The 102,673-nt window shown below is 48.7% G+C and overlaps 3 protein-coding genes across 3 annotated transcripts; 2 read left to right on the forward strand and 1 right to left on the reverse strand.

The window, feature by feature from the left end:
• Positions 1 to 12,262: 12,262 nt before the first annotated feature.
• On the forward strand, positions 12,263 to 43,982 carry LOC132577634 (PC-esterase domain-containing protein 1A-like). Its single transcript, XM_060247424.1, has 7 exons — positions 12,263 to 12,359; positions 17,880 to 17,959; positions 23,363 to 23,583; positions 29,702 to 29,858; positions 35,389 to 35,629; positions 39,342 to 39,584; positions 43,645 to 43,982. Exons 1-7 carry the CDS (start codon positions 12,263 to 12,265, stop codon positions 43,980 to 43,982), a joined length of 1,377 nt encoding a protein of 458 aa, XP_060103407.1.
• An 11,210-nt stretch (positions 43,983 to 55,192) lies between these two features.
• Positions 55,193 to 90,445, forward strand: LOC132576862 (PC-esterase domain-containing protein 1A-like). Its single transcript, XM_060246098.1, has 9 exons — positions 55,193 to 55,246; positions 64,742 to 64,880; positions 72,751 to 72,830; positions 75,645 to 75,877; positions 75,990 to 76,140; positions 80,491 to 80,737; positions 82,775 to 82,981; positions 86,697 to 86,900; positions 88,732 to 90,445. Exons 2-9 carry the CDS (start codon positions 64,808 to 64,810, stop codon positions 88,938 to 88,940), a joined length of 1,404 nt encoding a protein of 467 aa, XP_060102081.1. The 5' UTR covers positions 55,193 to 55,246; positions 64,742 to 64,807; the 3' UTR covers positions 88,941 to 90,445.
• Positions 90,446 to 93,099: 2,654 nt separating this feature from the next.
• LOC132577424 (putative N-acetyltransferase 8B) lies at positions 93,100 to 94,098 on the reverse strand. The gene has a single exon (XM_060247204.1). It carries the CDS (start codon positions 94,060 to 94,062, stop codon positions 93,391 to 93,393), a length of 672 nt encoding a protein of 223 aa, XP_060103187.1. The 5' UTR covers positions 94,063 to 94,098; the 3' UTR covers positions 93,100 to 93,390.
• Positions 94,099 to 102,673: the final 8,575 nt, after the last annotated feature.

The following is a 102,673-nucleotide window of genomic DNA, read 5'->3' on the forward strand; positions in this document are numbered from 1 at the left end:
CTTATCCAATCCCCTCTTAAAGCCTTCTATGCTTGTAGCTGCCACCTCCTGTGGCAGTGAATTCCACATGTTAATCCCCCTTTGGGTGAAGAAGGACTTCCTTTTATCGCTTCTAACCCCACTGCTCAGCAATTTCATCGTATTGTGAGAAAGGGAGAAAAGGACTTCTTTCTCTGCCTTCTCCATCCCAGGCATAATCTTGTAAACCTCTATCCTGTCACCCCGCAGTCGACGTTTCTCCAGGCTAAAGAGCCTCAAGCGTTTTAACTGTTTTTCATAGGGAAAGTGTTCCAACCCTTTAATTATTGTAGTTAAAGGTGACTTGTATGTTGATTGATTCATACCCAGGATAAAACTTGGTTGTTGTTAAAGGTGCCAATGGACTCGAACTTTGTTTTGGGGAAAAAAAGGTAAAGGTAGTCCCCTGTGCAAGCACCAGTCGTTTCCGACGCTGGGGTGATGTTGCATCAGGACGTTTTCACGGCAGACTATTTACGGGGTGGTTTGCCATTGTCTTCCCCAGACATCTACACTCCCCCCCCCCACTCCCGCAAGCTGGATACTCATTTGACCGACCTCGGAAGGATGGAAGGCTGAGTCAACCTCGAGCCGGCTACCTGAAAACCCAGCTTCCGCCGGGATCGAACTCAGGTCGTGAGCAGAGCTTGGACTGCAGTACTGCAGCTTTACCACTCTGCGCCACGGGGCTCTTATATTTGTTTTGGGACTTGTATGGAAAGGTTACAATGACCCTCTTTTTTTTTGGGATGGCATTCTCGTGAGAAACCTCCTCTGGCGTTTGAGTAAATATTGTATTTTGTCTCCTGCCAAAAACCCGCCAGGTTAAGAGTTTAATTTGGGCGGTAGACAGCAGAAGTCAGAGAGCTGCAGAGATCTTTGGAGAAATCCTTTTACTTCTGTCTCCTCCTCCTCTCTCCGTCTCCCCAGCAGAGATAAGAACTCATCTCAAGGTTAGCCTTCCTTGTAAACATTTGGGTGGAATTTTTCTGGTATCCGATTCTTGATAAGTTCCATGGAAACAGAGCTGAGGACGGTCAAGCAAATATTCCAGTTATCAGGCCGTCCTGGGAAACTGTGGTCGCTCCCGAACCACGAAAAAACTTAGGGAAGACTCTAGGAGGTTTTTTACGTGAAGCCTGTGTGGCTGCACTCCTAGGGGCGCTTTCCTTGGAGTAAGTCCCATTGCATAATATGGGGCTTGCTTCTGAGTCGGCTGGCTCTGCTTGCTCTCTCGGTGTCTCCAACTAGTTCCCAGTGTAGCTTTATATGCTTTCCTACAGGGCTTTTTTTGTAGCAGAAACTCCTTTGCATATTAGGCCACGCTCCCCTGATGTAGCCAATTAAAGGTTAAAACGCTTGGGGCTCTTCAGCTTGGAGAAACGTCGACTACGGGGTGACATGAGAGGTTTACAAGATTATGCATGGGATGGAGAAAGGGGAGAAAGAAGGACTTTTCTCCCTTTCTCACAAGACAAGAACTCATGGGCATTCAATGAAATTGCTGAGCAGTCAGGTTAAAACGGATAAAAGGAAGTCCTTCACCCAAAGGGTGATTAACATGTGGAATTCACTGCCACAGGAGGTGGTGGCAGCTACAAGCATAGCCAGCTTCAGGAGGGGATTGGATAAAAATATGGAGCAGAGGTCCATCAGTGGCTATTAGCCACAGTGTGTGTGTATATATATATTGGCCACTGTGTGATACAGAGTGTTGGACTGGATGGGCCATTGGCCTGATCCAACATGGCTTCTCTTATGTTCTTATCCTCCAAGAGCTTACAGGGCTCTTAGCACAGGGCCTGCTGCAAGCTCCAGAAGGATTGGCTATGACAGGGAGGTGTGGCCTAATATGCAAAGGAGTTGCTGCTACAAAAAAAAGGCCTTGATTGACTCTTTTAAAAGATTTTACTAGAAGTTGTTAGTCGCTACATCACAGTGCTTGTTTTCTGTATTGCCTGTAAAAGGAACTGTGATCCCCGGTTGTCTGTTTTCCTGTGCTCACGCCCAGCATGGACACTCCCTCTTCTTCCCAGCCGTTAAGGATGTAAGAGCCCCGGCTTCCTTTTGGTCTGGTCCTCTGACCACGATCTCCGGAATGTGGTTGTCAGTGGAGATGCAGTTGCACAAACCCCGTGGTGGTGAAGGGAAGGGAATTGAAAACAAATCAGCCAGTATTATAATGCCCCTGTATAAATCGATGGTGCGGTCTCATTTGAAGTACTGTGTGCATTTCTGGTCGCCGCATCTCAAAAAGGATATTATAGCATTGGGGAAAGTCCAGAAAAGGGCAACTAGAATGATTAAAGGGCTGGAACACTTTCCCTATGAAGAAAGGTTAAAATGCTTGGGGCTCTTTAGCTTGGAGAAATGTCGACTGCAGGGTGACATGATAGAGGTTTACAAGATTATGCATGGGATGGAGAAGGTAGAGAAAGAAGTCCTTTTCTCACAATACAAGAACTCATGGGCATTCAATGAAATTGCTGAGCAGTCGGGTTAAAATGGATAAAAAGAAGTCCTTCTTCTGCCAGATGATTCAACAAGAGACTTCTAAGATCTTGGGATACGAATTTAACAAAGTTGCAGAGACTTTTCTGTTCGGATTACAAATGGAAAAATTTCCAAAAGAACATAGAACTTTAATTTGGTACTTGCCCTCAGCTGCTAGGACATTGTATGTGCAGTTGTGGAAGCAAGAAAAAATACCAGAGAAATGGGATTGGATTGTAAAAGTTATGACATGGAGTGAAATGGACAAGTTAGCAAGGACTTTAAGAGACTATGATGTAGAAGTATTTAAGATGGAGTGGAAAAAGTTCAGAAGATACGTAGAAAAAGAGTAGAAAATAAAAGGAGATTGGACAATTTTTGATAATGACTAAGTACAAGAGGGAGGAGGATATTAATTTTGGTTCTTATTAATTAAGAGTACCTTTAATATTAAGATTTAAACATATAACACTGGCGGGAGTCAAGTAACGGGGGAGGGGCGGGTATAAAGTAATATATGGGATAGATTAAAAAAAAGTAGTTATTAATGAACTAAGAAATTGAAATTTATTACCATATGTTACTAATAAAATTGTTTGAAACAGCAAGGAAGTCCTTCTTCACCCAAAGGGTGATTAACATGTGGAATTCACTGCCACAGGAGGTGGTGGCGTCTACAAGCATAGCCAGCTTCAAGAGGGGGATAAAAATATGGAGCAGAGGTCCATCAGTGGCTCTTAGCCGCAGTGTGTGTGTGTGTGTGTGTGTGTATATATATATATATGGATGGGCCATTGGCCTGATCCAACATGGCTTCTCTTATGTTCTTATGAGACATAGAGTGTTGGACTGGATGGGTCATTGGCCTGATCCAACATGGCTTCTCTTATGTTCTTATGAGACATAGGGTGTTGGACTGGAGAGGCCATTGGCCTGATCCAACATGGCTTCTCTTATGTTCTTATGAGACACAGAGTGTTGGACAGGATGGGTCATTGGCCTGATCCAACATGGCTTCTCTTATGTTCTTATGAGACATAGAGTGTTGGACTGGATGGGCCATTGGCCTGTTTCAACATGGCTTCTCTTATGTTCTTATGTGACACAGAGTGTTGGACTGGAGGGGCCATTGGCCTGATCCAACATGGCTTCTCTTATGTTCTTATGAGACATAGAGTGTTGGACTGGATGGGCCATTGGCCTGATCCAACATGGCTTCTCTTATGTTCTTATGAGACACAGAGTGTTGGACTGGATGGGTCATTGGCGTGATCCAACATGGCTTCTCTTATGTTCTTATGAGACATAGAGTGTTGGACTGGATGGGTCATTGGCCTGATCCAATATGGCTTCTCTTATGTTCTTATGAGACATAGAGTGTTGGACTGGATGGGCCATTGGCCTGATTCAACATGGCTTCTCTTATGTTCTTATGAGACACAGAGTGTTGGACTGGATGGGTCATTGGCCTGATCCAACATGGCTTCTCTTATGTTCTTATGAGACATAGAGTGTTGGACTGGAGGGGCCATTGGCCTGATCCAACATGGCTTCTCTTCTGTTCTTATGAGACATAGAGTGTTGGACTGGAGGGGCCATTGGCCTGATCCAACATGGCTTCTCTTATGTTCTTATGAGACACAGAGTGTTGGACTGGAGGGGCCATTGGCCTGATCCAACATGGCTTCTCTTATGTTCTTATGAGACATAGAGTGTTGGACTGGAGGGGCCATTGGCCTGATCCAACATGGCTTCTCTTATGTTCTTATGAGACATAGAGTGTTGGACTGGATGGGTCATTGGCCTGATCCAACATGGCTTCTCTTATGTTCTTATGTGACACAGAGTGTTGGACTGGATGGGCCATTGGCCTGATTCAACATGGCTTCTCTTATGTTCTTATGAGACATAGAGTGTTGGACTGGATGGGTCATTGGCCGGATCCAACATGGCTTCTCTTATGTTCTTATGTGACACAGAGTGTTGGACTGGATGGGCCATTGGCCTGATCCAACATGGCTTCTCTTATGTTCTTATGAGACATAGAGTGTTGGACTGGATGGGTCATTGGCCTGATCCAACATGGCTTCTCTTATGTTCTTATGTGACACAGAGTGTTGGACTGGATGGGCCATTGGCCTGATTCAACATGGCTTCTCTTATGTTCTTATGAGACATAGAGTGTTGGACTGAAGGGGCCATTGGCCTGATCCAACATGGCTTCTCTTATGTTCTTATGAGACATAGAGTGTTGGACTGGATGGGCCATTGGCCTGATCCAACGTGGCTTCTCTTATGTTCTTATGAGACATAGAGTGTTGGACTGGATGGGCCATTGGCCTGATCCAACATGGCTTCTCTTATGTTCTTATGAGACATAGAGTGTTGGACTGGATGGGCCATTGGCCTGATCCAACGTGGCTTCTCTTATGTTCTTATGTGACGCAGAGTGTTGCACTGGATGGACCATTGGCCTGATCCAACATGGCTTCTCTTATGTTCTTATGGTGTGACCACTTGTCAGATACTAGATCAGCGGTGTCGAACTCCTTTGTTACGAGGGCCGGATCTGGCATAAATGAGACCTTGTTGGGGCAGGCCACGCATGTACCTCTTTAAGATTAGATAACAGAGATATAAATTTTATAAAGAACACAAACTCAAATATATATTTTTTAAAAAACTTAAATCATGCTTAAAACGATAGCACTCATTGTTCTTAAAGGTGCTTCCTATGTATTTCTCCCATGGGATCCAGGGAGCTGGGCAAAGGAAGATCTGGCTCTTTCTTTCCTTCCCCAGGGGACCAGGAGGAGGAGGAGCCTCAGCCAATAGAAGGAAGGAAGGCTTGGCTCAATAGCTTTGCTGTGCAATTGAGAGAGCCTGGCAAAGCAAGCTATTCCCCCCCCTTCCTCCCCAAGGGAGGAAGCTTAGCCAATGGAGAAAATAGAGGTTTTGCTCTGTAGCTCTTGTGCAATTGAGCAAGCCATGCAAAGCAAGCTGTGATGCAGAAGGAAGCAAGAGAGAGGGAGAAGGAAGCAGATGACAGCCAGTTGCTCGGGGGCTGAATCAGGTCCCTGGAGGGCTCCTATCAGGCCCCTGAGCAACTAGCTGTCATCTGCATCCTTCTCCCTCTCTTGCTTCCTTCTGCATCACAGCTTGCTTTGCCGGGCTTGCTCAATTGCACAGGAGCGACAGAGCAAAACATCTATTTTCTCCACTGGCTGAGGCTCCTCCCTTGGGAAGGAAGGCGGGGAGGAATAGCTTGCTTTGCCAGACTTTCTCCAATGCACAGCCCAGCTTCTGAGCCAAGCCTTTCTTCCTTCTATTGGCTGAGGCTCTTCCTCCTCCCGGTCCCCTGGGGAAGGAAGGAAAGAGCCAGAGCTTCCTTTGTCCAGTTCCCTGGATCCCATGGGAGGAAAAAAAAAAGCACCTTTAAGACCAATGAGTGCTAATATTTTAAGCATGTTTTAAGTTTTTAAATAATAATAATAATAATAATAGATTTTATTTCTACCCCGCCCTCCCCGCCTAGGCGGCTCAGGGCGGCTCACAACAATTCATACATTAACATAAATGATAAAACATTAAATTTAACAATTAAAATTAAACATATAAAAACCAGTTAGTTAAGTTAAAATACATAATTTAGATATATTATATATATATTTGGCAGCAATAAAACTGTTCTGGCGCTGGTTCTGCCAGTTAAGGTAATATTAAAGATGGCGGTTCTTTGTTCCTAGCAACTCAGCAGTCGATATCATTATAAGCTTGTCTAAAAAGGGCGGTCTTGCAGGCCCTGCGGAACTGGCCGAGGTTCCGCAGGGCCCGCACTTCCTCCGGAAGCTGGTTCCACAGTGCAGGTGCCGCAACTGAAAAGGCCCGTGCTCTGGTGTTTTGGAGTTTGACCTCTCTCGGCCCAGGGATTGTCATTTTATTTTTGCCCGTTGACCTCAGTGCCCTCTGGGGTTCATATGGGGAGAGACGGTCCCTCAGGTAGGCTGGTCCTCGGCCATACAAGGCTTTAAAGGTAATAACCAACACTTTGTACTGGACTCGGTAGGTAATATATTTGTTTTTGTCTACGTTCTTAAAAAATTTATATCTCTGCTACCTAATCTTAAATAGGTACACACATGGCCTGGCCCAATAAGGTCTCTTTTATGTCAGATCTGGCCCTCATAACATGAGTTTGACACCCCTGCTTTAGAGGATGGCTTTTGTGGCATTTTACTCCCGCTGAGTTCTTTCCCATCCCCGGTCTCCATCCTCTGAGAATCCATCTGCAAAAGTGTCAGGGATTTTCTCAGATCACGGTTGTCAACTCTAGTTGTTAGTGCACACTTCACTGCTAGAGATGTAAAATTTCCGAGAATTTTGAAGCGCGGGGAAAAAACGGAATTTTTTGGAAAAATTGAAAAAAATGCAACATTCGCACTTCTTTTTTCTTTTCCATAATGAAAGACATTCTGTTACTTTAGGAACATAAAGTACGACTATGGACAATTTTACTTGGCATGCAATTATTGCAAACAGAATTTACTTTTGAAATAATATTTATTTGTAATTGCAACAATCTCCTGAACCGTGTACTAGTTTATATGGAACAGACAAAAACCACTCCACAAACAATTTTTAAAAATTCAGACGTGACAGTTATTCATATTTCCTCTCCACAGTATTAAATAAAAAAACTCATTCTCATAAAAAAAATTGAAGAGGGGGGGAAGCATATAGAAGGGAGTGTAAGACTAAGTTTCATTGAATGGGCATGACCTAGGACTTGCTTGTCCTCGGTGCACAGAAATTAGAACAATCTGATACCATACATATTTTTTAGATATGGAAAATATTTGAACACCTTGTCTTGAAATATTTTGTTCATCATGTTAAAATAAAACATTCCATAATCAATTTCTTTTCTTTTCTTTTCTTTTTTCAATTTTTCCAATTTTTTGGAAAAAAACAAAAAAAGGCTTCAGGAAAAGAAGATGATGATGATATTGGATTTATATCCCGCCCTCCACTCCGAAGAGTCTCAGAGCGGCTCACAATCTCCTTTCCCTTCTTCCCCCACAACAGACACCCTGTGAGGTGGGTGGGGCTGAGAGACCTCCCTCAAAAGCTGCCTTTTCAGAGACAACTCTGCCAGAGCTATGGCTGACCCAAGGCCATTCCAGCAGGTGCAAGTGGAGAAGTGGGGAATCAAGCCCGGTTCTCCCAGATAAGAGTCTGCACACTTAACTACGACACCAAACTGGCTGGAAAATGGGGGGGGAAAAAACTCCCCCCCCCCGAATTTTTCCGGGTTTTTTCCCAGGCCTTGACATCTCTATTCGCTGCCCAAATATCTTTCCTCTGAAGTGGGGGGGGGGTGAGGGAGGGAGGTGCTTGAGCTGAGAAAGCAGCAAGTGTGGGAAAGGGTGAGCAGCCGATAGACAGTTTTTTGTTTGTTGAGCATACAAAGTTCCTTCCTTGCGCGGTGTGTGCTTGTACGCGTGCATAACGGGACTGTGTGCCTAAGACTTTTTGCGGGCTGGTTGTTTGCGTTTGGTTGGCATGTTAGTCTGCAGGGGAGGAACAAAATTTAAGCCCGGTAGCACCTTAAAAGACCAGCAAAAGTTGCCAAGGTGTCAGCCAGGAGTGGCCACACTGCAGCTCAGAAGCCATATGTGGCTCTTTCACACACTTGTGTGGCTCTCAGAGTCCCCACCGCTGACTTGGAGAAGGCATTTCTCTCTTCAAATCACTTCTCCAAGCAAAGCCAGCTGGCGATTTGGAGAATGCATTTAAAGTTAAAGTTGGTTTCTTTTCACCTCTCCCTCCCCCCAACTCCCTCTCTGTCTATTTTAATTTAATTTAATTTTTAGATTTATACCCCACCCAATCCCGCAAGTGGCCTTCCTTCCTTCCTTCCTTCCTTCCTTCCTTCCTTCCTTCCTTCCTTCCTTCCTTCCTTCCTTCCTTCCTTCCTTCCTTCCTTCCTTCCTTCCTTCCTTCCTTCCTTCCTTCCTTCCTTCCTTCCTTCCTCTCTGAAACGTCTGATGTTCTTGTCTTGCAGCTCTCAGACATCTGATGTTTATTCTGTGCGGCTCTTACGTTAAACAAGTTTGGCCACCCTTGTTTTAGGGACCTCTGCTTTAAGCATTTCCTAGTGTGAGGAGGACCTAAAGAACCTCTTGTTGAGGGTGAAAGAGGAGAGCACAAAAGCAGACTTGAAACTCAACATCAGAAAAACTAAGATCGTGGCATCCGGCCCCATCACACCTTGGCAAATAGAAGGGGAAGTCGTGGAAGTAGTGACAGAGTTTACATTTATGGGATCCAAGATCACTGCAGATGGCGACTGTAGCCATGAAATTAAAAGACGTCTGCTCCTTGGGAGGACAGCTATGGCGAACCTGGGCAGTATAATAAAAAGTAGAGACATCACCCTGCCAACAAAAGTCCGTATAGTCAAAGCGATGGTATTCCCAGTAGTCATGTATGGCTGTGAGAGCTGGAAGGCCGAGCGCAGAAGAATAGATGCTTTCGAGCTGTGGTGCTGGAGAAGACTCTTGAGAGTCCCTTGGACTGCAAGAAGATCAGATCAGTCAGTCCTAAGGGAAATCAACCCAGACTGTTCCTTGGAAGGTCAGATGCTGAAGCTGAAGCTCCAATACTTTGGCCACCCAATGAGAAGGGAGCACTCCCTGGAGAAGACTCTTGAGAGTCCCTTGGACTGCAAGAAGATCCAATCAGTCAGTCCTAAGGGAAATCAACCTAGTCTGTTCCTTGGAAGGTCAGATGCTGAAGCTCCAATACTTTGGCCACCCAATGAGAAGGGAGCACTCCCTGTAGAAGACTCTTGAGGGTCCCTTGGACTGCAAGAAGATCCAATCAGTCAGTCCTAAGGGAAATCAACCCAGACTGGACTCGACTGTGCGACTGAACAACAAAGTGTGTTTTCCCTTATCCACTGGGTGTTGTGCCTCAAGAATTTAATTCATGTCTGAGTCCTCTGAACCTGTGACTTTCTTACTGCACAGAGTATTTCCAAATGAATACTCCAGTCAAGCTAATTTATGATTTGCAGGGCACCTCAGACTCTTACGTGGACCCCACCCTTCCTGCCTTCGGACTTTGCCAATATCAAGTGCCAGCTTGCCTGGGGCAAAGAAAACTCCCCAGGCAACCCAAATGTTACCGAATTCGTCCCCCTCCCCCACAACGTTGACTGACAGTGGACCTGCATTTCACCCGGAAACAATGAACCTTGGTTTTGCTGAGCAGTTGTGAGCAGATTCAGTTTTGTGTTCAGGGAACATAAGGCATCATTCATTTTTATCTTGACACCAGAAAGGAAGGTGCCGTTCTCTGGGTGTAGGGTATCAGGATGCAATAAGGGAGTTTCCGGCTATCCGGGGAACAAAACAGTTAGGAGGGTGTCAGCGCTTTTGACAAATGATGCAAAGTCAATTTAAAACTCCCCTCTCCAGTCGAACTTGTCAAAGAGTCCATGCCTTAATTGGGATTGAGAACTGAGAAACACCCCTTAGGAGAAGGTAGAGAAAGAAGTCCTTTTCTCTCTTTCTCACACTACAGAAACTCATGGGCGCTCAATGAAATTGCTGAGCAGTCAGGTTAGAACAGATAAAAGGAAGTCCAAAGGGTGATTAACACGTGGAATTCACTGCCACAGGAGTTGGCGGCGGATACAACCATAGATGGCTTCAAGAGGGGTTTGGATAAACATATGGAGCAGAGGTCCATCAGTGGCTCTTAACCACAAGGCATAGATCAGGGGTGGCCAAACTGTGGCTCCTTTACACATATTTTGTGGCTCTCAAATACCCCACTGCCCTATTGGCCAGCTTGGAGAAGGCATTTGCCCCTTTAAATCACTTTTCCAAGTCAAGCCAGCTGGCAGCTTACAGAATGCATTTAAAGTTGCTTTCTTTCCACCTCCACCTTTCTCTATTTTCCTTCCTTCTTTCTACTTGGGAGGGACGGTGTCTCAGTGGTAGAGCATCTGCTTGGGAAGCAGAAGGTCCCAGGTTCAATCCCTGGCATCTCCAAAAAAGGGTCCAGGCAAATAGGTGTGAAAACCTCAGCTTGAGACCCTGGAGAGCTGCTGCCAGTCTGAGAAGACAATACTGACTTTGAGAGACCAAGGGTCTGATTCAGTATAAGGCAGTTTCATATGTTCATATGTACTTGCAGCTGCTGGAATGACCTTGGGTTAGCCATAGCTATCACAGATATTCGTTCTTGAAAAGGCAGCTGCTGTGAGAGCCCTCTCAGCCCCACCCAACTCACAGAGTGTCTGTTGTGGGGGGAGAAGATATGGGAAAATGTAAGCCGCTCTGAGTCGCTGATTCAGAGAGAAGGGTGGGGTATAAATCTGCAGTCTCCTTCCTTCCTTGTTTTGTAATTCTCAGAACATCTGACATTTATGGATTGTGGTTCTCAAGAATCTGATATTTATTCTATGTGGCTCTTACATTAAGCAAGTTTGGCCACCCCTGGTATAGATGGAACTCTCTATGTGAGGCAGTGATGCTCTGTATTCTTGGTGCTTGGTGGGGGGGGGGCACAGTGAGAGGGCTTCTTGATCCCACTGATGGGCCTCCTGATGGCACTTGGAGTTTTTTGGCCACTGTGTGGCACAGAGTGTTAGTCTGGATGGGCCATTGGCATGATCCTACAGGGCTTCTCTTATGTTCTTATGTGACACAGAGTGTTGGACTGGATGGGCCATTGGCCTGATCCAGCAGGGCTTCTCTGATGTTCTTATGTGACACAGAGTGTTGAACTGGATGGACCATTGGCCTGATCCAACAGGGCTTCTCTTATGTTCTTATGTGACACAGAGTGTTGGACTGGATGGATCACTGAACTGATCCAACATGGCTTCTCTTATGTTCTTATGTGATACAGAGTGTTGGACTGGATGGATCACTGAACTGATTCAACATGGCTTCTCTTATGTTCTTCTGTGACACAGAGTGCTGGACTGGATGGGCCACTGGCCTGATCCAATAGGGCTTCTCTTCTGTTCTTATGTGACACAGAGTGCTGGACTGGATGGGCCAATGGCCTGATCCAACAGGGCTTCTCTTATGTTCTTATGTGACACAGAGTGTTGGACTGGATGGGCCACTGGCCTGATCCAACAGGGCTTCTCTTATGTTCTTATGTGACACAGAATGTTGGACTGGATGGGCCACTGGCCTGATCCAACAGGGCTTCTCTTATGTTCTTCTGTGACACAGAGTGTTGGACTGGATGGGCCATTGGCCTGATCCAACATGGCTTCTCTTCTGTTCTTATGTGACACAGAGTGTTGGACTGGATGGGCCACTTGCCTGATCCAACATGGCTTCTCTTATGTTCTTATGTGACACAGAGTGTTGGACTGGAGGGGCCACTGGCCTGATCCAACATGGCTTCTCTTATGTTCTTATGTGACACAGAGTGTTGGACTGGATGGGCCGGCCCATCCTGATCCAACAGGCTTCTTTGTCACATATGAACATCAGAGAAGCATGTTGGATCAGGCCATTGGCCTGATCCAACATGGCTTCTCTTCTGTTCTTATGGGACCCATGCCTAGCTTGGATTGTCAGGGATCTACTACCAGGAATCAGATTTTCAGATGATGGTCTCTCAGTCTCTCATGATGCTTTGTTTCCCTCTCCTGTGCATCTTTCTCCTTACAGGAGAAGAGCGGTGGTCAAGCCGAAGGACTGCCCCCCTGAGGGCAACCATGGAGAAACGCCCCCTTGGAGACCTCTACGATTTTTCTTCTGAACACGTCCAAAAACTGCTGCACAATAAATTTGTGGTGATTTTAGGCGATTCCAGTGAGTACTTTACTAAACTCGAGTAGTTGCGCATGTGATGTGGGGGTCAGAATGCCGGATTCGGAGTGGAGGGCGGGATATGAATCCAATATCATCTTCCTAATGGCAGTTTTGTGAACTTCTTACACACAGAAGCTGTGTCGTGTGTCAGCTGGCTCTTGTGAATGGGAGGGACGGTGGCTCAGTGGAAGAGCATCTGCTTGGGAAGCAGAAGGTCCCAGGTTCAATCCCCGGCATCTCCAACAAAAAAGGGTCCAGGCAAATAGGTGTGAAGAACCTCAGCCTGAGACCCTGGAGAGCCGCTGCCAGTCTGAGTAGACAAGACTGACTCTGATGGACCCAGGGTCTGATTCAGTAGAAGGCAGCTTCATATTTTCATATGTCTATTGGGAAGGGACAGTGGCTCAGTGACAGAGCATCTGTTTGGTAAGCAGAAGGTCCCAGGTTCAATCCCCGGCATCTCCAACTAAAAAGGGTCCCGGCAAATAGGCATGAAAAACCTCAGCTGGAGACCCTGGAGAGCCGCTGCCAGTCTGAGGAGACAATACTGACTTTGATGGACCGAGGGTCTGATTCAGTAGAAGGCGGCTTCATATGTTCATATAACTTTGAAACATTTGGCTGTATCAAACTGTGGGTTGTGATTGTTGAACGCATCACGTGAGAATCTCTGCACTGAATGTCAGATTGCAAGAATCTTGTGTATGTAATATATTGATGTGCTAGATCAAGGGTGTCAAACATGCAGTTCGGGGGCCGAATCAAAGCCCACAGAGGGCGCCTATCAGTCCCCCAGACAACTGTCTGTCATCTGCTTCCTTCTCCCTCTCTCTTGCTTCCTTCTGCATAGCAGTTTGCTTTGCATGGCTTGCTCAATTGCACAAGAGCTACAGAGCAAAACCTCTATTTTCTCCATTGGCTGAGGCTCCTCCCTCGGGGAGGAAGGGGGGGAATAGCTTACTTTGCCAGGGTCTCTCAATTGCACAGCAGAGCTACTGAGCCAAGCCTCTCTTCCTTCTATTGGCTGAGGCTCCTCCCCCCCTCTTGTCCCCTGGGGAAGGAAGGAAAGAGCCAGAGCTTCCCTTGCCCAGTTCCCTGGATCCCATGGGAGAAATACAAAGAAAGCACCTTTAAGACCAATGAGTGCTATCGTTTTAAGTTTTAAAAATATATATATTGTTCGTCTGTTCTTTATAAAATTTATCTCTCTGCTATTTAATCTTAAATAGAGCCAAATAGTCAGCCGTGTTGGTCTGAAGTAGTAGAACAAAATAGGAGTCAAGTGACACCTTTAAGACCAATTTAGCTTTATTCAGAATGTAAGCTTTCGTGTGCTCTCTAAGCACTCTTCTTCAGACGAAAAATCCGGTACAGTGAGCAAAGCCACACGTAGCTGGTAGTGGCTCAGAATGCAAACTGGCACAAATTTAAGATCCAATGACAGTATAGTAAAATTATCTGGTAGGGACTGGTTTAGAATGCAAAATGGTAAAAAAAAAAATTAAGATTCAATGACAGTAAAAGAACAGTAAAATTAACAAATGGAGCAAACCTTTGTTCTGAGTAGCATGAGCATGCAAAAGCAAGAAAACAGTAATATATCAAAATGTGAGAGTGTCTGTTAATGACTATATTGTATTACACCTGGGTCAACGGAGACTATTCAGAGTGGAGGGTGGAATATACTGTAAATATATTTATTTATATTTACAGATAAAAATATGGAGCAGAGGTCCATCAGTGGCTATTAGCCACAGTGTGTATATGTGTGTGTGTGTGTGTGTGTCACCTGCGACTCCTTGAGCGCTTTCATCAGCGCTGCCTTCGCACCATCCTCAACATCCACTGGAGTGACTTTGTGACCAACACTGAAGTCCTCAAGCGGGCGGAGGTTACCAGCATCGAGGCACTGCTGTTGAAGACGCAGCTGCGCTGGGCAGGGCATATTTCTAGGATGGAAAACCACCGCCTTCCCAAGATTGCCCTGTATGGCGAACTCTCCACCGGCCATCGAAATAGAGGGGCACCAAAGAAGAGGTACAAGGACTCCTTGAAGAAATCCCTTAGCACCTGTCACATCAACCATCACCAGTGGTCTGACCTAGCCTCAGATCGCAAAGCATGGAGGCACACCATCCACCAGGCTGTCTCTTCCTTTGAGAACACGCGCATAGCTGGTCTTGAGGACAAAAGGAGATTGAGGAAGAATCGCACTGCTACAGGACCAACCCTAAATCAGACTTTTCCCTGCAGCCGCTGTGGCCGGACCTGCCTGTCCCGCATTGGTCTTGTCAGCCACCAGCGAGCCTGCAGCAAACGTGGACTATTGCACCCTTCTTAAATCTTCGTTCGCGAAGCCAAGCCGAGAGAGAGAGTGTGTGTGTGTGTGTGTGTGTGTGTATATATATATATATATATTTGGCCGCTGTGTGACACAGAATGTTGGACTGGATGGGCCATTGGCCTGATCTAACATGGCTTCTCTTATGTTCTTATGTTCTTATTTATATTATATAAATATATATATATATATATATATATATATATATATATATTTGGCCGCTGTGTGACACAGAATGTTGGACTGGATGGGCCATTGGCCTGATCTAACATGGCTTCTCTTATGTTCTTATGTTCTTATTTATATTATATAAATATATATATATATATATATATATATATATATATATATATATATATATATATATATATATATATATATATTTGGCCGCTGTGTGACACAGAATGTTGGACTGGATGGGCCATTGGCCTGATCTAACATGGCTTCTCTTATGTTCTTATGTTCTTATTTATATTATATAAATACCTTCGTTTTGACCCAGGCTTAATACAATACGCTTAATATAGAGCCTACCAGCTCTGTATGGTTCTGCTCAGCTATGTATGGCTTTGCTCACTGTGCTGGATTCCTCGTCTGATGAAGCGTGCTTAAGAGCACAGGAAAGCTGACGTAAATAAAAATTGGTTAGTCTTAAAAGTGCCACTTGACTCACTATTTTGTTCAACTGCTTCAGACCAACACGGCTGCCCGCTTGGATCTTAATACAATATAGTCATTAGCAGACGCTCTCGCATTTTGACATATTACTGTTTTCTCACTTTTGCATGCTCATGCGACTCAGATCAAAGGTTTGCTCCATTTGTTAATTTTACTATTCTGTCATTGAATCTCGATTTTTTTTTTTTTTTACCATTTTGCATTCTAAACCACTCCCTACCAGATAATTTTACTATACTCTCATTGGTTCTTAAATATGTACCAGTTTGCATTCTGGGCCACGGACTACCAGCTAAGTGTGGCTTTGCTCACTGTACCGGATTCCTCGTCTGATGAAGTGTGCTTAGAGAGCGCACGAAAGCTTACGTTCTGAATAAAACTAAGTTGGTCTTAAAGGTGCAACTTGACTCCTAATTTGTTCTAATCTTAAACAGGTACGCACATGGCCTGGCCCAACAAGGTCTCATTTATGTCAGATCCGTCCCTCATAACAAAAGAGTTTGACACCCCTTTGCTAGATGGTGCATAATAAATTCTGATTGCCATTAATTTCTATTTAGTCTTTGGTTATGATCTCATCTTGGTGATACTGACAGTGAAGAGCCAGTTTGGTGTAGTGGTTAAGTGTGCGGATTCATATCTGGGAGAACTGGGTTTGATTCCCCACTCCTCCACTTGAACCTGCTGGAATGGCCTTGGGTCAGCCATAGCTCTGGCAGAGGTTGTCCTTGAAACGGCAGCTGCTGTGAGAGCCCTCTCAGCCCCACCCACCTCACAGGGTGTCTGTTGTGGGGGAGGAAGATAAAGGAGATTGTGAGCCGCTCGGAGACTCTTCGGAGTGGAGGGTGGAATATAAATCCAATATCTTCATCTGCCTCACAAGGCGTCTGTTATGGGAGAGGAAGGGAAAGGAGATTGTGAGCCGCTCTGAGACTCTTCGGAGTGGAGGTGGGATATAAATCCAATATCTTCATCTACCTCACAGGGTGTCTGTTGTGGGGGAGGAAGGGAAAGGAGATTGGGAGCCGCTCGGAGACTCTTCGGAGTGGAGGGCGGGATATAAATCTAATATCTTCATCTACCTCACAGGGTGTCTGTTGTGGGGGAGGAAGGGAAAGGAGATTGTGAGGCGCTCTGAGACTCTTCGGAGTGGAGGGCGGGATATAAATCCAATATCTTCACTTACCTCACAGGGTGTCTGTTGTGGGGGAGGAAGGGAAAGGAGATTGTAGGTCGCTCGGAGACTCTTCGGAGTGGAGGGCGGGATATAAATCCAATATCTTCATCTACCTCACAGGGTGTCTGTTGTGGGGGAGGAAGGGAAAGGAGATTGTGAGCCGCTCTGAGACTCTTCGGAGTGGAGGGCGGGATATAAATCCAATATCTTCATCTACCTCACAGGGTGTCTGTTGTGGGGGAGGAAGGGAAAGGAGATTGTGAGCCGCTCTGAGACTCTTCGGAGTGGAGGGCGGGATATAAATCCAATATCTTCATTTACCTCACAGGGTGTCTGTTGTGGGGGAGGAAGGTAAAGGAGATTGTGAGCCGCTCTGAGACTCTTCGGAGTGGAGGGCGGGATATAAATCCAATATCTTCATCTACCTCACAGGGTGTCTGTTGTGGGGGGGGGGGGGAAGGGAAAGGAGATCCTGAGGCGCTCTGAGACTCTTCGGAGTGGAGGGTGGGATATAAATCCAATATCTTCATCTACCTCTCAGGGTGTCTGTTGTGGGGGAGGAAGGGAAAGGAGATTGTGAGCCGCTCTGAGACTCTTCGGAGTGGAGGGCGGGATATAAATCCAATATCTTCATTTACCTCACAGGGTGTCTGTTGTGGGGGACGAAGGGAAAGGAGATTGTGAGCCGCTCTGAGACTCTTCGGAGTGGAGGGCGGGATATAAATCCAATATCTTCATCTACCTCACAGGGTGTCTGTTGTGGGGGAGGAAGGGAAAGGAGATTGTGAGGCGCTCTGAGACTCTTCGGAGTGGAGGGCGGGATATAAATCCAATATCTTCATTTACCTCACAGGGTGTCTGTTGTGGGGGAGGAAGGGAAAGGAGATTGTGAGCCGCTCTGAGACTCTTCGGAGTGGAGGGCGGGATATAAATCCAATATCTTCATCTACCTCACAGGGTGTCTGTTGTGTGGGAGGAAGGGAAAGGAGATTCTGAGGCGCTCTGAGACTCTTTGGAGTGGAGGGCGGGATATAAATCCAATATCTTCATATACCTCACAGGGTGTCTGTTGTGGGGGAGGAAGGGAAAGGAGATTGTGAGCCGCTCTGAGACTCTTCGGAGTGGAGGGCGGGATATAAATCCAATATCTTCATGTACCTCACTAGGTGTCTGTTGTGGGGGAGGAAGGGAAAGGAGATTGTGAGCCGCTCTGAGACTCTTCAGAGTGGAGCGTGGGATATAAATCCAATATCATCTTCTTCTAGTAGCCACTGATGAACCTCTACTCCAGGACAAAATTTTCCTTTTCTCCCTTCCTTTGCAGTTCAGCGGACGATTTACAAGGACCTAGTGCGCTTTCTCCAGGACAATGGCTTGCTCACCGAACAGGAGCTGAAAGTGAAAGTACGCTCTCTTTTGGATCCTTAGTAACCTTTGTTTTCTTGTAAAGCTCTTATGCATAAACCTTGCTTTGGACAACAGCTGTCGGGCCCCTTGCTGCTGCTGTCTGAGCAGTCGGGTTAGAACGGATAAAAGGAAGTCCTTCACCCAAAGGGTGATGAACATGTGAAATTCACTGCCACAGGAGTGGTGGCAGCTGCCAGCATAGACAGCTTCAAGAGGGGAATGGATAAGCATCTGGAGCAGAGGTCCATCAGTGGCATTAGCCACAGCCTATTGTTGGAACTCTCTTTCTGGAGCAGTGATGCTCTGTATTCTTGGTGCTTGGGAGGGGCACAGTGGTAGGGCTTCTAGCACCACTGGTGGACCTCTTGATGGCACTTGAGTTTGGGGTTTTTTGGCCATTGTGTGACACAGAGTGTTGGACTGGATGGGCCATTGGCCTGATCCAAAAGGGCTTCTCTTATGTTCTTATGTGACACAGAGTGTTGGACTGGAGGGGCCATTGGCCTGATCCAACAGGGCTTCTCTTTTGTTCTTATGTGACACAGAGTGCTGGACTGGATGGACCATTGGCCTGATCCAACAGGGCTTCTCTTTTGTTCTTATGTGACACAGAGTGTTGGACTGGATGGGCCATTGGCCTGATCCAACAGGGCTTCTCTTATGTTCTTATATGAAACAGAGTGTTGGACTGGAGGGGCCATTGGCCTGATCCAACAGGGCTTCTCTTATGTTCTTATGTGGCACAGAGTGTTGGACTGGAGGGGCCACTGGCCTGATCCAACAGGGCTTCTCTTTTGTTCTTATGTGACACAGAGTGCTGGACTGGATGGACCATTGGCCTGATCCAACATGGCTTCTCTTATGTTCTTATGTGGCACAGAGTGTTGGACTGGATGGGCCATTGGCCTGATCCAAAAGGGCTTCTCTTATGTTCTTATGTGACACAGAGTGTTGGACTGGAGGGGCCATTGGCCTGATCCAACAGGGCTTCTCTTTTGTTCTTATGTGACACAGAGTGCTGGACTGGATGGACCATTGGCCTGATCCAACAGGGCTTCTCTTTTGTTCTTATGTGACACAGAGTGCTGGACTGGATGGACCATTGGCCTGATCCAACAGGGCTTCTCTTTTGTTCTTATGTGACACAGAGTGTTGGACTGGATGGGCCATTGGCCTGATCCAACAGGGCTTCTCTTATGTTCTTATATGACACAGAGTGTTGGACTGGAGGGGCCATTGGCCTGATCCAACAGGGCTTCTCTTATGTTCTTATGTGGCACAGAGTGTTGGACTGGAGGGGCCACTGGCCTGATCCAACAGGGCTTCTCTTTTGTTCTTATGTGACACAGAGTGCTGGACTGGATGGGCCACTGGCCTGATCCAACAGGGCTTCTCTTTTGTTCTTATGTGACACAGAGTGCTGGACTGGATGGACCATTGGCCTGATCCAACAGGGCTTCTCTTTTGTTCTTATGTGACACAGAGTGTTGGACTGGATGGACCATTGGCCTGATCCAACAGGGCTTCTCTTTTGTTCTTATGTGACACAGAGTGCTGGACTGGATGGGCCACTGGCCTGATCCAACAGGGCTTCTCTTTTGTTCTTATGTGACACAGAGTGCTGGACTGGATGGACCATTGGCCTGATCCAACAGGGCTTCTCTCATGTTCTTATGTGACACAGAGTGTTGGAATGGATGGGCCATTGGCCTGATCCAACAGGGCTTCTCTTATGTTCTTATATGACACAGAGTGTTGGACTGGAGGGGCCATTGGCCTGATCCAACAGGGCTTCTCTTATGTTCTTATGTGGCACAGAGTGTTGGACTGGAGGGGCCACTGGCCTGATCCAACAGGGCTTCTCTTTTGTTCTTATGTGACACAGAGTGCTGGACTGGATGGGCCACTGGCCTGATCCAACAGGGCTTCTCTTTTGTTCTTATGTGACACAGAGTGCTGGACTGGATGGACCATTGGCCTGATCCAACAGGGCTTCTCTTTTGTTCTTATGTGACACAGAGTGCTGGACTGGATGGGCCACTGGCCTGATCCAACAGGGCTTCTCTTTTGTTCTTATGTGACACAGAGTGCTGGACTGGATGGGCCACTGGCCTGATCCAACAGGGCTTCTCTTTTGTTCTTATGTGACACAGAGTGTTGGACTGGATGGACCATTGGCCTGATCCAACAGGGCTTCTCTTTTGTTCTTATGTGACACAGAGTGCTGGACTGGATGGACCATTGGCCTGATCCAACAGGGCTTCTTTTTTGTTCTTATGTGACACAGAGTGGTGGACTGGATGGACCATTGGCCTGATCCAACAGGGCTTCTCTTATGTGACACGGAGTGTTGGACTGGAGGGGCCATTGGCCTGATCCAACAGGGCTTCTCTTATGTGACACAGAGTGTTGGACTGGATGGGCTACCAGCCTGATCCAACAGGGCTTCTCTTATGTGACACGGAGTGTTGGACTGGATGGGCCACCAGCCTGATCCAGCAGGGCTTCTCTTATGTGACACAGAGTGTTGGACTGGATGGGCCACCAGCCTGATCCAACAGGGCTTCTCTTATGTGACACAGAGTGTTGGACTGGAGGGGCCATTGGCCTGATCCAACAGGGCTTCTCTTATGTTCTTATGTGGCACAGAGTGTTGGACTGGAGGGGCCACTGGCCTGATCCAACAGGGCTTCTCTTTTGTTCTTATGTGACACAGAGTGCTGGACTGGATGGGCCACTGGCCTGATCCAACAGGGCTTCTCTTTTGTTCTTATGTGACACAGAGTGCTGGACTGGATGGACCATTGGCCTGATCCAACATGGCTTCTCTTATGTTCTTATGTGGCACAGAGTGTTGGACTGGATGGGCCATTGGCCTGATCCAAAAGGGCTTCTCTTATGTTCTTATGTGACACAGAGTGTTGGACTGGAGGGGCCATTGGCCTGATCCAACAGGGCTTCTCTTTTGTTCTTATGTGACACAGAGTGCTGGACTGGATGGACCATTGGCCTGATCCAACAGGGCTTCTCTTTTGTTCTTATGTGACACAGAGTGCTGGACTGGATGGACCATTGGCCTGATCCAACAGGGCTTCTCTTTTGTTCTTATGTGACACAGAGTGTTGGACTGGATGGGCCATTGGCCTGATCCAACAGGGCTTCTCTTATGTTCTTATATGACACAGAGTGTTGGACTGGAGGGGCCATTGGCCTGATCCAACAGGGCTTCTCTTATGTTCTTATGTGGCACAGAGTGTTGGACTGGAGGGGCCACTGGCCTGATCCAACAGGGCTTCTCTTTTGTTCTTATGTGACACAGAGTGCTGGACTGGATGGGCCACTGGCCTGATCCAACAGGGCTTCTCTTTTGTTCTTATGTGACACAGAGTGCTGGACTGGATGGACCATTGGCCTGATCCAACAGGGCTTCTCTTTTGTTCTTATGTGACACAGAGTGTTGGACTGGATGGACCATTGGCCTGATCCAACAGGGCTTCTCTTTTGTTCTTATGTGACACAGAGTGCTGGACTGGATGGGCCACTGGCCTGATCCAACAGGGCTTCTCTTTTGTTCTTATGTGACACAGAGTGCTGGACTGGATGGACCATTGGCCTGATCCAACAGGGCTTCTCTTTTGTTCTTATGTGACACAGAGTGTTGGACTGGATGGGCCATTGGCCTGATCCAACAGGGCTTCTCTTATGTTCTTATATGACACAGAGTGTTGGACTGGAGGGGCCATTGGCCTGATCCAACAGGGCTTCTCTTATGTTCTTATGTGGCACAGAGTGTTGGACTGGAGGGGCCACTGGCCTGATCCAACAGGGCTTCTCTTTTGTTCTTATGTGACACAGAGTGCTGGACTGGATGGGCCACTGGCCTGATCCAACAGGGCTTCTCTTTTGTTCTTATGTGACACAGAGTGCTGGACTGGATGGACCATTGGCCTGATCCAACAGGGCTTCTCTTTTGTTCTTATGTGACACAGAGTGCTGGACTGGATGGGCCACTGGCCTGATCCAACAGGGCTTCTCTTTTGTTCTTATGTGACACAGAGTGCTGGACTGGATGGGCCACTGGCCTGATCCAACAGGGCTTCTCTTTTGTTCTTATGTGACACAGAGTGTTGGACTGGATGGACCATTGGCCTGATCCAACAGGGCTTCTCTTTTGTTCTTATGTGACACAGAGTGCTGGACTGGATGGACCATTGGCCTGATCCAACAGGGCTTCTTTTTTGTTCTTATGTGACACAGAGTGGTGGACTGGATGGACCATTGGCCTGATCCAACAGGGCTTCTCTTATGTGACACGGAGTGTTGGACTGGAGGGGCCATTGGCCTGATCCAACAGGGCTTCTCTTATGTGACACAGAGTGTTGGACTGGATGGGCTACCAGCCTGATCCAACAGGGCTTCTCTTATGTGACACAGAGTGTTGGACTGGAGGGGCCATTGGCCTGATCCAACAGGGCTTCTCTTATGTGACACGGAGTGTTGGACTGGATGGGCCACCAGCCTGATCCAGCAGGGCTTCTCTTATGTGACACAGAGTGTTGGACTGGATGGGCCACCAGCCTGATCCAACAGGGCTTCTCTTATGTGACACAGAGTGTTGGACTGGAGGGGCCATTGGCCTGATCCAACAGGGCTTCTCTTATGTTCTTATGAACTGCGGTTTGTTTGGTTTTCCCCCCCAATAAATGAAGAGTGCGACTATTACCATGGATGCCCTCCAAATTCATAGGCTGTGATGTCAAATGTGCAGCCTATGGGCCGGATTAGGCCCCTGGAGGTCTCCTGTCAGGCCCCCAAACGGGTCTGCTTCCTCCTCCCTTTCTCTTGCTTCTTTCTGTGTCACAGTTTGCCTTGCACAATAACTACAGAGCAAATCCTCTATTTTCCCCGTTGGCTGAGGCTCCCTCTCATGTTCTGCCTAAATTTCGAGGATCAGCATTATTGTCAGATGGTCGTCTAGCTTCTGTTTGGTGTAGTGGTGAAGTGCGCAGAATCTTATCTGGGAGAACCGGGTTTGATTCCCCACTCCTCCACTTGCAGCTGCTGGAATGGCCTTGGGTCAGCCATAGCTCTTGTAGGAGTTGTCCTTGAAAGGGCAGTTTCTGTCAGAGCTGTCTCAGCCCCACCCACCTCACAGGGTGTCTGTTGTGGTGGAAGAAGTTAAAGGAGATTGTGAGCTGGTCTGAGACTCTGATTCAGAGAGAAGGCTGGGTATAAACCTGCGGTCGTCTTCTTCTTAAAAACCTCCAAGGGAAGAGAGCCCACTGCCTCTCGAGGAAGCCTGTTCTACTGAGGAACCGCTCTGCCAGGAAGTACTTCCTAATGTTCTTATTAGAAGTGATCTTAGAGGGAGCTTATGTTGTCGATGCTCTCCACTTACAGGGTGAAGAGACCTTCTGGAATGACCGTTTAATAGAATGGTTCCTTACCAGGGAGACCACTTTCCGGGAGGTGCGCCAATACCGGAGTGACCACCACCTCCTGCGTTTCTACTTCATCACCCGCATTTTCTCAGAATACGTGGAAAGTATCTTGGCGGACTTTAAGGCTGGTCCGGTACCCGATCTCCTGATCCTGAATTCCTGTGTCTGGGACCTCAATAGGTAACTTCAGTAAATGGTGACCTCTTTGCCCACTCAGGTGTCTCTAGGACGTCTGGAAGGTTTCCTGGGTTGTTCTAACGGGATCTGTACTTCCCAAGCTTCTAACAGCGGAGGCACAGTGAGAGAATCCTTATTGTACTTTCATAGAATCGTAGAGTTGGCAGGGATCTCCAGGGTCATATAGTCCAACCCCCTGCACAATGCAGGAAACTCACAACCACTCCCCCTAAATTCACAGGATCCTCATTGCTGTCAGATGGCCATCTAGCCTCTGTTTAAAAACCTCCAAGGAAGGAGAGCCCACCACCTCCCGAGGAGAAAGCCTGTTTCACTGAGGAACCGCTCTAACGGTCAGGAAGTTCTTCCTGATGTTGAGTCGGAAACTCTTTTGATTTAATTTCAACCTATTGGTTCTGGTCCTAACTTCTGGGTCCACAGAAAACAATTCCACACTATCCTCTATTGGACAGCCCTTCAAGTACTTGAAGATGGGGGTCCTATCACCTCTCAGCCGCCTCCTCTCCAGGCTAAACATGCCCAGCTCCTTTAACCTTTCCTCATTGGACTTGGTCTCCAGACCCCTCATCATCTTCGTCGTCCTCCTCTGGACCCGTTCCAGCTTGTCTATATCCTTCTTAAAATGTGGTGCCCAAAACTGAACACCATACTCCAGGTGAGGTCTTACCAGAGCAAAGCGATACCATCACATCACATGATCTGGACACTAGACTTCTGTTGATACGGCCCAAAATTGCATTTGCCTTTTTAGCCGCCGCATCACACTGTTGACTCATGTTCAGCGTATGATCCACTGAGACCCCTAGATCTTTTTCACACATACTCTGGTCTTCACATAGTCATCTTTCAGAGGGGATTGTCCTGTTCCATCCTGTGTCACCACCTCTGTGATTCTGGATGGGCCCTGCTTATGGCTAGATACATTTCCAGAGGCTGGGTTCTTCAGTGGCTACTAGCCCCGAAGACTGAGGGGAACTTCCACATTCAGAGGTGCTAATCCTCCAAATCCCACAGCCAGTAGGCAAGATCAGGGGATGGCCACGGCATTGGTGCCCTTTTGTTGGCCCTCTAGATAGAGATGTGAAGGCCCGGAAAAATTTTTTTGGGGGGGAAACGGTTTTTTTTCCGTTTTTTTCTTGAAGCCTTTTTTGGGTTTTTTTCCCCGAAAAATTGAAAAAAAGAAGAAAAGAAATTGATTATGGAACATTTTATTTTGACATGATGAATAAAATATTTTAAGACAGGGTGCTCAAATATCTTCCAAATCATTTCTAAAAAATATGTATGGTGTCAGATTGTTCTAATTTCTGTGCACTGAGGACAAGCAAGTCCTAGATCATTCCCATTCATTGAAACTTAGTCCTACACTCCCTTCTATACACTTCCCCCCTCTTCAGTTCTTTTGATGAGAAAGCATTTATTTTTATTTTTATTTAATATTGTGGAGAGGAAATATGAATCATTGTTACTTCTCGATTTTTAAAAGCTGTTTTGTGGAGTTTTTTTTTTTTTGTCTGTTTCACATAAACTAGGAAACATTTCAGGAGATTGTTGCTCCATTTGTTACAATTACAAATAAATATTTTAAAAGAATTATGTTTTGTAATAATTGTTTGGATACACTATCTTTTTAATGTGCTAGTTGTGATAATTTCATGCCAAGTAAAATTATCCATAGTCATATTTTATGTTCTTAAAGTAACAGAATGACTTTTAATCTGGAAAAGAGAAAAGAAAAAACAAGTAGCATTTTTTTCAATTTTTCCGAAAAATTCTGTTTGTTTTTGTTTTTTTTTTAAAAACGGGAAAAAACTGGCTTTGTTCAAAGCCTACTGTAAGCTACAGTAGGATTGGCTACATCAAGCATGGCCAAAGGGAGAACCAGATTTTGATTCCCCACTCCTCCACTTGCAGCTGCTGGAATGGCCTTGGGTCAGCCATAGCTCTCTTATCTGGGAGAACCGGGTTGGATTCCCCACTCCTCCAATTGCAGCTGCTGGAATGGCCTTCGGTCAGCCAGAGCTCTCTTATCTGGGAGAACCGGGTTGGATTCCCCACTCCTCCACTTGCACCTGCTGGAATGGCCTTGGGTCAGCCATAGCTCTCTTATCTGGGAGAACCGGGTTTGATTCCCCACTCCCCCACTTGCAGCTGCTGGAATGGCCTTGGGTCAGCCAGAGCTCTCTTATCTGGGAGAACCGGGTTGGATTCCCCACTCCTCCACTTGCACCTGCTGGAATGGCCTTGGGTCAGCCATAGCTCTCTTATCTGGGAGAACCGGGTTGGATTCCCCACTCCTCCACTTGCACCTGCTGGAATGGCCTTGGGTCAGCCATAGCTCTCTTATCTGGGAGAACCGGGTTGGATTCCCCACTCCTCCACTTGCCCCTGCTGGAATGGCCTTGGGTCAGCCAGAGCTCTCTTATCTGGGAGAACCGGGTCGGATTCTCCACTCCTCCACTGGCAGCTGCTGGAATGGCCTTGGGTCAGCCAGAGCTCTCTTATCTGGGAGAACCGGGTTTGATTCCCCACTCCTCCACTTGCACCTGCTGGAATGGCCTTGGGTCAGCCAGAGCTCTCTGATCTGGGAGAACCGGGTTGGATTCCCCACTCCTCCACTTGCAGCTGCTGGAATGGCCTTGGGTCAGCCAGAGCTCTCTTATCTGGGAGAACCGGGTTTGATTCCCCACTCCTCCACTTGCACCTGCTGGAATGGCCTTGGGTCAGCCAGAGTTCTCTTATCTGGGAGAACCGGGTTGGATTCCCCACTCCTCCACTTGCCCCTGCTGGAATGGCCTTGGGTCAGCCAGAGCTCTCTTATCTGGGAGAACCGGGTCGGATTCTCCACTCCTCCACTTGCAGCTGCTGGAATGGCCTTGGGTCAGCCAGAGCTCTCTTATCTGGGAGAACCGGGTTTGATTCCCCACTCCTCCACTTGCACCTGCTGGAATGGCCTTGGGTCAGCCAGAGCTCTCTGATCTGGGAGAACCGGGTTGGATTCCCCACTCCTCCACTTGCAGCTGCTGGAATGGCCTTGGGTCAGCCAGAGCTCTCTTATCTGGGAGAACCGGGTTTGATTCCCCACTCCTCCACTTGCACCTGCTGGAATGGCCTTGGGTCAGCCAGAGCTCTCTTATCTGGGAGAACCGGGTTTGATTCCCCACTCCTCCACTTGCACCTGCTGGAATGGCCTTGGGTCAGCCAGAGCTCTCTTATCTGGGAGAGCCAGGTTTGATTCCCCACTCCTCCACTTGAGCTGCTGGAATGGCCTTGGGTCAGCCAGAGCTCTCTTATCTGGGAGAACCGGGTTGGATTCCCCACTCCTCCACTTGCATCTGCTGGGATGGCATTGGGTTAGCTGTAGCTCTCGCAGAGGTGTCCTTGAAAGGGCAGCTTCTATCAGAGCTCCCTCAGCCCCACCCACCTCGCAGGCAGTGTTCCCTCTAAGCTGAGTTAGTGTGAGCTAGCTCACAATTTTTTTAGCCTCCAGCTCACACATTTTTGTCTCGGCTCAGGAAAAATGGCCCTAGAGCAAACTAATTTATGCAGGAGCTCACAACTTGAATGCCAGTAGCTCACAAAGTTGAATTTTTGCTCAGAAGACTCCACAGCTTAGAGGGAATGTTGCTCACAGGATGTCTTTGGGGGGGGGGAGGTAAAGGAGATTGTGAGCCGCTCTGAGACAGTGTGATGGAGAACCTGCAAGAAGTTGCATGGAGCAGAAGAAGATTAGAAGATATTGGATTTATATCCCGCCCTCCACTCCAAAGAGTCTCAGAGCAGCTCACAATCTCCTTTACCTTCCTCCCCCACAACAGACACCCTGTGAGGTAGATGAAGATATTGGATTTATATCCCGCCCTCCACTCCAAAGAGTCTCAGAGCAGCTCACAATCTCCTTTACCTTCCTCCCCCACAACAGACACCCTGTGAGGTAGATGAAGATATTGGATTTATATCCCGCCCTCCACTCCGAAGAGTCTCAGAGCAGCTCACAATCTCCTTTACCTTCCTCCCCCACAACAGACACCCTGTGAGGTAGATGAAGATATTGGATTTATATCCCGCCCTAAGAGTCTCAGAGCAGCTCACAATCTCCTTTACCTTCCTCCCCCACAACAGACACCCTGTGAGGTAGATGAAGATATTGGATTTATATCCCGCGCTCCACTCCGAAGAGTTTCAGAGCGGCTCACAATCTCCTTTACCTCCCCCCCCCCCCACAACAGACACCCTGTGAGGTAGATGAAGATATTGGATTTATATCCTGCCCTCCACTCTGAAGAGTCTCAGAGCAGCTCACAACCTCCTTTACCTTCCTTCCCCACAACTAACACCCTGTGAGGTAGATGAAGATATTGGATTTAGATCCCGCGCTCCACTCCGAAGAGTTTCAGAGCGGCTCACAATCTCCTTTACCTTCCCCCCTCCCACAACAGACACCCTGTGAGGTAGATGAAGATATTGGATTTATATCCCGCCCTCCACTCCGAAGAGTCTCAGAGCAGTTCACAATCTCCTTTCCCTTCCTCCCCCACAACAGACACCCTGTGAGGTGGGTGGGGCTGGAGAGGGCTCTCACAGCAGCTGCCCTTTCAAGGACAACCTCTGCCAGAGCTATGGCTGACCCAAGGCCATTCCAGCAGGTGCAAGCGGAGGAGTAGGGAATGAAACCAGGTTCTCCAAGATAAGAGAGCTATGGCTGACCCAAGGCCATTCCAGCAGGTGCAAGTGGAGCAGTGGGGAATCCAACCCAGTTCTCCCAGATAAGAGAGCTCTGGCTGACCCAAGGCCATTCCAGCAGCCGCAAGTGGAGGAGTGGGGAATCCAACTCGGTTCTCCCAGATAAGAGAGCTCTGGCTGACCCAAGGCCATTCCAACATGTGCAAGTGGAGGAGTGGGGAATCAAACCCGGTTCTCCCAGATAAGAATCCACACACTTAACCACTACACCAAACTGGCTCTCCATCCGTATCCCCTTCCCCACACTATTTCCTCTTTCCCTCGTCCTGGCAATCTCTGTATCCTCACCTTTCCTTGCTTCGTCTTCTCCTTCCCATCCACCTGTCCACTACCCAAATGTTACCTTCTTCCCTTCACACCTTCTGCTATATTTATTATTTATTTACTTCAGTTATACACTGCCTTTCCCACACAAAAGGACCCAAAGGAAGAGACGGTGTACTCCGCTCCTCCGTTCTATCATCGCAACAATCTTGTGAGGTAGGAGAGGCTGAGAATGTGTCACTGGCCCAACGTCACCCAGTGAACCTCCACAGCAGAAGGGGAATCCGGCCCTGTCGGATCCTAATCTGAAATGTTAACCCTTGCATCACATTGACTTTGTGGCGGGGCTGTGGTTGAACGGTAGCAAGCAGCCAGTCCTGGGTGAATTGTGTAAGTTGTGTGGTTTTAAGTTGCCCAGTGTTTGCTACCAGGCCTGGCCCCTGTGAGTTCTTCTTCAAAGACCAAAACACGAAAGACCCCATCTCTTCCCCCCACCCACCTTTTGCTGATAGAAACCGAGGCTGAAAGGCTGGTGATACTCTGCGGTTGCCTAGCAATGGCCACTGAGGGCATCTGTTTCTTAAAGCTACGGGTGCTTTCTGTTATTTTGGGGGGTGTTAACTCCCCCAGAAGAGATTATTCTGCAAACTTGGAGCGTTTTCGGGCTTGTAGAAAGATGTCATGTGTGTTCATGGCTCCAGTCTCTAAGTATCTGCAGATCTGGCCACATTGAGAATCGGATGTGTTGATGATGGTAATTAATAGATGAATTTCTGAAAAGCAAGTCTGGTTCCTAAATTTTTGGGCTGGATTTTTCAGCAGAAAAGAGAGAGAGAGAGAGGTCCTCTTCTCTAGAATGTTGTTGTGCTCTGTTTCTAAACTGAAATTGTATCACTGTGCAGCACTGTTGGTATACCCGGCATGTTAAACAATAAATAGGATGGGATCCATGTGAGGAAATGCGTCAAAATTCACTTAAAACTTGGGCTCCAGTTGGGGGAAGAAACAAATCTCGTCTCCAACGCTGTTTGACCACATTCCACTACTTCTGGAGGTTTCTCAGAAGGCCTCATGGATTTCTCCTCCTGTCCAGATACGCCGATTGGTCTTCCAAGGAACCGTTAGAGAAGGCCTTCTGGGAGTACCGGCAGAACCTGCAAACGCTGTTTGAGAAGTTGCACGACATCCTACCGACATCCTGCCTTATCATTTGGAACACCGCCATGCCAATCAGTCGCAAAGTCAGGAAAGCATATCTCAAGCCCGGGGTAGGAGATCTGTTTTGTTCTGGGGACATGATGGGACTGAAATAAAGACATAGGAGTCAGCAGGGGTGGGATTCTAGCAGGAACTCCTTTGCATATAGGCCACACACCCCTGATGTAGCTAATCCTCCAAGAGCTTACAAAAAAGAGTCTTGTAAGCCAGAGGTGGCCAACAGTAGTTCTCCAGATGTTTTTTTGCCTACAACCCCCATCTATCTATCTATCTATCCATCCATCCATCCATCCATCCATCCATCCATCCATCATCTATCCATCATCCATCCATCTATCCATCCATCCATCCATCCATCCATCCATCCATCCATCATCCATCCATCCATCCATCCATCCATCCTCTATCCATCATCCATCCATCTATCTATCTATCTATCCATCTATCTATCCATCTATCTATCCATCTATCTATCCATCCATCCATCCATCCATCATCTATCTATCCATCTATCCATCTATCCATCTATCCATCTATCCATCTATCTATCTATCTATCTATCATGCTGGCTGGGGCTGATGGGAGTTGTAGGCAAAAAACATCTGGAGAGCTACCGTTGGCCACCCTTGTTGTAAGCAGTGGCAGGTTGGGTCTTAAAATATTGGTTGCCTGTAGAGACAGGGGGCCCACCCACAACTATAAGGCTATCATTTAATTTTTATAAGAAATAAATAAAATTCCCCCCAAAAAAATATAAGTGGAAAAAAGGTACAATTAAAATTTTGCGAAATAAATGTGTGTGTGTGTATATATATATTAGCAATTACAGTGTACATTTATTGTACATTTTACTGGCAGTATGCAGTAGATATTAAATGTAAATACAGATTGCATTTAGAACATAAGAGAAGCCATGTTGGATCAGACCAATGGCCCATCCAGTCCAACGCTCTGTGTCACACAGTAGCCAATATATGTGTGTGTACACACACACACACACACATATATACACTGTGGCTAATAGCCACTGAGGGACCTCTGCTCCATATTTGTATCCAATTCCCTCTTAAAGCTGGCTATGCTTGTAGCCGCCACCCCCTCCTGTGGCAGGGAATTCCACATGTTAATCACCCTTTGGGTGACGAAGTACTTCCTTTTATCCATTCTAACCCAACTGCTCAGCAATTTCATCGAATGCCCACAAATTCTTGTATTGTGAGAAAGGGAGAAAAGGACTTCTTTCTCTACCTTCTCCATCCCCATGCATCATTTTGTCAACCTCCATCCTGTCACCCCGCAGTCGACGTTTCTCCAAGCTATAGAGCCCCAAGCGTTTGAACCTTTCTTCATTTTCTCCAGGGGAGCTGATCTCTGCCAGCTGGAGATCAGTTGGAAAAGCGAAAGATCCCCAGGGCCCACCTGGAGGCTGGCAACCCTAAACACAATGTCAATTTTAGTTGCATTCCAGTAATAATATTGGGACTTCGATTATCTTTTCAAGCGACTAAAAGGACATTAACATTTTTAACATGTTGTCTGACGTTTAAGGGTGCCCACTTCATCAGGGGCCCACTTGCCATCGGGCAAGCTGACGCCCTGGCCAGTCCGCCGCTGCTTGTAAGCTCCAGGAGGATTGGCTACATCAGGGGTGTGCGGCCTAATATGCAGAGGAACTCCTGCTAGAATTCCACCCCTGTAGCCAATCCTCCAAGAGCTTACAGGGCTGTTAGTACAGGACCTACTGTAAGCTCCAGGAGGATTGGCTACATCAGGGGTGTGCGGCCTAATATGCAGAGGAACTCCTGCTAGAATTCCACCCCTGTAGCCAATCCTCCAAGAGCTTACAGGGCTGTTAGTACAGGACCTACTGTAAGCTCCAGGAGGATTGGCTACATCAGGGGTGTGCGGCCTAATATGCAGAGGAACTCCTGCTAGAATTCCACCCCTGTAGCCAATCCTCCAAGAGCTTACAGGGCTGTTAGTACAGGACCTACTGTAAGCTCCAGGAGGATTGGCTACATCAGGGGTGTGCGGCCTAATATGCAGAGGAACTCCTGCTAGAATTCCACCCCTGTAGCCAATCCTCCAAGAGCTTACAGGGCTGTTAGTACAGGACCTACTGTAAGCTCCAGGAGGATTGGCTACATCAGGGGTGTGCGGCCTAATATGCAGAGGAACTCCTGCTAGAATTCCACCCCTGTAGCCAATCCTCCAAGAGCTTACAGGGCTGTTAGTACAGGACCTACTGTAAGCTCTTGGAGGATTGGCTACATCAGGGGTGTGCGGCCTAATATGCAGAGGAACTCCTGCTAGAATTCCACCCCTGGGGGCCAGCGGTGATAAGCCTCTGTGTGGGCTGGAGCGCTTCAGACCACAGGCTAGGGGCTCGCATGACTGAACATAAAAATAATAATAATAAGTTTTTATTTATACCCCGCTCTCCCCGCCAAGGCAGGCTCAGGGCGGCTTACAGAGCATGATCCAGTACCATGGCATAACAACAGATAAAAATCAGTCAACAGTATAAATACAATATATAAATTAATATTAAAAATAAGCTAAAACAATACAATGGTGCTCCAGTCTCTGTTTATCCAAGGCAGCGTAGTATTAATTCTGGTTCCGTCTTAAAAGGCTACTTGGAAGAGGGCAGTTTGGAAGAGGGCAGAGGGCATACATCCCTTTGTATGTTAACACCTCTCTGTGCAGCATTTTTGCCTGTCCAGGAAAAGGGTTCTAACCAAGACTTCGCCCTGACTGTCTAGTTTTCTCTGTGTAAAACACGTGTCCCCGGTGTAGTGCCTTTTTTTTTCTTTAAAGGCATTTTTGCTTTAGTTTCTTCAATTTTCGTATAGAACAAAATACAATGAATCATAAATCACTATACCATCAATACAAATAACCAGGAGGAAATTGGCTAAGATGAGCAAGAAAATGTCGGATAGATGTTGGAAGTGTAAAAAACATGAAGGTTCTTTCTTCCATATGTGGTGGACATGTGAAAAAGCGAAAGAGTATTGGAAGATGATACAACAAGAAATCTCCAAAATATTGGGTTACGACTTTAAGAAAATTGCAGAGACATTTTTGCTTGGATTACAATTAGAAAAATATCCAAAGGAAGATAGGACTCTAATTTGGTACCTGCTATCAGCTGCTAGGACATTGTATGCGCAGCTTTGGAAGCAAGAAAAAATACCGGATAAATGGGATTGGACTATGAAAGTTCTATCGTGGAGTGAAATGGATAAATTAACTAGAACATTAAGAGACTATGATTTGGAGATATTTAAAAAAGAGTGGAGGAAGTTTAAAGAATACATAGAGAAAGAGCCGAATGTAAGAAGACATTGGACAATTTTTTAGTAATAATGGGGGGGGGGGGGGAAACGAAGAAGCAAGAAGGGGGGGGGGGAAATATTTATATAATGAATTTTGAGTAGTCAGATGTATCTTTAGTATTGAATTAGAATCTATAACCTCGGGGAAGTCTATATTGGAGGGAGGGGGGATTGAAAAGTCATATGGGTTAGTATTGAAGCAACGAAGGGAAATTAAGTTCTGTAACCATATGCTATCAATAAATTGGTTAAAACACAATACAAATAACCAGGAGTGAAATTCCGGCAGGAGCGCCTTGACATATTAGGCCACGCACCCTTGATGTAGCCAATCCTCCGAGAGCTTACAAAAAAAGAGCCTCATAAGCTCTCGGAGGATTGGCTACATCGAGGGTGTGTGGCCTAATATGCAAAGGAGCTCCTGCCTGAATTCCACCCCTGGAAATAACTCAGTATAAATAATTGCACAATAAAACTTTTGAAGACAGCCCTGCTGCGTAACAAAAGAAAAATAGGACTGGGGAGTAAGTTAGATAAGTTCAAAGCAACCAGCTAGTTTTAAGAAATTGAGCAAACTGTACACCTGAAGGACGGTTTTCTTCTAGAAGTACCAAGCTTTTCCAGTATTGGAAACCAGCGTTCATGGTAACCCGAACGATACGTTGAGGAGTTATTGGTTTTTATACTGTCTGAAATTTTGTCCATTAATAAATGAGTCCAGATTCTATTGAACCAATCCCATAGGCATTTCTTGCGTTCTCCAAGAAAAAGTGCAGAAAAGGGCAACTAGAATTGAGTTGAGTGAGCCGCCCTGAGCCCGCCTTGGTGGGGTAGGGCGGGATATAAATCAAATCAAATAAAATGAAATGAAAACTAGAATGATTAAAGGTTTGGAACACTTTCCTTATGAAGAAAGGTTAAAAGCTTGGGGCTCTTTAGCTCGGAGAAACATCGACTGCGGGGTGATGTGATAGAGATTTACAAGATTATGCATGGGATGGAGAAAGTAGAGAAAGAAGTCCTTTTCTCCCTTTCTCACAATACAAGAACTCGTGGGCATTCAATGAAATTGCTGAGCAGTCAGGTTAGAACGGATAAAAGGAAGTCCTTCTTCACCCAAAGGGTGATTAACATGTGGAATTCACTGCCTCAGGAGGTGAAAATATGGAATAGAGGTCCATCAGTGGCTATTAGCCACAGTGTATATGTGTGTGTGTGTGTATGTGTACACACACACACATATATTGGCCACTGTGTGACACAGAGTGTTGGACTGGATGGGCCAGTGGCCTGATTCAACATGGCTTCTCTTATGTTCTTATGTGACACAGAGTGTTGGACTGGATGGGCCAGTGGCCTGATCCAACAGGGCTTCTCTTATGTGACACAGAGTGTTGGACTGGATGGGCCACTGGCCTGATCCAACATGGCTTCTCTTATGTTCTTATGTCACACAGAGTGTTGGACTGGATGGCCCATTGGCCTGATCCAACCTGGCTTCTCTTATGTTTAAATGCACCTGCTGTCTTTGCCGCTGTTAACAAGATGGTAATGAGGTCTTTCCGTGACTGCAATATTGGAATATCACCCCACAGATACAGATATAAAGTTTCAAGTTTGTTAGGAATTACACAGCCGGTGATATCTTTTAAGTTTCAAGATGACCTCTTGCCAACACGATTTAATGTATTTACAACTCCACCAACAGCGGATCAAGGAACGTCTCTCCCCGCAGCCCTCCCAGTACAAAGGTGATCTGGATTTTTTAATATAGTGTAACTTAGCCAGAGCAAGATACCATTTGGCTAATAATTTTATCTTTTGTTCCAGTACAGTGCTTGTGAGCACTGTGATGCTCTCTGACAGTGGCCACCGTAGTGTTGGCTCCTCTTTCCTCGTGTATTTTTAAAACCTGTTATATGCAGGGCTTTTTTTTGGTAGCAGGAACCCTTTGCATATTAGGCCACACCCCCTGATGTAGCCAATCCTCCAAGAGCTTACAAAAAAGAGCCTTGTCAGCTCTTAGGGGATTGGTTACATCGGCGGGGGTGGCCTAATATGCAAAGGAGCTCCTGCTAGAATTCCGCCCCTGCCAATAAGGAAGAGACAGAGGTGGTTGGGTGTTCTGGGCCCTCCCCTGCAGACCAGAGTGGGGGCAGCCAGTAGGAGGCCCTCCCTGGTCCCCTGCTTTGTGACACCCTCCTTTTCCCACTCCGTGCAGACACCGAACTTGGCGACTCCCGAGGACATCCTGAGGGCCAACTTCGAAGGGGCCACCCTGTCCTCCTGCTTCCAGTTTGACGTGATGGACTTGAACTTCTGTTTCCGCTTCTTCGAAGAGTGCCGGGCCTGGGACGGGGTCCACTGGAACGCGGTGGTGCACCGCTTCATCACCAAGCTGCTGCTGACCCACGTGGCCAGAGACTGGGGGGTCAAATTGAAACAGAAACAGCCCTCAGACGGTGAGATGGGGGGGGGGGCGCTATCAACAGAGCGGTTTGTGGTCCCCAGAAGTGTTGGGAGCTCTCTCTGTAAGAGAGGAGAGATTGTGGACCTGAGAGATTTTTTTATTTCATAAGAACATAGGAGAAGAAGCCATGTTGGATCAGGCCAATGGCCCATCCAGTCCAACACTCTGTGTCACACAGTGGCCAACCCCCCCCCCCTCCCAAGTGCCATCTGAAGGTTCACAAGTGGGGCTAGAAGCCCTTCCACTTTGCTCCCCCCTCGCAAGCACCAAGAATACAGAGCATCACTGCCCCAGACAGTTCCAACAATATGCTGTGGCTAATAGCCACTGATAGACCTCTGCTCCATATTTTTATCCAATCCCCTCTTGAAGCTTGTCTATGCTTGTAGCCACCACCTCCTGTGGCAGTGAATTCCACATGTTAATTACCCTTTGGGTGAAGAAGTACTTCCTTTTATCCGTTCTAACCCGACTGCTCATCAATTTCATTGAGCGCCCGCGAGTTCTTGTCTTGTGAGAAAGGGAGAAAAGTACTTCTTTCTCTACTTTTCCCATCCCATGCATAATCTTGTAAGCCTCTCTCATGTCACCCCGCAGTCGACGTTTCTCCAAGCTAGAGAGCCCCAAGCGCTTTAACCTTTCTTCATAGGGAAAGTGTTCCAACCCTTTCATCATTCTAGTTGCCCTTTTCTGGACAATTTATATCTCGATTTATATCTCGCTCTCCCGGCCAAAGCAGGCTCAGGGTGGCTTGCAGATTCGTGTGCAGACACGAAACATGAAAAAATACAATTAAGACGTAAAAACCATAAAACTATAAAAAATATTAAGAACATTTCAGGCGCCATTGATCTTTAGATGGTTTGGGCGCCGTCGATTTTTAGATGGTTCGGGCGCCGTCGATTTTTAGATGGTTCGGGCGCCGTCAATCTTTAGATGGTTCGGGTGCCGTCCATCTTTAGATGGTTCGGGCGCCGTCCATCTTTAGATGGTAATCGGTTTAATAAAATGGATGGCTACCTATTCTGCTGTGTCTTAAGTTTAACTATTCCGCTGTTCCAGCTGGATGTTCTATAATAAAAACAGATCTTAGGCTCATGCTAGAGGTGGTCCAGATATTTCAAAGTCTGTTGTAGCCTGGGATCTTACTTAAGAAACGCCTGGCGGAAGAGCGCCGTCTTGCAGGCCCTGCGGAACTGTGGGAGCTGTCGCAGGGCCCGAACCCCCTCGGGGAGCTCATTCCACCAGCTCGGAGCTACAGCAGAGAAGGCCCTGGCTCTGGTTGTCATGAGCCTGGCCTCTTTGAGAGCAGGTTCAGTGACCCTGACCGAAATGCTCTCTGGGGAACGTGGGGAAAGGCGGTCCTCAAGGTATGCAGGTCTCTGGCCCTATAGGGCTTTAAAGGTATGGCCGAGGACCTGCCTACCTTAGGGACTGTCTCTCCATGCACAAACCCCAGAGAGCACTGAGGTCAGCAGGGAAGAACCTGCTGACTATCCCTGGGCCAAAAGAGGCAAAACTCCAGAGTATCCGTACTCGAACGTTCTCTGTCATGGCTCCACAGCTATGGAACCAGCTTCCAGAAGAAATGCGGGCCCTGCGGGACTTTGAACAGTTCCGCAGGGCCTGCAAGACTGTCCTGTTCCGAATGGCCTTCACTGAGTAGAACTGCGAAGTAAAACTTGCCATCTGGGTAATAGCACAAAATATTAATTTTATTGTTTTTAGAATTTTAATGGATTTTAATTAATTGTAGTTAAAGTGTTATATTATACAATGTATGTATTGAATTCTTGCTGTTAGCCGCCCTGAGCCTGCTTCGGGGGGTTTATTTATTTTATCCAAATAAAATGTGATGATGATGATGATGAGGTAAGAACCAGCGCCTTGAAACAAACCAGGTATGCAATGGGCTACCAGTGCAGTGCTTTCAGCACAGGTTGAATGTGTTCCCGTAAGGGCAGGCCCATTAGCAGCCTGGCTACTGCGTCCTGCACTACTTGAAGCTTCCGGGTTTGAGACGAGGGCAGCCCCGTGTAGAGGACGTTGCAACCATCCAGTCTCGAGGTGACCGTGGCATGGATCACGGTCGCCAAGTCGTTGCGTTCAAAGTAGGGGACCGATTGCCTTATCTGCTGAATGTGGTCAAAGGCTGAGTTGGCCGTGGCTGCCACCTGAGCCTTCATTGTGAAGGAGATGTAGAAAACGGCTGGGAAACGGCCGTGAGGGATGAACTCCATGCCCCGAATTGTTCCCTCAGCTTTCTTTGTGCTCTCTTGGAACTGCAAGGCAGGCGCTTTGGCAGGCCTGGGGCTGGGAGTCGCTGGAGCAGAGGTCCCCCATCTGCTGCCCCTTGGGCGCCGTGGCATCCACCACGACCTTTGCTGTGGCCCGCTGAGTGCTTAGAGAAAGCAGGCCAAGCAAGATGGAGCTTTTGCCCAGCTAGGTTTCTGATTATATGATTCAGGGCTGTTTTTGCGGGAAAAGCCCAGCAGGGACTCATTTGCATATTTGGCCACACACCCCTGATGTCACCATTGTTTCACGCAGGGCTTTTTTGTGGATAAAGCCCAGCAGGAATGCATTTGCATATTAGGCCACACCCCCTGATGGTACCATTGTTTCACACATGACTTTTTTGTGGGGAAAGCCCAGCGGGGACTCATTTGCATATTAGGCCACACCCCCGATGTCACCATAGTTTCACACATGACTTTTTTGTAGAAAAAGCCAAGCAGAGACTCATTTGCATATTAGGCCACACCCCCTGGTGGCACCATTGTTTCACGCAGGGTTGTTTGTAGAAAAAGCCCAGCAGGGACTCATTTGCATATTAGGCCACACCCCCTGATGGCATCATTGTTTCACACAGGGCTTTTTGTAGAAAAAGCCCAGCAGACAGTTCCATCTATACCTTGTGGCTAATAGCCACTGATGGAACTCTGCTCCATATTTCTATCTAATCCCCTCTTGAAGCTGGCTATGCTTGCAGCCGCCACCACCTCCTGTGGCAGTGGATTCCACATGTTAATCAGCCTTTGGGTGAAGAAGGACTTCCTTTTATCCTTTCTAACCCAACTGCTCAGCAATTTCATTGATTGTCCACGAGTTCTTGTCTTGTGAGAAAGGGAGAAAAGTCCTTCTTTCTCTACCTTCTCCATCCCATGGATAATCTTGTAAACCTCTATCATGTCACCCCGCAGTCGACAGAAAAGTAAGCATTGCATAGTCCCCTTTTTGTTGTTCTTCCAGGAATTTCTGGAGTTTTTTAAATGGAGGAAAAACCAAACTCCCCATGGCTTCAGAACTTCCAGAAATTTCATGTCTCTAGCTGTGATTCATGAAAGCTCACATTAAAAAGAAGACGACGGCAGATTTATACCCTGCCCTTCTCTGAATCAGAGACTTACAATCTCCTATATCTTCTTTCCCCACAACAGACACCCTGTGAGGTGGGTGGGGCTGAGAGAGCTCTCCCAGAAGCTGTCCTTTCAAGGACAGCTCTGCGAGAGCTCTGGCTGACCCAAGGCCATTCCAGCAGGTGCAAGTGGAGGAGTGGGGAATCAAACCCTGTTCTCCCAGATAAGAGTCCGCGCACTTAACCCCTACACCAAAATGCTAGACTTTAAGCTTCTGCACAATTGAAGTTAGCCTGTGTGTGTGTTCCAGATCATAGCCTCACTCCCGTCTCCTGATTTTTGCAGGGATAGTCTGGCGTGGAAATGCAGCTCAGCACCGTGGGCCCCAACGGCAGCCGCTCATGGCACGGCCACCACCTCCTCCGCGGCATCTGTCTTCACAAGCCACGTACGCTAATGGCCTCCCCTTCGCTCCACTTATTCCCAGACACGATCCCAACTTCCAACCCGACTCTATTCCCAGCTCTGGGAACTCCCCTGGATATTTTAACTTCGAAGACGACTGGGAGCCCCCAGCGTACCCGGAAGGTACGTCTGCCATCTTCTCGCCTTCTTCTAGGATCGTTCACTGGGGGGGGGGGGGTTGTTCAGAGTATGAGCAGCCAGGGCCTTTTTTTGGTATCCGGAGCTCCTTTGCCTATTAGGCCACACCCCCCTGATGTAGCCAATCCTGGAGCTGACAGGAGGCCCTGTCCTAAGAACCCTGTAAGCTCTTGGAGGATTGGCTACATCTGGAGGGTGTGGCCTAATATGCAAAGGAGTGCCTGCTACGAAAAAGGCACTGGCAATAACTTTGCATATTAGGCCACACCTCCCTGATGTAGCCAATCCTGGAGCTGACAGGAGGCCTTTTCCTAAGAACCCTGTAAGCTCTTGGAGGATTGGCTACATCTGGAGGGTGTGGCCTAATATGCAAAGGAGTGCCTGCTACAAAAAAGGCACTGGCAAGAACTTTGCATATTAGGCCACACCTCCCTGATGTAGCCAATCCTGGAGCTGACAGGAGGCCTTTTCCTAAGAACCCTGTAAGCTCTTGGAGGACTGGCTTCATCTGGAGGGTGTGGCCTAATATGCAAAGGAGTGCCTGCTACAAAAAAGGCACTGGCTGTCCTGAAGAAATAGATCTTGAGGTGGATTGGGAAGAGGAATTTTTTTGGCCAAGGCACAATCTTACCCAGGGGTGGCCAAACTGCAGCTCTGAAGCCACAGGCGACCCTTTCACACATATTATGCAGCTCTTGAACCCCTCGCTACCCCATCGGCTGGCTTGGAGAAGGTGTTTGCCTATTTCAATCACGTCTCCAAACCAAGCCAGCCGACAGCTTGGAGAAGGCATTTCAAGTTAAAGTGGCTTTCTTTCTACCTCTTCCTCCCCCCACCCACATCCGTTTGCCAGACATCCTTCCTTGCGGTTCTCAAACATCTGACGTTCACGTCTTGCTGCTCTCAGACATCCGACATTTATTCGGTGCGACTCTTAACGTTAAGCGAGTTTGGCCACCCCTGGTCCTACAGAAGGAAATGGGCCAGGGAGATGAAGTGGGGCGGAGAGCCAATGAAGTCGGCAGGAGCAATGAGGGACGAAGGACGGGACAGAGAGCTTTGAGCATAAGGACCAGCACGCAGTCCCCAACCGTTTTGAGCCTGCCAGCATCAGTGGGTTTCTGAAACGGGGTTGGGCACAGCTGCAAAATGGATGCCGCAGCTGTACAACCAATCAGGGCTTATTTTTGTAGCAGGAAGTCCCTTGCATATTAGGCCACACAACCCTGATGGTAGCCAGTCCTCCTGGAGCTTACAGCAGGCCCTGTACAAAGAGCCCTGTAAGGAATTCTAGCAGGACCTCCTTTGCATATTAGGCCACACCCCCTGATGTAGCCAATCCTCCTGGAGCTTACAGTAGGCCCTGTACGAAGAGCCCTGTAAGGAATTCTAGCAGGACCTCCTTTGCATATTAGGCCACACACCCCTGATGTAGCCAGTCCTCCTGGAGCTCTCAGTAGGCCCTGTAAGGAATTCTAGCAGGACCTCCTTTGCCTATTAGGCCACACCCCCTGATGTAGCCAATCCTCCTGGAGCTTACAGCAGGCCCTGTACGAAGAGCCCTGCAAGGAATTCTAGCAGGACCTCCTTTGCCTATTAGGCCACACACCCCTGATGCAGCCAATCCTCCTGGAGCTCTCAGTAGGCCCTGTACTAAGAGCCCTGTAAGCTCTTGCAGGATTGGCTACATCTGGGAGTTGGTGGCCTAATAGGCAAAGGAGCTCCTGCTGCAAATAAAAAAAAAAGCCCTGCAGCCAATCAGATCTCTAGTAGCCAATTGGAAGCCATGCTAGCCAATTGGAAGCCACCTAGTCCTGCGCACTTTCTAAGGAAAAGTTGTGGAAACCACACTGGGTACCCCTGGACTAGACTAAAGGAAATGTGGAGTGGAACAGCATAAGAAGGAGGGACGGTGGCTCAGTGATAGAGCATCTGCTTGGGAAGCAGAAGGTCCCAGGTTCAATCCCTGGCATCTCCAACTAAAAAGGGTCCAGGCGAAGAGGTGTGGAAAACCTCAGCTTGAGACCCTGGAGAGCCGCTGCCAGTCTGAGTAGACAAGACTGACTTTGATGGACCCAGGGTCTGATTCAATAGAAGGCAGCTTCATATGTTCATATATAGCAGGGGTGGCCAACGGTAGCTCTCCAGATGTTTTTTGCCTACAACTCCCATCAGTCCCAGCCAGCATGACTGATGGCTGGGGCTAATGGGAGTTGTAGGGAAAAAACATCTGGAGAGCTACCATTGACCACCTGATATATAGAATAATAGGGTTGGAAGGGACCTCCAGGGTCATCTAGTCCAACCCCCTGCACAATGCAGGAAACCCACAAATACATACCCCAAATTCATAGGATCTTCATTGCTGTCAGATGGCCATCTAGCCTCTGTTTCAAAACCTCCAAGGAAGGAGAGCCCACCACCTCCCAAGGAGGAAGCCTGTTCCACTGAGGAATCGCTCTAACGGTCAGGAAGTTCTTCCTAATGTTGAGCCGGAAACTCTTTTGATGTAATTTCAACCCATTGGTTCTGGTCCTACCTTCCAGGGCCACAGAAAACAATTCCACACCCTCCTCTAGATGACAGCCCTTAAAGTCCTTGAAGATGGGGATCCTATCACCTCTCAGCCACCTCCTCTTTTAAACAAAGTAGGAGTTAAGTGCACCTTTAAGACCAACAAAGTTTTATTCAGAATGTAAGCTTTCGTGTGCTCCAAGCACATTTCATCAGACGAGGAGTCGAGTGCAGTGAGCAAGGGCTATATATAGCAGGTAGACAGCGGTTTAGAATGCAAAACGGTACAAATTTAAGATCCGATGACAGAATAGTAAAATTAACTTGACTCCCGCTTTGTTCTACTGCTTCAGACCAACACGGCTGCCCATATGTTCAAGAAGCATGTGTGTGTTTTGAGGGGGGTGGGTGGGTCGTGCACAGAGCCCGGAAGATTTGTTCTTGATCCTTTCCATGTTATGGTGCCTTTTGCTGCCTTCCTCTCCAATCATTCTCTCTCAGTTTGGTGTAGTGGTTAAGTGTGCGGACTCTTATCTGGGAGAACCGGGTTGGATTCCCCACTCCTCCACTTGCACCTGCTGGAATGGCCTTGGGTCAGCCAGAGCTCTCTTATCTGGGAGAACCGGGTTGGATTCCCCACTCCTCCACTTGCACCTGCTAGGATGGCCTTGGGTCAGCCAGAGCTCTCGTATCTGGGAGAACCGGGTTTGATTCCCCACTCCTCCACTTGCACCTGCTAGGATGGCCTTGGGTCAGCCAGAGCTCTCGTATCTGGGAGAACCGGGTTTGATTCCCCACTCCTCCACTTGCACCTGCTAGGATGGCCTTGGGTCAGCCAGAGCTCTCGTATCTGGGAGAACAGGGTTGGATTCCCCACTCCTCCACTTGCACCTGCTGGAATGGCTTTGGGTCAGCCAGAGCTCTCTTATCTGGGAGAAATGGGTTGGATTCCCCACTCCTCCACTTGTACCTGCTGGAATGGCCTTGGGTCAGCCAGAGCTCTCTTATCTGAGAGAACTGGGTTGAATTCCCCACTCCTCCACTTGCAGCTGCTGGAATGGCCTTGGGTCAGCCATAGCTCTCTTATCTGGGAAAACCGGGTTTGATTCCCCACTCCTCCACTTGCAGCTGCTGGAATGGCCTTGGGTCAGCCATAGCTCTCTTATCTGGGAAAACCGGGTTTGATTCCCCACTCCTCCACTTGCAGCTGCTGGAATGGCCTTGGGTCAGCCATAGTTCTCGCAGAGGTTTTCCTTGAAAGGGCAGCTGCTATAAGAGCTCTCTCAGCTCCACCCACCTCACAGGGTGTCTGTTGTGGGGGGAGAAGATAGAAGAGATTGTGAGCCGCTCTGAGACTCTTCGGAGTGGAGGGCGGGATACAAATCCAATATCTTCATCTACCTCACAGGGTGTCTGTTGTGGGGGAGGAAGGGAAAGGAGATTGTGAGCCTCTCTGAGACTCTTGAGTGGAGGGCGGAATATAAATCCAATGTCGTCGTCTTCTTCTTCTCTCTCTTTTTGTGTCTCGCAGAAATGCAGTACGGCAGTTTCTCCGGACCTGCTGATTACGTGCCTGATGGAGGGCCGGCCATTCCTCGTCCTTTCCCTATTGGTCCAGTTCCCGATGGGGGGTGGCACTTCTCCCTCCCTTCCCATGTCGATTACGTGCCTGATGGGGGGCAGCAGTTTCCGCCTCGCCTGCCCTGCAGGTCCCCTCAAGGTTTCCGGGGCGGGCCCCACAACGGCCTCACCATGCGCCACCAGCATTTCTACGGGGAACCCTACCGGCCCTATTTTCACCGTTCGAACGGCGCCCGCAACCACCCACGGTTTCAGGTGCCCCCCTACGTAGGACCGAGAGGCTGGTAACCCCTGCCGCGGGGTTGAGCCTTCTGCTCCTTGGAGCTGCAGGAGGGCAAATATACTGGGACCAAAGTTCTATGCTCCGGGGGGGCAGAAGGAAGCATCTTTTGCATCCGCAGTGGAAAGTGTGAATTCTTGACCTCCCAGGTCAGAGGTGTGGCCTGTCTTCTCAGTGGAGCCTAAGCCACTCCTGTGAAGCCAGAGTTGGGCAAGCAGTAATTCCAGGAGTGGGAAGGCGCTGCCCCAACATCCCGATGCACTTCCTTATACCGCTTCCCCCCACGAAGAAACACACAGTTTCTGCACCTTAGCCGTATGAATCGGAGAAGTACGCCATTTCCCACCCCCTCCTCAGAGAAACACACTATTTCTCCCCGCTCCTTGGAGAAATGCATGGTTTCTTCCCCCCCCCCCCCCTTGGAGAAACACACACTTTCTGCACCTTAGCTGTCCAACGGCAACTAACAACTGTGGTACAAAATTGCAGCTCCCCCGCCATCTTATTTAGAATTATTTTGTTACTTCTTCTTGGTGCCTCATTTACTAGGTCAGGGCTGGCCAACGGGAGCTCTCCAGCTGTTTTTTGCCTACAACTCCCATCAGCCCCAGCCAGCATGGCCAATGGCTGGGGCTGATGGGAGTTGTAGGCAAAAAAACATCTGGAGAGCTCCCGTTGGCCAGCCCTGTTCTAGGTGATCCTTCTCCCCTCTCCCCCAAAAGTACATGTAGCACCATCCTAGCCGCTTCCCTTTTTCTGGGAAGCGTTGCTTTTGAAAGTATTAGTTTTTAAGGACGGCTCGGCTTGGGTCCAAAAAAGGGGTGGAACCGTTGTGTGCTCCAACCCATTGTGAGAATATGGTTCTGTTGAGCGGGAGCCAGAATGCGGGGATGTTGCTCCTGTGGAAATCGAGGCCTTCTAGGGGTTCGTCATGCGGCATCTCTATTGCCGGTCCTTCTGGATGAACCTCCAGGCTAGCCCCTAGGCAAGAAAGACACCCGCCCCACATGTTCCCCCATAAGTGCCTTACTGTTCTCTCTTCGCTGTGAGCTTTCCTGCTTCCACGGGGACCAAAGTATTACAAACCTGACGTTTTGCACTAAGGACCTCCGACCCACCGCTGGCAGGGGAGAAAGATAAAACCAGTGCCTGGAACAACCAGCGGGGAAAACTGTGATTTCTGCCTGAATGTATTTTTTTTTTTAAATGTAGCTTTAAAACTCCCAAGGGAGTTTGAGTTTTCTCTTCAGGCGGCTCGCTGGCACGGAACTGGACACTGCGGCCAAGATGAAGCGTATTCGCCTTGAAAGAATGTGTTGAGAGAAAGCTTTCTGTAAATACGTTAAAGGCAACGTTGAATGTAAGAATGGAGGGTTTTAAAGACCTTGTTTTGAAACTCGTTTCGTCGGCGCCTTTCATTTTTGGTGGTGATTGTGTTCTTTAAGTCATTTGTACCCTACCTTTCTCGCCCAAGGAGCCCCATGGCGCAGTGTGTTAAAGCTGCAGTACTGCAGTCCTAAGCTCTGCTCACGACCTGAGTTCGATCCCCGGCGGAAGCTGGGTTTTCAGGTAGACGGCTGCAGGTTGACTCAGCCTTCCATCCTTCCGAGGTCGGTCAAAGGAGTGCCCAGCTTGCTGGAGGGAAAGTGTAGATGGCTGGGGAAGGCAATGGCAAACCACCCTGTAAAAGGTCTGCTGTGAAAACGTCACCCCAGAGTCAGAAACGACTGGTGCTTGTGCAGGGGACCTTTCTGTCAGAACTGGGAACTTCAAAGAACGCAAGACTTTGTTTCAAAAGTTAAAACGTTTATTGAGAACTCTTGCTCTGGAAAGGAACAGGTTGACTCTGATAGCCTGTGTGACTATCGGTACATTCTTTATACATGGATAGCATAAACAATAAAACCCTTTCTCGCACTTTGGGAGACAGTTGCCTGTTCCCAGACACCTTATCTCCAAACGCGGAGGAAGGAACCCCGCTGTCTCTCTCTAGCATGTCCACTTCAAAGGACACCTGCAGATGGTTCCCAGGGACTATCAGTCGCCCTGTAGCGGTTACTGCTTGTTTGAAATGCAAAAGCAACTGGTTAGTAGGCATGAGGGCAAAGGCAGTGCGTTAGTAGACTTTTCTAATATGGAGTCAGTTAGGGTAACCCTGCATAGTCAAATCGGGAAAGTTACAAGTTCTGACACTTTCCTTTTTCCCTTTCCTTTCCTTTCTCGCCCAAGGGAACCCAAAGCAACAAACCATTCTCCTCTCGTTCCCCCTCCTCCACTTGCAGCTGCTGGAATGGCCTTGGGAAAGCCTTTGCTCTAGCAGAGTTGTCCTTGAAAGGGCAGCTTCTATGAGAACTCTCTCAGCCCCCCCCCCCACACACACACAACACCTCACAATGTGTCTGCTGTGGGGGAGGAAGGTAAAGGAGATTGGGAGCTGCTCTGAGATTCAGAGTGGAGGGCAGAATATAAATCCAATGTCGTCGTCTTCTGTTTTCTCTTCACAACAACCGTGTGAGGTAGGTCAGGCGGAGAGACTGTGACTGGCCCAGGGTCACCCAGCAAGCTTCCACAGCACAAATGGGGATTCGAACCTGGGTCACCCAGGCCAACACTCTAACCCACTTCACTGGCTCTCTGTCCTCACTGTAGCTTTTTGGGGTAAATCAATTTTTGAGTTTAAACACTTTTTATTGATAACATATGGTAACAATGTCTGTTTATATCATTACTATCCCTAACCCATATGATATTTTCTAATCCCCCCTCCCTCCCTTACTAGACTCCCGCCGAAGTTATATACTTGAGTTCACTTATAAAGGTACCCTGAACCAATCAAAGTTCAATTTCTCCCTTTTCTCATACTTATTATTAAAAAATTGTCCAATGTCTTTTTACATTCCACTCTTTCTCTGTATATCCTCTAAATTTCTTCCACTCCCTTTTAAACACTTCCAGATCATAGTCTCTTAAAGTTCTTGTTAGTTTGTCCATCTCACTCCACGATAAAACTTTCACGATCCAGTCCCATTTCTCTGGTATTTTTTCTTGCTTCCACAACTGTGCATACTGTATCCTAGCAGCAGAGAGCAAGTACCAAATTAGAGTTCTATCTTCTTTTGGAAATTTTTCCATTTGTAATCCCAACAGAAAAGTCTCTGCAACTTTCTTAAAGTCATATCCCAAAATTTTAGATATTTCTTGTATCATCTGCCAAAACCTTTTTGCTTTTTCACAAGTCCACCACATATGATAAAAAGAACCTTCATGTTTCTTACATTTCCAACATCTATCCAACATCTTTTTACTCAGCTTTGCCAGAGGGGTAGATCAATTTTTGGTCCTGTTTTACTGGTGAGGATGAAAGGAAGTGACCTTTCTGTAGGTTGTGGTGGTGAGACTCTTAACCGCCTTCTTTTAAAGTCCGAAGTCTCTCCTCCCTCTGGAGTCAAGACAGCCCTTTAGGACCCCTTTTTAAAGACTGAGGTGATCCTTGTTGCTTTCCAGCTAGTCAGCAGAGAGGACTATTTTAGCCAAAAGCTGCCTAATTGTTCGTGGATCCACAATCTCACATTGGAGTTCTTCCATAACTCTTGAGTGTCTGTCGTCTGAGTTAGCAGCCTAATCCCTTCTCAGTTTGTCTAGCAGTCTCCAGAATGTCATCTCTCGTCACCTAAATTTGGCCCCGCTTCTTCAGACACTCTTCCCAAAACTGCAGCCAGTTTGGTGCAGTGGTTAAGTGCGCGGACTCTTATCTGGGAGAATCAGGTTTCATTCCCCACTCCTCCATTTGCAGCCTCTGGAATGGCTTTGGGTCAGCCATGGTTCTTCTAGGAGTTGTTCTTGAAAGGGCAGCTTCTGTGAGAGCTCTCTCAGCCCCACCCACTTCACAGGGTGTCTGTTGTGGGGGTGGGGGTGGAGATAAAGGAGATTGTGACGGCTCTGAGATTCATAGAATAGGGTAGGATATAAATCCAATTTCTTCTTCAGAAGGACACTGACAAATATCCCTGAGGAAAGAGTTCCAGAGTGAAACCAACATCACCCCAGAGTCGGAAATGACTGGTGGTTGAACATATGAACATATGAAGCTGCTTTATACTGAATCAGACCTTTGGTCCATCAAAGTCAGTATTGTCTTCTCAGACTGGCAGCGGCTCTCCAAGGTCTCCAGCTGAGGTTTTTCACACCTATTTGCCTGGACCCTTTTTTGGCGATGCCAGGGATTGAACCTGGGACCTTCTGCTTCCCAAGCAGATGCTCTACCACTGAGCCACTGCCCCTCCCCTTGTTGCACAGGGGACAACCTTTTTGTACTTGAAAAGTGATTGTAATGTAATGCAATATTTTAGAATATATTTATCTGACATAACTTTGCACCGGGAGAAAAGGATTCTGTTAACTTCCATGTCTGAGAGAAGCAGAATCTAAGGTAACAACAGAGTCTCAGTTTACTACTGTTCACAACTAAGTATGTAATTAAGTCTGCGATGTAATTTGGAATGGTGAATTTCAATGTATTTTTCTGTCCCGAGGACAAGGGAAAACACTCTATGCAGCTGATGCTGCACTTCGAAGAGAAAGATGCTGTAAGGTTGGCTGCCCCTGCATAAGAAGAGATGGAACCTAATGATAAACTCACCATAAGGTTACATCAGTCACCAATTCTGACATATTGGTTGCCTTTCCTCCCCCCCCCCCCCCCAATGAGCTTAGGCAAATGGCAGCCATAAAACCAAGGTGGTCTAGAGAACAAAGAAAGTTCCCCTGGGAAAATAAGAGAAGCCATAATGGATCAGGCCAGTGGCCCATCCAGTCCAACACTGTGTCACACAGTGGCCAAAAAACCCAGGAGCCATCAGGAGGTCCACCAGTGGGGCTAGAAGCCCTTCCACTTTGCCCCCCCCCAAGCACCAAGAATACAGAACATCACTGCCCCAGACAGAGTTCCAACAATAAGCTGTGGCTAATAGCCACTGATGGACCTCTGCTCCAGATGCTTATCAATTCCCCTCTTGAAGCTGTCTATGCTTGTAGCCGCCGCCACCTCCTGTGGCAGTGAATTCCGCATGTTAATCACCCTCTGGGTGAAGAAGGACTTCCTTTTATCAGTCCTAACCTGACCGCTCAGCAATTTCGTTGAATGCCCACGAGTTCTCGTATTGTGAAAAAGGGAGAAAAGGACTTCTTTCTCTAGCTTCTCTATCCCATGCATAATCTTGTAAACCTCTATCATGTCACCCCTCAGTTGAAGTTTCTCCAGGCTAAAGAGCCCCAAGCGTTTTAACTCTTCTTCCTAGGGAAAATGTTCTAGCCCTTGAATCATTCTAGTTGCCCTTTTCTGCACCGTTTCCAATGCTAGAATATCTTTTTTGAGGTGCAGTGACCAGAATTATACACAGTACTCCAAATGAGACCGCACCGTCGATTTATACAGGGGCATTATGATACTGGCTGATTTGTTTTCAATTCCCTTCCTAATAATTCCCAGCATGGCGTTGGCCTTTTTTATGGCAATCGCACACTGTCTTGAAATACAGCAGCTTTGGAGGGTGGGCTTTTTGGCATTATCCCTCACTGAGAGGGCTGTCTTCTGCAGGACCCACCTTAGGGTTGCCAACTCCAACTTGGGAAATGGGGAGTTCTCAGGGAGTAGAACCTGGGAAGAGACCTCAGCTGGATATAATGCCAGACAGTGCACCATTCAGAGCAATCATCTGACACCCCTGATGACGTCTTCACTAGTTTGCATGTTAAATTTGCTGCATGCCCTCTATATCAGAGGTGACCAAACTTGCTTAATGTAAGAGTCACACGGAATAAACATCAGATGTTTGAGAGCCAGAAGAATGTCTGGTGCTTGAGGGTTGCAAGACAAGGCAGGCAGGCAAATAGATGGGGGGAGTGAGAGGTGGAATCCTAGAGTTGGAAGGGACCCCCCAGGGTCATCTAGTCCAACCCCCTGCACAATGCAGGAAACTCACAACCACCTCCCCCTAAATCCACAGGATCCTCATTGCTGTCAGATGACCATTTAGCCTCTGTTTAAAAACCTCAATGGAAGGAGAGCCCACCACCTCCCGAGGAAACCTGTTCCACTGAGGAATTGCTCTAACGGTCAGAAATTTCTTCCTAATAGAATCCTAGAGTTGGAAGGGACCTCCAGGTTCATCTAGTCCAACCCCCTGCACAATGCAGGAAACTCACAAACACCTCCCCCTAAATCCACAGGATCTTCATTGCTGTCAGATGGCCCTCTAGCCTCTGTTGAAAAACCTCCAAGGAAGGAGAGCCCACCACCTCCCGAGGAGGAAGCCTGTTCCACTGAGGAACCGCTCTAACGGTCAGGAAGTTCTTCCTAATAGAATCCTAGAGTTGGAAGGGACCTCCAGGGCCATCTAGTCCAACCCCCTGCACAATGCAGGAACTCACAAACCCCTCCCCCTCAATTCACAGGATCTTCATTGCTGTCAGAGGGCCCTCTAGCCTCTGTTGAAAAACCTCCAAGGAAGGAGAGCCCACCACCTCCCGAGGAGGAAGCCTGTTCCACTGAGGAACCGCTCTAACGGTCAGGAAGTTCTTCCTAATAGAATCCTAGAGTTGGAAGGGACCTCCAGGGTCATCTAGCCCAACCCCCTGCACAATGCAGGAACTCACAAACCCCTCCCCCTCAATTCACAGGATCTTCATTGCTGTCAGATGGCCATCTAGCCTCTGTTGAAAAACCTCCAAGGATGGAGAGCCCACTACCTCCCGAGGAGGAAGCCAGTTCCACTGAGGAACCGCTCTAACGGTCAGGAAGTTCTTCCTAATAGAATCCTAGAGTTGGAAGGGACCTCCAGGGTCATCTAGCCCAACCCCCTGCACAATGCAGGAAACCCACAAACACCTCCCCCTCAATTCACAGGATCCTCATTGCTGTCAGAGGGCCCTCGAGTCTCTGTTGAAAAACCTCCAAGGAAGGAGCCGCTGTCTGATCACCTTGCTTTGTATGTACGTTGGCCATTTCCAATTCCATTTCAGTGTATCTGACAAAGCGTGCCCTTAACTTTGTTCTATTGCAGCAAAGTTAGAGTTTAAAAAGCACCTTTAAGACCAACAAAGTTTTATTCAGGATGTGAGCTTTCGTGTGTTCATGCACACTTTGTCAGACATATATATACACACATACACACACACCACCAAATGAAAAGGGAGAACTCCCTGGAGAAGATCCTGATGCTGGGGAAGACAGAAGGCAAAAGAAGAAGGGGGCAGCAAGAGAGGAGGTGGCCGGACAGCATTACGGATATAACAAACATGAATTTGAGCAAACTTCAGAGGATGGCGAAAGACAGGAGGGCCTGGCGTGACTTGGTCCATGGGGTCGCAAAGAGTCGGATATGTAGATGTGTGTTTGTGTGTGTGTATATGGCTGCGGTTGAACGGCAAATCATCCTACAATAGCATCTGTAACAACCTCTACTCCCTCCACACGGAGGCAGAGCGAGGTGTTTTCTTTACAGTGACACACAAGGCAACACAACTCAAAGGTAAGCAAAAAATATCACTTTATAGAGCTGGCCGGCAGTTTCAGACTGGCGAAAACAAAATAACGTTATAAAATATAACTAACTAATACTACTTACGTAGTCCCATAATCACCAGCCGGTAAGCAGGAAGGCTTTCTGCCAAGAGAAAAACAACAAGGACTAAACGGGTTTGGGAAACAGTAGAAATCCATCTCAGCTGGCTGATGGCAACCAAAACTGGGTATCCCAGAAGAATCAATCAACCCAAGCTGACTCTCTTAGTGCAGCTGAGAGTAACCATTAATTAGGAGATTAAGACAACTCCTTCCAAGGTCGCACATTACCAAAACACTGCTGGGAAAATAAAAATGAGGTAAGCAGCGCAGAAACCAAAACCACCAAATATATGTACATGATTAGGTTTTGAAAATCTACAATACCCTTTAAAAGAAATCTTCATTACAGCATCAGAGGGTTTTAGCAGGAACACAGTTCCAGTTGGCTTGGTGTCAGCGGGTGTGGCCTAATATGCAAATATACAAAAAAGTGTGAAATCATGGTATCGTAGGGGAGGGGCTGAATATGCAAATGAGATCCTGCTGGGCTTTTTCTATCCAAAAAGAGCCCTGAATGACACAGAGTGTTGGACTGGATGGGCCATTGGCCTGATCCAACAGGGCTTCTCTTATGTCCTTATGTGACACAGAGTGTTGGACTGGATGGGCCACTGGCCTGATCCAGCAGGGCTTCTCTTATGTTCTTATGTGACACAGAGTGTTGGACTGGATGGGCCATTGGCCTGATCCAACAGGGCTTCTCTTATATTCTTATGTGACACAGAATGTTGGACTGGATGGGCCATTGGCCTGATCCAACAGGGCTTCTCTTATGTTCTTATGTGGCACAGAGTGTTGGACTGCAGGGGCCATTGGCCTGATCCAACAGGGCTTCTCTTATGTTCTTATGTGGCACAGAGTGTTGGACTGCAGGGGCCATTGGCCTGATCCAACAGGGCTTCTCTTATGTTCTTATGTGACACAGAGTGTTGGACTGGATGGGCCATTGGCCTGATCCATCATGGCTTCTCTTACGTTCTTATGTGACACAGAGTGTTGGACTGGATGGGCCATTGGCCTGATCCAACATGGCTTCTCTTATGTTCTTATGTGACACAGAGTGTTGGACTGGATGGGCCACTGGCCTGATACAACATGGCTTCTCTTATGTTCTTATGTGACACAGAGTGTTGGACTGGATGGGCCATTGGCCTGATCCAACAGGGCTTCTCTTATGTTCTTATGTGGCACAGAGTGTTGGACTGCAGGGGCCATTGGCCTGATCCAACAGGGCTTCTCTTATGTTCTTATGATGGTCTGATTCAGTAGAAGGCAGCTTCATATGTTCATATATGTCCCTGTTGTCACGTCTCCTCTCAAGGAGTCCTTTTCTTAGCTGTGATTAGGGTTGCCAGCCTCCAGGTGGGGCCTGGAGAGCTCCTGCTTTTACAACTGATCTCCAGCTGGCACAGATCAGCTCCCTTGGAGAAAATGTAATTTTTAATATTATATTTATATCCCACCCTCCTCTGATTGGCTCAGGGCGGTTAACAACACGAAATGGCTGCTTTGAAGGGCGGGCTCTATGGCAGTGTACCATGCTGAGGCCCCCCCGCAAGCCCCGCCCTCTCCTGGATCCGCCCCCAAAGTCTCCAGGTATTTTCTAACACTGACGTGGGAACCCTAGATGTGAGACTGGGGCTGGTGGTCTCTTCTGCTGCCAGACCAGAGGAGTGCATTCCAAAATGCTGTTCTCACTCATTGTATTACAGTTCCAATTTATTTCTTCTGTTGCTTCAGAACAGCACAGCTGCCCACTCACCCACATCCATGTTCTCCAGGGGATCTGATCTCTTCAGTCTGGAGATGAGTTGGGATTCTGGGAGATCTGGAGGTCAGCTAGGGTTATGAAGTCCAATTCAAGAAATATCTGGGGCCTTTGGAGGTGGAGCCAGGAGACACTGGGGGTGGAGCCAGGAGACTTTGGGGGTGGAGCCAGGAGACACTGGGGGTGGAGCCAGGAGACACTGGGGGTGGAGCCATGAGACTTTGGGGGTGGAGCCAGGACCAAGGTTGTGACAAGCATCATCGATCCCCAAAAGGAGTGCTGGCCGTCACATTTAAAGGGACCGCACACCTTTTAAACACCTTCCCTCCGTTGGAAATAATGGATGGGGGCGCCTTCTTTGCGGGCTCACAGAATTGGACTCCCTTGTCCAATATTTTTGAAGCTTGTTCTGCATTTTGAGAAGAGGCACAAGATGCTATGCTGAAAATCTGGCGCTTCTGCCTCCAAAAATAGCCCCACCCAGAGCCCCAGATGCCCACAGATCAATTCTCCATTATATCCTAAAGAACTTGGTCTCCATAAGGAATAATGGAGGGCCAGCAGACATTTCCCTCCCCCTCCCTTTCTGATAAGCCTGAAGGGGGGGGGGGGTTGGGCCTCCAAACTGGGGGACCCCCTGCCCCCAACTGGGGTTTGGCAACCCTAAAGTCACCACCTCTAACAATCTCCAGGGTTGAGTTACCTAATCCAGGTTAACGGGTAAATTAGGTGGACTACAACTAGGAAATACACATCCTGTTGTGATCGACCTAGATTTACAGAAACACCAATTGGCAGAGGACTTTATCACCTTTGATGGCTATCCATACCAAATAGCCAAGCCACACTGGTTTACCATGTGGTCATAGAATCATAGAGTTGGAAGGGACCTCCAGGGTCATCTTGTCCAACCCCCTGCACAATGCAGGAAACTCACAAACACCTCCCCCTAAATCCACAGGATCCTCATTGCTGTCAGATGGCCATCTAGCCTCTGTTTAAAAACCTCCAAGGAACAAGAACCCATCACCTCCCGAGGAAGCCTGTTCCACTGAGGAATCGCTCTAACGGTCAGGAAGTTCTTCCTAATGTTGAGCCGGAAACTCTTTTGATTTAATTTCAACCCATTGGTTCTGGTCCTACCTTCTGGGGCCACAGAAAACAATTCCACACCATCCTCTATAGGACAGCCCTTCAAGAACTTGAAGATGGTGATCCTATCACCTCTCAGCCGCCTCCTCTCCAGGCTAAACATCCCCAGCTCCTTCAACCTTTCCTCATAGGACTTGGTCTCCAGACCCCTCACCATCTTCGTCGCCCTCCTCTGGACCCGTTCCAGCTTGTCTAGATCCTTCTTAAAATGTGGTGCCCAAAAGTGAACCCAAGACTCCAGGTGAGGTCTTACCAGAGCAGAGTAAAGCGATACCATCACATCATGTGATCTGGACACTAGACTTCTGTGGATACAGCCCAAAATTGCATTTGCCTTTTTAGCCGCCGCATCACACTGTTGACTCACGTTCAGCGTATGAGCCACTTAAGACCCCGAGATCCTTTTCACACATACTACTGCTAAGACAAGCCTCCCTGCATACGTAATCAACCAACGGCTTGTATTTCAGACCACAGTACCTGATCCCCTCGTCGGATGAAGCGCACGAAAGCTGACGTTCTGGATAAAACTTGGTTGGTTTTCAAAGTGCCACTTGACTCCTGCTTTGTCCGACCACTTCAGTCCAACCCCGTTTCTGTTCCTACAGGCCGGGCGGCAGGGGGCGCTGTGGAAGCGGCTGTTTTAAAAAATGCGCCGGACGCGCGGCCAGTAGGGGGCGCGGGAGCGGTTTTCTCACGTGCTGGGCGCTGCGGGGTGCAGGACTTGGGTAGGTTGCGCCCTGGGGAGTCCTCCTTCTCCCTTTTTTTCTTTTGCAAGGGGGGGTAAAAAAGAAAAAGAGGTGCTTCCGCATGGAGGTGTTTGGAACTCAGAGCCTGTCCCTGGGGTTGCAAGGAGCTTCGAGGAGAGTTCAGAAGACCACAAGGCGAGGATATTTAGGGGAAGGGGCGTATCCTGGCTGGTGCACCACGGGACGCTCTGGCTGCTGAGCGTTGCATGGGGATACCTTCGCCCAAGCGAGACCGGGAGCCGTTAACAGGGCACGTTCCACCCCTCCTCCCGCCCAGAGCTGGGTGGTCTGCCCGGGGTGGGCAGAAAAACCCCCCTGCCCGGCTCTCTCCTGAGATTCACACGTTCCTGGGCCGCGATCCGGAATCCACAGCAGGTGCAGGGGCACAGTAGGGTTGCCAAGTCCGATTCAAGAAATATCTGGGGACTTTGGGGGCGGAGCCAGGAGACTTTGGGGGCGGAGCCAGGAGACACTAGGGGGTGACTAGCAGAATTGATCTCCAAAGGAAGTGCTGGCCATCGCTTTTAAAGGGGCTGCACACCTTTTTAATGCCTGCCCTCCATTGGAAATAATGAAGGATAGGGGCACCTTCTTTGGGGGCTCATAGAATGGGACCCCCTGGTCCAACCCTTTTGAAACGTGGAGGCTATTTTGGGGAGAGGCGCTGGATGGTATGCTGAACACTTGGTGTCTCTACCTCAAAAAACAGGTCCCCCCCAGAGCCCCAAATACCCATGGAACAATTCTCCATTATACCCTATGGGAATTGGTCTGCATAGGGAATAATGGAGTGCCAAGCAGACGTTTCCCTCCCTCCCTTCTTTCTGATGACACTGAAGTGGGGGGAGGGCCTCCAAACTGGGGGATCCCCAGCCCCCACCTGGGGATTGGCAACCCTAGCACAGGGGCACAGCCCCCGAATGCATCGGCTCCGGATGAGCCCTGCAGTCATCTTCAAGAGGGCATAAGAGAAACATCTGGAGCAGAGGTCCAGCAGTGGTTCTTAGCTACAGCGTATTGTTGGAACTCTCTACCTGGGGCAGTGATGCATTGTCTTCTTGGTGCTTGGGGGGGCACAGTGGGAGGGCTTCTAATGTCCTGGCCCCACTGATGGACCTCCTGATGGCACCTGGAGTTTTTTGGCCACTGTGTGACATCTAGTGTTGGACTGACCCTGACCCAACAGGGCTTCTCTTATGTTCTTATGTGACACAGAGTGTTGGACTGGATGGGCCAGTGGCCTGACCCAACAGGGCTTCTCTTATGTTACAAAGAGTGTTGGACTGGATGGGCCATTGGCCTGATCCAACATGGCTCCTCTTATGTTCTTATGTGACACAGAGTGTTGGACTGGATGGGCCACTGGCCTGACCCAACAGGGCTCCTCTTATGTTCTTATGTGACACAGAGTGTTGGACTGGATGGGCCATTGGCCTGACCCAATAGGGCTTCTCATGTTCTTATGTGAAACAGAGTGTTGGACTGGATGTGCCATTGGCTTGATCCAACATGGCTTCTCTTATGTTCTTATGTGACACAGAGTGTTGGACTGGATGGGCCATTGGCCTGACCCAATAGGGCTTCTCATGTTCTTATGTGACACAGAGTGTTGGACTGGATGTGCCATTGGCTTGATCCAACATGGCTTCTCTTATGTTCTTATCTGACACAGAGTGTTGGACTGGATGGGCCATTGGCCTGATCCAACATGGCTTCTCTTATGTTCTTATGTGACACAGAGTGCTGGACTGGAGGGGCCACTTGCCTGATCCAACATGGCTTCTCTTATGTTCTTATGTGACACAGAGTGTTGGACTGGATGGGCCATTGGCCTGATCCAACATGGCTTCTCTTATGTTCTTATGAGACACAGAGTGTTGGACTGGATGGGCCATTGGCCTGATCCAACATGGCTTCTCTTATGTTCTTATGAGACACAGAGTGTTGGACTGGAGGGGCCACTTGCCTGATCCAACATGGCTTCTCTTATGTTCTTATGAGACACAGAGTGTTGGACTGGATGGGCCATTGGCCTGATCCAACATGGCTTCTCTTATGTTCTTATGTGACACAGAGTGTTGGACTGGAGGGGCCACTGGCCTGATCCAACATGGCTTCTCTTATGTTCTTAAAGTTGTGAGCTGCTGCATCAATGAGTGTGCTCTGGGGTCATCCTTCCTGAGCTAAGACAAAAACGTCTGAACTGGAGACTAAAAATCTGTGAGCTAGCTCACGCAAACTCAGCTTCGAGGGAGCACTGCTTCCAACTCTTATGATTCTAAGAAGGCAAGGGTGATGAAGGGGCCTTGGCTCAGGGGCAGGGCATCTGCTCCATGTGGAAAAGGTCCCCGGTTCAATCCCCAGCATCTCCAGTAAAAAGGACCAGGCAGGAGGTGATGGGAAAGACCTTTGCCTGAGACCTTGGAGAGCTGTTGCCAGTCTGAGTAGACAAGACTGACCTGGATGCATCAGGGTTCTTGTTCAATAGAAGGCAGCTTCACCTGTTTGGAGAGGAGCCATATCTAGACGGTAGAGCCTCTGCTTGGAATGCAGAAGGTCCCTGGTTCAGTCCCCGGCATCTCCAGTGTAAAAGGTTCTAGTACCAATGAAAGATCTCTGCTTGAGACCTAAAAGAGTGGTTGCCGGTGTGAGTTAGGCACTACACACCTTGAGGGACAGGTAATCTGATTCAATAAAAAGAAGATATTAGATTTATATCCTGCCCTATACTCTGAATCTCAGAGTGGTCACAATCTCCTTTACCTTCCACCCCGGCACAACAGACACCCTGTGAGGTAGGTGGGGCTGAGAGAGCTCTGAAAGCAGCTGCCCTTTCAAGGACAGCTCTGCGAGAGCATGGCTGACCCATGGCCATTCCATCAGCTGCAAGTGGAGGAGTGGGGAATCCAACCCAGTTCTCCCAGATAAGAGAGCTCTGCCTGACCCAAGGCCATTCCAGCAGGTGCAAGTGGAGGAGTGGGGAATCCAACCCAGTTCTCCCAGATAAGAGAGCTCTGGCTGACCCAAGGCCATTCCAGCAGCTGCAAGTGGAGGAGTGGGGAATCCACCCGGTTCTCCCAGATAAGAGAGCTCTGGCTGATCCAAGGCCATTCCAGCAGCTGCAAGTGGAGAAGTGGGGAATCCAACCCGGTTCTCCCGGATAAGAGAGCTCTGGCTGACCCAAGGCCATTCCAGCAGCTGCAAGTGGAAGAGTGAGGAATCCACCCGGTTCTCCCAGATAAGAGAGCTCTGGCTGACCCAAGGCCATTCCAGCAGATGCAAGTGGAGGAGTGGGGAATCCAACCCGTTTCTCCCAGATAAGAGAGCTCTGGCTGACCCAAGGCCATTCCAGCAGCTGCAAGTGGAGGAATGGGGAATCCAACCTGGTTCTCCCAGATAAGAGTCCGCGCACTTCACCACTGCACCAAACTGGCTTTCTCACAATTAACTTCCCTTCATCCCCCACAACAGACACCCTGTGAGGTGGGTGGGACTGAGAGAGCTCTCCCAGAAAATAGTGCTATTTTGACATATTTATTGCTCCACTGTTTCCCCCTACCCCATGTAATTAACTCCAAACCTATCATGACCTACAAACTTGGCTTGTTGTTGCAGTTTAGTCTTTGCATGTGTCAAAGCGTCTTCACGAAGCCGTGTGCAACTTTGCTGCTCGCCTACGTAGAAACATCTGCCTCTATGTATATGAAGGTAGCCCCGAGGCACAGAGTGGTGAAGCTGCAGTACTGCGGTCCGGAGCTTTTTGCTCGCGATCTGAGTTCAATCCCCGGCGGAAGCTGGGTTTTCAGGTCGCCAGCTCGAGGTTGACTCAGCCTTCCATCCTTCCGAGGTCGGTCAAAGGAGTCCCCAGCTTGCTGGGGGGAAGGTTTCGAGGAATGGGGAAGGCAAGGGCAAACCACCCTGTTAAAAAAGTCTGCCGTGAAATCGATGTGAAAGCGACGTCACCCCAGAGTCGGAAACGACCGGTGCTTGCACAGGGGACTTAACTTGCTTAATGTAAGAGCCACGTAGAATAAACTTCAGATGTTTGAGAGCCTCAAGATATGGATGTCAGATGCTTGAGAGAGCCATGAGGGAGATAAATGGGGGGAGGGGAGGGAGGGGAAGGTAGAAAGAAAGCAACTTTGACTTTAAATGCATTCTGCAAACCACTGGTTGGCTCAGCTCAGAGAAGTGATTTAAAGAGACAAATGCCTTCTCCAAGCTCGGCCACAGGGCAGTGGGGGCTTCAAGAGCCACACAATATGTGTGAAAGAGCCACATGTGGCTCTTGAGCCACAGCTGGCCACCCCTGTGCTAGAGTCATATAGAATAATAATAAGATGATAATGATATTGGGTTTATATCCCACCCTTCGCTCTGAATCTCAGAGTCTCAGAGCGGGTCACAAGCTCCTTTATCTTTCTCCCTCACAACAGACACCCTGTGAGGTGGGTGGGGCTGAGAGAGCTCTGACAGCAGCTGCCCTTTCAAGGACAACCGCTGCGAGAGCTCTGGCTGACCCAAGGCCATTCCAGCAGCCGCGAGTGAAGGAGTGGGGAATCAAACCCGATTCTTCCAGATAAGAGTCCGCACACTTAACTACAACACCAAACTGGCTCTCTTACAATTAATTTCCCTTCCTCCCCCACAACAGACACCCTGTGATGTGGGTGGGGCTGAGAGAGCTCTCCCAGAAGCTGCCCTTTCAAGGGCAACTTCTGCAAGAAAGCTCTGGCTGACCCAAGGCCATTCCAGCAGCCGCAAGTGGAGGAGTGGGGAATCAAACCCGGTTCTCCCAGATAAAGAGAACACACACTTAAATGTCAGTGGCTTGAGAGCCGCAGGACTTGAACGTCAGATATTTGAGAGCCAGAAGGAAGGAAGGAAAACAAATAGATGGGGAAGCAGGAGGGAGGGAGAGGTTGAAAGAAATCAACTTTAACTGCATTCTCCCAAGTCGCCGGCTAGCTTGGCTTGGCGAAGTGATTGAAAGAGACAAATGCTTTCTCCAAGCTGGCTGATGGGATGGTGGAGGCTTCAAGAGCTGCGCAATATGTGTGAAAGAGCCAAGTGTGGCTCCCGAGCGGCAGTTTGGCCACCCCTGGGCTAGAGAATCCCCCCTCTCAAGCAGACTCCAGGGAAACTGTGGTCCGGAGACCAGCTATCATTCCAGGAGCTTTCCAGGCTTCTCTTGGAGGCTGGCCACCCTGAATCATCCCAGTGCTCTTTTTTTTTTGTGACCAAACTTTTATTTTGCAATATATTGAAGTACATTCACCTATTCAGATTCAAATATACTTCTCCAATACATTACATATTTCCTCCCCCCCACTCTTATTCATGACCTCCGCCGGTACTTAAAACAGATTAAAAGCATATTAGAGGTAAATTCACAATTATAGAATCTTAGTGAAGAAATAAGAAAGAAAGAAAAATATATATATATATATATATAATAATAATAATAATAATAATAATAATATTTTATTTTTATATCCCGCCCTCCCCGCCAGGCGGGCTCAGGGCGGCTAACAGGCACGGGAATCCCATGATTCTTATTGGACAGTATAACAGACATGGGAGTCCCATGATTCATAAAAACATAATAATTTGACATTAATTACAAATAGTTATTTAAAATACATAAAAACAAATAAAATATAATAAGATATATTAAGGTAGGTGCTAGAATGATGTAATCCAGATGTATTTAGGATGGCTAAATATCTGTTCATTCGTTGATCCGGTTCTATATCAATTCAATTACCACATGTTGTCTCAAATGCCAACTGAAAGAGAAATGTTTTGCAAGCCCTGCGGAACTGGTTCAGGTCCCGCAGGGCTCGCACCATCTCTGGTAGATCGTTCCACCAGCGAGGGGCTATCACCGAGAAGGCCTGCCGAGAAGTTATCATTCACTAACCTTTTCACTAATAATCACTTAGCACTTATTAAACACATCGCACATAATTATTAATTCAGTTCCAGGGCTTCCTCTATCTTAGTCTTATCTTAACTCTCATATATATATATATTTACTACGTAGCTATGTTCTACTAATACTTTTATCACAATAGCACAGTACCTCTTTATCATTAAAAGTTCAATTAATGTTGTCATGCACTACTAAGTATCTTTTCACCATTATAAAATTTTTACACAAAGAGTCATCTTTCCCTAACCCTTTCTCTATAATTCCCTTAGTGCTTATTAAACACAAAACCCAAAGTTATAAAACCAACTCCGGAATTCCAACTGTCTTGATTTTATCTTAACTCATATATACATAGTTACCATGTAACTATATTCTACTAATTCAATAATCACAATTCTTCTTTATCATTTAAAGTTCAGTTAATGTTGTCATAAACCACTAAGTGGCTCTTCACCCTCCATTGTATTTCCACGTAACTTTGGAATTTACTCCAGTCTTCTTTAAACTTCTCCAAATTGTTGTCTTTTAAGATTCTAGTAAGTTTGTCCATTTCACTCCAGTTAAGAACCTTTAAGACCCAGTCCCATTTTTCAGGTATTCTGTCTTGCTTCCACATTTGCGCATACAATGTTCTCGCAGCTGAAAGCAAATACCACAACAATGTTCTGTCTTGCTTCGGAAAGCTTTCCATTTGTAATCCCACCAGAAAGACATCTGGTGCTCTCTTAATATTATAACCCAAGATTTTCGAGATCTCCTGCCTGTTGAATCATTGACCAAAATTGTTTCGCCTTTTCACAAGTCCACCACATGTGGTAAAAAGAACCTTCATGTTTTTTACATTTCCAACACCTATCTGAGGCTTGATTATTCATTTTTGTTAACTTTTTAGGTGTCATGTACCATCCGTACAGCATTTTGAAACAGTTCTCTTTTATGTTATAACATGTTGATATTTTCATTGAATTCTTCCATAGGTGTTCCCATGTCTCCATTTGTATTTCTTTATTAAAATTAATCGCCCATTTAATCATTTGAGGCTTCACCACCTCTTCTTCTGTAGACCATTTCAATAACAGTTTGTACATCCTTGAAATCAATTTTTCATTCTCGCCCAGCAGCATTTTCTCCATTTCTGTTTTCTCTCGTCTTATACCTGTACTTTTAATGTCTTTCTCTATCAAGCTTTTAATCTGTAACAGCTGAAACCAATCAAATTTGTCCTGCAATTCTTCAACCGATTTCATTTCAACTTTGCCCCCCTTGAACTTTAGCAGTTGTTCGTATGATGCCCATTTCCCTTCCTTTACACTTTGCGGCATACTTATTACTTCAGTTGGCACAATCTAAAGTGGTTTCCTCTCATCTCCATATTTACTATATTTTTTCCAAGTATTCAGCAAACTCCTCCTTATATAGTGATGTGAGAAAAAACCATCCATCTTCTCTTTCCCGTAGTACATATACGCATGCCAACCAAATATATTTCCATGTCCTTCTAGCGCCAATAATTTTTTGTTGATCAAAGTCATCCATTCCTTAATCCATACCAAACAGACTGCATCATGGTATAGCATTAAATCAGGTAGTTGGAAGCCGCCTCTTTCTTTCGCATCTGTTAAGATTTTCATTTTAATTCTTGGTTTCTTGCCCGCCCAAATAAACTCTGAAATTTTTCTTTGCCACAGATTAAATTGTTTCTCATCTTTCACTATTGGGATAGTTTGAAATAAAAACATCATCCTTGGTAGAACATTCATTTTAATTGCAGATATCCTCCCCAGCATGGATATGTTTAGTTTGTTCCATTTTAACATATCACCTTCTATTTTATGCCAGAGCTTTTCATAATTGTTCTTATATAAGTCAATGTTTTTCATCGTCATCTCCACACCTAAATATTTTACCTTGGAGGCAACTTCACATCCAGTGGCATTTTGTAATTCTTTCTGTTTGTTTAGTGTCAGATTCTTAGTAAGGATTTTCGATAATCATCCCAGTGCTCTTGTTAATAAATTCCTGGTTAAAACAATTTATTATAATGTAATATATTGTAATGGTATGTTATCATTTGTCATTAAATGTTAATGCACATGTATACACATACACATCTATCACATTTTCTCCACCCCGACCCCCTTTTTGGTGACCCCGAGCAGCGCCTTCTTCCTTAGCAAACATCTCCATCTTGCTATTTACTTTAGCTTGTTATAAGGTAATATACTCTTATCTATTAAAGAATCTTTCTCTAAAAAGCCCAAAGGTATCATTATAGTCCATCTTCATAATATTTCTTCTTAGCCGTTAGCAAGTAAACGAGAGTTATAATCCAATAATTCTATTTTTTTTAAAAACTGTAATCTATATATAGTTTCTTTAAAGATTGACCATTGTCAAAGATCACCAAATGTCCTTTAACGTTCCATTGTTTTTATTATAGTAATAATAAGTTCCTGTATTTAAATGCTGGAAGATTTGCTAGTCATCTATCGTCTGGGGGAGGGGGCAGCTGCCCATCTGTAGCCAGAACACCCATCGAGCTGTTCAGTGTATAAAGGTAAAGGCAAGGTCCCCGACTCTGGGGTGACGTTGCTTTCACAGCGATTTCACAGCAGACTTTTGATGGGGTGGTTTGCCATTGCCTTCCCCAGTCATCTACACTTTCCCCCCAGCAAGCTGGGTACTCATTTTACCGACCTCAGAAGGATGGAAGGCTGAGTCAACCTTGAGCCAGCTACCTGAACCCAGCTTCCGCCAGGATCAAACTCAGGTCGTGAGCAAAGAGTTTGACTGCAGTACTGCAGCTTTATCACTCTGCGCCACAGGCTCTCTAAAGGTAAAGGTAGTCCCCTGTGCAAGCACCAGTCATTTTCCGACTCTGGGGTGACGTTGCTTTCACAATGTTTTCACAGCAGACTTTTTACGGGTGGTTTGCCATTGCCTTCCCCAGTCATCTACACTTTTCCCCCAGCAAGCTGGGGACTCCTTTTCCCGACCTCGGAAAGATGGAAGGCTGAGTCAACCTCTAGCCAGCTACCTGAAACCAGCTTCCGCCGGGATCAAACTCAGGTCACGAGCAGAGCTTAGGACTGCAGTACTGCAGCCCCGTGGCGCAGAGTGATAAAGCTGCAGTCCTGCAGTCGGAGCCCTCTGCTCACGACCTGAGTTCGATCCCCGGTGGAAGCTGGGTTTTCAGGTAGCCGGCTCCAGATTGACTCAGCCCTTCATCCTTCCGCGGTCGGTAAATAAGTATCCAGCTTGCTGTGGGGGAAAGCGTAGGTGACCGGGAAGGTGATGGCAAACCAGCCCGTAAAAAGCCTGCCGTGAAAACGTTGTGAAAGCAGCGTCACCCCAGAGTCGGAAACGACTGGTGCTTGCACAGGGTGCTACCTTTACCTTTTTTACTGCAGCTTTAACACTCTGCGCCACGGGGCTCTTGCATTTAGCCAAAAAGTTGGCTTGGCTTTGATTCTCAGGATTTGGGGGATGTGTGTCTCCATCTAACACCATGTTTCTCTCTTCCCCACCCTCTCTTTTAGATCTCCCACTTGTCCTAATAGGATTCAGAGGATCCTTCCTGCCGGAGAAGCTACACCCTGACGACGATGCCCAATTTCCATTCCAAGGAGGTGCGACAGCTGCTGCACAACAAGTTTGTAGCCATCCTGGGCGACTCGAGTAAGTCTGCGCGTCCGCTCAAGAGGCCTCAAGCTTAAGAACATAAGAGAAGCCATGTTGGATCAGGCCAGTGGCCCATCCACTCCAACACTCTGTGTCACATAAGAACATAAGAGAAGCCCTGTTGGATCAGGCCAGTGGCCCATCCAGTCCAGCACTCTGTGTCACATAAGAACATAAGAGAAGCCCTGTTGGATCAGGCCAGTGGCCCATCCAGTCCAACACTCTGTGTCACATAAGAACATAAGGGAAGCCATGTTGGATTAGGCCAATGGCCCATCCAGTCCAACACTCTGTGTCACATAAGAACTTAAGAGAAGCCATGTTGGATCAGGCCAATGGCCCATCCAGTCCAACACTCTGTGTCACATAAGAGAAGCCCTGTTGGATCAGGCCAGTGGCCCATCCAGTCCAACACTCTGTCACATAAGAACATAAGAGAAGCTCTGATGGATCAGGCCAGTGGCCCATCCAGTCCAACACTCTGTGTCACATAAGAACATCAGAGAAGCCCTGTTGGATCAGGCCAGTAGCCCATCCAGTCCAACACTCTGTGTCACATAAGAACATCAGAGAAGCCATGTTGGATCAGGCCAGTAGCCCATCCAGTCCAACACTCTGTGTCACATAAGAACATCAGAGAAGCCCTGTTTGATCAGGCCAATAGCCCATTCAGTCCAACACTCTCTGTCACATATGAGAAGCCCTGCTGGATCAGGCCAGTGGCCCCTCCAGTCCAACATTCTGTGTCACATAAGAACATAAGAGAAGCCAAGTTGGATCAGGCCAGTGGCCCCTCCAGTCCAACATTCTGTGCCACACAGCGGCCAAATATATATATATATACACACACACACACACACTGTGGCTAATAGCCACTGATGGACCTCTGCTCCATATTTTTATCTAAACCCCTCTTGAAGGTGGCTATGCTTGTGGCCACCACCACCTCCCGTGGCAGTGAATTCCACATGTTAATCACCCTTTGGGTGAAGAAGTACTTCCTTTTATCCGTTTTAACCTGTCTGCTCAGCAATTTCATCGAATGCCCACGAGTTCTTGTATTGTGAGAAAGGAAGAAAAGTACCTCTTTCTCTACTTTCTCCATCCCATGCATTATCTTGTAAACCTCTATCATGTCACCAGTCGACGTTTCTCCAAGCTTACGAAAGCAAATGCTGGGCCGGACGCCCTGAGTCTTTTTTTCAAACAAATTTTTCTTTAGTAACAAATGGTAACAATATCTTATTTCTGCATCATTAATCTCGGCTTGGCTTCGCGAACGAAGATTTAAGAAGGGTGCAATAGTCCACGTCTGCTGCAGGCTCGCTGGTGGCTGACAAGACCAATGCGGGACAGGCAGGTCCAGCCACAGTGGCTGCAGGGAAAAGTCTGATTTAGGATTGGTGCTGTAGCAGTGCGATTCTTCCTCAATCTCCTTTTGTCCTCAAGACCAGCTATGCGTGCGTTCTCAGCATCATTAATAACATCTTAAGAAGGCATCATTAATAACATCTTATCTATCCCATATGTTACTTTCTAACCACCCCTCCCCCCGTTACTTGACCCCTGCCGGTGTTATTACTTATAATACTAATAATTACTTATAATACTAATACTAATAATAAAAGGTACCCTTAACTAATAAAAACAAAAATTTACATTCTTCCTTTTAAGACTTAATCATTATCAAAGATTGTCCAGTGTCCTTTTCTTTTCCACTCTTTGTCTACGTATCTTCTGAACTTTTCCCACTCCCTCTTAAAAACTTCTAAGTCTCTTAAAATTCTTGTTAATTTGTCCATTTCACTCCGTGTCATAATTTTTACAATCCAATCCCATTTCTCTGGTATTTTTTCTTGCTTCCGCAACTGCGCATACAATGTCCTAGCAGCTGAGAGCAAGTAGCAGATTAAAGTTCTATCTTCTCTTGGAAATTTTTCCATTTGTAATCCCAACAGAAAAGTCTCTGCAACTTGGTTAAATTCATATCCCAAAATCTTGGTCATCTCTTGTTGAATCATCTGCCAAAACATTTTTGCTCTTTCACAAGTCCACCGCATATGGTAGAAAGAACCTTCATGCTTTTTACATTTCCAGCATCTACCTAGCATCTTGTTATTCATCTTTGCCAATTTTTTTAGGAGTAGTATACCATCTGTACATCATCTTAAAACAGTTTTCTTTTATACTCTGACATGCTGAGAGTTTCATTGAGTTCTTCCACAAATGCTCCTGAGTTTCCATCTGTATTTCTTTATTTACATTAATTGCCCATTTGATCATTTGAGATTTCACTTAACAGCACCTCTGGACTTCATTGAATTTTATGGAAGTCATTGTAGTTTAGGGTTGGCAGGCCCAGTTCAGGAGGGATATCTCTGCATTAGGTGAATGGGCAACGAGGCCTTCTCTGGGGTAGCCCCGCGAAGCTGGAATTCCACCTTCCACCTGTTGCCTCCTCGGTTTGATTTTAGGTGGCAGTTTCACAGTCCCGTGGCGCGGAGTGGTAATGCTGCAGTCCTGCAGTCGGAGCCCTCTGCTCACGAACTGAGTTCGATTCCAGCGGAAGCTGGGTTTTCAGGTAGCCGGTTCAAGGTTGACTCAGCCTTCCATCCTTCCGAGGTCGGTAAAAGGAGTACCCAGCTTGCTGGGGGGAAAGGGTAGATGACTGGGGAAGGCAAGGGCAAACCACCCCGTAAAAAGTCTGCCGAGAAAATGTTGTGATAGCAACGTCACCCCAGAGTTGGAAATGACTGGTGCTTGCACAGGCGACCTTTCCAGTTTGAAGTAGTAGTGAAGTGCGCGGACTCTTATCTGGGAGAACCGGGTTTGATTCCCCACTCCTCCACTTGCACCTGCTGGAATGGCCTTGGGTTAGCCATAGCTCTCTTACCTGGGAGAACTGGGTTGGATTCCCCATTCCTCCACATGCATCTGCTGGAATGGCCTTGGGCCAGCCATAGCTCTCTTATCTGGGAGAACTGGGTTTGATTCCCCACTCCTCCACTTGCACCTGCTGGAATGGCCTTGGGCCAGCCATAGCTCTCTTATCTGGGAGAACCGGGTGTGATTCCCCACTCCTCCACTTGCAGCTGCTGGAATGGCCTTGGGTCAGCCATAGCTCTGGCAGAGGTTGTCCTTGAAAGGGCAGCTGCTGTGAGAGCCTTCTCAGCCCCACCCACCTCAAAGGGTGCCTATTGTGGGGGAGGAAGGGAAAGGAGATGGTGAGCCGCTTTGAGACTCTTTGGAGTGGAGGGTGGGATATAAATCCAGTATCTTCATCTACCTCACAAGGTGCCTGTTGTGGGGGAGGAAGGTAAAGGAGATTTTGAGCCGCTCTGAGACTCTTTGGAGTGGAGGGCGGGATATAAATCCAATATCTTCATCTACCTCACAAGGTGTCTGTTGTGGGGGAGGAAGGTAAAGGAGATTTTGAGCCGCTCTGAGACTCTTCGGAGTGGAGGGCGGGATATAAATCCAATATCTTCATCTACCTCACAGGGTGTCTGTTGTGGGAGAGGAAGGGAAAGGAGATTGTGAGCCGCTCTGAGACTCTTCGGAGTGGAGGGCGGGATATAAATCCAGTATCTTCATCTACCTCACAGGGTGTCTGTTGTGGGGGAGGAAGGGAAAGGAGATTGTGAGCCGCTCTGAGTCTCTTTGGAGTGGAGGGCGGGATGTAAATCCAATATCTTCATCTACCTCACAGGGTGTCTGTTGTGGGGGAGGAAGGGAAAGGAGATTGTGAGCCGCTCTGAGACTCTTCGGAGTGGAGGGCGGGATATAAATCCCATATCTTCATCTTTTTCTTCTTTCCTTCCACCGCTCACACGTTCAGCATTCGGTCGGCGTGCTCTGAGCCAGCGCATTTGGGTTTTCTGCTCTGCCCAGCTCAATCTCCTCCCCCACTCCTTGAATTTTTATGACACCCATTTCATCTGCCTCACGAGCTGTAAAGTTTTATGGGCTATAAAAAGCCCTGGTATGCAGCCAGAAGTCTGGTGAGCCGGTTTTATGGCCGCTCTTCTCCCTTCGTTGGTTGCTCCAGTGCACAGATTTCAGTGGGGTCATCCTCAGAGGTTTTTTAGGACGGTTGCAAACCTTCCCATGTCGTCATTGTGGGCAGGTTTGTATTATGGCTCTATAAAAGCCGGTCGAAACAAATACAAGAAACGTTACGAGCAACCCAATGCCGGCACTGGGCCAGCTTGTCTGTGGCTGACTGGTGAGCTGCGGGCAACCTCTCCAGACCCAAAGTGGGGGTTTTGTACACTGGCCTCACAGCCCCCCGAGAGAACAAACTTCAAGTCTAGTGGGAGCTTTAAGACCAACAAAAGTTTATTCGAGGCGTGAGCTTTTGTGCGCACATCTACTCTCCTCCTTTGGAGGTTTCCAAGCAGGAGCTAGACGACCGTCTGTCCGACAGCCATGCGGATTGCGTGAATTAGAATTAAAATAGAGAGAATGAAAACCCAAAGAGAAACCGTGACAAAATAACGAACACAATTGTTAATTCACTTAAGAAGAAGAAGATATTGGATTTATATCCCGCCCTCCACTCCGAAGAGTCACAGAGTGGCTCACAATCTCCTTTCCCTTCCTCCCCCACAACAGACCCCCTGTGAGGTAGATGAAGATATTGGATTTATATCCCGCCCTCCACTCCGAAGAGTCTCAGAGCGGCTCACAATCTCCTTTCCCTTCCTCCCCCACAACAGACCCCCTGTGAGGTAGATGAAGATATTGGATTTATATCCCGCCCTTCACTCTGAAGAGTCTCAGAGCAGCTCACAATCTCCTTTCCCTTCCTCCCCCACAACAGAAACCCTGTGAGGTAGATGAAGATATTGGATTTATATCCCGCCCTCCACTCCGAAGAGTCTCAGAGCAGCTCACAATCTCCTTTCCCTTCCCCCCCCACAACAGAAACCCTGTGAGGTAGATGAAGATATTGGATTTATATCCCGCCCTCCACTCCGAAGAGTCTCAGAGCGGCTCACAATCTCCTTTCCCTTCCTCCCCCACAACAGAAACCCTGTGAGGTAGATGAAGATATTGGATTTATATCCCGCCCTCCACTCCGAAGAGTCTCAGAGCGGCTCACAATCTCCTTTCCCTTCCTCCCCCACAACAGAAACCCTGTGAGGTAGATGAAGATATTGGATTTATATCCCGCCCTCCACTCCGAAGAGTCTCAGAGCGGCTCACAATCTCCTTTCCCTCCCCCCCCCACAACAGACACTCACTCACACACTGACTGCTCAGCAATTTCATTGAATGCCCACGAGTTCTTGGATTGTAAGAAAGGGAGAAAAGTGGCTCAGTGGTAGAGCATCTGCTTGGCAAGCAGAAGGTCCCAGGTTCAATCCCCGGCATCTCCAACTAAAAGGGTCCAGGCAAGTAGGTGTAAAAACCCTCAGCTTGAGACTCTGGAGAGCCGCTGCCAGTCTGAGTAGACAATACTGACTTTGATGGACCAAGGGTCTGATTCAGTAGAAGGCAGCTTCATATGTTCATATGTACTTCTTTCTCTACTTTCTCCATCCCATGCATAATCTTGTAAACCTCTATCATGTCACCCCGCAGTCGAGGTTTCTCCAAGCTAAAGAGTCCCAAGCGTTTCAACCTTTCTTCATAGGGAAAGTGTTCCAGCCCTTTAATCATTCTAGTTGCCCTTTTCTTGACTTTTTCCAATGCTATAATATCCTTTTTGAGGTGCGGTGACCAGAATTGCACACAGTACTCCAAATGAGACTGCACCATCGATTTATACAAGGACATTATGATACTGGCTGATTTGTTTTTAATTCCCTTCCTAATACTTCCCATCATGGTGTTGGCCTTTTTTATTGCAATCGCACACTGTCGTGACAATTCTACCGCGACCCCAAGATCTCTCTCTTGGTCAGTCTCTGCCAGTTCACACCCCATCAACTTGTATTTGTAGCTGGGATTCTTGGCCCCAATGTGCATTACTTTGCCCTTGGCCACACTGAACCTCATCTGCCACGTTGACGCCCACTCACCCAGCCTCAACAGATCCCTTTGGAGTGCCTCACAATCCTCTCTGGTTCTCACCACCCTGAACAATTTAGTGTCATCTGCGAACTTGGCCACTTCACTGCTCACTCCCAACTCCAAATCATTAATGAACAAGTTAAAGAGCCTCGGACCCAGTACTTCTGTCGGATTTCGCACAAGCTGCCCCGAGGCCGCAGCTCGGTTCAAGTCTTTTGTGCAGCAAACAGAAACCGGTTTTTAGAGGGTCTCGTTTGCTGCGCGAAAGAGGCAGAGCGAGGGGTAGACTCAGGGCAGCTTGTGCGAAATCCGACAGAAGCCCCGCTGAGAAGAGGAGAGCGAGAGCGGCGAAAGGCTGGTGGGGAATCGGTCCAGGTTTCTGTGACTCCTTAGATATCAGATATCGGGTACCAGAGGAGATGTGCCCGCACATGGAATACCTTGACTTAACTTGTTGGCCTCCAAGGTGCCACGGGACTCCGAATTTGTTCCACGGCTTCAAACCAACCTGGACTTTCTCCCCCGCTATTCTGGCTGTTATTTTCATTGCCTCTGTATAGATCAGTGATGTGGCCTCATTTGGAATAATGGTTGGACCACCCTCCCTAGGAGGAAAGGCTGAAGATTCAGGGACTTTTCAGTGTAGAAAAGAGACGACGACTAAGAGGGAACACGATAGGAGTTTCATAAAATTATGTATGGGGTGGGAAGAGTCGACAAAGAGAACCTTTGTCTTCCTCTCCCAGCGTAGCAGGACTAGAGGGCATCCGATGAAATCGATGGGCAGGAGTTTCAGGATAGACTAAAACACTGCTTGCCACGAAGAGTGATTAAGATGTGGAACTGGCGGCCAGAGGAGATGATGATGGCTACGGGCACGGACCAATTTGAAAGGGGATTAGAGAGATTTATGGAGGGATGGGTTTGTTAGGGGCTACTATTCTTGGCAATGAAAGGGAACTACCATGTTCAGAGTCAGTTGTCCTCTGAGTCTCAGCGTTGGGAGGAAACATCAGGGGAAGGCCTCAGCCTCCCTGCCCTATTGTTGTCCCTCCAGAGGAACTGGTTGGCCACTGTGTGAGGCAGGAGGCTGGACTAGATGGACCCTCCCTGGTCTGATCCAGCAGGGCTCTTATGTTATTCTCAGGGGACGGCCTTAGCCTCTCTGCCCTGTTGTTGGCTCTCCAGAGGAATTGGTTTGGCCCTTGTGCTGGACTAGATGGACCCTCACTGGTCTGATCCAGCAGGGCTGTTCTGATGTTCTTCTCAGGGGAAGGCCTTAGCCTCCCTGCCCTGTTGTTGGCTCTCTAGAGGAACTGGTTGGCCACTTTGTGAGACAGGAGGCTGGACTAGATGGACCCTCACTGGTCTGATCCAGCAGGGCTCTTCTGATGTTCTTCTCAGGGGAAGGCCTTGGCCTTTCTGCCTTGTTGTTGACCCTCCAGAGGAACTGGTTGGCCACTGTGTGAGACAGGAGGCTGGACTAGATGGATCCTCACTAGTCTGATCCAGCAGGGCTCTTCTGATGTTCTTCTCAGGGGAAGGCCTCGGCCTCTCTGCCCTGTTGTTGGGCCTCCAGAGGAACTGGTTGGCCACTGTGAGACAGGAGGCGGGACTAGATGGACCCTCTCTGATCTGATCCAGGAGGTCTCTGCTGATGTTCTTCTCAGGGGAAGGCCTCGGCCTCTCTGCCCTGTAGCTGGACCTCCAGAGGAAGTAGTTGGCTGCTGTGTGAGAGTAGATGGAGCACTGGTCTGATCCAGCAGGGCTCTTCTGATGTCCTTCTGCTGTGTACCAAGGCCCACAGCAGAACCCCCTCCTCGCTCATCCTCTCTGTCTCTTTTTGCAGTCCAGAGGTCGGTGTATAAAGACCTCATCCGGCTTCTGCAGAAGGACTCCCTGCTTTCTTCTTCGCAAATGAAGTCCAAGGTACCCTTTGCTCTGTGACTGGGGGCAGCTGGGTTTGACTTTCCCTGGAGCTGGCTGCAAGATTTGGGGGTCTTGGGGTTACTAATTCCGGATTGGAAAGTTCCTGGGGATTTGGAGGCGGGGCTTGCTGTGGAGCCCGCCCTCCTAAGCAGCCATTTTCTCCAGGGGAATGGAGCTCTGAAGTCTGGAGATCAGTGGTGCCTGTGGGAGATCTCCAGGCCCCACCTGGAGTCTGACAACCTTAGAGGGGCTTTGGCCCCCTAAGCCAGGCTAACTGTAGCCCTGTTTTGCCAGAAGCAAATGGAGAGTTTCCTTGCTGCGCCATGTTAAGTAAAGATGGCGGCTCTCCTGGGTGGGACGAGGCGCCGTTTGTGGGTCCTGAGCCCTGGTGCTCCCTCTACTGGCCTGCTGTGGAATTTCATGGGTTGGGCAGAATTATGGCAGCCATAAACTTAATCCTAGCCTCAGGGCTTTTTTGTAGCAGGAACTCCTTTGCATATTAGGCCACCCCCCCCCCCCTGATGTAGCCAATCCTCCTGGAGCTTATAGTAGGCCCTGTACGAAGAGCCCTGTTAGCTCTTGGAGGATTGGCTACATCAGGGGGGCGTGGCCTAATATGCAAAGGAGTTCCTGCTACAAAAACCCCCCTGCCTAGCCTTATTACATTATCAGAAGTCTTCTTCTATTGACTGTATTGATTTATGGTGTATAATTTACTTTTAAGTCTTGGGGGGAAATGGTGGGGTTTGGATAAAGTAAAAGTCGATCCACAGTCATGTCTCAGATACTATGGAATTATGGTGGGATTGTGATGAGGTAGAATCTAGGAGAGTCGAGTTCAAATCCACCCTCTTCGTGAAGCTTGCAAGGTGTCCTTGTCCCCGTCACCCTCTCTTAACTTAGCCTCCTTTCCTCCATGTTATCCTCACAGCAACTCCATGAGGGAGGTGAAGAGAGTGTCGTGACTGACCCAAGGTCACCCAGCAAGCTTCCGTGGCAGAGTGGGGATTCGAAACTGGGCTTCCCAGATCTTAGTTCGACATTCTAACCCAGGGGGGGCCAAACTGTGGCTTAGGAGCCACATGTGGCTCTTTCACACATATTGTGTCACTTTCAAAGTCCCCACCACCCTGTTGGCTGGCTTGGAGAAGGCATTTGTCTCTTTAAATCATTTCTCCATGCTGAGCCAGCTGGTGGCTTGGAGAATGCATTTAAAGTTGCTTTCTTTCCACCTCTCTCCTCCCTCCCTCCCTCCCTCTCTGGGGCAAGTGATGCTTTGTATTCTTGGTGCTTGGGAGGGGCAACAGTGTGAGGACTTCTAGCCCCACTGATGGACCTCCTGATGGCACCTGGTTTTTTTTGGCCACTGTGTGAAATAGTGTTGGACTGGATGGGCCATTGGCCTGATCCAACATGACTTCTCTTATCTTCCTTCCTTCCTTCCTTCCTTCCTTCCTTCCTTCCTTCCTTCCTTCCTTCCTTCCTTCCTTCCTTCCTTCCTTCCTTCCTTCCTTCCTTCCTTCCTTCCTTCCTTCCTTCCTTCCTTCCTTCCTTCCTTCCTCCCTCCCTCCCTCCCTCCCTCCCTCCCTCCCTCCCTGGGGCAAGTGATGCTCTGTATTCTTGGTGCTTGGGAGGGGCAACAGTGTGAGGACTTCTAGTGTCCTGGCCCCACTGATGGACCTCCTGATGGCACCTGGTTTTTTTTTTGGCCACTGTGTGAAACAGTGTTGGACTGGATGGACCATTGGCCTGATCCAACATGACTTCTCTTATCTTCCTTCCTTCCTTCCTTCCTTCCTTCCTTCCTTCCTTCCTTCCTTCCTTCCTTCCTTCCTTCCTTCCTTCCTTCCTTCCTTCCTTCCTTCCTTCCTTCCTTCCTTCCTTCCTTCCTTCCTTCCTTCCTTCCTTCCTTCCTTCCTCCCTCCCTCCCTCCCTCCCTCCCTGGGGCAAGTGATGCTCTGTATTCTTGGTGCTTGGGAGGGGCAACAGTGTGAGGACTTCTAGTGTCCTGGCCCCACTGATGGACCTCCTGATGGCACCTGGTTTTTTTTTTGGCCACTGTGTGAAACAGTGTTGGACTGGATGGACCATTGGCCTGATCCAACATGACTTCTCTTATCTTCCTTCTTCCTTCCTTCCTTCCTTCCTTCCTTCCTTCCTTCCTTCCTTCCTTCCTTCCTTCCTTCCTTCCTTCCTTCCTTCCTTCCTTCCTTCCTTCCTTCCTTCCTTCCTTCCTTCCTTCCTTCCTTCCTCCCTCCCTCCCTCCCTCCCTCCCTCCCTCCCTCCCTTTCTGGGACAAGTGATGCTCTGTATTCTTGGTGCTTGGGAGGGGCAACAGTGTGAGGACTTCTAGCGTCCTGGCTCCACTGATGGACCTCCTGATGGCACCTGGGTTTTTTTGGCCACTGTGCGAAACAGTGTTGGACTGGATGGGCCATTGGCCTGATCCAACATGACTTCTCTTATCTTCCTTCCTTCCTTCCTTCCTTCCTTCCTTCCTTCCTTCCTTCCTTCCTTCCTTCCTTCCTTCCTTCCTTCCTTCCTTCCTTCCTTCCTTCCTTCCTTCCTTCCTTCCTTCCTTCCGTCCTTCCTTCCGTCCTTCCTTCCTTCCTTCCGTCCTTCCTCTGACATTTATTCTGTGTGGCTCTTACATGAAGCAAGTTTGGCCACCCCTCCTCTAACCTCTCCACTGGCTCTGGTTTTAGGCCACAAACCTGTCACTCTTGAGAGCCACGGCTTCTGCCCAGCGGATCCAGGCAGGGCAAGACACAGGAAGAGTTGCGGGATGTAATGACATCTTGTTCCCCCCACCAGGGGGAGCTCTGCTTTGAAAACGACCGCTTGATCGAAGGGGGCATCTTGGGAGAGCTGCACAACGGCACCCACTACCGGGAAGTCCGCCAGTACCGCACACACCACCACCTCATCCGTTTCTACTTCCTCACTCGCGTGTACTCGGAGTACCTGGAGAGCATCTTGGATGACTTCCGGGAGGGTCCCAAACCTGACGTCTTGGTCCTCAACTCCTGCATCTGGGACCTCTCAAGGTAGGGCTGCCCTCCAGCTGCGAAATGGGGCCAGCCGCTGGAAGATCCTCTTGCGGCCGGAGGTCGCCTTGGTCAGTCCAGACTCTACTGATGTCCCCCCACCTCTTGGCAGGTACGGCTCCTACTGCATGAAGGAATACTGCCAGAACCTGCAGACCGTCTTCAACAGGCTCGATGCGGTGCTCCCTCCCACCTGCTTGGTCCTCTGGAACATGACGATGCCGCTGGGCCCAAAGGTCACGGGGGGCTTCCTTATCCCAGAGGTAAAGTACGGCTACCCGTGTCCAAAGGATGCTGAGAAATGGGGCTCGGTCCCATTTCTCAGCAAGGCCACTACACCAAACGGACCACACTGATGAACCTCCTGATGGTGCCTGGGTTTTTTTGGACTGGATGTTGGACTGTGTGGGCCATTGTGTGGCTACTGTGTGACACAGAGTGTTGGACTGGATGGGCCATTGGCCTGACCCAACAGGGCTTCTCTTATGTTCTTCTGTGACACAGAGTGTTGGACTGGATAGGCCATTGGCTTGATCCAACAGGGCTTCTCTTATGTTCTTATGTGACACAGAGTGTTGGACTGGAGGGGCCACTTGCCTGATCCAACATGGCTTCTCCTATGTTCTTATGTGACACAGAGTGTTGGACTGGATGGGCCGCTGGCCTGATCCAACAGGGCTTCTCTTATGTTCTTATGTGACACAGAGTGTTGGACTGGATGGGCCACTGGCCTGATCCAACAGGGCTTCTCTTATGTTCTTATGTGATACAGTGTGTTGGACTGGATGGGCTGTTGACCTGATCCAACAGTGCTTCTCTTATGTTCTTATGTGACACAGAGGGTTGGACTTCATGGGCCACTGGCCTGATCCAACATGGCTTCTCTTATGTGACACAGAGTGTTGGATTGGAGGGGCCATTGGCCTGATCCAACAGGGCTTCTCTTATGTTCTTATCTGACACAGAGTGTTGGACTGGATGGGCCATTGGCCTGATCCAACATGGCTTCTCTTATGTTCTTATGTGACACAGAGTGTTGGACTGGAGGGGCCACTTGCCTGATCCAACATGGCTTCTCCTATGTTCTTATGTGACACAGAGTGTTGGACTGGATGGGCCGCTGGCCTGATCCAACAGGGCTTCTCTTATGTTCTTATGTGACACAGAGTGTTGGACTGGATGGGCCGTTGGCCTGATCCAACATGGCTTCTCTTATGTTCTTATGTGACACAGAGTGTTGGACTGGATGGGCCACTGGCCTGATCCAACAGGGCTTCTCTTATGTTCTTATGTGATACAGTGTGTTGGACTGGATGGGCTGTTGACCTGATCCAACAGTGCTTCTCTTATGTTCTTATGTGACACAGAGGGTTGGACTGCATGGGCCACTGGCCTGATCCAACAGGGCTTCTCTTATGTGACACAGAGAGTTGGACTGGATGGGCCACTGGCCTGATCCAACAGGGCTTCTCTTATGTGACACAGAGAGTTGGACTGGATGGGCCGTTGACCTGATACAACACGGCTTCTGTTATGTTCTTCTGTGACACAGAGTGTTGGACTGGATGGGCCGTTGACATGATCCAACAGGGCTTCTCTTATGTTCTTCTGTGACACAGAGTGTTGGACTGGATGGGCCGTTGACCTGATCCAACAGGGCTTCTCTTATGTTCTTATGTGACACAGAGTGTTGGACTGGATGGGCCGTTGACCTGATCCAACAGGGCTTCTCTTATGTTCTTATGTGACACAGAGTGTTGGACTGGATGGGCCATTGGCCTGATCCAACATGGCTTCTCTTATGTTCTTATGTGACACAGAGTGTTGGACTGGATGGACCACTGGCCTGATCCAACAGGGCTTCTCTTATGTTCTTATGTGATACAGTGTGTTGGACTGGATGGGCTGTTGACCTGATCCAACAGTGCTTCTCTTATGTTCTTATGTGACACAGAGGGTTGGACTGCATGGGCCACTGGCCTGATCCAACAGGGCTTCTCTTATGTGACACAGAGAGTTGGACTGGATGGGCCACTGGCCTGATCCAACAGGGCTTCTCTTATGTGACACAGAGAGTTGGACTGGATGGGCCGTTGACCTGATACAACACGGCTTCTGTTATGTTCTTCTGTGACACAGAGTGTTGGACTGGATGGGCCGTTGACCTGATCCAACAGGGCTTCTCTTATGTTCTTCTGTGACACAGAGTGTTGGACTGGATGGGCCGTTGACCTGATCCAACAGGGCTTCTCTTATGTTCTTATGTGACACAGAGTGTTGGACTGGATTGGCCGTTGACCTGATCCAACAGGGCTTCTCTTATGTTCTTATGTGACACAGAGTGTTGGACTGGATGGGCCGTTGGCCTGATCCAACATGGCTTCTCTTATGTTCTTATGTGACACAGAGTGTTGGACTGGATGGGCCACTGGCCTGATCCAACAGGGCTTCTCTTATGTTCTTATGTGATACAGTGTGTTGGACTGGATGGGCTGTTGACCTGATCCAACAGTGCTTCTCTTATGTTCTTATGTGACACAGAGGGTTGGACTGCATGGGCCACTGGCCTGATCCAACAGGGCTTCTCTTATGTGACACAGAGAGTTGGACTGGATGGGCCACTGGCCTGATCCAACAGGGCTTCTCTTATGTGACACAGAGAGTTGAACTGGATGGGCCGTTGACCTGATACAACACGGCTTCTGTTATGTTCTTCTGTGACACAGAGTGTTGGACTGGATGGGCCGTTGACCTGATCCAACAGGGCTTCTCTTATGTTCTTCTGTGACACAGAGTGTTGGACTGGATGGGCCGTTGACCTGATCCAACAGGGCTTCTCTTATGTTCTTATGTGACACAGAGTGTTGGACTTGATGGGCCGTTGGCCTGATCCAACATGGCTTCTCTTATGTTCTCTTATGTTCTTATGACACAGAGGGTTGGACTGGATGGGCCACTGGCCTGATCCAACATGGCTTCTCTTATGTGACACAGAGAGTTGGACTGGATGGACCGTTGACCTGATACAACAGGGCTTCTCCTATGTTCTTCTGTGACACAGAGTGTTGGACTGGATGGGCCGTTGACCTGATCCAACAGGGCTTCTCTTATGTTCTTATGTGACACAAAGTGTTGGACTGGATGGGCCGTTGACCTGATCCAACAGGGCTTCTCTTATGTGACACAGAGTGTTGGATTGGATGGGCCATTGGCCTGATCCAACATGGCTTCTCTTATGTTCTTATGTGACATGGAGTGTTGGACTGGATGGGCCATTGGCCTGATCCAACAAGGCTTCTCTTATGTTCTTATGTGACACAGTGTGTTGGACTGGATGGGCCGTTGACCTGATCCAACAAGGCTTCTCTTATGTTCTTATGTGACACAGAATGTTGGACTGGATGGGCCACTGGCCTGATCCAACATGGCTTCTCTTACGTTCTTATGAGGCACAGAGTGTTGGACTGGATCTGCCTTTGGCCTGATCCAACATAGCTTCTCTTATGTTCTTATGAATGAGGCAGTGATGCTCTGTATTTTTGGTGCTTGCGGGGGGGACAGTCAGAGGGCTTCTAGTGTCCTGGCCCCACTGATGGACCTCCTGATGGCACCTGGTTGTTTTGGCCATTGTGTGTACAGAGTGTTGGACTGGATGGGCCACTGGCCTGATCCAACATGGCTTCTCTTAAGTTCTTCTGTCTGGGGAAGTGTTGCTCTGTATTCTTGGTTCTTGGGAGGGGCAACAGTGGGAGGGTTTCTAGTGTCCTGGCCCTACTGGTGGACCTTCTGATGGCAGCTGCGTTTTTTGGCCACTGTGAGTACAGAGTGTTGGATTGGATGGGCCACTGGCCTGATCCAACGTGGCTTCTCTTATGTTCTTATGTGACAGCGCGTTGGACTGGATGGGCCACTGGCCTGATCCAACAGGGCTTCTCTTATGTTGTTATGTGACAGAGCGTTGGACTGGATGGGCCACTGGCCTGATCCAACATGGCTTCTCTTATGTTCTTATGTGACAGAGTGTTGGACTGGATGGGCCACTGGCCTGATCCAACATGGCTTCTCTTATGTTCTTATGTGACAGAGTGTTGTACTGGATGGGCCATTGGCCTGATCCAACATGGCTTCTCTTATGTTCTTATGTGACAGAGTGTTGGACTGGATGGGCCACTGGCCTGATCCAACAGGGCTTCTCTTGTGTTCTGATGTGACACAGAGTGTTGGACTGGATGGGCCACTGGCCTGATCCAACAGGGCTTCTCTTGTGTTCTGATGTGACACAGAGTGTTGGACTGGAGGGGCCATTGGCCTGATCCAACAGGGCTTCTTTTATGTTCTTATGTGACACAGAGTGTTGGACTGGATGGGCCATTGGCCAGATCCAACATGGCTACTCTTATGTTCTTATGATTCTTCTTAGAGAGCATACTGTAAGCACTTGGAGAACTGGCTATATTGTGGGGGGGGGGGGGTGCAAAGGAGCTCCTGCTATAAAAAAGCCCTGGTTTAAACCCTCGGCAGGAAGGACGGGGTGTTCATTGCATTTCCCTGGCGATTCCACTCCTCTCCATGAAGCACTTCACCCCTTCCCGCTTTCCGCTCTCCCCCCCCAGCTGCAGCACTTGAGCCAGTCCCTCCGCAACGACGTCATCGAGGGCAACTTCTACGGGGCCACCCTGGCCGGCCTCCACCTCTTCGACGTGCTGGACCTCCACTTCCACTTCCGCCACGATTTGGGCAACCGGGTCAAGGACGGCGTCCACTGGAACAACGTGGTGCACCGCCGGATCACCAACCTGCTCTTGGCTCACGTGGCAGATGCCTGGGGGGTGGTGATTCCAGCCACGAAGTCTCAGGAAGGTGAGTGGTGGTTGGGGGGGGGAGGGGAGATCTCTTGGCACCCGACTCCCTCTCTGCATTTCTTGGTTTCCACTCTCTGGAGCAGGGGTGGGGGGCACACGTGGCTCTTTCACAGATAGTGTGTGGCCCTCAAAACTCCCACTGCCCCGTCGGGAAGCTTGGAGGCATTTGTCTCTTTAAAACAATTCTCCAAGCCAAGCCAGCATTTAAAGTTAAAGTTGATTTCTTTCCACCTCTCCTTTCCGCCATCTATTCCTTCCTTCCTTCCTTCCTTCCTTCCTTCCTTCCTTCCTTCCTTCCTTCCTTCCTTCCTTCCTTCCTTCCTTCCTTCCTTCCTTCCTTCCTTCCTTCCTTCCTTCCTTCCTTCCTTCCTTCCTTCCTTCCTTCCTTCCTCCCTCCCTCCCTCCCTCCCTCCCTCCCTCCCTCCCTCCCTTGTGGAGAGCCAGTTTGGTGTAGTGGTTAAGTGTGCGGACTATGTTGTGGGGGAGGAAGGGGAAGGAGATTGTGAGCTGCTCTGAGACTCTTCGGAGTGGAGGGCGGGATACAAATCCAATATCTTCATCTACCTCACAGGGTGTCTGTTGTGGGGGGGGAGAGGTAAAGGAGATTGGGAGCCGCTCTGAGACTCTTCGGAGTGGAGGGCGGGATATAAATCCAATATCTTCATCTACCTCACAGGGGGGGAGGGAAAGGAGATTGTAGGCTGCTCTGAGCCTCTGTCCTTGAAAGGGCAGCTGCTGTGAGAGCCCTCTCCGGCCCCACCCATCTCACAGGGTGTCTGTTGTGGGGGAAAAAGGTAAAGGAGATTGTGAGCTGCTCTGAGACTCTTTGGAGTGGAGGGCGGGATATAAATCCAATATCTTCTTCCGTCCTTCCTTCCTTCTCTCAAATATCTGGCGTTTATTCTATGTGGCTTTTACATTAAGCAAGTTTGGCCACCCCTGCTCAGGAGGTTAATGGAGGACGGCCATCCCCACCTAGAAGTCTGCCGTGCTTCTTTGCAGAAAGAGTTTCCAGCTCAACAGTAGGAAGAACTTCCTGACTGTTAAGAGAGGTTCCTCAGTGGAACAGGCTTCCTCCTTGGGAGGTGGTGGGCTCGCCTTCCTTGGAGGTTTTTCAACAGAGGCTAGATGGCCATCTGACAGCAATGAAGATCCTATGAATTTAGGGGGGAGGTGTTTGTGAGTTTCCTGCATTGTGCAGGGGGTTGGACTCGATGACCCTAGAAGTCCCTTCCAACTCTATGATTCTATGAATTGTTTTCTGTGGCCCCAGAAGGTAGGAACACAACCAATGGGTTGAAATTAAATCAAAAGAGTTTCCGGCTCAACCTGAGGAAGAACTTCCTGACCGTTAAGAGAGGTTCCTCAGTGGAACAGGCTTCCTCTGGAGGTGGTGGGCTCTCCTTCCTTGGAGGTTTTTAAACAGAGGCTAGATGGCCATCTGACAGCAATGAAGATCCTGTGAATTTAGGGGGAGGTGTTTGTGAGTTTCCTGCATTGTGCAGGGGGTTGGACTAGATGGCCCTGGAGGTCCCTTCCAACTCTAGGATTCTATTAGGAAGTACTTCCTGACCGTTAGAGCGGTTCCTCAGTGGAACAGGCTTCCTCGGGAGGTGGTGGGCTCTCCTTCCTTGGAGGTTTTGAAACAGAGGCTAGAGGGCCATCTGACAGCAATGAAGATCCTGTGAATTTAGGAGGAGGTGTTTGTGAGTTTCCTGCATGGTGCAGGGGGTTGGACTAGATGGCCCTGGAGGTCCCCTCCAACTCTGTGATTCTGGGTGAGGCACCATGTTGGTCTTGAGCAGCAGAACAAAGTTTGAGTCTTGAGGGCACCTTTAAGACTTGAGAAGTTGGACTAGATGGCCTGTAGGGCCCCTTCCAGCTCTACGATTCTAAGTGGGCAGGCGCACAAAAGCTCATACGCAGAATTAACCTCGGTCGGTCTCCAAGGCGCTCCCGGACTCCAAACTCTCTTCTTTGACCAGGTGAGTCACAGACAGGTTCAGTTTTGAACCATCTCCACTTCCTTCCATAGGCCAGATGTGCAGTGAGCCGTCCCCGTTCCTTGACGTCCAGCTGGGACCGGTGCCCCCACGCCCTCCTGCGATGTCTCTCCATAGGCCCCCTTGGCCCACGGTTCACGAAGACTCCTTCTTTGGGCTCAACTCTTGGGAGTCGTGTGAGACCTACTCCGGAGTCCCCTTCTTTGAGGATTCCCATTTCCCCAGTTTTCATCGGGATGGTATGCTGGAGGGGGCCCGCTCTTTCTCCTGCCTTTAGAGCTTTCTGGGGTCTCGGACGGAGGACAGGCTGGTCTCTAATTTTTCTTTCTCTCCCCTGCATGTCGTTGGTTTCTCTCCTGCACTCTGGGTGTGGGTAAGCCGGAACAGCGGGCAGGAAGGCAGTCCGATCTGCCCCTGCTGAAGTGAACTAGATGTAAAGCTGCCCTTTGTGAGATTGGCATACTCAGATCCGGGGTGGATCCCTCAGAAGCTTAAGCCCTTCAGCTGTTCTCTCATGGAACTGGAGGATGTGATTTTGATAGTAAACATAAGAGAAGCCATCTTGGATCAGGCCAGTGGCCCATCCAGTCCAACACTCTGTGTAACACAGTGGCCAAAAAAACCCCAGGTACCATCAGGAGTTCCCATCAGTGGGGCCAGGACACTAGAAGCCCTCCCACTGTGCCCCCCCAAGCACCAAGAATACAGAGTATAATTGCCCCAGACATTAGAACGTAAGAGAAGCCATGTAGGATCTGGCCAATGGCCCATCCAGTCCAACACTCTGTATCACACAGTGGCCAAAAAACCCCCAGGTACCATCAGGAGGTCCATCAGTGGGGCCAGGACACTAGAAGCCCTCCCACTATGCCCCCCAAGCACCAGGAATATAGAGCATCCCTGCCCCAGACATAAGAACATAAGAGAAGCCATGTTGGATCAGGCCAATGGCCCATCCAGTCCAGCACTCTGTGTCACAGAAGAACATAAGAGAAGCCCTGTTGGTTCAGGCCAGTGGCCCATCCAGTCCAACAGTCTGTGTCACATAAGAACATCAGAGAAGCCCTGTTGGTTCAGGCCAGTGGCCCATCCAGTCCAACACTCTGTGTCACATAAGAACATTAGAGAAGCCATGTTGGATCAGGCCAATGGCACATCCAGTCCAACACTCTGTGTCTCACACTGGCCCAAACCCACGTGCTGTCAAGAGGTCCACCAGTGGGGCTAGAAGCCGTGCCACTGTCTCCCCCAATCAAAAGAATACAGAGCATCACTGCCCCAGATAGAGAGTTCCAACATAAGCTGTGGCTAATAGCCGCTGATGGACCTCTGCTCCATATGTTGATCCAATCCCCTCTTGAAGCTGGCTATGCTTGTAGCCGCAACCACCTCCTTTGGCAGTGAATTCCACATGTTAATCGCCGTTTGGGTGAAAAAGGACTTCCTTTTATCCGTTCTAACCCGACTGCTCAGCGATTTCATTGAGTGCCCATGATTTCTCATATTGTGAGAAAGGGACTTCTTTCTCTCCTTTCTCCAGCCCATGCATAATCTTTGCAAACCTCTATCGTGTCATCCCGCAGTCGAGGTTTCTCCAAGCTAAAGAGCCCCAAGCGTTTTAACCTTTCTTCCTAGGGAAAGTGTTCCAAACCTTTAATCATTCTCCTTGCCCTTTCCTGCACTTTCCCTAGTGCTATAATACCATTTTTGAGCTCATTTCTTTGTTCAAACGTGACTAATAATTTTGTTCAGAATGAATACGTTCTGCTGCAGGGGTGTCAGACATATTACACCCTGCCCTGCGCCAGTCTCACCAGTCTGGCCCTTAAGCAACTTTGCTTCCTTCCTCAGGGCTGCTCTTGCATAGGATGTTTTCCCCCCAGCTTCCTCACTAGCTCTTTGCTTCCTGCTTCCTGTTTCTTGTCTTCCCTCCCTCTCCCACCTTTCTCTCTGACAGAGAGAGAGAGAGCTCTCCATGGTTGCTTCTTGCTTTGTGCAGGAGAGATATGAAGACAAGCCTCTCTCTCACACACTCACAAACACACAGAGCTTCTTCTTCCTTCTCTGGGGCTGTTTCACCTCTTTTGGGAAGGGAGGGGGGAAGACAGAAGGTCCCCCTGGAGCTTCGAGACCAACAACGTCTTATTCCAGGTATAAACTTTTGTGTGCCAGCACACTTCTTCTTTGGAGGGAGGGAGGGTGGGTGGATTCTTCTGACAAGCGCAGTGTACACTGAGGAAATTATTTTGGCTTATTCTGAAAAGCTGCTGTTCTTGTTTTTTTTAAAGAAAAGATTGGGTTTCACTTTTCCTATCTGGATTTATCACCTTTCAAAATGACCCTGATTAGGAATTAGAACACTTGGATTAGTCCTTATATCTTGGGAGAGGGGAGCGATTTCAGATGCCAAATGATAATAGCACACATGGCTAATGAGAAAGGAAGCCTAGGTCTCTGTTCAGTCCAGCTCAGTCATTATCAACTGCAATTCAGCAGTTTCTCTTTCTAATCTCCCTTTGAAATTCCTTTGTAAGAGCACGGCTACTCTAAGGTCATCAACTGCATGTTGTTGTTTCTAATGTCAGATTTGTGTCCGGGGGTGGAATTCTAGCAGGAGCTCCTTTACATATTAGTCCACACCCCTCCTGATGTAGCCAATCCTCCAAGAGCTTACAAAAAGGAGCCTTGTAAGCTCTTGGAGGATTGACTGCATCAGGGGTGCGTGGCCTAATATGCAAAGGAGCTCCTGCTAGAATTCCACCCCTGCTTACGTCCATTTGTTCTTTGCATCCTCCCGGACCGAATCCCCCTGGACTAAACCGAGACCTAGGTTTCCTTTCTCATTGCCAACGCTGGTCTCTCCATGTCTACTACCCCTCTGCATGTCACACCTAATCCAATTAAGCCTGCTGTTGCCGTTCGACATTGAGATCACTTTTCTAAAGTTTATATCTCCGCTACCTGGCATGGCATTTTATGACACGATGGCCTGGCCCAACAAAGTGACCTTTATTTGAGATCTGGCCCTCGTAACAAATGAGTTTGACACCTCTGATCTGTTGTGTCTGATGACCAACTTGCGTCCAACCCGGCAGCAATTTTGAGAGCAACAAAATTTGGGGGGAGGTGTCGGCTTTCGTGAGTCAGCATCCCCTTTGACAGATATCGGATGATGATACGCTACTGAAGGGTTCTGTGTTTTCAGCAGTTTCTCTTTTTAAACACCTTAAATACGCCAGGTTCTGAACACTGTTTTATGCTGTGAAATCAGCAGGGGTGGAATTCTAGCAGGAGCTCCTTTGCATATTAGGCCACACACCCCTGATGTAGCCAATCCTCCAAGAGCTGACACGGCTCTTTTTTGTAAGCTCCAGAAGGATTGGCTACATTGAGGAAAAAGGAAAGGAAAGGTCCCCTGTGCAAGCACCAGTCGTTTCCGGCTCTGGGGTGACGTTGCTTTCACAGTGTTTTCACGGCAGACTTTTTACGGGGTGGTTTGCCACTGCCTTCCCCAGTCTTTTACACTTTCCCCCCAGCAAGCTGGGGACTCCTTTTACCGACCTCGGAAGGATGGAAGGCTGAGTCGACCTTGGGCCGGCTACCTGAATCCAGCTTCGGCCGGAATCGAACTCAGGTCGTGAGCAGAGAGTTCAGACCATAGTACTGCTGCTTTACCACTCTGTGCCACAGGGCCACCTACATCGAGGGGGGGTGGCCTAATATGCAAAGGAGCTCCTGCTAGAATTCCACCCCTGGAAATCAGTAAATCAGTTTAGGTTTAAGAAGCAAAAATACCATTCGTATTTGGATCTCCAGATTTCAGTTTTATTTTAGCACGCCCCCTCTCCCAACAATACCCCCCCTCCCCAGTTTTCTCCCGTGGTTTTTACATTTCGGGAAGTTTTACATCTCTACCTGCAGAGCTGCTTTGAACCTTCTTCGTTCCTTCCGTAGGCTGGATATGCAATGAGCCGTCCCCCTGCTCTGACCTACTGGGACCGGTGCCGCCATGCCCTCCCCCGATGTCTCTCCCTAGGCCACATTGGCCTGCAGTTCATGAAGACTCCCTCTTCGAGCTTGACTCTCGGGGGTTGGCCGAGACCTGCTCTGGAGTCCCCTTCTTTGTGGATTCCTGTGCCCCCCCATTTCATCTGGATGGTATGCTAGATGGGGCTGCTCTCCCTCTCACCTTTAGAGTTTTCTGGGGTCTTGAACTAAGGACAGGCTGGTCTGTAATTCTTTTTGCTCTCCCCTGCGTGTCAGTGGTTTCTCTCCTCTGCTTTGGTTGTGTGGGTAGTCTGGAACAGTGGGGTGGGAAGGCAGTCCGTTCTGTCCCTGCTGAAACCAACTGAACAGTGGAGACAGACGTATGCAAAGAAGTCAGTCTCCACCAGAGCGGGTTTTTTTTGGTAGCAGGAACTCCTTTGCATATTAGGCCACACACCCCTGATGTAGTCAATCCTCCTGGAGCTTACAGTAGGCCCTGTGAGAAGAGCCCTGTAAGGAATTCTAGCAGGACCTCCTTTGCATCTTAGGCCACACACCCCTGATGCAGAGCCCTGTAAGGAATTCTAGCAGGACCTCCTTTGCCTATTAGGCCACACACCCTGATGTAGCCAATCCCCCTGGAGCTTACAGCAGGCCCTGTACGAAGATCCCTGTAAGGAATTCTAGCAGGACCTCCTTTGCCTATTAGGCCACACACCCCTGATGTAGCCAATCCCCCTGGAGCTTCCAGTAGGCCCTGTACGAAGAGCCCTGTAAGGAATTCTAGCAGGACCTCCTTTGCATATTAGGCCACACCCCCTGATGTAGCCAATCCTCCTGGAGCTTACAGTAGGCCCTGTACCAAGAAGAAGAAGATATTGAATTTATATCCCGCCCTATACTCTGAATCTCAGAGTCTCAGAGCGGTCACAATCTCCTCTATCTCTCCCACCCACCCACAACAGACACCCTGTGAGGTAGGTGGGGCTGAGAGAGCTCTCACAGCAGCTGCTCTTTCAAGGACAACTCTGCGAGGGCTGTGGCTGACCCAAGGCCATTCCAGCAGGTGCAAGTGGAGGAGTTTGGAATCAAACCTGGTTCTCGCAGATAAAAGTCTGCAGACTTAACCACGACACCAAACTGAGCCCTGTAAGTTCTTTGAGGATTTGCTACATCATTGGTGTGTGGCCTAATACGCAAAGGAGTTCCTGCTACGAAAAACGGCCCTGGTCTCCACCATCAGATTAGGTGCAAAAGGCAAACTATAAAGAACTAAATAAAAAACGTAAAAGGTTTGCTTCCTCACGCCTGAGGCTGAAAGGGAACGCAGCCCATAAGAGGATAGGTTATACGGACAGTCGTTCATTCTATTAAACTTCTCTGGAGTTAGATCAAAATGGGTGGTAGCCGTGGTAACCTGTCCGTAGCAGCAGAAAAAAGCCAGAGTCTAGCAGCACCTGAAAGATGAACAAATTTTGCAACAAGGTAGGGGATTTCAGGAGTCACTGCTCACTTCATCAGATGAAGAAACATTGTTCCCTCCTTAGATTTTTGCAGCTTTTCTGCAGTCTCGTTTTCCATGCTTTTAAGTTCCCGCTTCTTTGTGTGTTTCGCTTTTCTTCTTTGTGTGTTTTGCTCCCTCTGGTGGTCAAGTCGATATTACATCGGTTTACGTCTGGTATAAAAGCTTGCAGTTTAAATCCACAGGGCGATGTACTGGATGTAAACCAGATTAATAGCGACTCCATCACTAGAGAGAGCCGTTCTGAGTCTCTGGTTCAGAGAGAAGGGCGGGGTATAAATCTGCAGTTGTCGTCGTCTTCAAAACACTTGTGGAACAGACTCCCCCCCCCCCCCCAGAAAAAAAGAAACAGGAACTAATAAGCAAGGGAAATGAGAGTGTGGAAGACCACTTGATCTGTAGCGAAATCCTGAATCTCTCTGCATTTTGTTGACCACATTGTTTTGATCCCTCTCACTTGCTCTCGGGCTCCTTCCCTAGCTCCTGCGCTCAACGCCTTCCAGGATTTCGGGAGTGCCGCGGCCGCCATTCCTGATCCGAGCCTCCTCCCACCTTACCCGTTCTGCAACAAAGAAAACATCGGTCCACGTGCCAGTCGCCGGAAGAGGAGGCCCCATCGCTCCAAGAAGAACCGTGGCTTGGTCATGCGCAGGCGTTCCTTCCGGCGGGACGACGCCACCCCCTACTAAAGGCGCCCCCCCTGCCCAAGATGTACACCCCCTGCCATAGGGCCCTCCACATCCTTCTGAGGGGAAATAGAGAGGAGTGGAGAACGGGGGTGACTTTTGGAGTGCCTGTGAAAGGGCCGCCCTTTGTGGATTGTTCACTCTCGCCTGCACCTTTTGCACTTTTTGATGTCGCTTTTCGGGAACATGCATCGCAGAGGGAATGCGTGCATTATGGGACCAGTTGGGAGTCCTGACAAAAAGGGGGTTCCCTTGCTGAGAGTTGTTTCTGGGAACAGGGTGGCGTTTTTTGTTTTGTTTTACTGAGGGGAAGGCTTCTGGTAAGCTTTGGGGTTTTTTTCTCTGTTGCTTACAGGATGTGCGTCTTGTAAACCTTCCCTGTTCTTCCTTCCCAGTTTGATACTGCGTAGCCCCGCTCACCCTGTTTGGTACCCAGTTCCTCCGTTCCATAGGCTGCATTCATTCACAGTGACCAACCGTGTTTTTTCGCGACGAGCCTCGGACGTTTCCAGACTCGTTTACTACCCTGTCGCACGTGGCAGAGGAATCAAAGGCTTCCTGGTTTGCATACGACAGCAGACTTGGGTTTGTAGCGAACCCAGGAAGTCCTCTGTTCTGGAGCGAAGAGAGAAGCGGACGAGCGCCTGACGCTGCGAATTTTCAGATCTCTTTCTCGTAATGGAAAACCGTGGTTCGTCGTCCTGTCTGAATGCAGCCATTGACTGATTGGGAGAGAACGGTGGACGCTGTTAGGGTCTTTCTCAACCGCATGTCCATTTTTTGGTTTGCTTGGGAAAAGGACAGCACGGGGCTGTTATGGGCCCACTCTGTGGGGCCAGAGAAAGGGCTTTTAAACAGCAACTCCCTATACCAGGGGTGGCCAATGGTAGCTCTCCAGACGTTTTTTTGCTTACAACTCCCATCAGCCCCAGCCAGCATGGCCAATGGCTGGGGCTGATGGGAGCTGTAGGCAAAAAAAAATCTGGAGAGCTACCCTTGGCCACCCCTGCCCTATACAGTTTTCCCCATTTGGAAATGCCCCCATGGGAGGGCTGCTTTAAGCAGAGAAAAAGACAAGTATCTGTTTTCCGCTTTCCCTTTTGACCTGTTGGGGCTTAAAACATCCAGTTATTCCCCGTTAGTGAAACTTCCAAGGGTAGAACAATTAGATCTCCACGCTCGTTCTTTCCCAGTGCTGTGGTCTCAATGCATAAATTGCACACCTGGGAATACAGTTACGGGACTCATGTATAGTGTGATCCGGGTCTCTTATCCAAGGTTGGCCTGACAGCTGGCCAGGAGGGGCGTGTGCGTGATACTGAACTCTGTAAGCGTACAAGGTTCGAGTTTACGTCGGGTTCTCTTGGTGGGGGAAGGGGGGGTGAGATTCTTTGCTCAGGGAAGAGTATTTAAATAGAGGCCCTTGCGTTTGTACCCATGTGCTGTTCTGTGGGGTGTTGGTTTGTTTTTTGCTAAGTCAAAAATTAAAAATCTAAACTGCTCTTTAACCTGCTCGGAGGGGCACGGAATCCGTTTTCTCTTAGAAAGCCACCGGGCCTTGACCCTGGATGGCCAGCAGATGGCAGTACAGAATGCCTGCCTTAAAGGTCAAGGTAGTCCCCTGTGCAAGCACCTGTCGTTTTCGACTCTGGGGTGACGTCACGACGTTTTCACGGCAGACTTTTGACGGGGTGGTTTGCCATTGCTTTCCCCAGTCATCTACACTTCCCCCCCCCAAGCAAGCTGGGGACTCCTTTGACCGAACTCGGAAGGATGGAAGGCTGAGTCAACCTGGAGCTGGCTACCTGAACCCAGCTTCCGCCGGGATCGAACTCAGGTCGTGAGCAGAGATTGGACCGCAGGACTGCAGCTTTACCACTCTGCGCCACGGGGCTCTTGACCATTTTATACTGAAACATAATTCACCCTATCCTCTGTTTAGAGTACATTCTGCATTCCTAATAGGGGCATAAGGAAAACAAACATACATTTCCCCCTCAAAGATAAGGATGGCACAGATCCTTGATTGAGAAACGGTTGCTTAGAGATCAGGGGATCAGAGAACAGATTTACAGAGGGGATGGTGTTTAGAGAGGACGATAACATCTTTAAAATGTAGCAAATAAATGCACAAGATAACACCGACTATTGGGCTCACCAGTCAAAGTTATGACAAAGATCTTAAACCTCTGCTAAATTTTTAATGGTGATATAATAAGAAGAACATCTTAGATTTATACTCCACCCTCCATTCTGAATCTCAGAGTGGCTCACAATCTCCTTTATCTCCCTCCCCTACAACAGACACCCTGTGAGGCAGGTGGGGCTGAGAGAGCTCTGCCAGAAGCTGCCCTTTCAAGGACAACTCTGCGAGAGCTACGGCTGACCCAAGGCCATTCCAGCAGCTGCAAGTGGAGGTGGGGGGAATAAAACCCGGTTCTCCGTGCACTTAACAACTGCACCAGAAAGGCACCAAAATACTTTTAACAGTGGTGTTCTTGATTATCCCGGAAGTCATAGCAAGAGACCCTGGGGATGGCATTTAAATGGTCAACACCAGGGCTTTATTTTTGTAGCAGGAACTCCTTTGCATATTAGGCCACACACCCCATGATGTAGCCAGTCCTCCTGGAGCTCGCAGTAGGCCCTCTGAGAAGAGCCCTGTACACTCTTGGAGGATTGGCTGCATAAGAGGGGTGTGGCCTAATATGCAAAGGAGTTCCTGCTACCAAAAAAGTGCCCTGGTCAACACCCTCCACTCCCAAACCCCAAGGGCGGCTTTTAGAAAAAATAGATCCAATCCCAAACCTGCAAGTATTTCAATGTTAATTTTATTAGAAACATATCTGTTTAACAAAACCTTAAATCGATCCGTCATCCGAGTTCGAATCTGTTAAAATGGCACAGGACTGCATATGAATAAAACCCAGGAATTCGGTAGAAATTAACTCCCTGGGACTTGCGATCTGCAGTCAGGTGGTGGTGGGGGTTGCTACTAGGGTGAAAGGAAGGAACCCACTTTCTGGCGAGAGGCGGTGTGGGGGGGGGGTGTTCGTGCTTCTTGTCCTATAGACAAAGACTGTGTGCTTACGAGGCTTGTCTGTGGGCTACTTAAAAGAGACAGGTTCATGGAGAGGTCTCTCAATGGGCTACTAGCCGTGACAACTAAAGGGGAACCTCCACGTTCCAAGGCAGGGCCAGGAGGCAACCTCAGGGGAAGGCCTCGGCCTCTCTGCCCTGTTATCGGCTCTCAAGAGGAACTGGCTGGCCTCTCTGTGAGATGGGATGCTGGACTAAATGGACCACTGATCTGATCCAGCAGGGCTCTTCTCATGTTCTTATCAGGGAAAGGCCTCGGCCTCTCTGCCCTGTTGCTGGCCCTCCAGACGGAACTGGTTGGCCACTGTTAGACAGGAGGCTGGACTAGAGGGACCCTCCCTGGTCGGATCCAGCAGGGCTCTTCTGAGGTTCTTCTCAGGGGAAGGCCTTGGCCTCTCTGCCCTGTTGTTGAAGATATTGGATTTATATCCCGCCCTCCACTCCGAAGAGTCTCAGAGCGGCTCACAATCTCCTTTCCCTTCCTCCCCCACAACAGACACCCTGTGAGGTAGATGAAGATATTGGATTTATATCCCGCCCTCCACTCCGAAGAGTCTCAGAGCGGCTCACAATCTCCTTTACCTTCCTCCCCCACAACAGACACCCTGTGAGGTGGGTGGGGCTGAGAGGGCTCTCACAGCAGCTGCCCTTTCAAGGACAACCTCTGCCAGAGCTATGGCTGACCCAAGGCCATGCTAGCAGGTGCAAGTGGAGGAGTGGGGATTCAAACCCGGTTCTCCCAGATAAGAGTCCGCACACTTAACCACTACACCAAACTGGCCGTCCAGAGGGAACTGGTTGGCCACTGTGTGAGATAGGAGGCTGGACTAGATGGACCCTCACTGGTCTGACCCAGCAGGGCTCTTCTGATGTTCTTCCTTATAAAGTCCATTCAACAGATATGCGGCCTTTGAATCGGCCACGTTTGGGAGTGGAATGCTGGGTGTTTAAAATTCACAGGGATGCATGGTCCTGATTCACAGGGAGCTGGATGCAGGCGGGGGGCAAAGTAACCCCATTGATTCCACCCTCCCCCCCCCAAAAGGGAGGCTGCATCTTTCTGTTGTTTCCCGACTGCATTTATACCCCACTTTTCTCCGCAATGGGGACTCCAAGCTGCTTACATCAGTCTCGTCTCCTCCAGTTTACCTTCACAGCAACTTTGAGAGTCACGTAACTAAGAGCGGGTGACTGGCTTCAGCCCCCCCCCCCCCCGCCAAAATGAGCTTCCACGGCAGTGTGAGGACTTGAATCTGGGTCTCCAGAATCCTCGCCCTACGCTCTACCCACTACGTCCCGCTGCCCCTTCCGCAGCAACTTCCAGTCCCGGGGCGGCTCCTTCCAGAGAAAGGAGTTAGCGCGATCCGGCAATCTCGTAGCGATAGTAGTAGACGTAGAACTGGAGGAGCTTGGCCAAGAAGGATGGGCTCTTCGCTCGGACCTTGCGGAAGCCCATGCCCTCGTACACCCGCTGAGCCGCCAGCTGCACCATGCTGGTGCCCAGCACGACCTCCTTGTAGCCGCGCTCCTGGGCAAAGCGGATGACGGTCCGGGTAAGCGCCTTGGAGAGGCCCCGGCCCCGGTGTGGTTTGGCCACCGACATGCGCTTCAGCTCCAGGGCCACGTCCTGTTGAGACGGGTCCTCCGGCTGGACGGCGGCCACCATGCCCACCACCTCCTCTCGGGACGTCACCACCCAAAAGCAACTGTCTTTGGCCTCCAGGTAGGTTTTCCGGATGTCCCCCATGTCCTCGGCGAGGGCGGCTTCGACGTATTCGGCCCAGATGCCCTTCATGCGCACCCAGCCCACGGCCAGAAGGGCCGCTACGACTCCACCGGCGAAGAGGAGAGACGCTGAGACCGCGTAGGCCACGTAGAAGATGGCCAGCAGCAGCAGGTGGGTCTGAGGGCACCGGAGAACGTGCCAACAGCCGGCCGGAGCGTGCTCCAGGATGCCGTGGGAGAAGATGGCGCGCACCGCCTCATAGTCCCGGTCCTCGTAGGTACGGATGTGGTATTCACCCATGACGAAGTCACATTCCTGTTGTGCTGGGAAACAGATCATAAGAACATAATGTAAGTGAAGCCGTGTTGACAGGCCAATGGCCCATCCGGTCCTACACTCTGTCATACAGTAGTCAAGCTAGGGTCCAAGAGGAGATCCACCAGTGGGAGCAGAACTCCAGAAGCCCTCCTGCTGTTGTACCCCCCCCACCAAGGACCAAGAAGACAGAGCATCACTACCCCAGACAACAGAACATAAGCCATGTTGGACCAGGCCAATGGCCCATCCAGTCCAACACTGTGTCACATAAGGACATAAGAGAAACCCTGTTGGATCAGGCCAATGGCCCATTCAGTCCAACACTCTGTGTCACATAAGAACATAAGAGAAGCCCTGTTGGATCAGGCCAATGGCCCATTCAGTCCAACACTCTGTGTCACATAAGGACATAAGAGAAACCCTGTTGGATCAGGCCAATGGCCCATTCAGTCCAACACTCTGTGTCACAGAAGAACTTAAGAAAAGCCATGTTGGATCAGGCCAATGGCCCATCCAGTCCAACACTCTGTGTCACAGAAGAACATAAGAGAAGCCCTGTTGGATCAGGCCAATGGCCCATCCAGTCCAACACTGTGTCACATAAGGACATAAGAGAAACCCTGTTGGATCAGGCCAATGGCCCATCCAGTCCAACACTGTGTCACATAAGGACATAAGAGAAACCCTGTTGGATCAGGCCAATGGCCCATTCAGTCCAACACTCTGTGTCACAGAAGAACTTAAGAAAAGCCATGTTGGATCAGGCCAATGGCCCATCCAGTCCAACACTGTGTCACATAAGAACATAAGGGAAACCCTGTTGGATCAGGCCAATGGCCCATCCAGTCCAACACTCTGTGTCACAGAAGAACATAAGAGAAGCCATGTTGGATCAGGCCAATGGCCCATCCAGTCCAACACTGTGTCACATAAGGACATAAGAGAAACCCTGTTGGATCAGGCCAATGGCCCATCCAGTCCAACACTCTGTGTCACATAAGGACATAAGAGAAACCCTGTTGGATCAGGCCAATGGCCCATCCAGTCCAACACTGTGTCACATAAGGACATAAGAGAAGCCCTGTTGGATCAGGCCAGTGGCCCATCCAGTCCAACACTCTGTGTCACATAAGAACATAAGAGAAGCCCTGTTGGATCAGGCCAGTGGCCCATCCAGTCCAACACTCTGTGTCACATAAGAACATAAGAGAAGCCCTGTTGGATCAGGCCAATGGCTCATCCAGTCCAACACTCTGTGTCACATAAGAACATAAGAGAAGCCCTGTTGGATCAGACCCTGGCCCATCCAGTCCAACACTCTCCAAGAACTTCTGAGGCATTTGTGATAAGACTTTCTTTCCTTTCCTCTCTGTTTGTTTCCCTGTCTGCTCCTTTCTCTCAGTCCTGCACAACCGATTCCCCTCTTTGCAACCCTGGTTAATTTTTAACTGGGATCTCTCTCACACACACATACACACACAAACTGGAATTCAGAATCACTCAGCTTAGCTTGCCTTAGCTCAGGGGTGGGGAACCTTTTTTCTGCCAAGGGCCATATGGATATTTATAACATCATTCACGGGCCATAAAAAATTATCAACTTAAAAAACTGCTCCGCCGAGGGAGAACGATTCAGGTCGGCAACATAAATGCAAATGATTGTTTTTCTATTTGAAGTCATGTGGGGAGAGCCTTATCTGGCACACACACACACACACACACACAAACACACAACTGGCCCGCCGCCCTAGGCAAATGCATAAGTCCAGGGCTTTTTTGTAGATAAAGCCCAGAAGGAACTCGGTAGCGTATTAGACCACACTCCCTGATATTAGCATATTAGGCCACACCTTCTGGGATGATCAAGTGCAAACTGAACTGTGGCAGTAACTTTTCCAGGCCCTGCAGCAATTCTGGCCGGCCAGCCGCGCCCCAGGGAGGCTGCCGCACAGTACATCTGGGCCCTGTGACCCCTGCCTGGCCCTGGAGAGGCTGCTGCACAGCGCGGCTGGGCCCTATACTCCTTGCTGGCCAGCCAGGCCCCAGGGAGGCTGCCACATGGCTCAGTTCAGCCCAGCAATCCCCGAGGGCCACACCAAGTGACCTCGAGGGCCGCATACGGTCCTCAGGATGGAGGTTCCCCACCTCTGCCTTAGCTGATCACTCAAGGAGCTGGGAGGCACTTAGAGGGCCCAATCCTGTTTTGCCATCTGATGTGACTGGAGGGAACCTGTGGGCATTTGGGAATTTTTGGAACCGCCCCCAAATGGCTGCCATAGGAGGCAGAGGGCAGCCAATAACAAGGCCTGCCTCACAAAGGCTCCACCCATTTTCTGGAAAGCTTTTTGGGCGCTAGGGGAAGTACATGGCACCCTGTTGGAGAACCCTGATGTAACTGAGTTCACTTTAGGGGCGGGGGGGGGGGCAAATACTTGTGGCCCCATCCCAACATATCTCTGCAGCTTTAAGAGAGCCAATTTGGATTTATACCCCACCCTTTGCTACCAAAAGGAGTCTCAGAGCAGCTTACAATCTCCTTTCCCTTCCCCTCCCCACAGCAGCCCCCCTGTGAGCAAAGTTCTCTCTAAGCTGCAGAGTCTCGTGAGCGAAAATTCTAAATTACTGTGCTCTGGGGCTATTTTCCCTGAGTTAAGACAAAAATGTGTGAGCCGGAGACTCAAAATCTGCGAGCCAGCTCAGGCTAACTCAGCTTACAGGGAACACGGCCTGTGAGGTAGGTGGGGCTGAGAGAGCTCTGACAGAAACTGCTCTCAAGCCGAACAGCCTTGAGAGAACTTGTGGCTGATCCAAAGGCCATTCCAGCAGCTGCAAGCGGAGGAGTGGGGAATCCAACCCGGTTCTCCCAGATAAGAGAGCTCTGGCTGACCCAAGGCCATTCCAGCAGCTGCAAGTGGAGGAGTGGAGAATCAAACCCGGTTCTCCCAGATAAGAGTCCGCTCTCTTAACCGCTACACCAAACTGGCTCTCTCTGTTGGTGCGGGTCTTGTGACTTTCCCCAAGAGGCAGGGGAAAGCCGAAGGGAAACGTCTGAGCAGCCGCATTTGGCTTTGCAGCAAGAATAAGAAAAATACAAAGCTAGAGAGTGTTTCAGCTGCTAGGAACTGAGCCAGAAGCCGGATTGTGTCAATCTGAAGGCGGCTTGCATCACAACTTTGGAGATTCAGTTTTCACAACCCGAGGGGTAGCCCTGCAGCAGAAATGGGGAAGAGTCCAGCAGCAGATCCCCAGGCCCAGGAGGGGGGGGGTGTGTGTCTTCTTTCTCCCCAGCCCCTGCTGCCCCTCCGCCCAGCTCTCTCTTACCTGCTGCAGCCAGCCTCCCTCTAAGCAACGCTCCTCCCTCCTCCTTTTGCTTTGGCGCTCTGTGCAGAAAGCTTGCCTGGAGAGCTGCCGGCCAGAGCGCCTCTCCTCCTCCTTTTCCTTCCTTCCCTCCTCCACCCGCAGCAACTTGACTCTCGCCCGGGGCTTCTTCCGCGGCGTATTGCTGCGAGAGCGGGGCCCGACAGGGGGCCAAAGCAAGCAAGGCCTCTTCTATAAGAAGTGGGCGGGGCTTGGGCGCTTGCCAGGTGCCACCTCCTGGGAGGGAGGCGGGGGGGGGGAGCAGGTGGCGCTGTGCCCATTAAGCTTGCTTGAACGCCGCCTATTTATTCATTACTGTACTGCAACAGCACCAAAATAAATGTTATTTTTAAAAGGGCAAGGTAGTCCCCCTCTGCAAGCACCAGTCGTTTTCGACTCTGGGGTGACGTTACTTTCACAACGTTTTCACGGCAGACTTTTTATGGGGTGGTTTGCCACTGCCTTCCCCAATCCTCTACACTTTCCCCCCAGCAAGCTGGAAACTCCTTTGACCGACCTCGGAAGGATGGAAGGATGAGTTGAGCTGGAGCCGGCTACCTAAAACCCAGCTTCTGCTGGGATCGAACTCAGGTCGCGAGCAGAGGGCTCCGACTGCAGTACTGCAGCGTTACCGCTTTTAACCTAGTGCTTTTAGATTGTTAGAAGAGCCCTGTGGCGCAGAGTGTTAAAGCTGCAGTACTGTAGTCCTAAGCTCTGCTCACGACCTGAGTTCGATCCCCGGCAGAAGCTGGGTTTTCAGGTAGCCGGCTCGAGGTTGACTCAGCCTTCCATCCTAACGAGGTCGGTGAAAGGAGTCCCCAGCTTGCTGGGGGGGAAAGTGGAGATGACTGGGGAAGGCAATGGAAAACCACCCCGTAAAAAGTCTGCCATGAAAACATTGTGAAAGCAACGTCACCCCAGAGTTGGAAACGACTGGTGCTTGCACAAGGGACCTTTCCTTTCCTTTAGAATGTTGCTGTTTTTGTCATGCATTCCAGGTGACATGAATACAGAGGTACCGCGTTATTATTGGCGACGGCGAGATTAGCTGCACATTGGAAAAACAAGACACTTAGGGTTGCCAAGTCCAATTCAAGAAATAGCTGGAGACTTTGGGGGTGGAGCCAGAAGCAAGGGTGTGACAAGCACCCTTGAGTTTCCAAGGGAGTGCTGGTCATCACATTTAAAGAGACCGCACACCTTTTAAATGCCTTCCTTCCATAAGAAATAATGAAGGATAGGGGCACCTTCTTTGGGGGCTCCTAGAATTGGACCTCCTGGTTCAATTCTTTTGAAACTTGGGGGTGTTTCGAGGAGAGGCACTGGATGCTATGCTGCAAATTTGTTGTCTCTACCTCAAAAAACAAGCCCCCCCCAGAGCCGCAGATGCCCACAGATCAATTCTCCATTATTTCCTATGGGAATAATTTCCATAGGGAACAATAGAGTTCCTAGCAGACATTTCCCACCCACCCCTTTCTGACAACCCTGAAGCAGGTGGGGGGGCTCCAAACCGGGGGATCCCCTGCCCCCACCTGGGGATTGGCAACCCTAAATGTTATTTTAACCTAACGCTTTTAGATGGTTGTCATTTGTATCATGAATTCCCAGTGACTTTTTGTTGGAACTCAGTCCTAAAATGGCTGACTGACTCCATCTTAGTAATAGTAATGTTGTTTCTGCAATGTCATGCTGAGTCATGCTGCATCATGATCCAGCTGTTACCTGTTACTGAGGTAAGGTGGGATGACCTCACCTGTAATTAGGCTTTGTGCTGACTCACAGAGCTGATGCAACCCTGATGATTGGTATGTGTACTTAGGGAAGCTCAGTGAGCTTGCTCAGTCTGCCTGTAAGGATTGTGGGTTCTGTGAGGCCCGCTATCTGGGTGGCAGCGATCACTGCTGGTGTTGGATCCTATGCTACTGTGCTTGGATCGTGCTGTGTATACTTACTGCTGTATACTGTTATCTACTGAAGTGTGTACTGATTACTGTGTATGACCTTGGCCTGGCAACGACTCTGAATATTGGATACTATTCCTGGTAAATATATCTACCATTGAATACAGCTGTTTCTCTTGTCTATTAATTCCTGTGTTTTGCCTGTCCCTCTCCTTCAGCTCTTCTGCTGCGTGCAAAATACTCTAACATTGGTTCTGGGCCCAGAGCTCCCAGTGCTCCCAGTGTTTCTAGAGGTGCTGCTGTTCTGAAGACAGAGGAGGCAACACAGTGTTTTGGAAGAGACGGAGGCAGACTGCCAAGTTGCCCAGGTGTCCAGTGATAAGTAGCAGAGATGGAAGCTGCAAATGTTGTTTCCTTCTCTGGGCTCAGCATTACTAAGCTGAATGGGACTAACTATGCTACGTGGTCCCAGAAGGTCAGTCTGTTATTAAAGCACCAAGAGCTGTGGGAGGTGGTGCTGCTCCTTTACGGGGGTTGTTGGCAGCTGCTGAAGACAGAAAAGCTGCAGACCTTTTGCGTAAAAAGGATGTTAAGGCTTTGTCTTTAATAGGTCTTTCTCTAGACGACTCCCAGCTGGTGCATATAGCAGGACTGGAGACGGCTCATGACTGCTGGAATGCTTTGAAGGAAATTTACGTCCGAGGAACTGTCGGTTCTCAGATTCGTTTGGTGAGGAAGCTTCTGCATACCAGGCTGGCAGCTAATGCTGATATGTTATCTCATATAGAGTCTATGCGTAGGATGTTTCTAGAGCTAAGAGAGCATAACCAAATGTTTTCTGAATCACAGGAGGTGTGCATACTTTTAAGTTCCTTAGATGCATCATATGACGCTGTGATAACGAGCCTGGAGGGTTTGCCTGAGACAGGGTTAACCATGAACGTCGTAACTGGACGGCTTCTTGATGAATATGGCAAGAGACAGTCCAATTCCTCTCTACGTGCGGAGAGAAAGCCTGTCTGTAAGCCAGAGAGGGGCAGTGGATTTACTGTTAAGGAGGATCCTGACTGTCAAACAGGTAATGTAATGGCTGTAAGGAAGAAATGCTTCCGGTGTGGCTCATCCAGACATTTGTTTAGGAATTGTCAAGGCCAGAAAGGGAAAGAGAGACGGTCTGAAACGAGGTCTGCTGATAAGAGTGGTAATGTGCATCTCGTTACTACTGGTAAGTCAACTAACCACACTCAATCTTTCCTAATTGACAGCGGAGCGTCGGAGAACCTCTGTAGAGAGAGGAGTTTGTTTACTACTTACACACCTGTTGACAACCAGTCTGTTGTTTTGGCAGATGCAGTTAAGGCAACTGTTTTTGGCAGAGGGAAAGTGTTCCTGCCAAGCCTAAGGAAGGAGCTTCAAATGGGTTTTGTTCCTTCACTTAAGATGAATCTGCTGTCTGTGTCTGCTCTGTGCAGGGAAGGTTTCAAACTGCAATTTGACACCTCGTGCTGTGAGCTGAGGACCAAGGACGGTTTGTGTGTAAAGGCAATGCTGAAGGAAGATTTATACTTCTTGCATACCAAGGTACAAACGTGTAATAACGTCTGTGTAAATAAACCAGTGCATGATAATTGCTGTCATCTTTTACACAGGAAATTAGGCCATGCTGGTTTTCCTGCTCTAAAGAAGACTGTGGAACAGGCAGAATGCCTTAGTCTTAAACCTTGCAAGGAATTTCTTGACTGTGAAATCTGCAAGCTGGTAAAGTCTACAAAAGCTCCTGTGCGTACTCCAAGTAAATTTACTAGTAAGAAACCTCTTGACCTAGTGTTCTTAGACCTGATAGGGCCCTTTAAGGAGTCAGTGGGCGGGGCCAAATATGTCTTAAGTATAGAAGATCACTATTCAAGGTATGGTTTTGTTTACCTGTTGAAAGCTAAAACTGAAACCTTTCAAAATGTGCAGAATTGGCTAAGGTTTGTTAAGAGAAAAACTGGAAATGTGCCTGCATGCATTATTTCTGATAGAGGCTCGGAATTTGTTAATAAACGTTTTCAAAGTTTGTTTGCAGAGCTTGGGATTGAGCACAGATTGACTGCTCCGTACAGACCTACCCATAATGCTTTTGTGAGAGAAGAGGCCGTACATTGCAAGACATGTGCCAGTGTATGTTACGTGATGCAGATATGCCCTGGAGCTTTTGGGCAGAGGCTATGTGCTGTGCCAACTACAACCTGAACAGAGTTTGGTGTTCATCTACTGGCAAAATACCAGCAAGCCTATGGCATGACAAGGTAACTAACTTGGCAAATTTGCATGTATTTGGAGTTACAGCTTTTGTTCATATTCCTCAACAGCTCAGACATAAAGGCCAACTGAAGGCTAGACGTATGAGGTTTCTCGGGTATGAGAGGAACGGGAGCTGTTATCGTTTTGGCACGCTCGACAGTCGCGAGGTGGTGATTAGTGCTTCAGCCACGTTTCTGGAGAGATCAGAGGGCTGGGATCGTTGCACCCAATCGCCAGCGTTCTGTCTTGAGGATGACCAGGGAATCCGGTTACAAGTCAGCTCAATGCCTAGCAACCCAGAGGAGGGAGAGGCGGCTGAGTTAACCCCCAAAAGAAGAGATGCCTGACGAGGAGGAGATGGAGGAGAAGCCTACTCGTGAGGAATTATCCGGGAGGAATGTGCCAACTGATGAGCCTGCATTGAGGAGATCTACACGTGAAAGAAGAGCTCCTGAGAGATTTAGTCCTGTAATGTCTGCTATACATGAGCCTGAGAAATATACTGACATTTTCTCTTTGTCCAAGAAGAGCAGTGTAACTGGAAGGCTGCTATGGACGATGAACTTTCTTCCCTGAAACGTTTAAATGTTTATGTTGAGACTGATACTGTTCCTGCTGGTGTAAAACCCATAGGCAGTAGATGGGTATACAAGGTGAAAACAGACCAGTCTGGGGGAAAAAAGTATAAGGCGAGGCTTGTAGCACAAGGTTGCAGACAGACTAATGAGACTTACGACGAAGTGTTTGCTCCAACGTTAAAGAGCAGTTCACTTCTGACTGCGTTAACTGTGGCAGCCAGAGAAAAACTCCATTTTACCCATTTGGATGTCTGTGTGGCATACCTAAATGCTAATTTGGAGCACCAAATTTATTTAAAGAGACCAGAGGGTATTCCTGGTACTGGAAAGGGATACTGGTTACTAAATAAGAGCTTGTATGGTCTAAAGCAAAGTGGTCATCAATGGTCAAAATGCCTAGTGGGTACACTTAAACAGCTAGGGTTTACCCAGAGCATTGCTGATCCATGTGTGTTTACCAAGGGAAGT

Source organism: Heteronotia binoei, chromosome 9 (assembly GCF_032191835.1).
Source record: "Heteronotia binoei isolate CCM8104 ecotype False Entrance Well chromosome 9, APGP_CSIRO_Hbin_v1, whole genome shotgun sequence".
Classification (NCBI taxonomy): Eukaryota; Metazoa; Chordata; class Lepidosauria; order Squamata; family Gekkonidae; genus Heteronotia; species Heteronotia binoei.

Excerpts from the sequence above, each read along its gene's own strand:
- LOC132577634 (XM_060247424.1), top strand. The coding sequence starts at position 12,263 with ATGGAGAAACGCCCCCTTGGAGACCTCTACGATTTTTCTTCTGAACAC. Across the intron at positions 35,630-39,341 it reads ACAGAAACAGCCCTCAGACG|GGATAGTCTGGCGTGGAAAT; the intron begins GTGAGATGGGGG and ends TGATTTTTGCAG. Across the intron at positions 39,585-43,644 it reads GCCCCCAGCGTACCCGGAAG|AAATGCAGTACGGCAGTTTC; the intron begins GTACGTCTGCCA and ends TGTGTCTCGCAG.
- LOC132576862 (XM_060246098.1), top strand. The coding sequence starts at position 64,808 with ATGCCCAATTTCCATTCCAAGGAGGTGCGACAGCTGCTGCACAACAAG. Across the intron at positions 64,881-72,750 it reads AGCCATCCTGGGCGACTCGA|TCCAGAGGTCGGTGTATAAA; the intron begins GTAAGTCTGCGC and ends CTCTTTTTGCAG. Across the intron at positions 76,141-80,490 it reads GGGGCTTCCTTATCCCAGAG|CTGCAGCACTTGAGCCAGTC; the intron begins GTAAAGTACGGC and ends CTCCCCCCCCAG.
- LOC132577424 (XM_060247204.1), bottom strand. The coding sequence starts at position 94,062 with ATGGGTGAATACCACATCCGTACCTACGAGGACCGGGACTATGAGGCG.